Genomic DNA, 144,179 nt, shown 5'->3' on the forward strand with positions numbered 1-144,179 from the left:
CACGTGTCATCAGAGAGGACTTAGACAGAAAAGAACAACCTTAACTTCAGAAGCTCATAAGTACTGAAAGGATTAAGATTTTTTAATAGAAGTAATTTACAAATCTGTTTAACTTTCTGGAGCCAGTTGATATATAAAAAGTTTTTTTTTCCTGGATAACCCCTTTAAGATTTAGGAGACCAATTCAACACCTTGAACTCTTTTCCGAGGTGATTTTATTATTTTTTTTTTTTTACAGTTTTTGCAGGTATAGGTAGGTGGAGTGTGTCAAAATATAACAGGAGCCACCAACTCTTTATGCCAGCTTGCTTTCATACCATCTAGGGCATTTAGCTGCCACTTACCTTGAAAGTAAGCACTGTACACACTTGGACGTAAACATGATTCAGTTCAGATGCTCAAATGCCCGTATTAATTGCTTTTAGTGATGGACAGGGAAAGCTATGAAGTCCCATACACTACAAGCTGTGATGCATTATATATTCTGGCACTTGCCATAGTCATAATTGCCTTTGTGATACATTAACTTCTGTGGAATAGGACCAGACAGGCTAGATTTCACTCCCCATATGGATCAGTGGGCCTTAGGTACGCACAATCCTTTTGCCTGTTTATTGGTAGTCTTTTCTTGAACCACTTTTGGTATGTGATAATTATTGCACACCAGGACAAGGTTGTTTAGCCATCTCACTTTGTCTCTCGTTATTGTCGCTCAGATCCTCATGCTTTTTACTAATATCCACCCTTGACGATGCAATTTACATGAGAAAAGTAACTATTTATATCACCCTATCACTGTAATGTAATGGCTAGTATCTGTGTCTGGACCTAAAACCAGTATCCTAGATGTATGATGCAAATGTGTGAATCAAATCTAAGATTGCACTAACATTAAGAAAAATTGCTGTAAACTATCTCTGTTTCATTACTTATATCTACAAACGTCTTTACTCATGCAATATAGCACATCAAACTTAACACATCATTTAAAATCACAGTATACCCATTTTGCCAAGCTTTTAGATCACAGGATTATAATTTGTTTACAAATAAGTAGCTTTTTTTTTACAATATACAATATAACATTTTTTACACTATACAAACGCCCCTTCCTAATATTTTTGTGCTAATAAGAATTGAGGGAAAAGGTTACATTGGAGTCAAATTCATGATTTTTATACACTACATTCAAACTTTACGAAGTGTTTTTATTACATAAGATTTTTACAAACATCAATGATTACATGATTATTATGCAAAAATCATACAAAGGAAAAAACACTTTAGAACTTGAACTCTGATATGCCCGCATCAAAGTTTCTAAAAAAAAATAAAAAATTACACACATGCAAACAAAAAAAAAAAATGTAAACAACAAAATACAACCAAAAAACCAATATATATGGCCAGGTATACACACTGCAGAATTACACACACTGCTAGCTTACATTTTTTATGTAAGCTAGCTTTTCTGCTGCCTATTATGACATCTTACATGGCGTCCATCCTTTTAATTCCAGGGATCTAAAACATTCACACACAAGCCAATGTGTGCTTACTTTGTGCTGTGGCATGCCAATGTTAAATTAACCCCTTAAGGACTCAGTGTTTTTCAGTTTTTGCATTTTCGTTTTTTCCTCCTTACCTTTTAAATATCATAACCCTTTCAATTTTCCACCTAAAAATCCATATTATGGTTTATTTTTTGCGCCACCAATTCTACTTTGCAGTGACATTAGTCATTTTACCCAAAAATCCACGGCAAAATGGAAAAAAATAAATTGTGCGACAAAATTGAAGGAAAACAAAACAAAACAATTTTATAACTTATGGGGGCTTCCGTTTCTACGCAGTACATTTTTCGGTAAAAAAATGACACCTTATCTTTATTCTGTAGGTCCATACAATTAAATTGATACCCTACTTACATACGTTTGATTTTGTCGTACTTCTGGAAAAAAAACTTAACTACATGCAGGAAAATGTATACGTTTAAAAATGTCCTCTTCTGATCCCTATAACTTTTTTTTATTTATTTTTGCACGTATGGGGCGGTTTGAAGGCTCATTTTTTGCGCCATGATCTGAAGTTTTACCAGTAATATTTTTGTTTTGATCAGACTTTTTGATCACTCTGTAATAATTTTTTATGGTATAAAAAGTGACCAAAAATATGCTATTATGGACAAAAATATGCTATTATGGATTTTTTTACGTGTACGCCATTGACCGTGCAGTTTAATTAACAATATACTTTTATAATTTGGACATTTACGCACGTGGCGATACCACATATGTTTATTTTTACACAGTTTTTTTTTTTTTTTTAATGGGAAAAGGGGGGGGGTGATTCAAACTTTTATTAGGGAAGGGGTTAAATCACATTTATTAACACTTTTTTTTGCAGTGTTATAGCTTCCATAGGGGGATATAACACTGCACACACTGATCTTTTACACTGATCACTGGCAAGCAGGCGCTTGACTGTTCCTGTCTGGATCTCAGGCATGGAGCAGTCATTCACCGATCGGACACCGAGGAGGCAGGTAGGGATCCTCCCGGTGTCCTGTAAGCTGTTCGGGACGCCGCAATTTCATTGCGGCGGTCCCGAACAGCCCGACTGAGCTGCCGGGGCACTTTCAGTTTCACTTCAGACGCGGCGGTCAACTTTGATCGCCTCGTCTGAAGGGTTAATACAGGGCATCACTGCGGGTCCCGGCCGTTGATGGCCGCCTGGAACGACCCGATATGACGCGGGGTGACCCCGGGCGCAGGACGTAAATATACCATGTTGAGAAGGTTTTGTAAAAAAGGTAATACATTTTCCAACGTATGGGAAGTATGAACAATTCTGTATATAAAACAAAACACACAAAAATGTTGAAATGAAACTACAATATACGTTATAAACCCAATACATTTTATCTATTGTTTTATAAAATAGAAATACATAGTTTATTGGTATGAAGCAATAACTGGCCAAGGTAAGCAGCCTTCTGTTGTACAGACACTGAGGCTTGGTATTTCTCACTATCTGCTACTGGCCCTTACTTAGAGGGATGGGGGGGGGGGGGGGGGGGGGGGGATGAGGGAAGGAAAGAAAAAAAAAAAACACAAAGCTGGGTATGCAAACTACCAACTACATACCAGTTGTGCAAGGTGTTGGTCCTTCACTCCGGTATGCTTGCACTTGTCAGCAAAAGACTATCACTGTACAGTCAGTTGTTTGCATACCTGGTGCCAAAAAGTCCAGGAAGGCTTACACCCCTTATTACAAGAGGAGGATATTATGGCTGCTCTTTCACAGTGCAATTTTGAAACTAAAACCAGGTAAGGATCATGATTAATTAAGATAGTATAATAAAGAACAGATGCTACTTCTTTATCTAATTCTTTATGATCCACATCTAGTTTTGGCTTCAAAATTGCACTGTGTAAGAGCACCCTCACACAATGCAATGCCGCATGAAAAATGTATGCAGTCTTTAGTTACCCAGTGTAGCCAACGTCTGATTCAATACATGGTACAGTTATAAAAAAAAAAAACACAATTCACCGGAAACTTAAAACCAGGAGGGACTTACAATTCAATCCTGGTAAGTGAATTAAAAAAGAAAAAAAAATCCTAAAAGGAGTATAAGACACAGCATATGTGCTTTATATTATCTAAATCATTGTGATCCACACCTGGTTTTGGCTTCAAGTGAGCATCAAAAAATCTGAATATAAACTGTGTAAGAGCACCCTGTAAGAGTACTTACAACAGTCTATAAAGTGTTGTTCCTTGGAGTATTAGGAAGTCACAATTGCAATGCAGCATTTCTGCTGCAGAGTTCACTATTGCTTGAGAATTATCGATGTAGTACTGGTAGTGCTATAAAAGGCATTTCATATTACAGTCCAGAAATGTCATCAATGAACAAATACATTCTTACAATTTTGGGTCAGCCCCATTTAAAAAAAAATTTGCAGACAATATAAATTTGTCTCCAAGCAGAGGAGCCACGACATAAAAATATTACTAGTATTGAGTAATGTCCAACGTGGACTACTTCTATAAATATGCAGTGATCTGTGGTTTTCTAAATGGACAACTACTTGATTCTACCAATTCTTCAGTTCAGTTTATGTACAAAAAATATGTGCATTAACAAGAAAAAGCTACACCAAAGTCAGCCAAGTCTTAAGATTTTTTTTTTATTATACAATGATTTTAAATTTTTATACAACAAGAATAAGAATACTTAAATTACAAAACATGTCTTGTAACTGCTGAAAAATACTTGCGCTATTTGCTGCAAAATCCAAACTCAAGGAGCCAATGCACTCCAGCAATGAAAAAAGTTAGGCAAAACAGACGTATACTGAAGTGTCAAACGCTGTTATAAGGACACAAAAATTACTGTGCAGTCCACAAGCCTGTTATGAGGGGATAAAGCCTGTAGCTCCATAGGTTTACATTGATTCCTGACAAATGAAGGGGTACACAGTGGTGCAGCTATATGGTATCCACTTGAGAAGTTTATAGGTCACTGTTGCAGTCACGGCACAAAATGTCCTCATTATCTGGAATAAATCCTTTCCCTACCAGGGAGCATGAGCATCGGGAGCAGTTGAAGCAGTTGTGATGCCAGTGTTTGTCTTCAAAGGAGACATACTTACCGCCACCAAAACCTAAAACAGAATAAAAAAAATAGTTATAAAAAGACAGAGAGTGATCTTCCACAATGTCACAGCTTTTTCATCTTTCTGAATGCACTATTCTCAGGATAATCATGCAATAGATAACATTATTTAACTATAATGTAAGGTGGCCATACCAGTTCAGTAGCTGTTGGATGAATGCTCATGCCACTTGACCCCACATGTGTGGCAGCAACTTATTCCCCTCTTCCCACTAAACACACATCCGCTGGAAGCTTATCCCCAGAGGGTGCAAAGTAACTGGCTCTCCTCCAGTAGACGATGTAAAAAGAGTCAAAGGAGGACAAAGTCAGGAGGTCCCTATACACGTAGGATAGTTGGTGGGTCCTGCCAAAAACAGCAGGTTCATCTAACCTTTCCCTAAAGTGTATGGGAGCCTTTACTTAAAGGGGTACTCCGCCCCAGGACATCTTATCCTATCTTATCCTATATTTCCTATCCAAAGGATGGAGGATAAGATGTCTGATCGCAGTCGCTCATCTCTGATGTCTGAACTGTGGTCGCTCATCACCCCCCTCCCATAGACATGAATGGAGCGATGTCACGACCACGGCTGCCCAAACCCAGCATTCTGAACAAAGATGTATAGAAATTGCTGTCGTTTTGGCCGCTGTGATTCTTTGGAGAGAGGATAAGATTTCTAAGTGTGGAGTACCTCTTTAAGTAGGGGGTACCTGACGAAGGAAATAGTCCACATTTATAAAAGGGAATCTGTTGGCAGATTGAGCTATCAAAACTGTTGACATCCCGTTAACGTCATAGTGGAGGGGAGTGAAATGATGCCTCCAGTACTGAGAAAAAAGTTGTTTTGTGCAACGTTTATCTCAGTCATGCAGCGTACCTAAGGTTTCATTCCACTTTTCTCCACCAAGAGTTTATGCGGCTGCTAGCAGTTTTAGTAGCTCCAAACTGCTGACTGATTACCTTTAAGAATTTCGCACCAGTATTTGGTGTAAACTGTGCCACAAATTACCCAAAAATGTATTTTCACCTCATATAGTTTGCATTGTCCTTGACTATGGCTTACTCATAAACGTATCTATTATAAAATACCTGTGATAGGTTTAGTACATCCAAAGCATTTTTTGGCATATAAATTTCCAAAACACTTGATACAGTAAGGCTTCTCATCCTGCGAGGTAAACTGCTGACCAGCCAACTGGGTCTTACACCCAGTACAGACAAAACATTCCTTGTGCCATGGCTCATCCCGGTAGGTTATGCCTCCTTTAGTCAGTGACTGCAAAGTAAATGACTAGGTTATTGATTAGAAACAATTGACACAGCAATGTAGCCAGCATCATTTTGATCCCTGGTGCATTAAGATTTTGTACGCACTCCAGAAGTGGAAGTAAAATGATCCTAAAATGTTGCACAAACCAAATGTTAACATTATCTCTCAATTACAGTAACCAAGGGTGCCATAATAAACAGAAGAAGAAGAGAGCAACAGAAAATAAGGAGAAACAAAAAAAGCCAGAGAAAGGGAGAGCAAGAGACCCAGACATTCAATGAGTGCTTACACATAGAACTTCAAATATGGCAGATAAGGGGCAACTGAGGGGAGACCATTGCTACCGTGATCAAGCAGAATAACATATGGAATAACACAATATAATATAAATTCAAAATTAACTTCTAAGGCTTTGTATGACAATCATAATCATCTCTGGTGCATTAGGATATCCCAACACAACACATTTCTGTGTTGGGTTAACGCATTTAACCATGGCTATATCTGTATTACTATGAGGCACAAAATCAATTCAGATAACCCTAACAGAATATTCAGAACAAGATTAGTACTGGTGTATAAGACTTGTATGCTTGTGTTAACTTCTCTTACCTTTTTGCAATGTGTACAGCGAGGTGCAAACTTGCTCTCATAACATGGGATGCAATAATGGTCCTGCTTATCAGGAATAAATGAGCGAGAGCCAATGGGCTGTTTACAATTATTGCATATGAAACAATGCTCATGCCAGGTCTGTCCATTGTATTCCAATTTGCGTGATCCTACAGAATAAAGCATGAAAAAGATCACACATGTCCATACATATAATGCATCAAACAATAAAAAAAGTCTGCACTTAAAGTTATCAGTTGAAAGATAACTTAAGAAAATATGATCAAAATTACTTGTATAGTAAATTTTAAACAGACATACATTAATAGCATAGGGACAGGAATTTTAAAAGGAAACCGCTCTTAAATTCTTCAGCTCAGCCTTTATTTCTATTTCTTTGCTCTTCTGTAAACTCAAGTCATGGGAGTATAATTATTTGTTTTCTAGGAAAAAGTCCACATGGGCTTAAAGTATTTAAATATTTATATCTTGAAGAAGCCTTTAATCCTATTACTGCTGTCCCAAGAAGACTTCAGCTAAGAACCAAAGGCACAAACTAAGCTGTTCTGTATTTAATCCCAAAGAACGTAGCAGATAAAAAATAAATTAAAAAAAGCCCACTTGAATAAAAATATAGAGATCACAACCTAATAAACTAATAAAGTATCAACACAAACTAACACAAACTTATCCTCAAAATAAGTTATTTAATCCATTAAATTTGGTGGGATAAATCTGATTGTACACTTTTGGATGGCTGCCTGTGTGTGGGGTGGGGGTTACAGGCAGGTGGCTAGTAGACAAACTTAAAAAGAGTACCTGTCATTTGTAAAAAAAATTTTTTACATCCCCTCTTTATAACCACCCCCTCCTTCCTCCTGCCTTAATTATTACAATTCTTGCAATTTTTAAACCTTCTTTTGGCATGTTTCTACTGCTCGCTGTCAGTGAGCGCTGCGTTCTGGAGGGGGCATTCCCTGACAGGCACAACGGCATTCGAAGCCCAGCCCGGAAGGACTCCCCCCCCCCCCCCCCCCCCCTCTCTTTTCTATGCTGAGCTCACACTCAGGCGTGCAGCATAGAAGAGAAAACCAACTGCAACAAGTTGCTTCTCCCCTCCTCTCTGCATGTGTAACACAGAGAGGAGGGAGATTAGAGGGAAACAGTCATGCTGTTGTGCATATTGCTTGCTCCTGCCTGCTTGAATGACAGGGCAGAGAGCGAGTGCTGTGCTGAGCTCATTTCCGCCCACATTTTCTTGATTTAGGTCCTGCAGTGGCCGGGAGACAGGATCTAAAAGGGTGACCCCTGGTGGCTGCAATTTTAGGTCAGTTAAAACTATATAAAAGGGTTAATTATTTTTCAATAAAATACATTACAAATTTTTATTTTTCCATAGGACGAGATCTATAACATATAAAAAAAAAAATATTTGCAAATGACAGTGCCCATTTAAAAATAAAAGCTTACATTTGCACTAATCCTTCAAACTTTTCAGGATACATAGTTGTCTGTGTACATAGCCTTGTTTCTGACAATTATATTGATGTGGCATTTTTCACCAGTTTTTTGCTCTGTTTAGGGACCATCCAGCTACAGAATGCCCCCAGGACACCAAAGGAACTCATCTACATGTGACTACTTTTAGCTATATCTCAGCAACAATGCCAAGTACAGAGACACTGAAAACACCCATGTGATCTGTGCCCCCTGCATAAACCTCCAGTTCCAGCAGGCCAGTGCAGGTGATGCTGCTGTCAGTTTTCCTTTATTTAAATGTAATTTTTTTTTTATAATACTAGAATTTCTTTTGATTTTGGCAGCATGTACTCAAGTCACTAATAAATATATTAAAATGGAAAGAAGTTCCACATCATAACAGAATATCCTGACACATTGTCAAACACTTGCCGACGATTTGGCTCAGACACAATTAATGTAATACATGCCAAGTTTTTCTCAACATTGATTTATTTCCTTTTCTTGTGAAGTTTGCCTGAGCTCTTTTGTGGATTGCGATTAACTTAGATGCCAAATAGTACATCAGACCTTTCATAAAAAGAAATGCTAATCGATGTAGTAAATGACTATAGACTGGAAAAGAAAACCAGCCTTCTCTACATGCAATAGGCACTCTAGTCTATTTAAAGGAACACTTGGCAAAACTTATGGACAATGTTAAGTCTAAAGTAGGATCTGAGGGGACATGTACATGTCAAAAAGTTTGAAAAACCACCAGTGTCAAGGAAGATCACTTTGTTAAATACCCATTACGTTATTTAGTCCATTTAAAAACAGCCAACACCACACTAACCTTTACAAGTGACTACGTTTGGTGCATTTCTGAACATACACTATTATTTTGCAGGACTCACAGGCAAGGCCTCATGTACTTTGGAGTCCTGCTAAATAACTGTGTAAATTCTCAAATAGACCACAGTCACTACCATAGTCACTAGTAGACCTTTTTAGACATTGGATGTAATGTATACATAAAGGTCTGGTTAGAACCCCTCCTTTAACCCATTGATGTCACGAAAAGTCTTGTGATAAAAAGGCACAAAAAAAACAACATACTGACGGAAAAAATCTGCTGTTCCACCTTCTAGTTAAAAAAAAAAAAAAAAAAAAAAAAGGAGAACTTAAAGTGTAAATACTACATTATATGTTTCCCAAAATGTTATAGTCAAAAACTAGAACCTTACCCTTTAAAAATGTTTCTGCTCTCAGAATATGGCAACATAAAGTTTTATTCCATAAAACATTTATAAATGTGCAAATGCCACTTTTTTGTATGTGTACCCACCCTTAAAATACAGATATTTACACCATTTGAAAAACAAAACAAAAAAAAACAAACAATCTTTCGGAATGTAGCAGTGAAAAAACAAACAAACAAAGAGTCCCCCTCCAATTGTTAGTTATAACTGGGAGAAGCGTGTGGCAGTGCCCTTCACTCTCCACTGCAGTGCGCAGCCTGACTGATTACAGGGGACAGGCTCCATTATAGTGTCTGTAGCCTGTCTCCTACATTGAGTGAAGAGACAGGCAGCATACTTCACCTATTTCTAATGATTGGAGGGAACCTCAGTACTAGGATCCCGACCAATGCTAAATATACTGTAATATATTATATATTATATATATCTCAACATAACTAACATAATTAGGATAACTATATTTGTCATTAGTGCAGGTTTACTTGACAAATCTATTTGCAGACTTATTTTTCGGTCTTTTATTGCATAGTGAAAGAACATGCATCTCAATCCTGAGTACCTGGCATGACTGTCTTTTCACAGCTGACACACTTGGAGGAGAACTCATTGCAGTAACAGTCATTACACAGTAGTTCTTCGTCTTGGCACGTGAAGGGTTCATCAGCCAGAGATCGTTCACATCGGAAGCACCGGAAACAGTTCTCATGGTAATGACGATCTTCGTAATAGAGCTCCTATAGTCCATAGATACAAAGCGATTATAAGGCTACGTGTCCATATGTGAAAGGTAAAGACACACACACACACAAAACACTTGTCTCCTCTATAAATGTATCCAAGGTTTAACATTGTGAAATATTTGAAAAAGTCACAAAACATCAGTTACCTCTAGGTTTTTTCTTAGGGAGGGAACAGGATAGAAGATATTCCATTATAATAAAATTTTTATCCTAAATCACTACTTGCATGTAGCAAGAACTGGAAGCTGGATTTTGACTGAATCTATTTTGATTATTTACACAATCCTATTTTTGCTACTGTAAGCCTTATGATAATCGCTAGATGGAAATTACTTTTAGACCACTGGTTTCTAAACTTGACTAAATATGACCATCATGACAGTTTTTTTCTCTTATACATATACATTATACTGTACATAGATCCTAGCTAGGACTAGCAGTGAAAACTGGTCTCCACAAATATACTATGAAACCATTAAAGATAGCATGTTATACATTTTTTCAACAAGGTTGACATACCCTTGAATCGTGGCCAATAAGCTCTTTACATTCATCACATGTGTTGGCAAACAGGCTGTCGTAGCATGGTATACAGTAAGGACCTTCTTCCATTTGGATATACTTCCTTCCATACAAAGACTCCTTACAGCTATCACAGTCAAATGGTTCACTCATTTTTGTAGTGGTTCTGGGGGAAAAATAAACATGGTTAAAATCAGCACAGTTTACTTTTGTACTAAATTTTTCATAAAATATATGAACTACACTTTAAAAGGGAATGTCCATGGTCAAGTTGGCAGTTCCTGCTGAGATTTGTCTCAGAAGCATAAAGTAGTGGAGTGGGGGACCAGGTGATGTCAGATTGGGAGCTAGGGTATGAGAGTATGGCTTTTTTTTATTTTTACCACCCCAGCCATATATTAAAAATTTAATGTCCCCAGACATACTCACGCAATAGTAGCACTTTTATTTGGAGGTATAAATTACCTTAGTATATTGTAAAGCACAAGTCTGCCTTTTTTTTTCTGCCTAAAATTAAATAGGTCACATTTACTTACACTATATGATAAAAAGTAAGAGTTCAAGTGTTTTAGCCACATTGCAAACAGGACCATAAAATAATTCTCACAGCCATTAACTCTCTATAGATAAGGCTGGGTTAGGCGGATGCCCGGAAAATACTACCTACCTGAATGATTAGTGCTTACTAACCAGTGACACTAACCTCAATAAACTCCCTATGGATGAACTGAAACTTCTCAGCCATCAACATCATTGCCCGAACTACAAATTCTGACAGGCACATTCAAAAATCTTGTGGAAAACATGAATGAAAGGATTTAGGCCATTGCAGTCACTTCAGTGGACCCAGCTTCATACTAAAGCCTGTGGTTTTGATATGGAGTGCCTAACCAGCTCAAATGGGTGTGATGGACAAGTGTCAATCGTTTGGCTATATAATGTAATTTAGAGGGAAACAAAATTACACACAGGTAAAAGCAGGATATGCACATTTAGAGATCCTCTCTACCATTAAAGGGGTATTCCAAAAGAAATCATAGGCCGCAGGGGTTCCCCTTTGGATGTGTCTGGCCCCTCCAGTATCCTCTCTTCTCCCTGCTTCAAAGACTAGCGCTCTGTGCAGGACCAAAAAAAAAAAACGAAAACTTTTTTTATTTCTTTATAATTGGCAACTTTTGAGTTTCACAATACCAAACATGTGAAAAAATAGACAAAAAAAATCTTAAAGGAGGTGCGTTTGGAGAAGTGAAACAAAGAAAGTAAGCATTTAAAAAAGACTTGCCTAATGGTCTAGAAAGACACATTGGTTACTTCAACTGAATAGATAATATAGAAACGAGACTACAAAATACAAGTAGTCTTTAAGGGTATGGTAACATGTACTTAATATGCTATGGATCTCACACTGTAGATTTTTGCTATTTGTTTAAATCAATTAAATCTGCAGGATCAAATCCGCAATGTGAAATTTGCAGCGTGAGATCCAAACCAGATTAAGTATGTGTGAATTTACACTAAATATAAGGGACAAGTAGCCTTACTTAAAACTTTTAAAAAAAAGACTCACCTCCCTAAACTGAAGTAATCGTAAATAGCTTAAAAAGACGTGATTCCAAAGCTGCAATTTTTATTTCTACCCATTTGCAAATGTAGGAGTCTAAGTTGTCCTCTCCATGTTATCACTGACCTTCGTAGTCCTCCTTATGCCTCAGCATGCTCTGTCTTATAGCAGGGGAATGCAAGTGAGCAGAATGATACAAGTTAAAGATTTGGAATCAGTGTATTTAAGCCTGTTTACTAATATTTGAATAAAGGATATTTTGTATTATGCAAACAACATTAGAATGAGATAAAACTGCAGATTAGTTTTCTTCTTTCTGGAAGAAATCTCTTACATGAGTTAACCAGTTTCGTCCAAAATGAAGTAACCCATCTATAGACAGCTTTTAGTACAGAGCAGAGTACTGGTTGGCTGGAGAGAAGAAACAGAGTCAGTTTTGGAAGGCGCTTAGATAAGACACATTATAAGAAGTGATGTAGCAATTTTATAATAAATGGTTTCCCGTATGAGCAGTCTATTCATAGCACTAAAATAACCTTTGTTCTGCTAACAAGTCTTGGCCCTTGTGGTGCACTGATTCACTGGCACCTTATCAGTGTAGGTTATTTACACAAAAGGCTAGGAAAGCAGTCCATAAAAATATATTTGTCATACACAACAGAATCTTATCTTTTTCCAGGAGCAAAACTGAAAACCAAACATACCTCATCCCTTTCCCTTTTCAGTCAACAAAATAAAAACACTCCCTGCACCAAAGGAGTTTATATGGTAAAAGTCAATGTGGGTCTTTAGCTTGTCTAAATGCAAATGTACAAAGTGGGAGTTTATTAAGAATGGAATTACACACACTGATCATTATAAACGCCTTCTATCCTTAGATTTAGCAGATTTATTAACAGGCCCAAACTGCTCATATAAGTGAGTTAACTTGCTAAGGTACAATTTCCTTATAAGGTAACCAGCAACTAGTTTCATGCTATCCAAACAGCATGAAACACTGACAGGCTCCCTGTGTACAGTGGTGTGGGAATCATCCAGTTTTAGAGCCGATTGGAACAGGGGTCCCCCACCAGCCCTGAATGATAGATATCTTCATATATTTAATCAGAAACGACACAAGACAGACGGGAACTCTTAAATCAGGTACCCATTCCCACCCAGCTTTATAAATATGCTTACTCCGAATTGCTGGTTTTAGAGCTTTCAACAAAGTAATTTTTGTTTCACATACTCCAAGACCCAACCACCTAGATAACGTCACCAACAGTGGAGAACTCTGTAAATGTAGGAATCCTAGCATGCAAAAATAAACCTGGAAGATTGATCATGACTGTATTACCCTTCTGAACTAAGGTGAAAATATCCAACACCCAATCTGCTGGAACAGGCTCAATCATAGCTTCTAGTGCACTCTGCTAACTGTTGTAAGTTAAATATTTTACACTTGCTTGAAGTTGTTTACTGTTTAATAAGAACAGGGAAAAAAATTTAAAACAATGGCTTGTGTACAGCAAAATATGGCATGTGTGACCCTATCCTTAAAGGGGTATTTATAGAATTATCAAAAAGGTCAATTTTTGTGTCCTAGCACCAAAGGCTGTACTGTGGGCTGCGGATCTCCATGGACATGCCTGCGGCACGGGTGTTGAGCCCACTACAGTGACTGCTCGTTCTATTTAATATGTTTGAGCACTTTATCATATATTGTATTAGGTTTCTCCTATACACTTTAAAATATGTTATGTTATTTTATCTCTGTTATACCATTAAGAGCAGAGGAGCGGTGTAAGCCATGTGACCCTGCCTGCCCAATGAGAACCCCTAAATTGTCAGGTATATAGTGTAGTGGGGGAGGAGTTGCCCCAGTGGAGTCTAAGACCAGTCTAGCCCTACTGTTAATGCTGAGCACAAGTGTGGCAAAGGAGTGAAGTTGTGTGGAGAAACTCTAAGGGAAGTCAAGAACAATTCTCATCTCAAGTCTTATCCAGCCATTCTACAAGTGATCCCCCATACAGTGGAAAGTCACGCCCTGGCAGAGAAAGTAACAGGACCTTGTCAAGAACCCTAGCCGGCCTGGAAAATCTTTAGTCTCATATGAAGTCAGTATTAATCAATTGGGTGAAAAGTAACAAGTCCCAGCAAGGCAACAGGGCTCCTAAAGGGTTACACTGCATCCTCTTCACTCTGCTCTATACTGTCTGCGTTTAATAACATCTGCACCCTGCTCAGTAAAAGGCAGTTATCCGAAACCCGAAGTCTGTGTATTTCTTTACTTCCCGTTTCTGGCCCAGGAGAAGCTGTCTCCAACCTAGGAACGTGTAAAGGCTAACGGTGCCCTGGCGTCACAAAGTGATCAGGTATTCCTTGCACCCCTGTCACCACACAACTGGTGTTAAAAAGTTATACAGATTTGTAAATTATCTTTACCACCCGTGTATGTGCCACCTCCCCCCTCCGCCCATTATGTGTATATACCATATGGACAAGGGTTATCTTTAAGCAAAAACCCATTTAAGCCTTCAGAAGGCAAAATTGTGCTTTATATAAGAGGTAAAATTAGGAAGATACACGTGAGATTGGGTATGCATACCTCACTACAGGTGATTTCATGAGAGGCCTAGAGTGACAAATTCATCCCCTGCTTTCATCAAATGGTAAAAAGACAAACATTATGTCACCAGGCTACAATTAAAATCAGCGTTCGGATTCCTGGCAGGTAAAAACAGCTCATGTAATGGGACATTCAGTGTGTAACTTCTCAGAAAGAGTTACAAAAATACAAAGCTCTTTCTCCAGAAGCAAGCAATGAGGTCATACACCCAACATGATCAGTCAGGTCCTTTAATGTGCTAGCAGACGCTTATTTTCTCATCTTCAGTTATCAGTATGATTCCAATGTTTCTTAAATGTAAATTGTAGTAGCTAAACAAAAAGAACTAAAAAGAACTAAAAAAAGAACTTTCAAAATAAATGAACATAGCAAATATATTACAATGAATGAATGCAAGTCTACTTCTCAGAAAACTAACACACACCAACAGAATTTTGTTTAAACACTATAAAATAAGTTACAATAATTCACACAAGCACAACCAACATCCACCCTCTGACTACAAAAAATGGGAAAAAGTCCTCTATTTTAAAGGGGTTATCCACCATAAGGTGTATTTAGTCTGTACCTGGCAGACAGTAATGGACATGCTTAGGAAGGATCTGCGCTGGTCTTGGGGCTAAATGGCTATGCTGTGAGATTACCATAACACTGTGGCTAGCTTTTTGTGAACTTTTATTTCCTGTTTTCAGTTTTCTTGTTCACCTACAAATCCCATGATTCCATTTTCCTCCTTCCCACACATCAGCCACCCCACCCATTGAAACATAAATGAGCTGCAGACCTGTGGTTTTCAATCAGGGTGCCTCCAGCTGTTGCATTACTTGCAGATTGCTCTCTCCACCCATTGAAGCAGACAGGCTCCCTGTCATCAGCTGACTAGTGAGTCAGATCTCGACCGCATTGCAAGCTGGGAAAAATCTGAGACAGCAGTCATTTTGTATGCTGTTAAATCTAAATATTGGGGTGAAAATCACATAAGAATTGTGAGAAAACCGTCACACACAGGTAAAGACACTATATTATGAACTACACTAACTGTACAGCCCCTGTAGCATAGTCAAATAAAAAAAAATCCTGGAATACCCCTTTAATAGACAGCGGGGATCCAGGGGCAAGGATAAAAGTCAACCAGCCACTCATAAACCAAGTAAGTTGATGGTCCAGAAAAGCCATATGGACCTTTAAAGAAGGACAGAAGGTTATTTGTCAAGTGATCAAATGTGCAAATACTTGGCATAACTGCATGGAGTTAGAATGCTTATAGGCAGTGTTTAGCTCTGTTGTATCATGATTGCATTCCATATAGTTTTTCTTTGCTTCTGCTGGATAGAATACAGTGTAAGGACTCTTTAACCCCTTGGGGACCAAGGGTTTTTCCCATTTTTGCACTTTCGTTTTTTCCTCCTCACCTTTTCAATTTTGCACCTAAAAATCCATATGATGGCTTTTTTTTTTACACCACCAATTTTACTTTGTAATGACATCAGTAATTTTACCCAAAAATCTACAGCAAAACGAAAAAAAAAAAAATAAATAATCATTGTGCGACAAAATTGAAGAAAAAACTGCATTTTGTAACTTTTGGGGGCTTCCGTTTCTACATAGTACAATTTTTGGTAAAAATGACACCTTATGTTTATCCTGTAGGTCCATATGTTCAAAATGATACCCTACTTATATAGGTTTGATTTTGTTGTACTTCTGGAAAAAATCATAACTACATGCAGGAAAATTAAAATGTTTAAAATTGCCCTTTTCTGACCCCTATAACTTTAATTTTTCGGTGTATGGGGCGGTATGAGTGCTCCTTTTTTACGCAGTGATCTGAAGTTTTTCGAGGTACCATTTTTGTATTGAGCGGACTTTTTGATCGCTTTTAATTCATTTTTTCATTATATAAAAAGTGAGCAAAAATACACTATTGACCGTGCGGTTTAATTAGAGATATATTTTAATAATTCTGACATTTGCGCACGCGGCGATACCACATGTTTATTTTAATTTTTATTTACACTTTTTTTAATGGGAAAAGGGGGGTGATTCAAACTTTTATTAGGGAAGGGGTTAAACGATCTTTATAAAAAGAATGTTCACACTTTTTTTGTAGTGTTATAGCTCCCATAGGGGGCTATGACACTACACACACTGATCCTTTACACTGATCACTGCAAAGCTATAGCTTTGCATTGATCAGTGTTATTGGCGCTTGACTGCTCCTGCCTGGATCTCGGGCATGGAGCAGTCATTTGGCAATCGGATGCGCAAGAGGCAGGTAAGGCACCCTCCTGCTGCGTCCTAGCTGATAAGGACTTTGCAATTTCATTGCGATGATCCCGATCAGCCCAACTGAGCTGCTGGGAGCATTTTAGTTTTGCTTTAGCCGCAGCGATCAGCTTTGAACGCCGCGGCTAAAGGGTTAATAGCGCGCGGCACCACGATCAGTGCCATGCGCTATTAGCCACGGGTCCCGGCCGGGCCCGACCCGCTATGAGGAGTTATAGAATGGGAGGGGGATAAGGGCATACAGGTACGCCCTTGGCCCCCAAGAGGTTAAAGGGGTGCTCTGGTACCCCCCCCCCCCCCCTTTTTTTTTTTTTTTTTTTTTTTTTTTTTTTTTTTTTATAAACTGGTGCCAGAAAGTTAAACAGATTTGTAAATTACTTCTATTAAAAAAATCTTAATCCTTCCACTACTTATTAGCTGCTGAATACTACATAGGAAATTATTTTCTTTTTGGAGCACAGAGCTCTCTGCTGACATCACGAGCACAGTGCTCTCTGCTGACTTCTCTGTCCATTTTAAGAACTGACCAGAATAGGAGAAAATCCCCATAGCAAACTTATGCTGCTATGAACAGAGAGCACTATGGGGATTTTCTCCTATTCTGGACAGTTCTTAAAATGGACAGAGAAGTCAGCAGAGAGCACTGTGCTCGTGATGTCAGCAGAGAGCTCTGTGCTCCAAAAAGAAAATTATTTCCTCTGTAGTATTCAGCAGCTAATAAGTACTGAAATGATTACGATTTTTTAATAGAAGTAATTTACAAATCTGTTTAACTTTCTGGCACCAGTTGATTTAAAAAAAAAATGTTGCTGACAACAGTAAAATATTAGTGGCAGAATTTCATAACTGTCTGCTGCCGTATTCCTGCCATACCCAGTTCATTTTAAATAAGCCAAAGTCAGCTAGTGACTCTAGTCAGGTTATTTTCTGGCTGTATCCAGCTCTTGTCCTGGACTGAAAACTGTGGTCTGCTGCAGTTTTCAGTCCTGGTGAAAACATTAGTCAACTGGAGTCACTGGCTGACTCCGTTTTACTCCTTATAATGAATGGGGAATTTCAGCAGGCGGTTTTGAAATTCTCCTGCTGGATCGGACTGCATAGATCATGGCAGATCCCTGCAACTATTCTGTTCATCTGAAATAGTTTAGTCATCTGAAGTTGTTTATAAATATGTTAGCAGTGCAAAAATATAATAGTATAGACGTGATAAACCTACTAGCCACCAGAATCTGATGCACTATATATACACTTTTATATCATGTTTTTTTATTGGTTTATTTCTACCTTTTTACCCATATCGGGCATCCCACAGGGAATAGTTTTCTTGGTCGCCCCCTTGGGACAGATGCTATACAGTGGAAACTATAGTTCAGTTTGCATATATGCTTGTTATTGGTCATTTTTCTAGCGCTACAGCTGGAGGATGAATGAAGTGAAAAAGTGCAGCAATCCACATGCCTTTTGACAAGAACTGTGCAACAGTGGGTCTTAATGTTTGAGTGGAATATGTGAGTAAAGTAAAATGGCTTGCAATAAATAGACTGCACATGAGATTTACTAAAACTCAAGTTGGTAATGGTTATAAATGAGTTATGCCTTTTGTAGAGGTTAACTACAAACTGGATTGCATTGAAGTCCATAGTTCTATTACCAATACAGGTTACCTTATAGGTATCCATGAAACACGTATTAAGCACCTTAGAGGCTATAATGTAAATATCAATATGAGTGATATAGAAAACAGGTGCACGCAAAACTTGATATGGAACATGTGTATATTATGAAGACATATTACGTACTAGTTCACAAGAGATGGCTCTTTCCAGCACTGAAACATTGGCAATAACTTATGTGGAAAAGCTAATATGAAGTATAGAGCAGTGGGGGGAGGGGACAAATTAAAATCTATTCATAAGACTACATGCACCTGAATGCAGAAAGAACCACAGCTTATGAGGTTTTAAAATTGAAAAAAGCTGCAACCAATTGTGGATATCCCACAGGATCCATGAATCTTCCTGCACCATTGAAAACCATTCTGGTTTATTGCCAATAATATCTTTTTCCTGGAGCCTCTTGTTGCTGCTAGCTGTAAAGGCAGATGGTGTCCGGCAATGACATAATCGCTACAAACTGTGGACAGCACTACAAGAACATGGTGGTATATAAGTAACAAATACGGTACTTTTTTCCAGGGCTGCTGGACAAACCTTTACTATTTATTTACATATACCGTACGATATGTGCATGGTACAGAGGCAGATACAAGTCCCAAGTGTTTTAGCTGATGTGGCATACGCGAGTTTTTATCCATACCGATTTGTAATTCCACTTTTAAAATATTTTGTAATTCTGCCTAGATTTCTCATGATTCCTCTGGCTTTGCAGCGAGAAGGCATGGAGTCTCATCCCTGGATTTCTTTAATAAAACTAACCTTAATACCTGGCTAGACTTCAGAAGCCAGCAGCCTAAACTGCTGAGACTCATAAATTGGTTGGTGTCCGTTCACATTACATACAGTTTTATTCCAACTTTTTTTGAGAAACACTGTCATGAGGAGAAAGAGATTTGACCTATAATCACAAATTAGGTGTTTTATGAAGAACTGAATCTTTCAGGCTGTGTTCATGTGTTGAATTTAACTGCATTTTTCATACATTTTTACCATGTTTTTGCTGCAATTTCTAAAATCATGAAGACTACAGTTTTACTGTAATGTATAAAATTTGGGTAAACACACAGCAAAAATGCAACTTGTGAACACAGCCTCAGGGGAGGGGTATCACTACTATACAGACCCCTCCCAGCATACAGATGAAGCTGGGAGGGGTCTGACAGGTAATTATGTAATTCTGTTGTTCACAGAAGGTCAGCTGACCCAGAACAGACCACTTCCTGAGACACAAAGGCATGACATTTTCTGGTGATCTGAATGCTGGCCACATGACCCAGGACAGTAATGAAACGCATGGATGCCGCTGTGCTGTATTAAAACAGGTGACACAGTCGAAATAGTAATGTGAGTGTGCATTATATGGGCAAAAAAGTGCTTCTTCTGGAGTGCTTTTGGCTCCGATTTGCCAATATAACTTTTGATTCCATAGGAGTGCAATGGCTTGTTTTTTCGAGCAACTAGATAAAACAAGGGTGTACATACCAAAGAGGCAACACATGTGGCCTTTAAAAAAAGAGGTGGTTTAATTATGATTGACCCTATGCCCTTAAAAGGGATTTGCCCACAAATACAGGTTATTCCAGAAGTCAGTCTCCAGAACAGGGAACAAAGTCTCCCCTGTGAACCGAGCAGCAGTCACCTTTGTGCACCAATCCATTCATTCTTTATGGGAGAAACAGAAGATAGCCAAATGCTATAATTGTCCGTTCAAATAGAGAACTATTGGAGTGGCGATGCTCATGCGCGCCGACATCACCATTCTCAAAAGAGGCTTGGTTTCTTGTTCTCAGAGAAGACTATTTTCACCATTCTAGAGATCATAGGGGATAACTTGTATTTGTGGACAAGTTCCTTTAAAGAGGTTATCCAGGATTAGAAAAATAGAACAGATTTCTTCAAAAACAGCACCACATCTTGCCAAGTTGTAATACCACATACAACATCAGGACAAGTGTAATGTGGTTTTGGAAGAAATTAGCTCTGTTTTAGATTAACTGCTATATGGCTAGGATCTATGGAGAATTCCGCTGTCCCGAGAAAATACATTCTTAGCATTCAAAGGGTGGGAAATTAGCCCAAGAAGGGCTTAACTGAAAGTGGCCCAACACACAAGTATCGACTAACCATCTAATGTGTATGGTGACCTCCTCACTAACCTGATGGCAGAAATCTGCAGAGAAAAGGATCAGGTGTACTGGATGGATGAACTGTGATGCTTTTGTGCATTGGGAGGTTAGCCACTTCTAGGAGGAGTTTAGTAGCAGAGTATATGGACCAGGGGCCTTTTTCTGCTGGCAATCTTTTAGGTTTTCCCTCCTCTACTCAGAACAGTCTGAAATGGCAAAACCCAGCATCATAAAGGGAGGCCTGGTTAGACCTTTGCTCTGCCACACCTTCTTCATGTCAAGCCTATTATATGATATTGAATTAACCTAAAAGCTCAAATAAACACAGTCAATATAAATTATTTTTCAGGTTGACCAATGGTTAATAATTAGATATAATTTTTTTTTGAAAGTTATGCCAAAACTTTAGAGAATTTACAGTATCTGAGGAAATTGTGAAATTACTTTGTCCATCTATAGATCTAGTAAAAAGAAACTATTAGTCAGCTTTCTGTACAGTAACGTGTGAGGCATGCAGGACTTTCCAATCTCTCCTAAGGATATGTATGAGTGACTGGTGCCTATTGACACAGAGGTATGGGTAGGACAATCTGTCTGCTTACGGAAGCAAAAAGATAATGGGGAACCACCCTGTCTGCATCAAGTCCCTAAAATCATTAGAACATCTGAAACTGGCCAGAAGGCAAAAGAACAGACATCTATCAGACTGCACTGGTAGAGAAACCCTATGTGAATAAGTCTCTGTTGTAACTGTGTTAAGTCTTATCTCTGTTTCAGTTGATGACCTGTCCAGCTTTGACAGAGACCAAGAGTGTGTCTAGTAGCACAGATGTATCCATATCAACCAATGACAAATACTAACTAAACAGCTTACATGAAAAATTTAGAGATCCTGCAGGTGTACAACAGTATATAAAAAATAAAAGCATGCCATGACACATCATTGAGAATTGTAAAAAAGCATACTTACCATTAGTTGCAATTGTTGGTCACTGTCCTGCAAGTGAGATCTTGTAAGGGGTATGGTTTATGTAGTAGTCTTAAAAAAGGGGAACTTACTCTATCCAAATGTCATATGAGAGAATAAATGCCTGGAGCGGTTGGTGGTCTTCTCCTAATAATATATACTTCTAAGATCCACTGGGTGGTAAATAGTTATTTTGAGCTTGTGGGGCACAAAGTCATCTGAAAATCCAGTTTGTAAACTGCGGCAGATTTACACAGATTAACACCTGCCGCAGAATACAGTAGCAGGCAAGTGGGTGAGACTTTACACCTCTCATTGACACGTGGTGGTAGTTTTATACATGGAAACGAATGTGTGGTGGGAATTTTTACATCCACAGCATGTCACTTCTGTTGTGGAAAGAGCATGGATACGTTAGCAATTCTTCCTATTAAATTTGAGGGAGATGGGGAAAAAAAATCTACAATTACTGTAATGATAGGGATTCTGCATCATATTACCTGAGGATTTGCAGCAAGAAGTGCAACAGCAGATTCCAAAACCAGAGATATTTTTATTCTGAAGGAAAAGCCACACTGAAACCTACCAGATTTGTCTTGCACGTTTCCCTGCAGAGTGTTTGTGGGTTTATTGTGGACATTAGTGAGAACAAGAAAGAACTAGAATAAAAATTTGCCAGACTAGAAGTCTACTGAAACCATTCCTCATGAGCAGTCATGTTTAATGATGTGCATACAGAGCGAGGCGTGCCAAAAACATATGGGATGTAAAACTAACTTCCCCTCTCTGGCATGAAGTCACTGCAAGAAAAAATTCTATAAATTTGGCAGAAAACAGGAAAGAGCTTCTAAATTGAGGGGTTGCATGCAAACTCTGGATGAATCAGTTGTCAGCATTATTTATGGCAGGTGGGACAAACTCTCCATCCCCATTTGGAAATACCACACTGACAACACAACGATGTGGATGGAAGTGGTCAGAAAAGAGACGTGTGGCAATACACTTCTACCAGCTACAAACAACTGTCTGAGATCATATAGATTAAACTTATATCCAGGGAAAAATAAGTCTACAGGGTCCTAGTTTATGATAGACAACAGCAATTTAAAACAGTACTTAGAATGGTAAATCACTAGACAGTATAATCTTAAATGGGCACTATCAGATTCATAAACTTTTTATATGTTGTACATCTTGGCAAAACATTAAAAACTGTTCTAATATTCTTCATAAGAAAAAAATCATTTTTATAGAAATCATGGCTTTGTCCAAGCTGAATCACAGGCATGGACAAAGTCCAGTAAGTGAGGGTGGGCTAGCACTTCTCTGTGCTCTCTCCTGTCTGATAGGACAGGAGAGAGCACAAAGGAGTGCTATCAGACAGGAGAGAGCACAAAGGAGTGCTATCAGACAGGAGAGAGCACAGAGGAGTGCTATCAGACAGGAGAGAGCACAGAGGAGTGCTATCAGACAGGAGAAAGCACAGAGGAGTGCTATCAGACAGGAGAAAGCACAGAGGAGTGCTATCAGACAGGAGAAAGCACAGAGGAGTGCTATCAGACAGGAGAAAGCACAGAGGAGTGCTATTAGACAGGAGAAAGCACAGAGGAGTGCTATCAGACAATAGAGCCCAGAGGAGTCCTATCAGGCAGGAGAGAGCCCAGAGGAGTGCTATCAGGCAGGAGAAAGCACAGAGGAGTGCTAGCCCACCTTCATTTACTGGACTTTGTCCATGCCTGTGCTTCAGTATGGGCAAATCCATAATTTTATAAGTCATGATTTCTATAAATATAAAATATATTTTTTTTTATGAAGTATATTAGAAAGGTTAAAGTTATGCCAAAATGTACAACATATCAACAATTTTTGTATCTGACAGTGCCCAGTTAAGGTTGGCATACACCTTCAACAGCTGTAGGCTGAACACCTGAACTTTTGGATCCTTCTCGGATATTGGAGGTGGGTAGAGAAACTGGGCCAGCCAAAGTTGCCATGTTCAGCTGACTTTTTACTAATGTGTATGGGCATCATCAGAAAGCAGTCAGCTGAGCATTTGCTTGGCCAATAGCTATTCATCTAGGCCCCTCCTCCCAATACATGTGCACACTCTGCTCAGTCAAGTGTGCATGTGTTCTGAATAGGGAGAGGAATAATTTATTGCCAGAAACCTTGGACGTGCTTATGTCTCCTGTGAGAACAAAGGATATGGCATGTTGAAATCCAACATACCGAATACTTTTTTCCACTAACATCTGCCATTAGGAAAGAGAAGGGACACACCCATACACTGATCCACTTCTGAGGTAGTCGGAGGGCTTACCTCTCCACGGCAGCTGCTGGGCTGTGAATGATAAAGCTTGGTAGGACCAGGCTTTATCAATCAAGCACAGAGCACACAGATCAATGTGGTTCTATGGAACCATATTGATCTGTTTGAGGTATCAAATTATTCCTCCTAAAAGTCCTCTAAGGGGACTAAAAGTGTAAAAAAAAAAAAAAATTAAGTTTACAAAAACACACATTAACCCCTTCATTATTAAATGACCCCCATTTCCCAAATTCCATATAAAAATATATAAACATAATAAAAACAAACATATGTGGTATTGCCGCATCCGCAAAATGTCCAAACTATAAAAATATAAGGCTAATGAAACCGCACGGTCATTGGCATACAAAAAAATACCAAAGTCCAAAATTGCATATTTTTGGTCACTTTCTATACCCTAAATTTTTTTTTATAAAAAACGATCAAAAAAGGTCCCATCAAAAATGGTACCGAGGAAAACTTCAGATCATGGCGCAAAAAATTAGCCCTCACACATTCCCATAAATGGTAAAATTAAAAAGTTATAGAGGTCAGAATAGGACATTTTTTACCTACTAATTTTCGTGCATAAAGTTATAATTTTTTAACAGAAGTAAAACAAAATCAAACCTATATAAAGTTGGGTATCATTTTCATCGTATGGACCTACAGAATAAAGATAAGGTGTCATTTTTGTCAAAAAGTCCACTGCGTAGAAACGAAAGCCCCTAAAATTTACAAAAAGCTGTTTTTTCCCCCCTCATTTTAGGCCTACAAATATTTTTTTTCTGGTTTCGCCGTACATTTTGTGGTGAAATGATTGATGTCATTACAAAGTAAAATTGGTGGCGCAAAAAACAAGCCCTCATATGGGTGGTCCTTAAGGGGTTAAACCAACAAACTACTCCTTAGGCTAGGTTCAGACTACGGAATTTCCGACAGAAATTCTGCTTGCTAAAAAGTACATGTGAGTCAATGGGATTACCGTGCACCTGTTCATACTTCGGATTTTTTGACTCGGAATTTGCGTGTCTAATTTCCGCTAGAAAATTTTCGCATGAAGAAAGGAGGTGCTCTTTCTTCAGACGGATTTTCGCAGCAGAATCCCATTAACTTCAATGGGACTCTCATTTCCATGGGATTTTTGTTCAAACGCGGAATGTAGGCAGATTGAAAGCGGATTACATGCGGAAAATCCATACGGATTTGAGTCAGAAATTTAAATATGATCAGCCCACTGGTTCTTGGACTAGCCCACATTGAAAAAAATTGACTGACCTGGTTTGGGTCATGTGATCACATGGTCCAAAAAGGGGCTGAACTTGGCTCTTAGCACTCCCACTGTTTTCTGCTTGTAATTGAAGCGGAAATTTAAGGCGGATTTGGTGGCGACATTTCCGTGCGAAATAGCGGCGGATTACTTACAGAAATGACAAAATTACGCATGAAACTGAAAAAACGCCTTTGGTCGCGGAAAATTTTGCAGGCAGACAGTCGGAAATTCCGTAGTCTGAACCTAGCCTTAATGCTGATCTTCATGGTTCATGTAGTCTCTGATCAGTGGTTAGGAGAGTGAGTCACTACGACACATCAACACTAGGGACCCAGTACTTCAAGTTGATGTGCTGGACATTGAAAACCATGACGCATGTGCCTGATAAAACCCTAGTGTTAGCTGGATTGTAAACTCACTCTGCCAAGCTAACAATAGCAGATTCCAGGAAAAATTCTGCATTTTTATAGGCAAGAAAAAAAAATCCTTTGTGCTGTGGAAATGATAGACTGAGACTTCTATTACCTCCTGCCTCATAAACTAAAAGTATTTTCTGGCAGGCTGTTAAATCTTTCAGCTGCAGTTTGGGTTCCAACTGTTCTAAACTGCTAAACTGGGCTTATCAGACACTACACCGAGAACACAAGCGATACTATGTACCCAGAATGACCGGAAGGGAAGTAATCTCCAAATCCGTAGTGAGAACCTTGTAGGAAAATGTCTTTACTGATAAACTTCTTTACCAGGCACAAATGAGTTAATATAAATTCTTGAGAAAGCAAATTATATAGGCTTGGTTGCTGTTCCAGCTGTGTCAGGATGAACCAGATGACATCATTGACCACAAGATGAAGCTAGACTAAATACCTACTTCTCAACGCTACCCTTTTTAGGTTTCACAAGCCTAGCATCAGCAAAAGCCCAGACACCCTCTCTGAGATGAGAGAGGCACCTACTGTAATTACAGACTCCCCCACCTCTCACCCAACACAAGGAAAGGAAAAACAAACTGTTTCATTAGCTAAATGCCAGTCTTAAAAGGCATGGTGGAAGCCAAGACGACTCTAAACATTATTATTTGTTCCCTACAGGCAGCTTACATGAATCATGGTGCCAATACTGAGAACCATGCTGCTGGTTCAGTACTACAGTTACAAGAATCCTTGTCTAGTCCTTATCATAGGACAGTGATTAAAAGCAACATGTGGCTACCCTTTAACCCCTTAAGGACCAAGCACGTATGAGTACGTCCCTGCGCCCTGGGTCTTAAGGACCAGGCATGTACTCATACGTCCGTGGGAATTTCGCATCCTGCCGCGCACAGGGCAGGTTGCGAAACCGGACGCCTGCTGAAATCGTTCAGCAGGCGTCCCAGGCAAATGCCGAGGGGGGTCCCGGGACCCCCACATGTCGTGATCGCCGCAGATCGTCCGCAAAATCGCGCGGGCGATCTGCGGCGATTCCGGTCATTCAGGTCAGTGGTGACCCGATGACCCGGAACTAGATGGTGATCGGCGGTGTACGATACACCGCCAATCACCTGCCGTTGCTGGGGAGAGGTGACAATACTATCACCTCCCCAGCAACGCTGCTATTGGCTGGCGATAGTCCAGCCAATAGCAGTGCGGCAGAGGAGGGGTTAACTGTCCCTTCCCGCTGCTGCACCCGCTCTGTGTTCAGTCAACGTTTGCAGCAGTGAGGAGAAGACCATGGATCCCCCCCAGGAGCCTTAGAATAGGGACAGCGGATTGCAGGGACAGGTAGGGGTTAATAAAGTTCAAAGTAAAAAAAAAAAGTCCCCCCCCGACCCCCTAATGGGTCCCCAAGGGTCCTATTAGGGTCTGACCCCGGGTCCTATTAGGGGTTCAGGGAGCTGCGTGCGCCACCCTTTTTATTTTTTTATTTTTTTTTGTCTGCAGCTTTTTTTTTTTTTTTTTACCCATTACTGTTATACACTTTTTACACCAAGCACCACACAGTACATACTTCCCCGGCACCCCCGCACACACCCCCTCCCCCCGCCACTACCCCCCGCCACTGTAGAAAAAAGGTGATGGCCCGCCGGGCATTTTCGGTAGCGGAGGCTTACGCTTTTTTAGCCTCCGACTCCGAATCTGCCAGTGAGGACGAGTAAGATCCTACATTTTTGTGTTCTTCCTCGTCCTCCTCATCATCTAATAGTGATGATGAGTCCCCAGTACGGCGGCGGAGACGCCGCCAGGCGAGGCCACGCACCCCCCATGAGAGTGACCCAGTGGCCGACACTAGTACGAGTGGCAATGCCGCTCGTAATAGGAGTCGGGCTCCCCAGACAAGTGCACCGGAGCCCCCTTCCCTGTCTGGAGCCCCCCAGAGGGTTATCAGCCATGGATTCCTGAGTTTTTTGGCGACTCAGGAATCCAGATTGACATGGCTTGCTTCACTGATCTGGACATTTTAAAGTTTTTTTTCAGTGACAGCCTGGTCAATCACATGGTGGAGCAAACGAACTTGTACGCCCAGCAGTTCATTGCCCACCACCCCGATTCGCTTTTGGCCAGGCCCAATGAATGGCGCGCCATTGATGCAGCGGAAATGAGGACATTTTGGGGCCTCACGCTGCATATGGGCCTGGACAAAAAACCAAGTGCTCGTTATTACTGGAGCGGGGACGTCCTCTATCAGACCCCGCTTTACAGTATGGCGATGACACGGAGGCGGTTCGAGGCCATTCGGAAATGCCTGCATTATGCAGATAATGCGGCATGTCCGCCCCGAGGTGATCCTCTCAGGGACCTCTCGGTAGATGAGTCTCTCATCAGTTTTAAGGGGAGACTCATCTTCCGCCAGTATATTCCCTCGAAGCGGGCGCGGTATGGCGTGAAGCTCTATAAACTTTGTGAGAGTACCTCCGGGTACACTTACAAGTTTATAGTGTATGAGGGACGAGATTCCCGTATTGAACCCCCAGAATGTCCCCCCACTCTGGGTGTTAGCGGGAAACTCGTTTGGGACCTTGTGCACCCATTTCTGGATAAGGGTTTCCACGTACACGTGGATAACTTTTATACCAGCATCCCTCTGTTCAAATCCCTTTCCGCCAGATCCACGTCCGCTTGTGGGACCGTGCGGAAGAACCAGAGAGGCCTCCCTCTAAATTTGGTCCAGACGCCTATCCCCAAGGGTGAGTTCCGTGCCCTGACCCAGGATAACCTGTTGTTAGTGAAGTATAAGAGGGATGTCCTTATGCTGACCACTATTCATGGGAACGGCAGCACCCCTGTCCCTGTGTGAGGTACCGTGGGACCGGTCCTCAAGCCCGATTGTATTCTGGACTACAATCGGTATATGGGGGGAGTTGATCTCTCAGATCAAGTCCTTAAGCCATATAATGCCATGCGGACTTGGTACAGGTTGCCATGTACAACGCTTTTGTACTATCCCAGTAAGCTGGCAACACAGGGACATTCCTCCAGTACCAAGAAGAAGTCCTAAGGTTCCTGATCTTTGGCGAACGGGAAAGTGCAGGCCTGACTTCCCAAGGGTCTTGAGTTATAGGCACCAGGATCGTCCCAGGCCAACACTTTCTAGGTGTGATCCCCCACAGTGGAAAGAAGGGACGAACCAAGAAAAGATGCAGAGTGTGTAGCAGGAGGGGGATACGGAAGGACACCACGTATCAGTGCGATACTTGCCCAGATAATCCGGGCCTCTGCATAGGCTGCTTCAAGGAGTATCACACTTCCATGGAGCCCTAAATTTTCCCTTTTCAGTTTAATTTTCCATAATTTGACCAATGTACCAAGTCCAGAGTACATTCCAAATTGTTAACCTAAATTGCCCCCAAAAAAACAGAAAAAAATAAAAAACCTGATAAGACCTCTGGGGGTGTTTTTTCAAAAATGGGTCATAGGTCACCGAGTCACTATCATCGGGGACTTTTTTATGTTGCCTCAAATGCGCAGCGCTCTCTCTCCACCTGAGCGGGGTGCGCATTTGAGGCAACAGGTTAAGGACGGCCACACACATCACATTCCCAGGATGATTCAGAGCATAGGGTTTGGGGCAAGCATATTATTTTTAGTTTTGGCTATGCTCTGGGTCATCATTCTTGGGAATATATCCTTTTTTATTATAATTTATAATTTTCAGGCCCACTGTACCCCATATTACGGGCCTCTGTACCCCACCTGTATACCCCAGTTACAGCCCGTTGTCCCCCATAGTGTTCCCCTATTTTAGGGCTCAGTGCTCCCCCCATTAACTCTCCTTGAGGGGGGGGGGGGTGTCCCACATCCTCTGCTATGAAAAGCTCAAGGCCCCTGACTGACCTCATGCCTATACTAAGACCTGGTGTGCACCAGCGGAGCCAAGATCATCCAAAAATCAGGTATGCCCTTACTCCAAAGAAATGTATTTACAAATTGTGGGGTGTCTTTTCTGCTATTAACCCTTGTAAAAATGTAAAATTTTGGGGAAAACCCACATTTTTGTGTAAAAAAATATATATATTTTTACATATGCAAAAGTTGTGAAACCCCTGTGGGGTATTAAGGCTTACTTTATCCCTTGTTACGTTCCTCAAGGGGTCTAGTTTCCAATATGGTATGCCATGTGTTTTTTTTTTTTTTTTGCTGTCCTGGCACCATAGGGGCTTCCTAAATGCGAAATGCCCCCCCCCCATTTCAGCAAAATTTGCAAATGTGACTCCTACTCTTCTGAGCATTGTAGCGCTCCCGTAGTGCATTTGACGTCCACTTATGGGGTACTTCCATACTCAGAAGAGATGGCGTTACAAATTGTGGGATGTCTTTTCTGCTATTAACCCTTGCAAAAATGTGAAATTGGGGGGGGGGGAAGACACGTTTTAGTGAAAATTTTTTTTTTTTTTTTTTACATATGCAAAAAGTTGTGAAACCCCTGTGGGGTATTAAGGCTCCCTTTATTCCTTGTTACGTTCCTCAAGGGGTCTAGTTTCCAAAATGGTATGCCATGTGTTTTTTTTTTGATGTTCTGGCACCATAGGGGGTTCCTAAATGAGACATGCCCCCCGACCAAAATTTGCTCTCAAAAAGCCAAATATGACTCCTCCTCTTCTGAGCATTGTAGTTTCCCCGTAGTGCACTTCAGGTCAACTTATGGGGTACCTCCATATTCAGAAGAGATGGGGTTACAAATTTTGGGGGGTATTTTCTAGAGATCGACCGATTATCGGTATGGCCGATATTATCGGCCGATAATCACGATTTTGGGCATTATCGGTTGCGCAATTACCTTGCCGATAAGCCGATAATGCCCCACCCCCCGCACCGCCCCCACCACACCGCGTCGCACCCCCTACCGTAGTGCTGGGCGGTATACCGGTATGGATTTTTGCCCATACCGCTATACCGGTCGGGCCCCTCCCCCACCCTCCGAGTCAATAAAAAAAAATTTAACTTACCCGTAATGGGGGTTGTCCGGGCCATCCATCGTTCCTGTAGTGTCCGGGGGCATTCCGGGTGAAGAGTGAACGGGTCTGGGCTGTCCTTCTCCCACGGTCGTCTTCTCCACTCCGGGCAGGCTCCGGCCTAGTATGCTGTATAGACGCCGCTACGCCGTGACGTCAGGTGCGTCACTGCGCACGGACGTCACTGCGCAGCGGCGTCTATGCAGCGTACTAGGCCGGAGCCCGCCCGGAGTGGAGAAGATGACCGCCGGAGAAGAAGGACAGCCCGAACCGGTTCACCCTCCACCCGGAATGCCCCCAGACACTACAGGAACGATGGATGGCCCAGACCACCCTGACAGGTAGGGGGAGAGACGCGGGTGGTGGTGGCGGTGACGGCCTATGGCCCCGCAAAAGCCACTGCAGTGCATTGATTTAAAGCGCCCGCTTTAAATCAATGCTCTGCAGCGGTGTCGAGGGGGGATAAATAGCCGATAACTTATACCGGAATATCGGTATAAGTTATCGGCTATCGGCCCTAACGTCCACCGATTATCGGTATCGGCCCTAAAAAAACGATATCGGTCGATCCCTAGTATTTTCTGCTATTAACCCTTGCAAAAATGTGAAATTTGAGGGGGAAACACACATTTTAGTGAAATGCAACATGCCCCCAAAAACCATTTCAGAAAAAAGTACTCTCCAAAATCCCCTTGTCGCTCCTTCGCTTCTGAACCCTCTACTGCGCCCGCTGAACAATTTTCATAGACATATGAGGTATGTGCTTACTCGAGAGAAATTGGGCTACAAATATAAGTATAAATTTTCTCCTTTTACCCCTTGTAAAAATTAAAAAATTGGGTCTACAAGAACATGAGTGTAAAAAATTAAGATTGTGAATTTTCTCCTTCACTTTGCTGCTATTCCTGTGAAACACCTAAAGGGTTAAACCGCTGACTGAATGTCATTTTGAATACTTTGGGGGGTGCAGTTTTTATAATGGGGTCATTTGTGTGGTATTTCTAAGATGAAGACCCTTCAAATCCACTTCAAACCTGAACTGGTCCCTGAAAAATTGTGAGTATGTGAATCAAAAAAAAAAAAATCATTTGGAATATCCATTTTCCTTACAGGCAGAGAGCTTCAAAGTTAGAAAAATGTAAAATTTTCTATTTTTTCATCAAATTTTGGAATTTTTCACTAAGAAACGATCAATCAATCACTAAGTATCGACAAAATTTTACCAATAACAAAGTAGAATATGTCACGAAAAAACAAACAAACAATCTCGGAATCAGAATGATAGGTAAAAGCATCCCAGAGTTATTAAAGTTTAAAGTGACAGTGGTCAGATGTTCAAAAAACGCTCTGGTCCTAAGGTGTAAAATGGCCTGGTCCTTAAGGGGTTAAGGTTGCGTTCACACGTGCGGATTTTTGTTGCAGATTTTGCTGCCCATTGACTTTAATGGGTAGATAAATCTGCTGCAGCAGATCTGCAGCAGAAAATATGCACGTGTGAACGCACCCTAAAGCAGTGGTTACTCCTCATGATCTTGTAATGTGGAGTGATCTGTACACTTTCTATACATTGTGTAGTTATTTACACCACTTAAGCTACTGTAAATCTGTTCTGGTAAATAGATGACCAGGCACAGAAAAAAAACAAAAAAATAAACAAAACAAAAGGCGTAACTACAGCTGCATTTTTAGAGGCACTTAGTTCTAAAATCATATACGACGTATGGCTATATATATAACGTTGTTACCAAGGCCCAGTCCCGACGATGCTCATACACCAGGAGCTCTAGTCAAACCACAAACCTCAGACAGTTTCCACTTTAAGAACAAAGCATACTTGCAGTGTGAGGCAATGTATCTCCATAGCATGCCTCTAACCTAGTCCAAAAAACTATAAGGCAGTGATGCTGGTGGAGATTCTGCTATAAAACCGGTATTGTAAGAACAAAAAGAAGGTAGGGAATAAAATACAGATGTGCTGTGTTTTATTACCCAAACGTTAAACATATTATAGACATGTGTGAAATATATTATGGACGTGTGATTGTACATAAAAATGCACACTTTTTTTTTATACTATAGAAGCCGCGTCTGTACACTGGGAGAAATTTATCAAAACCTGTCCAGAGGAAAAATTGCTGAGTTGCCCATAGCAACCAGATTGCTTTCATTTTTCAGAGGCCTTTTCAAAAATGAAAGCAGTAATCTGATTGGTTGCTATGGGCAACTGGTCAACTTTTCCTCTGGACAGGTTTTGATATACCGTAACTCCCTCATCATTAATATGCATAAGCGATTCATGGTTTATAGGTTGTATGGCTAAAGCAGAACAAATTCAGCCTGTGATGTGGTTAAATAGCTGCAATGCACACACTGTACAATTCTATAGGGGGCATATAGACTGGAAATCTGTGGCAATAAATGCAGTTAAGCTAAGTAACAGACCACATGCAATAAAATGCATAAAGAATGCATACTTTTGAATCCACTTTTTACATGTAACTCAACTGACTGCAACAGAACAATCTTTTATTTCAACAAAAGTTTTAACAAATGCATGCATGTATTAAAAATCTCATGAAACCGCAATTTGAAAAAAAAAATGATATATACAATATACACACACACACACACACAAAACCATTGCATTTTTTGTTATTTCTCCAGTGAAGCCAATGTAAAAAACCATCACATTAATGCTAGGATATGTTGTCATGTCAGTGTGTCCATTTTAGGTTGTGAAATGATCCTTTGTTTTTTTTTTTTTAACCCCTTTCCGCTATAGGATGTATACATACGTCCCAGCACCCGACATATTGGCACGCTGGGACGTATGCATATGTCCTGACGATCTCCTGCTCTGCGGTCCCTCCGCAGCTGCCGGATCCACGATCGCGCTGTCCCCGGCAGCATTAACCCCATAGAGGCTGTGATCAATACTGATTACAGCATCTATGGTGTTGCCAGGGGGAGGAAGCTCCCCCTGTTCACCAATGGCGTCACCGCAATACGATCACAGGTCGCCGTTGGTTGCTATGGCAGCAGGAGGCCAGATCATGGCCTCCTGTCTGCCTGCTATGGAAAATAAAGGTGTAGAAAATTACTAGAGTGTCACTTCCAACCAAAGAATATTAGGATTCAAGGAGTACCGTATATAAGTTTCAATAGATCCTTTATTGAAAACTTGATAAAAACAATAACAAAAATAATAAAAGTACATTACGACAGGTCAGACAAGACGTGTTTCGGGAGGATAATCTCCCTTTATCAATTGCAAGGTGAATATACGACCCATTCACCTTGCAATTGACAAGGGGCATTACCCTCCCGAAACGCGTCTTACCAGGCCTGTGGTGATGTACTTTTATTATTTTGTTTTATTGTTTTTAATCAAGTTTTCAATAAAGGAGCTATTGAAACTTATATACTCCTTGCACCCAAAAATTATTTGGTTGGAAGCGCCCCTCCAGCTATGGAAACCTGTGAGACCGCACAGGCTGTAGGTGTGCAGCTCATCAGGTCATACTGTGCTGCAGTAAAAAAATAAAAAAAAATGTATATAATAAAAATAAAGGTTCTTCACTAAAAGTACCATATAAAGTGTAAAAAAAAAAAACAACAATAAATGCCCCTTTTCCAATAAAAGTCCTGTATTATCATAATAACAAAAAAAAAAACTAAAAGCCAAAATCATTTACATACAAGGTATTGACATATCCTTATTGACGTGTACTATAAAGCTATAAATGTAAAATTACCCGCCACGGCGAATGTCGTAAATAAAATAAAAAAACACACAAGGTTTTCACAAAAAAAATGCTGCATTAGTCAACAACAATGCACCAAAAAAAAATAAAAAAATCTCAATCGCTCCACTCAGAAAAAAACGTTCAAAATGTATTACTATTTAAAGAGCCACATCAATTTTTCTTTTTTTTTTTTTCTTTAAAGAGCCTGGTCATTAAGGTAAAAAAATGGGTCCATCCTTAAGAGGTTAAATGTCCCCCAAGACAAACCACATAAACATTTTCTTTTTGTATACAAAGAACAAAATGATTGGTTTCTTCAATGCAACCCAAGAAAAATATCAATAGGCCAACCCAGCTAAACATGTGGTTTTAGTTTCCCCTTCCATAGAAGAATACTCTTTCATATAGAGAAGGAAGGGGAGATGTTGAAGGAAGCAGGAATCCTATGGAGGGAGACATATGCAAGGGAATGTTCTCTTTATGTCACAAAGGATGAAAGACAAACATTACAGTTACCATTGTTTCTCAATGAAAAGGGAGCATTCTATTAATAACAATTGTCTTTAGCAAAACTGCACTTATGTTAGAAAATATGGATAAGATGGAAGACGTATTGTGGCCTCCAATAAAATGCGCAGATGCAAAACAGAGAATAAAGCTATGTTTTATGTATGTGGATGGGAAGACAATGCAGTGCAATGACACTCACATTTTTGTGAACAAAGATCATATGCAAATATGACCTGTGTTCGGATCATCGAGACTAGAGAGTATTCTTCCTTCTGGAGGAGCGCTACTTTGCATGCTATTTCCTCTAAGGGTATGTTCACACTGCAGAATCTCCGTCCGGAGATATTTCGGGTCAGACATTCCATTGGAGTGGTTAACGCCAAAATTCTTCAATGCTAGGATTGAGTGGACCCGCGCCATCACCATTAACAGCAATAGAATAAAACATGTCCATACTTTCAGTGGGCAAATTTCCGCGGCTGAGTTTTACGCCACTGAAATTCCGAAATGTGAAAGGATCAATAGATGACCCCTTCACACAAATGCTAGCTTTGTGCAATGGAATTTCCAAGTGGTATTCCTTGAAAACATTCTGTAGTGTAAACATACCCTAAAGGGTGTCTTCACAAAGGATGAGGAAGTTCTAAGAAAACAAAATAAACAGCTCCACATGACTTGGGCAGATTTTCTACTGTGCATTTACATGCAGGTAGATCTTCAGCAGTCCTGACTCCCTACTGGCTGGATCTCCAACAACAATACCCTTTGTGAGGCTGTAAAAATAGTAAACAATGACATGTTAAACCCTGGCCCATATATTACATATTTACTAGATATGTTATAAGCCATAGCAACCTTAGGGTTTGTCTACATTGCTGAATTTCTTTGCTAAATTTCCACTTCTCCATGCAAAAATCATGGCACACAAGTAATTTCCATGTGGAAATTCTGCCTGGAATCAAAACTCCATTGACGACAATGGAATTCCCTGATAAGGATTATTTTCTGCTCCAATGGCCAATGTCAATTCTTGAATCAGAAAATAATCCAGGTCAGGACTTTTCATTGTCATCAATGGGGGCTTTAATTCCACAAGGATTCTAGGCAGAATTTCCACATGGAATCTCTGCTTAAAAGGGGTACTCCGGTGGAAAACTATTTTTTTAAATCAACTGGTGCCAGAAAGTTAAACAGATTTGTAAATTACTTCTATTAAAAAATCTTAATTCTTCCAGTACTTATTAGCAGCTGAATACTACAGAGGAAATTATTTTCTTTTTGGAACACAGAACTCTCTGCTGACATCTCTGTCCATTTTAGGGACTGTCCAGAGCAGCATATATTTGCTATGGGGATCTTCTCCTACTCTAAACAGTTCTTAAAATGGACAGAGATGTCAGCAGAGAGCACTGTGCTCGTGATTCAGCAGAGAGCTATGTGTTCCAAAGAGAAAATAATTTCCTCTGTAGTATTCAGCAGCTAATAAGTACTGGAGGGATAAAGATTTTAATAGAAGTAATTTACAAATCTGTTTAACTTTCTGGCACCAGTTGATTAAAAAAAAAAAAAAGTTTTCCACCTTTAAATCTGCTTCAAATTGCTTGTGTGCCATGGTTTTTACATGAAGAAAAGGAAGAAATTTAGTTAGGGCATTAACCTGTTAAGGACGGCGGGCATATCCATACGCCCCTGTTTTAAAGTCCTTAAGGACTGAGGGCGTATGGATAGTAAGCAATATTTACTGCTGCCCTTCCTAGTGGTTGCCAAACTTCAACTCCCAGCATGCCCAGACAGCCAAAGGCATGCTGCGAGTTGTAGTTTTTGCAACATCTGGAGGGTCACAGTTTGGAGACCACTATTACAGTAGTGCCCAAATGGTGGTCCTCCAGATGTTGCCAAACTACAACTCTCAGCATGCCTAGACAGCCCAGGCATGCTGGGAATTGTAGTTCTGTAACATCTGTCCCTTCAGATTTTGCAATTTCCATGAAAATTTTGAAAATTGCTGCTCTACTTTGAAGCCCTCTAATTTTTTCCAAAAGTAAAAATATGTCCATTTTATGATGCCAACATAAAAGTAGACATATTGTATTTGTGAATAAACATAAAATTTATTTGGAATATTAATTTTCATTACAAGCAGAGAGCTTCAAAGTTAGAAAAATGCAACATTTTCAAAATTTTCATGAAATTTGGGGATTTTCCACCAAGAAATTATGCAAGTAAGGCAAAAAATTTACCACTAAAATAAAGTAGAATATGTCACGAAAAAACTCTCAGAATCAGAATAATCGGTAAAAGAATCTTAAAGTTATTAATGCTAAAAGTGACAGTGATCAGAATTGCGAAAAAGGGCTCAGTCGTTAAAGGGGTACTCCGGTGAAAAACTTTTTTTGTAAATTACTTCTATTAACCACTTAAGGACCTAGGGCGTATGGATACGCCTTGACGTCCTGGTACTTAAGGACCCAGGGCGTATCCATACGCCCGTGGGAATTTCGGTCCCCGCCGCGCGCCGGGCGGGGACCGGGCCGGGGTGACTGCTGATATCTATCAGCAGGCACCCCGTGCAAATGCCCAGGGGGGTCATCAGACCCCCCCACGTCGGCGATCGGCGCAAATCGCAAGTGAATTCACACTTGCGATTTGCGCCGATTCCGGGTCATACGGGTCTATTGTGACCCGGTGACCCGGAATAGAAGGGGGATCGCGGTTGTCCAAGACACCCACGATCCCCCTGTAGGCATAGGAGTGAGGTGGCAGGGTTGCCACCCCTCCTATCCCTGCTATTGGTCTGCTATTGATCGTCAGAGGCGACGACCAATAGCAGACCGGGGGCGGGGGGGGTTAACTTTCGTTTTCCCCGTCCTGCCCTCCCACAATAGGCGGGGCAGAACGGGGAACCGAAGGGGACCGGGCGCCGACGTCCACTTACCCGTCCGGAGGCTGCGGCGACGTTGATCGGCGGGCGGCGTCACGTGCTTCTGAAGAGGACGGCTGCCGGGATCCTACGGAAGCCGGTAAGTAGATCTGGAGGGCTACAGTCTGAGACCGTGGTCTCTAACTGTAGCCCTCCAGATGTTGCAAAACTACAACTCCCAGCATGCCCAGACAGCTGTTTGGGCATGCTGGAATATGTAGTTTTGCAACAGCTGGAGGGCTGCAGTTTGAGACCACTATACAGTGGTCTCAAACTATATCCCTCCAGATGTTGCAAAACTACAACTCCTAGCATACCCACATAGCTGTTTGTTGTCTGGACATGCTGGGAGTTGTAGTTTTGCAACATCTGGAGGTCCACAGTTTGGAGATCACTGTGCAGTGGTCTAAAAACTGTAGCTCTCCAGATGTTGCAAAACTGCAATTCCCAGCATGCCCAGAAAGCAAACAGCTGTCTCGGCATGCTGGGAGTTGTAGTTGGGTACCTCCAGCTATTGCATAACTACATCTCCCAGCATGCCCTTCGGTGATTAGTACATGCTGGGAGTTGTAGTTTTGCAACAGCTGGAGGCACACTGGTTGGAAAATATTGAGTTAGGTAACAGAACCTAACTGAAGATTTTCCAACCAGTGTGCCTCCAGCTGTTGCAAAACTACAACTCCCAGCATGCACGGTCTGTCAGTACATGCTGGGAGTTGTAGTTTTGAAACAGCTGGAGGTTTGCCCCCCCCCCCATGTGAACGTACAGGGTACATTCACATAGGCGGGTTTACAGTAAATTTCCTGCTTCAAGTTTGGGCTGCGTCAAATTTTTTGCCGCAGTGCAAACTCCTAGCGGGAAATTCACCGTAACCCGCCAGTGTGAATGTACCCTAAAAACACTACACTACACTACACTACCACCTAATAAAGAGTAAAACACTACATATACACCCCCTTACACTGTCCCCCCCCCCCCCAATAAACAATTTAAAACGTCTTGTACGGCAGGGTTTCCAAAACGGAGCCTCCAGCTGTTGCAAAACAACAACTCCCAGCATTTCTGGACAGCCACTGACTGTCCAGGCATGCTGGGAGTTTAGCAACAGCTGGAGGCACCCTGTTTGGAAATCACTGGCGTAGAATACCCCTATGCAATCCCTAATTTAGTCCTCAAATGCGCATGGTGCTCTCTTACTTCGGAGCCCTGTCGTATTTCAAGGAAACAGTTTAGGGCCACATATGGGGTATCTCCGTACTCGGGAGAAATTACACTACAAATTTTGGGGGGCTTTTTTTCCTTTTACCGCTTGTGAAAAGGAAAAGTTGGGGGCTACACCAGCCTGTTAGTGTAAATTTTTTTTATTTTTTTACACTAACATGCTGGTGTTGCCCCATACTTTTTATTTCCACAAGTGGTAAAAGGAAAAAAAGACCCCCAAAATTTGTAACGCAATTTCTCCTGAGTACAGAAATACCCCAGATGTGGGCGTAAAATGCTCTGCGGGCACACAACAAGGCTCAGGAGTGAGAGTGCACCATGTACATTTGAGGCCTAAATTGGTGATTTGCACAGGGGTGGCTGATTTTACAGCGGTTCTGACAAACGCAAAAAAAAATAATACCCACATGTGACCCCATTTTGGAAACTACACCCCTCACCGAACGTGACAAGGGGTATAGTGAGCCTGAACACCCCACAGGTGTTTGACGAATTTTCATTAAAGTTGGATGGGAAAATGAAAAAAATTATATTTTTTCACCAAAATGCTGGTGTTACCCTAAATTTTTCATTTTCACATCGGGAAATAGGAAAAAAGCCCCCCCAAATTTGTAAACCCATCTCTTCTGAGTAAGAACATACCCCATATGTGAATTTAAAGTGCTCTGCGGGCGAACTACAATGCTCAGAAGAGAAGGAGCGCCATTGGGATTTTGTAGAGAAAATTTGTCCGGCATTGAAGGCCACATGTGTTTACAAAGCCCCCATAGTGCCAGAACAATGGACCCCCGACACATGTGACCCCATTTTGGAAACTACACCCCTCACGTAATGTAATAAGGGGTACATTGAGAATTTACGCCCCACAGATGTCTGACAGATTTTTGGAACAGTGGTCCGTAAAAATGAAAAATAAACTTTTTCATTTGCACAGCCCACTGTTCCAAAGTCCTGTGGGGTGTAAATACTCACTGCACCCCTTATTAAATTCTGTGAGGGGTGTAGTTTCCAAAATAGGGTCACATGTGGGGGGTTCCACTGTTCTGGCACCACGGGGGGCTTTGTAAACGCACATGGCCCCTGACTACCATTCCAAACTAATTCTCTTTCCAAACGCTCCTCCTCTTCTGAGCATTGTAGTTCGCCAGCAGAGCATTTTACGTCCTAACATGGGGTATTTCCATACTCAGAAGAAATGGGGTTACACATTTTGGGGGTCATTTTCTCCTATTACCCCTTGTAAAAATGTAAAATTTTGGGAAAAAACTGCATTTTAGTAAAAAAAAAAAAAATTTTTCATTTACACATCCAAATTTAACGAAAAGTCGTCAAACACCTGTGGGGTGTTAAGGCTCAGCGGACCCCTTGTTACGTTCCTTGAGGGGTGTAGTTTCCAAAATAGTATGCCATGTGGGTATTTTTTGCTGTTCTGGCACCACAGGGGCTTCCTAAATGCGACATGCCCCCAAAAAACCATTTCAGCAAAAGTTGCTTTCAAAAAGCCAAATGTGACTCCTTCTCTTCTGAGCATTGTAGTTTGCCCGCAAAGCATTTTACATCCTAACATGGGGTATTTCCATACTCAGAAGAGATAGGGTTACAAATTTGGGGGGGCATTTTCTCCCATTACCCTTTGTAAAAATGGTAAATTTGGGGGAAAAACTGCACTTTAGTGAAAAAATTTTTTTTTTCATTTACACATCCGACTTTAACGAAAAGTCGTCAAACACCTGTGGGGTGTTAAGGCTCACTGGACCCCTTGATACGTGCCTTGAGGGGTCTAGTTTCCAAAATGGTATGCCATGTTGGGGTTTTCTGCTGTTCTGGCACCATAGGGGCTTCCTAAATGTGACATGCCCCCCAAAAACCATTTCAGCAAAATTCCCTCTCCAAAATCCTATTGTCGCTCCTTCCCTTCTGAGCCCTCTAGTGCACCCGCCGAACACTTGACATACACATATGAGGTATTTCCTTACTCGAGAGAAATTGGGTTACAAATTTTGGGGGGATTTTTCATCTATTACCCCTTGTAAAAATTCAAAAACTGGGTCTACAAGAACATGCGAGTGTAAAAAATGAAGATTTTGAATTTTCTCCTTCACTTTGCTGCTATTCCTGTGAAACACCTAAAGGGTTAACACACTTACTGAATGTCATTTTGAATACTTTGAGGGGTGCAGTTTTTATAATGGGGTCATTTGTGGGGTATTTATAATATGAAGGACCTTCAAATCCACTTCAAAACTGAACTGGTCCCTGAAAAATTCTGATTTTGAAAATTTTGTGAAAAATTGGAAAATTGCTGCTGAACTTTGAAGCCCTCTGATGTCTTCCAAAAGTAAAAACATGTCAATTTTATGATGCAAACATAAAGTAGACATATTGTATATGTGAATCAATGTATAATTTATTTGGAATATCCATTTTCCTTACAAGCAGTGAGCTTCAAAGTAAAAAAAATGTAAAATTTTCAATTTTTTCATCAAATTTTGGAATTTTTCACCAAGAAATGATGCAAGTATCGACAAAACTTTATCACTAACATAAAGTAGAATATGTCACGAAAAAACAATCTCGGAATCAGAATGAAAGGTAAAAGCATTCCAGAGTTATTAATGCTTAAAGTGACAGTGGTCAGATGTTCAAAAAATGGCCGGGTCCTTAAGGTATATTTGGGCTGGGTCCTTAAGGGGTTAAAAAATCTTAATCCTTCCTGTACTTATTAGCTGCTGAATACTACAGCAGAAATTCTTTTCTTTTTGAAACACAGAGCTCTCTGCTGACATCACGAGCACAGTGCTCTCTGCTGACATCTCTGTCCATTTTATGAACTGTCCAGAACAGCATATGTTTTCTATGGGGATTTCCTTTTACCCTGGACAGTTCCTAAAATGGACAGAGAGGTCAGCAGAGAGCTCTGTGTTTCAAACGGAAAATTATTTCCTCTGTAGTATTCAGAAGCTAATAAGTACAGGAAGGATTAAGATTTTTTTTTTATAGAAGTAATTAACAAATCTGTAACTTTCTGGCACCAATTGATTTAAAAAAAAAAAAACGTTTTTCACCGAAGTACCCCTTTAAACTGGTTAAGCAGCGTGAAGGAGCCCTTAGATTCCAAGCTGTATAATACAAGGAGCATTTTCCTTATAACAAATATAAATCTTATTTAGCCAACTGTAAAGGAAAATACTTCTATTAAAAGTAATCATTGTCATTATTTGGAGGGATTAACACATGAATTTGGTGTTCCTCAGATTTATGAGACTTTCTCATAGTATAAATAAGGTATAGAATTAACTGGTCTTTATCTGTCAGCTAGGAAAGATTTACTATGTTATTAAAGACACTTCATATATCTCTGTAATTCTGCCTGTTTCATGGGTGGAAGCTATCATAAAATGCAATTACTTAAATGGACACTGTCAGAATCAAAAACTCTTTATATGTTGTACATCCTGGCAAAATGTTAACCTAATATACTACATATCAATTTTTATAGAAATCACGGCTTCTAAACCCCCACTAGGGGTCTCATACAATCCAAAATATAATCCTGCTGCATCATCTTTGCCCCTGCTGAAGCACATGCTGGGACAAAGACCAGGAAGTGAGGATGAGACTAGCACTCCTCTGTGCTCACTCCTTTCTGAAAACAGAGAGGAGGGGATTACAGAGCAGCTTTCAGAAATTGGATGAAAAAGACCCAGCACAGCACAGCAGACTCAGGGAGAAGGTGAATGAATGGTGAGTGAGGGCAGGCTAAGTGCTTGCCTTGGACATGCCCCTTCCTCAGAGGATGTCAGGATGAGTGAGCAGCAGGACTGAGGGATTTATGAGCCAAATTCAGAAGTTAGACGCATAAAAAAAGAAATGTAAAGCATCTGCATAACCTAGTAACATATGTAAGCATTCTTTTTTTTTCTGTGATATGACAGGTATGCTATAACCTGCGCACGCGCACACACACACACACACACACACCGGTAATTTATTTTTTCTTAAAGTGTACCTGTCGCTTTTAAAAACTTCACATGGCCTAGAGAAATGTTAAAAGTTTTGATTGGTCAGGGTCTGCGTATTTAGACCTTGACCAGTTAGGACAAACGGGGAGAAAAGTGTAACTCTTACATTGTAGGTTTGTCTTGCTTAGTGCGCATTTCTCCCAGCTAGCCTAGACCTTGACTGATCGACATGTCAAACGTTTTTATATTTTTTTATTTTAAAGTGACAGTGCCCATTTAAAGCAATTTATGTAAACCCTCCTAGTAGCCTTGTCATGAATAATATGTTCTCCCCGTCAGCAAACCCTCTAGATTTCTTTATCGGTTCCAAAATTAGATTCTAAGCACTACATGAATGGTATTGAAACAATTGCTGCCTAGTACAGTTCCATATATAATATTAATATGATGCAGACACAAGGAATGGGAGGCAGGGATTTCCTGAGGTCATTGTGCTTGCAGCGATAATAGCCACTTCCACCTGCTGTCTCATGTTATTTTAGGAAGCCCTTGTCTACAAGCATACTGGTATTATTTCTCTGGCCACTACAAACAGGATACACCGGTATACTTCACTCAAATGTTGTATGTCTGCATGGGACTCAGATGTATAGTATCTTGTATACAATATTGCCAATAATTATGAAAAATAGAAACACACAGCTAAACTGCATAATAAACACAATATTAAGGTGTGTGAAAGTGTACATGAGGCTTAAGGTAAGGGTTCAATCAGTCCAGGGTCAAGCATTTCTCCCATTAAAAGATTCTGTTCCCCAGAGATAGCCTTAGTGACCTGCATCAAAACTGTATATGGTGTAAACAGAAACCCATACTGCACATCCACCAATTGTTTATAGAATCAGACAATGACATGATTTCTCTGATCCCCATATATCTTCTAACAATCAGAGTTGCATGTATTCAGTGGTATTCTAAAGTAGTTTTTTGTAGACAGGTTTTCCTGCAGCAGCCGAGTCAGAAGCAGCATGTAGAATAACTATAGCATGATAAACAGAGAAACCAGTGTAAGACGTTTCTATACTGGAAGCCATCCATAAAACTCTGTTATTGCATATTACGTGACAAAGAATGTCATTGTCTTGATTTACAAACCCTAAGCCTGGGCACATTAAAACATAACTTACGTGACGAAACAATGTAATGCAAATATTACTGTAACATACTCCCATGCCTATAGCTAAGAACTTCTGATCCAGCGATTTCAGTAGTCTATGACTCTGTAATGGAAAGTGGTTATTTACTGTTACTGTAAGCTTCCTAGGCTTATCATCTTAAAAGGAGTTGAAAAGTGACAACTGCTTTTCTGAGCTCGAAATATGCTGAGTAGTTGACATTTCCTTTTGTCTAGGGACTAGAAAATCAGCCCTGGTGACCATGCCTATATGCATTACAGCAGATTGCAGGAGAAAGTTAAAGGGTACTCCTGCGAAAAACATCTTATCCCTATCGCAGAGGAGGGACCCGCGATCTCAGGCGCGGCACCCCGGTCATCTGTGTACGGAGCGAACTCTGCTCCGTGCCGGATGACTGGCGACTACAGCCACCACGCCCACTCCATTTATGTCTATGGGAGGAGGCGTGGCGGTTACGTACTAGCCTTCATGCCCCCTCCAATAGACATGAATGGAGGGGGCAAGGCATTACGTCCCGAACACAGAAGCTTTCATGTTCCGAGTGCCGCAGCTGCCAAGCCGGAGATTGCAGGGGTCCCAAGCGCCAAGATACACGTGATCACACATCTTATCCCCTTTACTTTGGATAGGGGATAAGATGTTTTTTGTCGGAGTACCCCTTTAAAGGTGACTATAAGGCTATGTACGCAGTTTTTGAGGCTAACAAAATGTTAGTTTTACAGGTAAAACGTCTGGAACTTTCCAATAGTTTTTCTACCATTTAAACATTTTTTTTGCCTCCAGTCACTACTAAACTATATATAGAGTCAAAATCAATAGATCTGACACAAGTACCTCACAGTATACATCACTATTCCGTTCCTCTGGTTTGTTGGTGTACACCAAACATAGGCTATTTTATTTTAGATGTGGGCAAAACACAATTGGGAAGATTTATCAAACCTGTGCAGAGGAAAACATTACCAGTTATCCACAGCAACAAAAGATTGCTCCTTTTACTTTTCAGAGGCCCTTTTTTTTTTTTTTTTTTTTTTTTTTTTTAAAGAAAGAAGCAATCTGATTTGCTGCTATGGGCAACTGGTCAACTTTTCCTCTCCACAGGTTTTGATAAATCTCCCCCAATAAATCAGAGTGTGTAGTACTGTGACTGGCGTTAAAAGGGTACTCCGCTGTAAACATCTTATCCCCAATCCAAAAGGATAGGGTATAAGAATCTTGATCGCGGGGGTCCCGCCGCTGGGGACCCCTGCGATCTCCGTTGCGGCACCCGTCATTTGGTGAACAGAGCGAACTCTGCTTCATGCCCGATGACTGGTGATGTCGGCCTCCACATCCCCTCCATTCACGTCTATGGGAGGAGGCGTGACGGCTATGCACTAGCCATCACACCCCCTTCCACAGACATAGATGGAGGAGGCGGGGCATCACGAAGCGGAAGCTGCTGGCCTGGAGAACGCGGGGGTCCCCGGCGGCGGGATCCTTGCAAACAAACATCTTATCCCTTATTCTTTGGAAAGGGGATAAGAGGTTTACAGCGGAGTACCCCTTTAAGAGGAGCAGCCTGTAACTACAGGGGTAGGTACAAAGTAGTAACAGTGATCTTTGCTGGTAGCCTTTTTTTTTTTTTTTTTACCCACACTGGATTAGGGTGGGTATACATTGTGTTTTTGTTTCTGTTTTACTGTTAATTTTGCTATATCCAAAAATAATTGTTTATAATAATTTAAAGGGGTACTCCGGTGGATTTATTTATTTATTTATTTAAGTCAACTGGTGCCAGAAAGTTAAACAGATTTGTAAATTACGAATATGAAAAAAAGAGAACAGTAGCCAGCAACTCACCATCCAGGGGTCTTTTATTGCTCGATGCGGTGCATAATCAGACAGACAGCGGGCAGGGTGCAGCGGGTAGGGGTGTCAGGACAGTGCTGTCCCGACACCCCTACCCTCTGCACCCTGCCCGCTGTCTGTCTGATTATGCACCACATCGAGCAATAAAAGACCCCTGGATGGCGAGTTGCTGGCTACTGTTCGCTTTTTTTTCATATTCATTGCATATACACTGCATAGCATCGTGCACAACCGCAACCAGGGGAGGTGCGAGAAGTCTTCTGGCTATTTGTCCAGGGAAGAGTGGGAAGATTACTAGTGGTGGAGTTGCCGATGTGCATCTATCTCATCTGGACTCGAGATTTGTAAATTGCTTCTATTAAAAAATCTTAATCCTTCCAGTACTTATTAGCTGCTAAATACTACAGAGGAAATTATTTTCTTTTTGGAACACAGAGCTCTCTGCTGAATCATGCGCACAGTGCTCTCTGCTGACATCTCTAAACAGTTCTTAAAATGGACGGAGTAGGAGAAAATCCCCATAGCAAATATATGCTGCTCTGGACAGTCCCTAAAATTGACAGAGATGTCAGCAGAGAGCACTGTGGTCGTGATTCAGCACCGTGTTCCAAGAAGAAAAGAATTTCCTCTGTAGTCTTCAACAGCTAATAAGTGGTGGAAGGATTAAGATTTTTTAATAGAAGTAATTTACAAATCTGTTTAACTTTCTGGCACCAGTTCATTAAAAAAAAAAAAAAAACAAACAAACACCACCGTTTTCCACCGGAGTAGTCCTTTAAGTATATGAGAAATGGATTCTGCTGTATGCATCCAGCAGCATCAGTTGTTAACATCCATAAATTAATACTTTTTTCCTTTTAAAGTATATAGATTAAATACAAACAAATATGCAGTGTGAACCCACCCTTAGATGGGTTGGAGAGGTAATGGATTTCTGGCTAATAACTTTTAATGCATTCCATCCTGAGATCTTCATGTGAAAACAAATTATCTTAATTTAATAATCTTATATTTGAGCATTATATATCTGAGAAATCATGCTGACAATTGTTCAGGAGGGAAAAAAAAGCAAAATAAAAATAAAAAATACATTGCAGCTTCAACAAACTCTGCAATGACTATATTTCATAAGACATATTCACTATTAAACAATAGGTAATGTACAGTCTTATTCAAACATTTTAAATGAAACAAGCCTTTGTTGTAGGTAAATAGAATAAATTTAATCTTGCATGTCTGTACCGAACAGCACTCCAAACGTTTTACAGCCTTAACTAAAAAAGATCCATATACAAGATGAATTTGTTACAAATCCCACCATAACACAATACAGATACTTAAAACGTGCTTAAAAAAAATAAATAAAATAAAATAAAAAAAAGGCCAGCTAGTGAGGCTGTATGGCAGAGCTGGCAAACAAAAGTTGCACAGTTTTAACTGAGCCATTGTGCCCCACCTTTGATACTTGTCACCAGAAACTGGCTTCAAAATATGCCAGAAATCTATTCCTGCTCATGTCTGGTGCATGGAAGTGAGAGACATACAGTGGGGGGAAAGTATTTAGTCAGCCACCAATTGTGCAAGTTATCCCAGTTAAAAAAAAATGAGATATGCCTGTAATTTTCATCACAGGTATACCTCAGTAATGAGAGATATAATGAGAAAAAAATCCATAAAATCACATTGTCTGATTTTTTAAGAATTTGCAGATTATGGTGGAAAATAAGTATTTGGTCATCTACAAACAAGCAAGATTTCTTGTTAAAGTGTAACTGTTCGTTTCATTTCACTGTGCCCTTACTGTTAGTGTCTGTCTGCACCTCTGGTGTGTTAGACTCTGGTCTTACACAATGTGGGGAAGTTATTGAATCTAGTTTATGGATCCCTTTTACATTTTCAGAAGTCTATCAACATCAAAGAATACATATCTTGTATCTGGACTACAGTCATTTGAACTATGCTATTACTATTTCATTGGCTGTAAACCAAGGACTACTAAGGACCCACTCACAACACAAAATGTCTGGGTGGAGATTCTGTCTGCAGGGGGGTGGGGGAATTTCTCTGCTTGCAAATCCCGTAGTGTGAATGGGCCCTTATGGTACGTTCACACTACGATTTTCCACAAGAAAATTAAGCGTGGATTCCGGTGGCAGCAACAACTCATATCTTTCAATGGGAATTTGCTGCTCAGTTCACATAGTTGAATTTCCATTAAAGGGGTACTCAGATATGAGACATCTGTAGATAGGGGATAAGTGTCTGATCATGGAGAGTCCCAGCGGCCAGACCTCCTGCCCGGCACCCTGGTAATCCGCATGCACGGAGTGATCTCCGCTCTGTTCAGGATTACTGTCGACTAGGGATCGACCGATATAGTTTTTTTAGGGCCGATACCGATAATCGGTGCAGGTTAGGGCCGATAGCCGATAACTTATACCGATATTCTGGTATAAGTTATCGGCTATTTAACCCCCTGCGACACCGCTGCAGATCATTGATTTAAAGCGGGCGCTTTAAATCAATGATCTGCTGTGGCTTTTGCGAGGCCATAGGCCGCCGCCGCCATTCGCTACTCTCCCCCTACCTGTCCGGGTGGTCCGGGCCATCCATCCATCGTTCCTGTAGTGTCCGTGGGCGTTCCGGGTGGAGGGTGAACCGGTCCGGGCTGTCGTCCTTCTCCGGCGGTCATCTTCTCCACTCCGGGCAGGCTCCGGCCTAGTACACTGCATAGACACCGCTGCGCAGTGACGCCCGTGCGCAGCGACGCACCTGACGTCACGGCGTAGCAACGTCTATGCAGTGTACTAGGCCGGAGCCTGCCCGGAGTGGAGAAGATGACCGCCGGAGAAGAAGGACAGCCCGGACCGGTTCACCCTCCACCCGGAACGCCCCCGGACACTACAGGAAGGAAGGAAGGATGGATGGCCCGGACCACCCCCATTACGGGTAAGTTTAATTTTTTTTATTGACTCGGAGGGTGGGGGAGGGGCCCGACCGGTATAGCGGTATGGGCAAAAATCCATACCGGTATACCGCCTAGCATCACGGTGGGGGGTGTGACGCGGTGCGGTGGGTCGGGGGTGCGGTGTGGCGGTCGCGGTGCGGGGCATTATCGGCTTATCGGCAAGATAATTGCCAATACCGATAATGCCCAAAATCGTGATTATCGGCCGATAATATCGGCCATACCGATAATTGGTCGATCCCTACTGTCGACCACAGCCTGAAGCTGTGTCCAACATGCCCCTCCATATCTCTCTATGGGAGAGTCAGAGATACATGAACATTGAATCTTTGTCTCTCCCATAGACATGAATGGAGGGGACGTGCCAACAACCGTCACTCTGAAGCCTAGCACAGCTAGTGTTAAAATGTCCAGAACACTGAGGGGCAGCAAAAAAGCCATTTCTTTCCAACAGGACAGTCTCCAAAAGCATTCACCTTTTTGTCTGCAGACGCACCAACACCTGCCTATTGCCATTCCTGAGGAAGTTCTGCAGTCTGCCAGAACCATCATTATAAAAGCACTGAAGCAGCAAAACTTTGTAAAAAATAAATAAAAAATAACTAATGTGTCCCTGTGAAAACTTTTGCTCACATCTGTACATAAATGAAATGAATCATTTGCATAAAAATCATTTTTAAATCAGCAGACCTGAAAAGGCACGGCAATAAGAAATACAACATTCCAACAATAGCTAAAGATCCTTTGCCATATTAAGACAAGATGCAGTTACACAGCTCTTTATTTACACAGTCCACAAACAAAGAACATCTGCCCTTGTGTAACCTTTCATGGGACTCATGACTCATTTATGACTTCTATTTTTCTGTAGACTACACTGGAGACCACCATCTGTTTAAAGCCATCAGATATCCCTAGCTTGTAAGCGCTGTGTTTTTGCCAGGAAGTTAAACATGTAGTGTATAGCTCAAACTAGGGATTTCATTGTACAATGGTTTTCCAAGAAATATTTCACATACAAATAGATATGAATGAAGATGACGTGGCAGCACACCACCAGGCTTTATCCCTTAGAGGTGCTGTCTTATCAGAGACATCCCTTTTTAGAATACTTACCTCAGTGCTGACCCTGCACTGCCAACAAATAGTTGATTTTGCCAGGGGAAGGCATGGCCAGCCATGCAGTCATTTACCTGACACAGTAGCTGCAGTGAATAGAGGCTGGCACTCATCAGAACATAGAATTCAAATTACTTTATAAATAAGCCCATACAAGCATGGTAGTTACAGCTGAATTACAACATGGCGCCAGAGAACTGGCCCGTTTTGAGCTGATCTAGCTCCTAACCATAGCTGCACATTTTGATACTTCTCAGAATAAATATGTAGAAGTAGGAGGATGGTGTACATCATTTTAATCACAAACAGTCACGTGATCTCATATGAAGGAGATCAGTAATGCAGAAGATCAGTCCTAAAATTTTAACTTGTGTGGTCTATAGTTTTAAAAGAAACATCCATTAAAGGGGTACTCTGGTGGAAAAAAATTTTTTTTTTTTAAATGAACTGGTGCCAGAAAGTTAAACAGATTTGTACATTATTTCTATTAAAAAATCTTAATCCTTTTAGTACTTTTTAGCAGCTGTATGCTACAGAGGAAATTCTTTCTTTTTGAATTTCTTTTTTGTGTTGTCCACAGTGCTCTCTGCTGACACCTCTGTCCGTGTCAGGAACTGTCCAGAGCAGCATAGGTTTGCTATGGGGATTTTCTCCTGCTCTGAACAGTTCCTGATGTTCCTGGACATCAGGTGTCAGCAGAGAGCACTGTGGACAACACAAAAAATAAAGATTTTCCTCTGTAGCAAACAGCTGCTAAAAAGTACTGAAAGGATTAAGATGTTTTAATAGAAGTAATTTACAAATCTGTTTAACTTTCTGGCACCAGTTCATTTGAAAAAAAAAAAAAAAAAAAAAAAAAAAAATGTTTTCCACCACAGTACCCCTTTAAGCTTTATTTAGAAGTACACATTGCCAGTCTCGATTCAGTTTTGTTTGGCAGCAGTTCCACCAGTTTTTGTTCCATTGCCTATTGAATTAAAATGAAGAGAGGGCACAGTACGGGTAAAGACAACTGTGGGGACATACTATGTCTAGGAAGATTGGCATTACAGCATAATTTGGTGGCTCACATGACAAAAAGGGAATCCCACCCTTTGTCTGTATTGTGATTGGCAGATATTAGGGCATAAATATAAGTGATAATGCAGGAAGGGGGTTAAACTGCCTCTTTGGTCAATTAATAAAGTTTACACTAGTGTTGGTTCACTTAGACATATGAGTTACATACTGGCCATACCGTGCAATTTCAACTGTTTTTAAAGAATGCAAGCATTGGAATAATGTACACTGCTCAAAAAACAAAAAGGGAACACTTAAACACCACAATGTAACTCCAAGTCAATCACACTTCTGTGAAATCACACTGTCCACTCAGGAAGCAACACTGATTGACAATCAATTTCACATGCTGTTGTGCAAATGGAACAGACAACAGGTGGAAATTATAGGCAATTAGCAAAACACCCCCAAAAAAGGAGGGGTTCTGCAGGTGGTGACCACAGACCACTTCTCAGTTCTTATGCTTCCTGGCTGATGTTTTGGTCACTTTGAATGCTGGCAGTGCTTTCACTCTAGGGGGTCGCATGAGACTGAGTCTACAACCCACACAAGTGGCTCTGGTAGTGCAGCTCATCCAGGATGGCACATCAATACGAGCTGCGGCAAGAAGGTTTGCGGTGACTGTCAGCATAGTGTCCAGAGCATCGAGGCGCTACCAGGAGACAGGCCAGTACGTCAGGAGATGTGAAGGAGGCGGTAGGAGGGCAACAACTCAGCAGCAGGGCCGCTACCTCCGCCTTTGTGCAAGGAGGACCACTGCCAGAGCCCTGCAAAATGATCTCCGGCAGGCCTCAAATGTGCATGTGTCCATTTAAATGGTCAGAAACAGACTCCATGAGGGTGGTATAAGGACCAGACATCCAGAGGTAGGGGTTTTGCTTATAGCCCAACACCTTGCAGGACTTTTGGCATTTGCCAGAGAACACCAAGATTGGCAAATTTGCCACTGGCGCCCTGTGCTCTTCACAGTTGAAAGCAGGTTCACACTGAGCACATGTTAGTCTGGAGACCCAATGCAGAACATTTTGCTGCCTGCAACATCCTCCAGCATGACTGGTTTGGCGGTAGCATTTCTTTAGGGGGCCACACAGCCCTCCATGTGCTTGCCAGAGGTAGCCTGACTACCATTAGGTACCAAGATGAGATCCTCAGACCCCTTGTAAGACCATATGCTGGTGCAGTTGGCCCAGGGTTCCTCCTAATGCAAGACAATGCTAGACCTCATGTGGCTGGAGTGTGTCAGCAGTTTGTGCAAGAGGAAGGCATTGATGCTATGGACTGGCCCGCCCCTTCCCCAGACCTGAATCCGATTGAACACATCTGGGACATCATGTCTCGCTCCATCCACCAACACCACGTTGCACCACAGACTGTCCAGGAGTTGGCGGATGCTTTAGTCCAGGTCTGGGAGGGCATCCCTCAGGAAACCATCCGCCACCTCATCAGGAGCAGGTCCAGGCATTGTAGGGAGGTCATACGAGCACGTGGAGGTCACACACTACTGAGCCTCATTTTGACTTGTTTTAAAAGGTCAGTACATCAAAGTTGGATCACCCTGTGATGAGGTTTCCCACTTTGATTTTGAGTGTGATCCATATCCAGACCTCCATGGGTTGATACATTTGACTTCCATTGATAATTTTTGTGTGATTTTGTTGTCAGCACATTCAATTATGTAAAGACGAAAGTATTTTATACGATTAGTCCATTCATTCAGATTTAGGATGTGTTCTCTTATTGTTCCCTTTATTTTTTGAGCAGTTTATATTAATCCAGACAACAAACAGTCCCACATAATGTCATCTGTGCGCTTACAGTTTGCAGACCAATGTCACTACTGCTCTCACTTCCCTAATAGGAAATTTAGTAAAAATACAAAAAGAGAAAAGAAAAAACAGGTTGTCTAAACCTACTTGGCCAATATTTGAACCATCTGCTCAGGTTTCCAGTAGTGAGGACTCTGTGCAGATGCAAGGATTATGATCAGCGGTACGTACGAGGAAAAATGGCAACATGATTTGTATAACGTAGACATCGATTTTGGAACATAACAAGATAAAGGAAGCAGTACTCGTTACTTCCGTTTTTAAAATAATGTATTTCTAGAGTTGACAGGAATGTGCCCCCTGACAGTACTGCTTAAAAATAGTTTTTGGTTTGGGAGACCATGCACTGGATTTGGCTCTGCAGGGAACCACAATGCTCTCTGCCAAATCAGCTGTTTAGGGAAATTAACTTGGAGGGCTGGAGTGAATTCAGGGACCAAAGTGAATACTTAAATGGACTGTAAAATATCTCTTATTCAAAAAAAAGTCGCTTAACTGGACATAAACGAACACAATGTACTGAGAGATTACTGGACACCCTATATCTATGATAAAAAAAAAAAAAATAAAAATTGTATTATGACAATATAAAAAATATGTCCAAAGTTAGTCCATGATGCACTGGATGCAAACAGAATGCACCACCAACCAGAATGTTGTGTACAAGGGCTTCTAAATTAGCAACAGGCATTAAACTTTCATGACCTTGAGCCCTATAACCGAACACTGGTATACTAAAGGGCTTTAGAATTTTAATTCACCATTAGCTGTGTTTTTTATAGCAGCTTTGCTCATCCTAAAAAGCTTTTTGCAGCCAAAACAGTCGCCAACAGTTGGATAGGCGTGGCCAGGGGTTCGCAATGCCCTGGGGCCGCCACACCTATCTCCTCTAAGTAAGCGCTGTACAGGTCTTTAACTCATGCGGCAGTGCCCACGGCAAGTTCACTGAGAAAGCGCTCTCTCCCACTGCCTCCCTACTCAGAGTGCTTGTGCAATTGCTTAGAGGCTGCCCCGGAGCATTGCCATACCCTGGCCATGCCTATCTGACTGTTGGTGACTGCAGAAACGTTTTTTTAGGATGAGCAAAGCTGCTATAAAAGAAACACAGGTAATGGTGAATTACAATTCTAAATCCCTTTAGCACACTGGTGTTAGGTGAAGCAATACTCCAGGCAGAAAATGAGTGAGCACATGTAATAAAGCAGTTCTTCTAGAAGTATAAACCTAAGAATAAGGCACATGATGGAAAAAAAAAAAAAAACACTGTAAAACTGCAGTCCATGGGGACCTTATTACAGGATCAACTTCTGCTTGCCCAAGAGCCTTGTGAGAAAATATAAGGAAACCAAACATCTATATTGGCCCTGATTTACTTAGAGTGTAGTTTTCTTTGAGGGTTTTAATTCCATACAATTTTTTTCCACAGTATTTTTTCCACAGTATTTACTAAGGTTTCCCTACATGTTGGGTTTTTGTGAAAATGTCGGGGACACACCCCTTTTCGTCAGTCACTCCCATTTTTGGGTTCTCTCAGTAAAATGGAGTTAGTCGGGTTCTTTCAATTCTGGCACCGACATAACATATCAGGTTTACAATAGTAAATCAGGGCCATTGGGTTGTACAGTGATCCTCCGACCTACGATGGCCCGACATACAATAATTTCAGCATACGATGGCCTCTCAGAGGCCATCGCATGTTGAAGGCAGCATCAACATACAATGCTTTTGTATGTCGGGGCCATTGAATAAATGGCTATCCGGCAGCGCTGACTGCTTCAGCTGCATTTAATGTGCCCTGTGTGCTCTGGTGAATTTCACTCACCTGTCCCCTTCAGGCTCCGCTACATAGCCATCGCTCTCCATCGTCATAACGTTGCCACACACGCCATCCCGTTATCCAATAGGAGTGGTGTGCACAGCGATCACAGCGATGGGGAGCGACGATCAAGGGCAGCGGTGACGGTCCGGAGCGGCAGGGACACCCCGGGGATATGATCACTGCAATGGGGAGCGACGATCCAGGGCAGCGGTGACGGTCCGGTGCAACGGGGACACGTGAGTATAACATTCTATATTACTATTGCACGGATCCCTCAACACACGATAGATTCAAGTAACGATGGTTCATTTGGAACGAATTACTATTGTATGTTGAGGGATCATTGTATTTACACATTAAAAGAAGTACCCGGACACTCCTTTTAGCCCACAACTTTGTCCTTCTAGTAACAGATTATTTTGGTTTCTGAGGGTCAGTTGTTCAATTTTCCTGCACCTGGGTCTGTATCTTTAACTCGCTATACAGAACCTGAGTACCAAGTTCTGAACTTGCATCTTCATATGGAACCCTTAATCATAGCAAGTACCCCGAGTCTAGGCCAGGGCCCGTACCATGACCCCTCAATATTGTATGAATCCTGACTGTGGAGTTGGGCCTGTATCCTAAACCTTGAATGCTGTTTCCTGAACCCTGGTACCAGGTTCTGGTGAGCTTGGCTCAGCTGTTGCTCCTGTGATCTTGGCTCTGTTGTTCCTGTATTGCAAGTAAACTCTGCATTATATGAGTAAATCTGATAACTATTGTTTGATCTATTATTGGACTACACAACACAGTAAGGCTTAATGACAAATGCCTAGGCCTGAACAAAGTCAATCTTATTTATGTCTTTATTGCTTAAAAATCAAAACATGAAGGTGAGCAGAACATTTTTTCATGGTATAACAGTAGGATTAGTGCTCTGTATAGATATAGATAGATGAATCTTTAAAAAAAGGAGGTCTAACAGTCAAACAGTACTGTGTATTTACACAGTTGAGGTACATATGTCATAACCTATATCCTTAAGAGTCTTGTTAAGCTACCTCTTGACACTTAGTACACATTATGGCACTACAACAAAATACTCTTAAGTAGTCAGACAACCCTGTAAATGTCATCTGCTTTCTCAACACTTCTGGGAATTCTTATCAAAGTCTGACCCTCTGCAGGAGTTAATCCTCTTCTTGCCTCCCAGGTATGAAACAACCTTCAGGCTTTCTCAATGGCCCTTTATTATGTCATTCAGACAAGATGATTACCAAGCCAATGTCACATTCTAATTTGTCACCTATTGTATACAATGACAGGCAACATGATCGCTACAGTGTGCAAATAATTCATAAAGGAAAATAATTTTTATTGACACCAAGTTGTCTTTATGTAAGACAAGGTAAGTAATAGAGCTTTTGTTTACAATTTATTTTCATATTTTCTTAATACACTGCAGTCCTCCACACTATGACCATTTTGGGGTCAGTAATACATTACATGATGAATACAGACTACCATGCATTACATCACAATATTTACTAAAATGAATCTTAGTCTCTCATCACAGACTATGCATAGAAATACTCAAAAAGCTAGACATAAAACATGCTCAAAAAGGCTTCTGGAAATAGATTTCAGTGCTTTTTTCTCTAGGTTTCACTTACTAATTCTAGCTGTCAATGCTGTTAGTTCTGATGCTCTAAAAGACTGTTAATTGGATGGTCACCACCGCTCAGCTCACACCATACAGAGAGCAGTGGCCACCTTGGAAGTCTATGAACATCAATGCAGTCTATGAATTGTAAAGGTCTGGTCACAACATGGTTAATCATGGCAGCTGTTTCTAGAAGAAGCCACAGAAAAAAAGTGTAATATTTCTATGAGTTATGCAGTATACTGGATTTTCACGAACTGTTCACGCCCCCTGGTAAAAGTTAGCACACTACTATTTTACTCAGGGACAAGTTAATCCTGTACAAGTAACAGTACACCACTGACGCTGTACAAGTTATTTTACAGATCTGTTGTATAGTGAGTTATAACACTTCTGATGTAAGCTGCAGATTCTTGGGGATGTGAAAAGATTCTCAACTCACTGCAACATGGGTTCAGCAAAGTACATACAAAGGAATCTACATCATGCGTGGTCATGTTCTGTATCACACTGGAACGTAAAATATAGTGTGTATGTCAGGAACAGGACAAGTCCGCACTAAAGAAATCGAGCACAATGGCATTACCAAACTTATTCACAAAGTGCTCCAAAAATAGCACTTACAGAATGCTACGATTAATACAGACTGAAGCAGAAATAAGAGAAAAACAACGTAGTCCACATAGAATTAAAGAAGAGTTTAGCGTCACTGATGTTCTTCATGCCACCTCTATAAGCCACTTCCTGTCATACATATAGTGTGTAAAATCATACAAGATTTCAAACAAGTTGTGCTACCCCAAAATGTTACTTCACATGTCCCCTCCATGTATCTCTATGGGGAAGCCGGAGATACAGCACTCGTCTACCTTCAGCTTTCCCATAGAGATAAATGGAGTGGGAGTGTCAGGCACTGCTTTCTGCTGTAATCGACAATAATCCGTGCACAAAGCAGAGGTTGCGTCGTTTATGAGGGTGCTGGGCAGGAGATTGTAGGGGTCCCAGCAGTCAGACCTCCCTGCCATCCAACACTTATCCCCCATCATGTGAATAGGGGATAAGAACTAATGTACCCAAGTTCCCCTTTAAAAGCAATATCGCCCATTTGAAAGTTCCACTTGGTACAACTGAACCAGCCTTAGGATACATGCACACAGGCAGGTTAACAGCGAGTTTTTCTCTGCAAGTTTGAGCCGTGGTGGAAAATCCTCAGAAATCAATATGGATAGGGGATAAATATGTAAGTACCAGAGTTCTCCTTTGACTGTCTTAGAGCTGGATGCTAAGAGAATCACAACAGCATAGATTCAGCAGAGAGTTCTCATTAACTGCAAGTAATAGAAAGTGAAGTTAAGGAAAATTGTTTAGACGCATGTAAGATGCATCTTCTTCAAGGCTTGCACATACAGATCCTACAGTAGATCCACTTTTCAGGGTGAATAAACTTACACTCACATGTACTGTGGTTACAATGTGTTTTTGCACAACATTTATTAAATGGTTCAGGGCATATGATTAAAAAATATATATATTTTAAGACTTTTTAACCCATAAACTGTGCAGTGTTCTAAAATGCTGTCCACAGCCAGTTTTATAAGGGTGCATGCACACCATATTTTTGCTATACAGTTCCCATATCCAATTTCAAGTTAAAAACCATACGGAACCGTATAGCAAACTGTATGCATTGACTTAACATTGTAAACCGTATGTCAAATGCATCATCCGGTTTAGTCCGTTTTGCGTCTTACACGGTATTGTCCGTTTTTTTTTTTTTAACCCGTACCCAAAACCGTATTCTTGGAGGTAGGGCAGCTTCACTCCTAGCCCTCTGATACACCTGTGTCTCGGACCCGCCGGCACTGCCACGGCTTCAAGGCAATTAGAACACAGAAAAACGAATGTCCAGCACTGTGTGCAGATTAATTTCTTTGGCTCTTTATTTAGGATCAACAGGATACAAGCGACACGGTACAAACTGATCCGTTTCACGCAGTAATGCGCTTAGTCATAGAATAGTCTACTATGTTTTTTGGTCCGGGTGAAAACATTTTTTTTTTTCAACATGGGAGTCAATGGGAACTGTACAGAACCATATGTGCGTACAGTTCTATCTGGTTTTCACCATATGGTTTTTGACTTTGCACAGTTTTTTTTTCTTGGAATTTCAATCAAACAAGTGATACTTTATTCAAAATGGAATGAAGGAGTTAAAAATGTTTTTTTTCTTAAAAAACGGATGCAACCAGACATAATTTTTCAAACCGTATACGTTTTTCATCAAAAACCTGATACGGGAACTGTATTGCAATAACGTGGTATGCATGCACCCTAAGGCAGGTTTGGTGTAGGTTTGTGGTGTACTTGATGGCTTTGCAACAAACTTGCGACTTCTTTAGAAATGTCACACTTCATAAATCAGTTACCACTGCAAAGTGAAAATCCAAGTGGGTACCAAAGTCATTTTAGTCAAAATCACCTTAGCAAAAAGGTGCACAAATTTTGTTTAAAGGACATCTGCAGTGTTACAAACACTTATCCCTATCCTCAAGGGGGATAAGTGTTTGATCGTGGGGGGTCCGATCGCTGGGGACCCCGGTGATCTCCTGTACGGGGCCACGGCTGTCCCGTGCAGGGGGCACGCCAGCTGCAGCATGACGTTGTGGCCGGCACGCCTCCTCCATACATCTCTATGGGAGAGGCGGGGAGGCAGCATTCGTGCTTCCCCCATAGAACTGTATGGGGACGGGGCGTCACAGTCGACCTCTAGGTCGACGCTACGCGCCTTAGCGCTCACCATGAGCGCTCATGGCGGGCTTCTGACATGTCTGTTTTAGTAAATACTTGCATTCCTAATCTTGCATTCCTAATAAAAAAAAGTTGTTTTGTAACTTTTTAGAGATTTGCATTGTGTTGTCCATACACACTATGCTCAGCTGATCCACAAACTGTTGAGTTTGGTCATCATTTACCTTATGTGTATAGGAAACTTGAAAATGTTAAGGAGACACCATATATGTTTAAAACAGACAATTAAGACATAAAATGCTTCTGTCTATACTATAGAGGTCATGCCTGGTGTGGTGTTGACCTTGCTATAACATAACTGGGTGGGCTAGCTACTCACACAAACCATGTATGGAACTGCTGAGAAAAGCACAGGACATCACTGCAAAAACATTAGTCCTGATTTACAAGGAAATGGGACAATGCAAATAATGAATGTCATGAGGTTTCCTTCATGCAATTCTCTAGTCAGCTATAATCCACTTCCTTGCTTTCTTATTATCTTTCCCATATCATGAACAACAAGAGAACATGGCTGTTATATTAGCTATAGTTAGCTATAGCTATTAGCTAGAAACAATAAATGCAAATTTACTAAGAAATGGTGAAGTTTTACAAAGAGAAATACAGAATTGACAGTCTTTGACCTGTAATTCCTCATTCATCCAAATTATAATGCTCTACCCATGTCTGCTATAACAGATTGTAAATAGTAATACAAAATAAGCGCTGGCAATGTGGTTATAAAAAGAAGTTTAAAAGGCCAAACACTGCAAGAAAAAATACAAAAAACAAAAACTATATACGGTAGAATATCTGCTGTAGGTTCAAGAGGACAGTGCAGATCTTCTATCTTTAGTGTTCCTTGAATGTAAAGCATGTATCAAACAGCCAAATCTCAATCTTCCAAGCATGCATGTGCTCACAATAGAGGAGGGAGGGGGCCAAAAAGTCTTTGCCAAAAACCACTAGTGGACACTAATCTTCTTCCAGCTGAAATTCAACTTTCTGATCCTCTCTTCTCTCCACCAACATATGGAAACCTTCATAAACCAGCATGGGGAGCTGCTTTTTTAAAAAGGGTTGTCCAGGCATTCTCCCCTGCTAATTCTGACATTACCGATGCAACTACAAGCTAGGCAGTACAGTTCCTGAGGCAACTGTCCGAAGCGTACAATAGAGAGCATCATGGATATGTCCTATTTTAATGAATGGGACCTGATAAAGATGGGCGTATGATCGTTTCCTTGGCAACTTTCCTGCCTCCTGTGCAACTGCATCTCTCCATACCTGTGACACAGTATGCCTAGACATCCCCTTTAAGAGCAGTTTCCACTCTGCTGGACCAAACTTGTTCATGCATTCTATAGTCTGACAGTCACTAAAGACTTTATTTGCATGTTTATTTTTTTTTTTTTCCCCCCCAGGGTAGTATTAAACTCTTATGTTCTGTAGTGCATTAATTCCTACACTAAGCAAAATCTACAAAAACCATACAGATGTAAAGCATGCACACATGGCTTGGATTATAAATTCTGTCTAGGCAGCACTCCCGGAGGAATGAGCATTCACAACCCCTGTACTGGTGCTCTGGAGATAAACATTACAGACAGTGCCACATACACTTCCTGCAACAGCTCATTTCCTGCCCATAGTAGACCTGCAAACTCCAGGTTATGTGCGAAGGGGAAATGGTCTGTTAACACATGTAGACATAAGAAAAAAATATCAATCTAAATGACCTAAACAATAAATCATTTACTGTTTACTACTAGACACTGATCAGCTGTCACATTAAAAGGGGAATTCCAGCCCCTAATAATGAATCCCAAATTCCCAGGACAGGGGTTAAATGTCTAATCAAAGGGGATCTGACCTCTGAGACTTCCTGCTATCTCAGGAATGGGCCCCAAATCTTCCCACTCCAGGGAGCGATGGGTTAGCAGGTGTGCCATGCATTGTCAACAGGAGCACCAGAGAATTTTTTTTTGTACCTCTAGCGCTACTAGACAACGCTAGAAGTGCGTACAGACCCACCACTCCATGCAGCAAGGAAACTCAGAGTCCCCTTCTGGAGATTAAGGGGGTCCCATAGGTCAGACCCCCTGCAATCAGACACTTATCCAGTATCATGTGAATAGGAAATATGTTTTTAAGAACTGGATTACCCTCTTAAAGGGGTACTCCGGCCCTAGACATCTTATCCCCTATCCAAAGGATAGGAAATAAAATGTCTGACCACGGGGTCCCGCCACTGGGGACCCCTGCAATCTCCCTGCTGCACCCACTTGTCATCAGCCTCACGTAGCGAAGATCGCAGACTTGCATCGAGGGGGCAGGGCGTGACATCACAAGGGGGAGGAGCCATGACCTCATGATACTCCCGCCCCTGTATCGCGAGTCATCAGACATGGCGTTATCTTCGCTCCGTGAGGCTGATGACACGGGGTACAGCAGGGAAATCGCGGGGGTCCCCAGCGGCGGGACCCCCATGATCAGACATCTTCTATGGATAGGGGATAAGGTGTCTAGGGCCGGAGTACCCCTTTAAAACCACCTGCCAAATATGGTAAAGTTTCCCTCTCACTGCAAAACAGCTGTTATCTCTTAAGATTCGACTCAAGACCTCAAGGTGCCCTGGGCTCCATGGAGCAGGCCACTATTGTACAATTTTTTTAGTGTGGCAAGACATATTATCCTTTTGAATAAAACCACTGCCTTTAGGAAATATTGTTACCATAAAGGAGTTTAATTGGTATGCAACAAAGTTTATGTATGCTCTACATGTTAAAGTAACATACATGCCAAGACCTAAGGTATTGCAGAAGAACATTGCCCAGGGCATCATGCTGCCTCCACCAGCTTGCTTTCTTCCCATATTGTATCCTCATGCCATCTACTTCCCAGGTAAAATAAAAAACAATGTTCCCTGCTGTCCACATGATGTGACTAGGCCACCTTCCTTCATTGCTCCATGGTGTTTCTATGATATTTCTGTGCAGGTTTCAGGCACTTTCAGCAGTGTATAAGGCTAGGTTCACACTGTGGAATTTCTGGGTAGAATTTCTGCCGGAGATCGAGCTGACGGCAGTAGGACCAAGCAGACTACATTTCCGTCTCCATAGATGGCAATGCATTTCTGAGCAGATCTCCCAAAAGATCCACCCAGAAATGCATTGCAGTCTATGGGGGCAGCAATGCAGTCTGCTCGGTCCTAGCACCGCCAGCTTGATCTCCGGCAGAAATTCTGCCCAGAAATTCTGTAGTGTGAACCTAGCCTAAGGATCAGTCTGGGCACTGTGACTAGACTGCAGCTACACAGCCCCATACAAAGTAAGCTGCAATACACTGTGTGCTCTGACACCTTTATCATGCAAATCTATTCAAGACCTACAGTGAAGTGTCAATAAGAAGGCTTGTGACATGGGACACACTTCACTGTCTTGTTTTATCCAAAGCTTTGTTCTCGGGAATATTGGTACAGTATCTGTGGGATCGGACCAGACAGGCAAGTCTTCACTCCCCATGTGTATCAAGGAGCCTGGGGTGCCCATTGAACTATTTTACCAGTTATCTTTCCGGTACATCTCAAGTGGAATTGGAAAAACTGGTTCAGTGATTGTCCTTCCTTGGACCTAAACTACCACAAAATGGGAATATCCAATAACAGCTGCTGTTTTGGAAAAGCTCTGACAAAATCTTCAACCCCTTAAAATTTGGCCTAAGTCTCTTTTTACTGCTTCCAATTTATCTACTTCAAGAACTGATAGTTCAATCAGTAAAAAATATATTTCACCTCCTATATCTGCTGTTTTCACCACATAATGCATGTTATTTACTTAACCTGTCAGTGATTTTAATATTATTGCTGATGGGCGGATATACATGTACAGTACTTCCAAATTGCTTCACACATACACATTATATATATATATATATATATATATATATATATATATATATATATATATATATATATATATATATATATATATATATACAGCTTCAGAAGCTCTACAAAAGCTGTTACATTCTAGCAGCTGATAAAACGCTGTACAAGAAATAACCTCTACAAAGAAAAAAGGGTTTACAATTTATATCAATATTTACACAAGTTTAGAAAATATTTACATTAATTAAAAAAATTTAAATAAATCACAGCGTTGCTTGATAGAACCCCAGAGAGCAGAACACGTGCAGATGGTTATTGTGTGCTTACGATGATCATTTCGTAAAAGCATCTTACTTATCCTCAGCAGATCTGTTTGTACCTGTCAGTAGCAACAGTGTAGCTAAAGAAATAAAGCATTAGTAAACATCTTGGCAGCGTGCAAGGTGTATTTAGGTCTCATTCTATTAGGAAGTTGTCAAGAGCTCCCCCTGTGGGCCTCACACATGTATAACATTATTCAGAGCTAACCCCAGGCATCTCAAGGCAGAGTCTACACCAGTCATCTACAACCTGCGGACCTCCAGATGTTGCAAAACTACAACACCCAGCATGCCCGGACAGCCAACAGCTGTCCGGGCATGCTGGGTGTTGTAGTTTTGCAACATCTGGAGGTCCGCAGGTTGAAGACCACTGGTCTACACCCTCTGACTCCACAGTTATTGAGCATTACATTATGTGACGGAACTAAAACTGTCCAAAAAGATTTGTAGGAGCAAGGAGGTCCTCATGCAGAGCCCCTAGAAACTGGTTTGGTGAACACACACATGAATGATCAGTTAGTTAAAGTGGAACTCAGGTGGAAACAAGTAGATAACAACCTGTCCAGATTAGGATCATATCCTCATAGAAAACCTCTCCTGCTCTGGACAGTTCCTGACACAGACAGAGGTGTCAGTAGAGAGCACTTGTGGTCAGACTGGAAAGAACTTCACACATTTCTCTGTAGTATATCTGTAGTATGCAGCAGCTGATAAGTACTGGAAGGGTTAAGATTTCAAAATAGAAGTGATTGACAAATCTGTTTAACTTTCTTGCAACAGTTGATTTGAAATTTTTATTTTATTTTATTTTTTTACACCTGAGTTCCCCTTTAAATGTCCAAGTGTGATGTCAATAGCAATCTAAAGGGAGAGGTGGGGGCATAGGCAGGACTGCAGAAATGACCAGGTAAGCGTAAAAGGGTATTCCGGCTTTATACATCTTATCCCCTATCCAAAGGATAAGATGTATGATCACAGGGGTCCCAACGTCATGCCCCCTCCCACAGATATGAATGGAGGGGGCGTGGCATCACTAGGGGGCGTAACCGTGACATCACGTCCCTGTCTCCGAGGCAGCCCCTGGCACAGAATGCCGGGGGCAGCACCGAGATCGCAGGGGTCCCCATCGATCATACATCTTATCTCCTATCCAAAGGATAAGGGTAAGATGTATAAAGCCGGAATACCCCTTTAACTTGCCTTCTAAAGCTCACAGATCAGGACTCAGATTCTCCACACAGCAGAGGCCTAGAGGTTGGACCCCCATAAATGACACATTAAAGGCAGAGGTCGAATCCTTGATAAGGGTACATACACACTAACCAAAATGTGCTTTTCGATGCAGACACGCCCTGATTTCCAGATAACCCTGCTCCTATTCACTTCAATGGGAACAGGGGAAATGCTCAATATAGAAGTAACATGACACTTCTTTTCAACGTGGTTCAGTGCTGAAGTTCCTATTTCACGCAAATGCGTTTTGTGCTCATCCCAAGGGTTGATGTGTTGCGAGCAAAATCTGCAGCATTGACTTCAATGGGGTCTGCTGCAGATTTTTTCCTTCGGCTCAAACTCGCAGCGGAGAACACCCCAAGGATGCGTTCACACGGGCGGATTTATTTGCGGGTTTCCCGCTGCATATTTGAAAGGAGGAGGGCTCTTCTCGGCTGTCCGCAAAAGAATTTCCATGGCGGATAATCCGCCGCAGTCCTTACTGACTTCAATGGGGCTTGTGGTGGATTTTCCGTAGCGTAAATTCCGGCGCGGAAAACTCGCTGCAGACAGCCGAGAAGAGCCCGTCCCCTTTCAAATACGCAGTGGGAAACCGGCAAATAAATCCGCCCGTGTGAACGTACCCTAAGGCTAGTTTATACGTGCTAAGTGGAAGTTTTGAAACGGCAATATTGCTTTTAACATGTTGTTCCTGTGAAAATCACTGGCAATTTGTGGTCATGCTGCGGAGTACACCAGCGCTGCATATAAACCAGTCTTACAATTAAAGTGCCCCTACTCTGCTGCCCAATATTCTAATTTATAGGACTCACAGAACTTTTGGGTGTTATATGGTTGCCTCAGCGAACCTCCATCAATACTGAATGAAGAAACAGGCATGCCTGACTGCCACTCTATCCATTCTCACTGGGGCTTCCATACATGGCCCAGCGCTCCATTCTGCATGTTCACAAGTATCCTAGAACAGTGTTTTCCAAACAGGGTATCTCCAGCTGTTGCAAAACTACCACTCCCAGAATGCCCGGACAGCCAAAGGCTGTCCGGGCATACTGGGAGTTGTAGTTTTGAAACAGCTGGAGACACCCTGTTTGGAAAACACTTCTCTAAAGAAGGAATGAAGCTCTGGCTGAGCATGCACTTGCACTGATATTTGGCTGCCATTATGGTGATCCGTCGGGGTCCCAGCGGTCAGACCCCCTGAAGTAAACTAGTTATACCAAAAAAAAAATAGAATAGCTTTTATTCCTGGGATAACAGATTTTCATTAATACTATGCCCAACATACCACCAGCTGTTGCACAATTACAACTCCCAGCATGTCTGGGTAGCCCAAGGCTGTCCGGGCATGCTGGGAGTTGTAGTTTTACAACAGCTGGAGGCACACTGGTGGAGAAACACTGTCACAGGGGTTAAAGTATAAATTCAGCTCTGCTCCATCACAGACTTGTAAAGTGTCTAGTGAAGGACATGTAAAGCCACAGGTGAAGAGCCTCTGTATAAAGCATAAGCCTGGCTTCTCCTGTCACAGAATAGAATGCGGTGATATAGGCAGACCATGGAGCCATACAGTTCAATAGCTTAGAATCCTCGAAAAAGTTAGAAATGCCTCCCTTCCCAGCCCTGGTTAGTCACTACACCTTGTCCATTCATAAACAGCAGGCAGGTTGGAGCAGCGGAGTGGGCACCGGGCAGGCAGGGGCACTCACCTGTAATCCTGAGAGGAGGATAAGCCGCAGAGAAGCCACTCCGAGAGCCGTGCGTGTAACTGCTGAGAGGAAATGACTAAGAGCCCGGGACTGGCCTCATTCCTGAGGAACGGTGTGAGGTGCAGAGTTGTGTCCTAAGCAGCTCTGCCTCCGCCCCTCCCCTCAGCTCTCCGAACATTACTAATGATACAGCGAGGGGAAGGCACAACCGGGCAGGACGCTCCACACACTGTCATTGGCTGAGAGGACGTTCACACTGCCCCGACCGACTTCAGTGTGCAGCATCTGTCAGGGGGGACATATATATTTATATACACACAGTAGTCTTCATGTCAGGGGGGTGTATATATGCACAGTAGTGTTCATGTCAGGGGGTGTATATATGCACAGTAGTGTTCGTGTCAGGGGGTGTATATATGCACAGTAGTGTTCATGTCAGGGGGATGTATATATGCACAGTAGTGTTCATGTCAGGGGGGTGTATATATGCACAGTAGTGTTCATGTCAGGGGGTGTATATATGCACAGTAGTGTTCATGTCAGGGGGGTGTATATATGCACAGTAGGGTTCATGTCAGAGGGGTGTATATACACACAGTAGTGTTCATGTCAGGGGGGTGTATATATGCAAAGTAGTGTTCATGTCAGGGGGGTGTATATACACACAGTAGTGTTCATGTCAGGGGGTGTATATATGCACAGTAGGGTTCATGTCAGAGGGGTGTATATACACACAGTAGTGTTCATGTCAGGGGGGTGTATATATGCACAGTAGTGTTCATGTCAGGGGGAATGTATATATGCACAGTAGTGTTCATGTCAGAGGGGTGTATATATGCACAGTAGTGTTCATGTCAGAGGGGTGTATATACACACAGTAGTGTTCATGTCAGGGGGTGTATATATGCACCGTAGTGTTCATGTCAGGGGGGTGTATATACGCACAGTAGTGTTCATGTCAGGGGGGTGTATATATGCAAAGTAGTGTTCATGTCAGGGGGGGGTGTATATATGCACAGTAGTGTTCATGTCAGGGGGGTGTATATATGCAAAGTAGTGTTCATGTCAGGGGGGGGTCTATATATGCACAGTAGTGTTCATGTCAGGGGGAATGTATATATGCACAGTAGTGTTCATGTCAGGGGGGTGTATATATGCACAGTAGTGTTCATGTCAGGGGGGGTGTATATATGCACAGTAGTGTTCATGTCAGGGGGGGTGTATATATGCACAGTAGTGTTCATGTCAGGGGGGATGTATATATGCACAGTAGTGTTCATGTTAGGGGGGACGTATATATGCACAGTAGTGTTCATGTTAGGGGGGTATATATATGCACAGTAGTGTTTATGTCAGGGGGGTGTATATATGCACAGTAGTATTCATGTCAGGGGGGGTGTATATATGCACAGTAGGGTTCATGTCAGGGGGTTGTATATATGCACAGTAGGGTTCATGTCAGGGGGGTGTTAAATGTTTTAAGATAATTATTAAATATTATTGGAGGTAATGGACCACCGATAGATCAATAACTATTATGCAATTTGCAAAAAAATGAATCAGTATTGATTATCGTTAATGATATTCATATAAATGGTGAGAACGTGATTTACCCCTGTCCCCCAGGATAGACAGACAGGAGAAATATCACAGTCATATTCTTGTACTTATCACCAAGCACTGGCGTGTATTGTAGCACAACGCCCTAATATATAGATAACACTATCTAGGGTCATCAGATTATGCTCACCATTAAACAGAAACACAGTCCAAATCACCTCATGTATAGAGATAGTATTAACAGAATCTACTTTACAGTTTATGATCCATAAGTTCCGTTCCGATGCGTTTCCCCACTAGATGACGGGGTTTATCAAGGAACATGCACAGAAGATATCCCATCAATATTGACTAGTGTCAGGAGTTATAGATGGCCCATAATAATCACTGATCTACTATACTCCTATAGTTATCTGAGAGACAGTTGCGCCCAATCAGCGCCCCGGTCGGCTGTAAGTCCAAGCAGCTGATAGGGGGATGTGTATATGCACAGTAGTATTCATATCAGGGGGGATGTATATATGCACAGTAGTGTTCATGCCAGGGGGGATGTATAGATGCACAGTAGTGTTTATGTCGGGGGGGGGGGGGGGGTTGTATATGTGGGAAGCCTATTAAGGCTGAATTTGTGCTAAGGGGCGTGAATTCCAACACCCCCCGCACCTCTAGGCGGAGCCATGACGGAGGCACGACTATAAAACGCCCTTCCACCATGCAGGCGGGGCGTACGAGTCATTTCGGAGGGAGTGTGTGCAGGGGGTGGAGTGGTTCCAGTACGGTAAGCCCGGGTCTCCGGCCTCTAATTCATTCTCACAGCACCCCAGCCTTTCCTCCCTTTCGGCACTGCACTGGCTCGCAGGGGTCACGGCTGGTTGACCGGAGCTTCCCCGCCCCAGGTTTCCAACGCTCCGGGTGCCTCCAAGCTTGTCTGGACAGCTCACTGGTGCCCCATCCCGCACCCCTTCCCCCCAGCCGCAGTATCACTACCGGGATGAGTGGGGGCAGAGGGGGTTGGAGCCTCAGTAGTTCCGGCCTCCGTTAGATCAGACCGATCCCCTACCTGGTACTTTGCGGGGATCTCCTTCTCCCGCTCCCCGTGTCTGGGCTGCGTGCCTGGTGTCCCTCCCGGTTGCCGGGGGGACGCTGCCGGGCCACATGGTTTGCGGAGGGCGGAGTTTCCTTGTGAACAGGGCGGGCAAACACTGTTTACTATTGTCTATGCCAGAGTTTCGTTACCGATGTGCGGCAATCTGGCAGCACTTACTAGTACTTTGCACTATCTGCGGTTCTGCTCTGTAAAACTGTAGCTCTTTCTGCTCTGCAATTCTCTTGTGTGAATAAAACAGCAATAGCAGCGGGGCTGTAGGCCCTGCTGCAGCCTTGGGATCCCCCGGCTCCTGCAGCCGCCGGGCCGCGTGGTGCAGGGGGGCGGGGCCTACCCCGTCAGGTGTCCCGGTCAGCCGGAGCTACCGCCGATGCCGGCTACACGGGCTGGCCGTGGTGGTTCCGGCTGACACCCCTCTGCTCGCCTCCCATGGGGCACGAGGGGGCGGAGCCCCTGGGGACCCGGCCTCGGGTTGATTCTGGTCAATCCCTGACCCGGTATGTTGTGGGGTTCTCACGGGTACGTCACGTGGCTCTGGGCCTGCGTGCTCGGTGTCACCATACAGGTGAAGCTCACTTTGGTTGTCTTATTGCAGAATATTATCACATGTGCATGCACTTCGGTTCCACGGTCCGAGTCACATGACGCACCGCACTTCCGGTTTCCCAACCGACGGCGGCTCCAGAACCCCAGGCACAACAGGTAACCCAACTATACCATCTCTCATCCCCTTCCCACATAGACCATCCACATATACTCCTACATGCATGTTTAACTCAGCATCCTTCTATGTTCGACCGATTCATGCCTGTATAAACCGGAAGTGACATCACTTCCTTACCACATTTAAACATCTCCCCTTCCACCTCAGTTTCCTGATGCCTCCAGCGACCATAGGTCGCACTTCAGACTACCTCCACACACGGCTATACACCGGCTCTTTACTCTGACCTCCACAGCAATCCGGGTAAGTCTCCATAAGAACCCTGAGGTTATATCCGCTCTACATGACATATTTTATACATTGTTATACCCGTATATATATGATAACAGATCTTGCAGGCTGTATACTTATGTCATAACCCGGTTACGGTATTTCACCCACATGCTTTGTACATTGTTATACCCGTTTGTATATATTATATCAGATCTTGCAGATTTTATACCTATGATATACCTTGTTTATGGTATTTCATTCACCTTTAATACGCACACTTGATCCTATCCACGGCTGTGTCATGTCCTAATTTGCATTTTAGATCATATGAGACTTACCACTGTATGATTAGGTACCAGTTCTTTGTAAATTAATGATCCCAGTAGTTACTACAGAGATTGATTGGATTCTAGTCGGCCATCACTTGGATATTACTGTACAATTATGTTTCTTTTTTCCTTAACCATTATGTTACTAGACATTTTGTTTACTTCTTTTCCCCTTTTTTGATATCTTTTGTTTGTATTACTTATAGATATGATGAAGGTCCAGGTAGGACCGAAACGTCATACTGTTTAACTATTGGATTGCTAATAAAATCTAAATCTACTTTACCGTGAGAAGTGGTGTGCAAAGTTTTATCTTTTATATACACGTAAGGATTGGGATTCCTAACTCCAGCACCCACGACATTTTTGAGAGTGACGTATTTCTGCATAAAGTCATTTGCAGCATTCATACCGTGCGGTTATTTATAGCATACCGTGCAGTCGCTTATTGCATTCAGACTGTGCAGTCAATTTCATGCCGTGCAGTCACTCATAGCGTTCATGCCGTGCAGTCACTCATAGCGCTCATGCCGTGCAGTCACTCATAGCGCTCATGTCGTGCAGTCACTCATAGCGTTCATGCCGTGCAGTCACTCATAGCGTTCATGCCATGCAGTCACTCATAGCGTTCATGCCGTGCAGTCACTCATAGCGTTCATGCCGTGCAGTCACTCATAGCGTTCATGCCGTGCAGTCACTCATAGCGTCCATGCCGTGCAGTCACTCATAGCGTCCATGCCGTGCAGTCACTCATAGCGTCCATGCCGTGCAGTCACTCATAGCGTCCATGCTGTGCAGTCACTCATAGCGTCCATGCCGTGCAGTCACTCATAGCGTCCATGCCGTGCAGTCACTCATAGCGTCCATGCCGTGCAGTCACTCATAGCGTTCATGCCGTGCAGTCACTCATAGCGTTCATGCCGTGCAGTCACTCATAGCGCTCATGCCGTGCAGTCACTCATAGCGCTCATGCCGTGCAGTCACTCATAGCGCTCATGCCGTGCAGTCACTCATAGCGTTCATGCCGTGCAGTCACTCATAGCATCTATGCCGTGTAATCAATCATAAGCATTCACACCGTACAGTTTCTCATGGCTTCATACCGCGCAGTCACTCATAGCTTTCATACCGTGCAGTCACTCATAGCATTCATACGGTGCAGTTACACAGCGTCCATACAGTGCAGTTACTCATAAGCATTCATGCCGTGCAGCCACTCGTAGCTTTCATAACGTACAGTCACCCAGAGCCGTGAATCCGTGCAGTCACTCATAGCTGTCATACCGGGCAGTCATTTAAAGCACCCATACCGTACAGTCAATTTCAGCATTCATGCCGCATACTGCGTAGTCGCTTCCTACGCTCATGTCTGTAACATGAGTACGGCACTCACACTCATAGCGTTACTGCTCTTTCGACAAAGCAGTTCCATACCGCACGTAGGTTACAACGCATATACGATCACGGCATTTCACACCGCATGGGGGTGTTCGCGGCGTTGCTCTGCGCGCGCGTGCTTCATGCGCTCTTAGGCATGCGGCACGTGCGGTCGGTGTGAGCGCGGTGTGTGCTTCCATGGTGTCATATACAGAGGGTAGTGGCATGCTGTTGGTAACAGTCAGTGTTGTACACAGTATGTACGTTCTTACTGTTATGTAGTGGGTACAATAACAGTGTTGTTAGTTATAGTGTTGTGTACAGTATATACGCTCATAGCATTATATGCAGTGGGTACAGTCAGTGTCGTATATAGTACATACGCTCGTAGTGTTACATACAGTAGGTGAGTTACAGCATGGCATACAGTACATATGCTTATAGTGTTCATGCAAGGGGTACAGTTCAGTGCTGCGTACAGCACATACGCTCGTGGTGTTATGTGCAGTGGGTACAGTTACAGCACAGTGTGCAGCACATATGCTCACAGTGGCATATGCAGTAGGTACAGTTACAGTATAGTATGCAACACATACGCTCATAGTATCATACGCAGTAGATACAGTTATTGTTATGCACAGTACGCACGTTGATAGTGTCTATGCAGCAGTTATGACCAGTGTTGGTTACAGTACATGCACTCTTGGGGTCATATGCAGTAGGTACAGTTACAACATGGCATGCAGTACACTCGCTCACAGTGCTATGTGCAGTGGGTACGGTCACATCACTGTATAACAGTACATACGCTCATAGTGTCACATACTGCAGGCACGGTCAGTATTGTATGGTACATATGCTCATTGCGTCACATACAGCAAGTACACTCACAGGTTGAACGCTCAAACCACTAGCACCGCTTATGGACTCGTCATTGTCATATTGCACTCACATGTGCCTTCCATTCCATACGCTAGTGTAGCTACATGGGACGTACGTTCATAGTTTGTTGATATGTTTAGCTTCATACTGTTGTCATACACATGCTCATAGCTCATACTGTTCATACACGCATAGCTTCACACGGAGTACACTAAATATAAGCTCACAGCTTCATACTGTTCAGATGTTCATTGCATGTGCGGTACAGTCACAAACAATTACTCTGCACATACGTATGGACCATTACGCTCACATAAGTTATGTTTTCACTAAACGTAAGCTTGTAGCATTCTACGGTACATACACTTGTAGTTTGCTTATTACGATGTGTTTCCCAGTACATTGCAGTTGCTGTATATTGTTTACACTAAACATACCTATAGAATATAAGCACAGTTTACAGCATTCTCCAGTCACACGGTGTATAGGCTCATAGCACGCATGTGTATCTTTACTTAATTAGTTGGTGTTATGCATGACCGTAGTGGTTATAACACTTGTCCTTAAGCACGGTATAAGTAGTGTCAATGGCATGGTGTTACATTCCATTACTCAGGTACACTGCCACGAGTCAGCATATACGAGACGGCTTCGTATCATCTTCATCCACATAGTATTGTCACAAGCTCTCACTACCATAGGTAACATACCATGCACACAGTTTAACTACGCTTATTTGCTGCGCTTCAGCTGAGGTACCGGCACCTGGTTCCCGTAGCTGACATGATTCACATACGCTACCATAGTAACTGCACATAGTCACAGTTGAAGCGTCCGTATCTCGTCATACACTCACTAGTTACCTCTCAAATTGTCCAAGGGCATGAACAAAGTCATTGGCACTGACATTTTTTTATGCTTAATGACATGTCTTCAAATAACAATGGCACGACTCATAGGTGGTTGTACCCGTCATACCTGTCACGTCTACAGGAGGAGGCACTGCTTAGTACTTGTTACTGACACGTCTTCAGTGCAACAACCTCACGATTCATAGGTGGTTTGTGTTTCAGTCATGCCTGCCACGCCCGCAGGGGGTGCTCTGCATAGTCGTTACTGACACATCTTCAGAGCAACTACATCATGACACATAGGTGGTTGTATACCCGTTATGCCTGCCACGTCCGCTGGGGGGTGCATTGCATTCTCGTCTTAAGAGCAACTACATCTTGATACGTCTTAAGAGCAACTACATCTTGACACATAGGTAGTTGTATACCTGTCATGCCTGCCACGCCTGCAGGGGGTGCACTGCATAGTTGTTACTGACACATCTTCAGAGCAACTACATCATGACACATAGGTAGTTGTATACCCGTCATGCCTGCCACGCCTGCAGGGGGATGCACTGCATAGTTGGTACTGACACGTCTTCAGAGCAACTACATCATTACACATAGGTAGTTGTAGACCCATCATGCCTGCCACGTCAGCATGGGGATGCACTACATAGTTGTGACTGACACGTCTTCAGAGCAACTACATCATGACACATAGGTAGTTGTAGACCCGTCATGCCTGCCACGTCTGCCGGGGGATGCACTACTTGGTCGTTGTTACTGACACGTCTTCAGAGCAATGACTCCGTGATACTTAGGGGTTCAACACCCTCTCCTGCCAAGTCTGCAGGGGATTTACATCATAGTCAATGTCACCCTTACACAAGTCATAGAAGTTTATAAATTTCATAACGCTCAAGTGGTCATTTTCTCGAATCAACCGGTCTCGTTCTCGCATGTCAGCGTCACGCAAACATCCGTCACATCCGCAGACACAAGGGTTACTCAAGACCTGTCACACCTACAGGTACGAGGTTCGAATTAGGTTTGTCTCGTCACAGGCAAAACGTTTATGCAAAGACCTGTCACATCTACAGGCACGAAGTTCGAATTAGGTTTGTCTCGTCACAGGCAAAACGTCTATGCAAAGACCTGTCACATCTACAGGCACGAGCGCGTTTTAATGTCTGTCTAAATCTACCGAGGGTCTGTCACATAGTTAGGCTGAGCGTCACTAACTAACAATGAAATTTTGCCACTTATTTAGCAGGGAGTGCAAGATGCGTCATGCCTGACAAGCTTTGTTGGTTTCCTCTTCTGCAATGGCACAGTAAGTATGTCAACATGCACGAGCCAGCTAGTACGTAGTCAGGTCCCGTTTCCAGTGTCGTACAGTTTGTAGTAGGCATGACTGCCTTGACTTTGCAGCATCAAGCACTGCCTCTTGTAGTTGCTAGCCTGCAGGCATAACACTCTTTGTTTCTCTATTTCAGTTAAGTACAGTTAAGGGAGTTAGATATGACTAGTGTGTGGCTTTGGTCATCATGGTTAGGAATAATGTTGTTAATTCTACTTCTTGATTTCTTTGCCCTCTATAGGCGTGCCCTCATACGCGGTTTTGGGCACAATTTCAACCGCTTCGTTAGTCTTTCTCATTTGTTAGAGGTGTACAGGTTTGTATGTAAGGTGCAGTCTCAAGTATGAAAGGACTTCGACCGCTTGGTAAGTCAATGTGTGGTCATGTATAATATGTATTTCAAATGTTGCAACAAGTACAAATGTAAGCCCTGAGCACAAGTGGGAAGCCTATTAAGGCTGAATTTGTGCTAAGGGGCGTGAATTCCAACGCCCCCGCACCTCTAGGAGGAGCCATGACGGAGGCACGACTATAAAACGCCCCTCCACCATGCAGGCGGGGCGTACGAGTCATTTCGGAACCCTCCCAACCCGCCCTTATTTTCATCATTTCACTATAGGGCATGCCCTCTATAGGCGTGCCCTCATACGCGGTTTTGGGCACAATTTCAACCGCTTCGTTAGTCTTTCTCATTTGTTATAGGTGTACAGGTTTGTATGTAAGGTGCAGTCTCAAGTACGAAAGGACTTCGACCACTTGGTAAGTCAATGTATGGTCATGTATAATATGTATTTCAAATGTTGCAACGAGTACGAATGTAAGCCCTGAGTACAAATGCACAGTAGTGTTCATGTCAGGGGGGATGTATAGATGCACAGTAGTGTTTATGTCAGGGGGGGGTGTATATATGCACAGTAGTGTTCATGTCAGGGGGGATGTATATATGCACAGTAGTGTTCATGTCAGGGGGGTGTATATATGCACAGTAGTGTTTATGTCAGGGGGGACATATATATGCACAGTAGTGTTCATGTCAGGAGGGACGTATATATGCACAGTAGTGTTCATGTCAGGGGGGACATATTTATGCACAGTAGTGTTCATGTCAGGGGGGAGGTGTACATATGCACAGTAGTGTTCATGTCAGGAGGGACGTATATATGCATAGTAGTGTTCATGTCAGGGGGGGATGTATATATGCACAGTAGTGTTCATGTCAGGGGGGACGTATATATGCACAGTAGTGTTCATGTATGGGGTGTGTATATATGCACAGTAGGGTTCATGTCAGGGGGGACGTATATATGCACAGTAGTGTTCATGTCAGGGGGGACATAACAAAACACAAAAAAATGGCTTCGGCAAAAATTTGGGCACCCTGCAGAATTTATAGCATGCACTGCCCCCTTTGCAAAGCTGAGACCTGCCAGTGTCATGTTCTCAATCATCATCTGGAAACACCAAGGGATGTCAATCTCAAAGGTTTTAAATGCCCAGACCTTGCCCCAACAATCAGCACCATGGGTTCTTCTAAGCAGTTGTCTAGAAATCTGAAACTGAAAATAGTTGATGCTTACAAAGCTGGAGAAGGCTAGAAGAAGATAGCAAAACGTTTTCAGATGTCAATATCCTCTGTTCGGAATGTAATTAAGAAATGGCAGCCGTCAGGAACAATGGAAGTTAAAGCATGATCTGGAAGACCAAGAAAAATATCAGACAGAACAGCTTGCAGGATTGTGAGAAAAACTATTCAAACCCCACGTTTGACTGCACAATCCCTCCAGAAAGATCTGGCAGACACTGGAGTTGAGGTACACTATTCCACTATAAAGAGATACTTGTGCAAACATGGTCTTCATGGAAGAGTCATCAGAAGAAAACCTCTTCTACGTCCTCACCACAAAAATCAGCGTTTGAACTTTGCAATTGAACATATAGACAAGCCTGATGCATTTTGGAAACAAGTTCTGTGGACCGATGAGGTTAAAATTGAACTTTTTGTCCGGAATGAGCAAAGGTACGTTTGGAGAAGAAGGGAACAGAATTTAATGAAAAGAACCTCTGTCCAACTGTTAAGCATGGGGGTGGATCAATCATGCTTTGGGGTTGTATTGCAGCCAGTGGCACAGAGAACATCTCACGAGTGGGAGGAAAAATGGATTCAATAAAATTTAAGCAAATTTTGGATGCTAACTTGATGCCATCTGTGAAAAAGCTGAAGTTAAAGAAAGAATGGCTTCTACAAATGGATAATGATCCTAAACACACCCTGAAATCCACTGGGGATTACATCAAGAGGCGTAAACTGAAGGTTTTGCCATGGCCTTCGCAATCTCCTGACCTCACCATAATTGAAAATCTATGGATAGACCTTAAAAGAGCAGTGTGTGACAAACAGCCCAGAAATCTCAAAGAACTGGAAGACTTTTGTAAGGATGAATGGGCAAAGATACCACAAACAAGAATTGAAAGACTCTTGACTGGCTACAAAAAGCATTTACAAGCTGTGATACTTGCCAAAGTGGGCAGTACAAGATATTAACTCTGCAAGGTGCCAAAACTTTTGCAGACACCATTTTTTGTTTTCTGTTATTTTGAAAGTGTAAATGATGGAAATAAAATCTAACTTATGTTGACATATTATAAGAATAATAATTTGATGTCTTTTGGAGATTTTCCCATCTTTCCTTGGCTTCTTTATGCACATCAATACAAATTTTTACCTGGGGTGCCCAAACTTTTGATCCCCACTGTATATCGCACAGAACCATTATCTATGCAAGTTGGAGTCTCTCATAGGGAGAACTTGTCTTTCTACGTTCTCCCAAATTGTACTTCTCTCTTGCTTGGCCTGCCATCATTGCAACTCCATACTCCGCAGCTTAATTTGAAAACTGGAGAAGTTCTTTGCTGGGGCCCGTACTGTAACAACCACTGTATACATGTGACAAAGTTGAAATCTTCGTCTAGTCCTCTCTCAGGTTTACCTTCGTTCCTCCAGGACCTTGTTGATGCCTCCAGTGAAAAGCAAGCTGAAGGCTTGCCTCCACATCGTCCTTACGATTGTCCCATTGATTTACTGCCTTGCACCACACCTCCTAGGCGCCGAATCTACCCCTTGTCAGTTCCTGAAACCCAGGCCATTTCAACTTACATCCAGGAGAATCTTCAGAAGGGATTCATCAGGAAATCCTCTTCTCCTGCTGGAGCTGCGTTCTTCTTCGTGGAAAAAAAAAAGATGGGTTGTTGCGTCCTTGCATCGACTACCGAGGACTGAATAAAATTGCAGTAAAGAATCGTTATCCCCTTCCTTTAATCTCTGAGTTGTTTGATCAGCTGCGTGGTGCCAGGATTTTCTCCAAACTGGATCTTCGTGGTGCCTATAATTTGATTCGTATAAGAGAAGGGGACGAGTAGAAAACTGCGTTTAATACTCGAGACAGACATTTTAAGTACCTTGTAATTCCATTCGGACTATGTAATGCTCCAGCAGTCTTCCAGGAGTTTGTCAATGACATTTTTCGGGAACTTCTATACTCCTGTGTCGTTGTCTATTTGGATGACATTCTCATCTATTCGCCCAATCTCCAGACTCATCGTCTCCATCTACGTCAAGTTTTACAGCGTCTCCGAGAAAACCAACTCTATGCAAAACTTGAAAAGTGTACTTTTGAAAAGACCAGTCTACCGTTTCTGGGGTATATTGTTACCAGTCAAGGACTTCAAATGGATCCTAACAAATTATCCGCTGTACTGGAGTTGCCTCAACCTCGTGGTCTGAAAGTGATTCAGCACTTCCTTGGCTTTGCCAATTATTACCGGCAATTTATTCCCCACTATTCCATCTTGGTTGCCCCCATCGTGTCTCTGACCAAGAAAACTGCCAATCCGAAGATCTGGACTCCAGAGGCCGAGGAAGCCTTCAAGCACTTAAAGTCTGCCTTCGCTTCTGCTCTGGTATAGTCAAGACTGGATCCGGACAAGCCGTTTACTTTGGAGGTGGATGCATCTTCAGTTGGTGCAGGAGCAGTCTTGACACAAGGCTCTTACAAGGGCAGGACTGTGACTTGCGGATTCTTCTCTAAGACTTTCTCTCCAGCGGAGAGAGAAATTATTCTATAGGAGATCATGAGCTTCTGGCTATTAAGTTGGCCTTGGAAGAATGGCAACATCTCTTAGAGTGCTCGGTTAATCCAATAACCATCTACACGGATCACAAGAATTTACTCTATCTTCAGTCTGCTCATCGTCTCAACCCGCGACAGGCTCGCTGGTCCCTATTCTTCTCCAGGTTTAACTTTTTTTTAAATTATTTTCCGCTTCAAAGTACCTTGTTACAAACTGGGTCCACGCTATTTGTGTCCTTACAAAGTCAAGAAACGCGTAAATCCAGTAGTTTATTCCCATCATTTCCCTTCCTCCCCTCGATTTCCAAATTCTTTTCACGTCTCCCTCTTGAAACCCGTCATCTGTAACCGCTTCTCTAAAAAGGATGTTTTTCCTACTCCCATCTTGGGTACCTCGGATGTATATACGGTCTTGGGAACCATAGGATAACATCCTAGATCAGATCTTCTCAAAAGGTTCTTGAGCTGTAAAAAGAGGGGGAGACCAAGGGGGGGGGGAAGTGTTACACACTGCGCTCCAGCCGCAAGCACCGGCCATGAGCGCAGTGTCCCCGACCGCTGGCGGGGCCAGGATTCGCATCGCGGTACGCACCCGCATGCAAATCCGGCCCATCACTCACCTCGTCCCGCTCCTGCAGCGCTCTCACTCTCTCAGCTCCGGCACGCGCGTCCCGGTTCCTTAGGGCACGCGCGCGCCGGAGCTTTGAAATTTAAAGGGCCAGTATGCCCATAATTAGTAAAAGCACCTGACAGCACATTATAAGTTGTTCCACCTCCCACACCCCCCTGCCGGATCTTCAGCGCCTATTGCCTGAGAGAAAGCATTCCCTATTGCCTGTTTTACCATACCTGTATATCCTGACCTTCCGGCTATGTTTTTTGACTATGAACCTTTGCCGCCTGCCTTGACCTTCTGCTATGTTGACTACGCTACAGCCTCCTCCTTTGGTACCTTGCCTTGCCCAGTTACCTGTGTGGTCGAGCCGTGTCAGGGGTAGCGACCTGGGTGTCGCACACCGCAGCAAGCCCATCCTGCCTTGTGGCGGGCTCTGGTGAAGACCAGCGGCACCTTAGACTCTGCTCCCTGATACGGTCCAAGTCATCAGCCACACAGGTAGAGGATCCACATTCAGATCTGTTACAACTCCCAGGATGCACAGACAGCCAAAGGGCATGCTTGCTATGCTTGCTACATGCCCTTGCAAGCATGCTTGCATGCTTTCAAGGGCATGTAGTTATGTGTCTCCAGCTGTTGCTCCAGCTGTTGTCAGGGCATGCTGGGAGTTGTAATCAAACAACAGCTTGAGCACATGGGTGGGTTTACAGTAAATTTCCTGCTCCGAGTTGTGGAAAATCTGCGTTGCTCAAACTGCTTGTAAACATGTGGCTCAAACTGCTTGAAAAAACCTGCCCGTGTACGTACTTCAAAAGCATGAAACACAGCACTACACCAACACAAAATAAAGAGTAAAATACTACATATACACACACCCTTACACAGTCCCCCCCCCCCCCTCATAAAAATTTTAGGAGAAATGGGGCAGAAATCTTTTAAGTTCCCCCGTGCCTGGGCTGCAAAAACTTAAAAAACAAACTTTAACTCACCTTCCTACGTTCCCCTGATGCTCCGGTATCGGCATCCAGTTCCTCTGGCACTGCTCCGCTCGTGCTTCCTAGGCTCAGAACGTCACATTGCAGTTAGCGTATCGCTGGCCGCAGTGATATCCAGCCTCGGCTGGTGATAGACTGAGTGCACTGTCATGTAAGGAACCGGCCTGAGCTTCTTACTTGACAGTGCGCCTATCCTAGCCCGAGCTCCTTACATGACAATGCGCCTATCACTGGCCGAGGCGTGACATCGCTGCGGCCGGCGATATGCTGACCGCAGTGTGAAATTCCAAGCCTAAGAAGCATGGAGCCGAGCAGTGACGGAGCAATGGGACGCTGTTACCGGAGCAATGGGTGAACGTAGGAAGGTGAATTTGTTAAGGTTGGTTGCTGGTTAGGTCTTAAAATGTGCGTGACTGCCTCTGTATACTGCTGAGTGTCGACACAAGAAATAAACACCAGACAAAAAGTTGGTATGAAACTCCTTCTCAGCAGGAAACCAAGGAGCTGTCCCAAAGAGTTCTGTTTATTATACGGAATTACATTGTTTTTACATTTGAAAAAAAGGGGAGGTTAATTATAACGTCAAAATCATCATGTTATATTTTGATTGGTTATTTGAGTATTGTGTCTGTATATATTAGCATTTTAAGCATTCATTTCTTTCTTGGCCATAGTTCACTTATGTTGCCTTTTCCCTATTCTACCAGAAAATGATGGATTTATCTGTCCTTCTGCACAGTCTATATTTCATCAAATGTTTTTGTCTCTTGCTTCCAAACTCTTCCTTATCTTGCTTCTTTCGGCCTCGTCCCAAGGTCTTCATCTTACTTACCAGCAAATAGCAAGCTGATATGTTTCATAAGGAAAATAATGTTTTTCTGCAGCATATTAGCATATTTATCTATTTTTAATATATACAGTGGGGATCAAAAGTTTGGGCACCCCAGGTAAAAATTTGTATTAATGTGCATAAAGAAGCCAACGAAAGATGGAAAAATCTCCAAAAGACATCAAATTACAGATTAGACATTCGTATAATATGTCAACAAAAGTTAGATTTTATTTCCATCATTTACATTTTCAAAATAACATAAAACAAAAAAATGGCGCCTGCAAAAGTTTGGGCACCCTGCAGAGTTAATATCTTGTACTGCCCCCTTTGGCAAGTATCACAGCTTGTAAACGCTTTTTGTAATCAGCCAAGAGTCTTTCAATTGTTGTTTGAGGTTCTTCCTTACAAAAGTCTGCCAGTTCTATGAGATTTCTGGGCTGTCTGTCACGCACTGCTCTTTTAAGGTCTATCCATAGGTTTTCAATTATGTTGAGGTCAGGAGATTGTGGAGGCCATGGCAAAACCTTAAGTTTACGCGTATTGATGTAATCCCCCATGGACTTCGAGGTATGTTTAGGATCATTATCCATTTGTAGAAGCCATCTTCTCTTTAACTTCAGCTTTTTCACAGATGGCATCAAGTTAGCATCCAAAATTTGCTTAAATTTTAATGAATACATTTTTCCTTCTACTCGAGAGATGTTCCCTGGGCTACCGGCTTCAGTACAACCCCAAAGCATGATTGATCTACCCCCATGCTTAACCCCTTAAGGACTGAGGGTTTTTCGGTTTTTGCACTTTCATTTTTTTCCTCCTCACCTTTTAAAAATCATAACCCTTTCAATTTTGCACCTAAAAATCCATATGATGGCTTATTTTTTTTGCGCCACCAATTCTACTTTGCAGTGACATCAGTCATTTTACCAAAAAATCTACAGCGAAATGGAAAAAAAATTATTGTGCAACGAAATTGAAGAAAAAACACCATTTTGTAACTATTGGGTGCTTCCGTTTCTATGCAGTAATTTTTTCAGTAAAAATGACACCTGATCTTTATTCTGTAGGTCTTAACATGATACCCTACTTATATCGGTTTGATTTTGCCATACTTCTGGAAAAAATCATAACGACATGCACGGAAATTTATATGTTTAATATTGTCATCTTCTGACCCCTATAAATTTTTTATTTTTCTGCGTATGGGGCGGTATGAGGCGGTATTTTTTGCGACGTGATCTGACATTTTTAGCGGTACCATTTTTGTATTGATCGGACTTTTTGATCGATTTTTATTCATTTTTTCATGATATAAAAAGCGACCAAAAATACGTTATTTTGGACTTTTGAATTTTTTTGTGTGTACGCCATTGACTGTGCAGTTTAATTAATTATATATTTTTATAGTTCGGACATTTACGCACGCGGCAATACCACATATGTTTATATTTATTTTTATTTACATGGTGGTTTTTTTTATAGGAAAAGGGGGGTGATTTGAATTTTTATTAAGGAAAGGGTTAAATCACATTTGTTAACTTTTTTTTACACTTTTTTTTTTTTTGCAGTGTTATAGCTCCCATAGGGACCTATAACACTGCACACACTGATTGACAGCACTGTTCACTGCAAAGCCATAGCTTTGCAATGATCAGCATTATCGGCGGTCGATTGCTCAAGCCTGCATCTCAGGCTTGGAGCAATCAATCGCCAAAGGGACACGCCGGAGGCAGGTAAGAGGACCTCCGCTCGTGTCCCAGCTGATCGGGATACCGCATTTTCACTGTGGTGGTCCCGATCAGCCCCACTGAGCAGCGGGGCAGCTTTCACTTTCGTTTTAGATGCGGCGTTCAACTTTGAACGCCACGTCTAAAGGGTTAATAGCGCGCGGCACTGCGATCGCTGCTGCACGCTATTAGCCCCGGGTCTCAGCTTCAGATACATGCCGTGACCGACCCCATATGAGGCTGGGTCACCGCGTGAACCCGCGTTATATCGCGGAAGCCGGCCAAGGACGTATATATACGTCCTTGGTCGTTAAGGGGTTATCCAGGAAAAAACTTTTTTTTATATATATCAACTGGATAAAGAAAGTTAAACAGATTTGTAAATTACTTCTATTAAAAAATCTTAATCCTTTCAGTACTTATGAGCTTCTGAAGTTAAAGTTGTTTTTTTCTGTCTAAGTGCTCTCTGATGACACGTGTCTCGGGAACCGCCCAGTTTAGAAGAGGTTTGCTATGCTCCTAAACTGGGCAGTTCCCTGCTTAGAAGAACCCATGGTGCTGATTGTTGGGGCAAGGTCAGATGAGTCTGGGCATTTAAAACCTTTGAGATTGAAATCACCTGGTCTTCCTGATGATTGAGAACAATCCATGACACTGACAGGTCTCAGCTTTGCAAAGGGGGCAGTGCATGCTATAAATTCTGCAGACGCTATTTTTTTGTTTTCTGTTATTTTGAAAGTGTAAATGATGGAAATAAAATCTAACTATTGTTGACATATTATAAGAATGTCTAATCTGTAATTTGATGCCTTTTGGAGATTTTTCCATCTTTCCTTAGCTTCTTTATCAATCAAAATTAAAAGGGTCATCCATATCAAATACATTTTTTTTTTTTTTTTTTAGCCCCGGCCACTGTCATCAGCCACAAAGCAAACAAAGCTCCATGCTGCTGATATAAGGGGCTGCTGCAGGAGAGATCGTGGGGGTCCCCAGTGGCGGGACCCCCGCGATCAGACATGTTATCCCCTATCGTTTTCATTTTCACTCTGTACACTATACAGTAAAAATGACATGTTTTCTTTATTTTGTTGGTCAATACCATTTAACCCCTTTGGGACAGAGCCCATTATGACCCTAAGGACGGGAGCATTTTTTTCAAATCTGACCTCTATCACTTTATGCATTAATAACTCTGGGATGCTTTTACTTATAAATTTGATTGTTTTTTCGTTACATATTCTACTTTATGTAAGTGGTAAATTTTCGACGATACTTACATAATTTCTTGGTGAAAAATTCCAAAATTTCATGAAAAAATAGAAAATTTTACATTTTTTTTTTTTATCTTTGAAGTACTCTGCTTGTAAGGAAAAGGTATAGCAGCAATTTTCCAATTTTTCACATGAATTTCAAAATCAGAATTTTTCTGGGACCAGTTAAGTTTAGAAGTAAATTTGATGGTCTTTTTGTTGGAAATCCCCAATGATGGACCCCATTATGAAAACTGCACCCCTCAAAGTATTCAAAATGACATTAAAATAGTTTGTTAACCCTTTAGGTGTTTCACAGGAATAGCAGCAAAATGGAGGAGAAAAATCAAAATCTCAATTTTTTTACACTAACATGTTATTGTAGCCCCATTGTTTTCATTTTTACAAAGGTTAAAAGGTAAAAGGGACCCCCAAAACATGTAATTTATTTTCTCTTGAGTAAGGAAATACCTCATATGTGGATGTAAAGTGCTCTGTGGGTGCACTAGAGGGCTCAGAAGGGAAGGAGCGACAATGGGATTTTGGAGAGGGAATTTTGCTGAAATGGCTTTTGGGGGGCATGTCTCATTTAGGAAGCCCCCATGATGTCAGAACAGTAAAAAAAAAAAAAAAAAAACACATGGCATACTATTTTGGAAACTACACCCCTCAAGGAAAATAGCAAGGGGTAAATTGAGTGGTTATACCCCACAGGTGATTGACAAACATTCGTTAAAGTGGGACGTGAAAATGAAAAACTAGATTTTTAACACTAAAATGCTGTTCTTACCCCAAATTTTTCATTTTCACAAGGAGTAATAGGAGAAAATGCCCCCATAATTTGTAACCCCATTTCTTTCGAGTAAGGAAATTCTTCATATGTGGATGTAAAGTGCTCTGTGGGTGCACTAGGGGGCTCAGAAGGGAAGGTGCAACATTTGGCTTTTGGAGAGCGAATTTTGGGGGCATGTCGCATTTAGGAAGCACCCATGATGCCAGAACAGTAAAGAAAAAATCCACATGACATACCATTTTGGAAACTACACCCCTCAAGGAATGTAACAAAGGATAACGTGAGCCTTAACACCCCACAGGTGATTGACAAACTTTCGTTAAAATGGGACGTAAAAATTAAAAAAAGCAAAAATTTCACAAGGGGTAATAGGAGAAAAAGCCTCCAAACATTTGTAACCCATTTCTTCTGAGTATGGAAATACCTAATATGTGAATATAAAGTGCTCTGCAGGTGAACTACAATGCTCAGAAGAGAAGGAGCACCACTGAGCTTTTGCAGAGAGAATTTGGTTGGAATGGAAGTCGGGGGCCATGTCCATTTACAAAGCCCCCATGGTGCCAGAACAGTGAACCCCCCCCCCCCCCCCCCATGTTTCCCCATTGCTGGTATAGCCCCTAACTTTTCTTTTCATAAGGGGTAAAAGCTGAAAAATCCCCCCCAAATTTGTATCGCAATTTCTCCTGAGTACCAAAATACCCCATATGTGGCCCTAAACTGTTGCCTTGAAATACAACAGGGCTCTGAAGTGAGAGAGCACCATGCGCATTTGAGGCCTAAATGAGGAATTTGCAATAGGGGCGGGACCCGGATACAAGGATGGGACTTGTCTCCACCAAAACCTTACGGCAGTGTTTCCCAAACAGGGTGCCTCCTGCTGTTGCAAAACTCCCAGCCTCCCAGGACAGTCAATGGCTGTCTGGCAATACTGGGATTTGTTGTTTTGCAACAGCTGGATGCTCCGTTTAAGAAACAGTACCGTATGATGAGACATTTTTCATTTTTATTTGGGGGGATTAACTGTGTAGTGTATATAGTGTTTTACTTTTTATTTTGTGTTAGTGTAGTGTAGTGTTTTAGGGTACATTCACACGGGCGGGGGTTCACAGTGAGTTTTCCGCTGGGAGTTTGAGCTGCGGCGGAAAATTTGCCGCAGCTCAAACTTGTAGAAGGAACCCCATTGTAAACCTGCCCATGTGAATGTACCCTGTGCATTCACATGGGAGGGAGGGCGCCCCAATGCACTGACAGAATGCACTGAGAGATTGTACATGCTGGGAGTTGTAGTTTTGTAACAGCTGTAGGCACACTGTTGGGGAACCACTGAGTTAGGAAACAGACTCTAGCTCAGTGATTCCAACCCGTGTGCCTCCAGCTGTTGCAAAACTACAACTCCCAGCATGTACGGACTGTCAGTGCATTCTCGGAATTGTTGTTTTGCAACAGCTGGAGGCACACCGGTTGGAATCACTGAGTTAGGAAACAGACTCTAGCTCAGTGTTTCCCAACCAGTGTGCTTACAGCTGTTGCAAAACTACAATTCCCAGCATGCCCAGACAGTCAGGGATGCTGGGCGTGTAGTTCTGCAATATCTGGCCCTTCAGATGTTGCAGAACTACAACTCCCAGCATTCCTGGACAGTCTGGGCATGCTAGGAGTTGTAGTTATGCAACAACTGGGGAAGAACAGTTTGAAGACCGCTAAGTAGTGGTCTCCAAACTTTAGCCCTCCAGGTGTTGCAAAACTAGAACTCCAAGCATGCCCAGACTGTCCTGGCATGCTGGGAGTTCTAGTTCTGCAACATATGAAGGGCCAGATATTGCAGAACTACACGCCCAGCATCCCTGACTGTCTGGGCATGCTGGGAATTGTAGTTTTGCAACATCTGGGGGGCTACAGTTTGGAGACCACAGTATAGTGGTCTCCAAACTGTGCCACTTCAGATGTGGAAAAACTACAACTCCCAGCATGCCCAGACCATCAGTGCATGTTGAAAGTTGTAGTTTTGCAACATCTAGAGGACCACAGTTTAGTGACCACTACACACCGAACTTCGATCGGTGGGCAGAGCGGGGGAAATAAACAGTGACCCGATTGGCCCAGAATCCGACCATCGATTTGAAGCAATCGCTGATATGGGGGGGTCTCAGGACCCCCCTAGGCATTGCCACGGGATGCCTGCTGATAGATATCAGCAGTCATCCCGGTCCAGTCCCCGCTCGGCACACGGCAGGGACCGAAATTCTCACGGGCATACAGGTAAGCCCTCTGTCCTTAAGTACCAGGACGCGTACCTGTACGCCTTCCGTCTCCAACAGGTTAAATAATACCCATAGTTACATACTTTTCCACTATTGTACTGCTTTTAAAAAATCTCAAACTTTTTTTTCACAAGAATAGTATGTAAAATTGCCCTGTTTTGACCATCTTTAACTAAATTTTTTTAATACTACTTTATGTGACTTTTTGATCCCTTTTTATAATTTTTTTTTGCAATGTGATGTGACCAAAAGGCAATAATTTAAGACTTTTTTTTTTTTTTTTTTTTTGTTACATTTAGGCCGTTCACCATACAGGATCAATAACATTATATTTTTATATTTCAGACATATTTATCATTTTTACGCTTTTTTTATTACAATTTTGTAAAAAAATTACACTTTCATTTTTTTTTTACATTTATTTTACACTTTTTTAGCCCCCATAGAGAATTATTTATAGCAATCATCAGATTGCTAATAATGTTCAGTGCTATGCATAGGCATAGCACTGATCAGTATTATCGGCAATCTTTTGCTCTGGTCTGCTGGAAGGAAGATCAGAGCAGAAGACCCCGGGAGAGCGGCGGAGGCAGGTGAGGGGACCTCCTTCCACCATCTTGGCTGAACTGATCCCTGTGGCGGTGTTGTGGGCAATCAGATCAGCCATTTCAAGAGCCAGACTGCCACAGATTTTGTTGTGGTAGGGGTGTGTGAGATGCAGGGCAGATGGAATTACCCTAGGGGAAGATGGCATTAACCCCTTGTTTTCGTGACGCCAGGGTGTGGTTTATCCTCAATTCCACCCAAAGGTGTATTGCTGGATCCTGGGCTAGGTTCGAGGACAATAATTACTCCAAGTTACCGACAACGGTAGCTTTACTGAGTGACAGATGGTACAGTCTATACAGTGTAGCTGGGCCCACGGAGGTGACCAGTGACTTCAGAGACCTTAAGGGCTTGCTGGGACTTGTAGTAGATGTGAACAATTTAGTGCAGGCCACTTTGACTAGACAGATGACTGTGACTTGACTGACTTGTGACTGGCAAGACTGTGGCTTATTTGCAGGTTGGTAGCTTGTGGCTGCAGACTTGACCTGAGGCCCTTCTATGACTCTGGACACACACTTAGGCTCAACTTGACTGAACCTCAGCAGGGAGCAAGAGAGAGAGAGAGAGAGAGAGAGAGAGAGCAGAGGCACCACCGAAGGCTTTTAGGCGGGAGGCTCTGGGGGGGTCCCATTGGTCACTCTTAAGTCACCCGGTTACTGATACCTCCTGGGTAACAATCACATGACAACTAACATGTTAAACAGTTGACAAGTGACAATGCTTTCATTACACATTACATAGTATAATACATGGTAAACATATGTACATGGGGTGACAAGTGCAAGGGGGGCCCAGGGGACACTGAAGGGAGGCTACCTGACAGGGCAGCAAGGGTACGGGGTAACAACTCCTGTACTGGGCTACCACACTGTGATCTGTATCAATCACTGCATCTGAGGGGTTAATGGCGGACATCAGCGCGATCGCTGATGTAAGCAATTACCAGCGGGTCCATGGCTGCTGACAGCCGCTGGGACCTGCCGTGCGTGAAGTGAGCGTAACTCCTGCGCTTGCTTTATAGCTGTTCCGTAAATGTAAGGCGCTGTGTGCGAAGTTACTGACTGCAGCACCGTACATTTACGGCGCATGTCCTTAAGGAGTTAATCGTAGGCAATAAAAGCTAAGTTTTCATATGCTATTCCTCATATTGATGTATATGATCGGCTATCCACTGATCTAGCCTGGCTAAGCCCAGGCTATGTCAGTGAATTGGCGGACGGAGGCAGGTAAGGGGATCCTCCTCCGCCATGTTAGCTCACAAAACCATGTGATCACGTCGCAGGGGTTCTGTGAACTTCACTGAGCTACCGGCAAGTTTCTTTTTCACTTTAGACGCCATGATCAGCATTGATCACGGCGTCTAAAAGGTTAAAGGGGTATTCCAGGCCAAAACTTTTTTTTATATATCAATTGGCTCCGGAAAGTTAAACAGATTTGTAAATGACTTCTATTAAAAAATCTTAATCCTTCCAATAGTTATTAGCTTCTGAAGTTGAGTTGTTGTTTTCTGTCTAACTGCTCTCTGATGACTCACGTCCCGGGAGCTGTGCAGTTCCTATGGGGATATTCTCCCATCATGCACAGCTCCCGGGACGTGACATCATCATTGAGCAGTTATACAGAAAACTTCAGAAGCTAATAACTATTGGAAGGATTGAGATTTTTTTAATAGAAGTAATTTACAAATCCGTTTAACTTTCCGGAGCCAGTTGATATATATAAAAAATGTTTTGGCCTGGAATACCCCTTTAAATGTAACAGGTTGACCAAGGGCAACCAGGAAGAAAAAAATGGCACCAGAAGACTCGAGTGGCAATACCGGGGCACTGAGGGAGAGGCGGATGGAGAGTCGGCATCAGTTTGTTGTTTTAGATGCTGGCAACTTGGGCATAATGGTACAATAAACTTCTTTAACCCCTTGGGGACCGAGCCCATTCTGACATTAAAGGGGTACTCTGCCCCTAGACATCTTATCCCCTATCCAAAGGATAGGGGATAAGATGTCAGATCGCTGCGGTGCCGCTGCTGGGGAGCCCCGGGATAACCGCTGCGGCACCCCTCTATCATTACAGCACAGAGCGATAATGACGCGCAATACAGGGGTCGGAGCATCGTTACGTCACGGCTCCGCCCCATCGTGACGTCACGGCCCGCCTTTTTCAATACAAGTCTATGGGAGGGGGCGCGGCAGCAATTTTCCAAATTTTCAAGTAAATTTCTAAATCTGAATTTTTCATGGACCAGTTCAGTTTTGAAGGGAACTTGAGGGTCTTTTTTTTAGAAATACCCCATAGTGGACCACATTATGAAAACTGAACCCCTCAATGTATTCAAAATGACATTCAGAAAGTTTGTTAACCCTTTAGGTGTTTCACAGGAATAGCAGCAAAGTGGAGCCGAAAATTCAAATTCTTCATTTTTCACACTAACATGTTCTTGTAGACCCATATTTTTTTTAAAAAGGGGTAAAAGGAGAAAAGCCCCCCAAATATATAACCCAATTTCTCTTGAGTAAGGAAATACCTCATATGTGGATGTAAAGTGCTTTGCGGGCGCACTAGAGGGCTCAGAAGAGAAGGAGCGACAATGGGATTTTGGAGAGCGAATTTAGCTGAAATGGTTTTGGGGGGGCATGTCGCATTTAGGAATGCCCCTATGGTTCCAGAACAGGGAAAAACACCCTACATGGTATACTATTTGGGAAACTGCACCCCTTAATGAACATAACAGGTAGTACAGTGAGCCTTAACACCCCACAGGTGTTTGACGAATTTTCAATGAAGATGGACGTGAAAATGAAAAAAATAAAATTTCCACTAAAATGCTGATGTTACCCAAAATGTTTCATTTTCACAAGGGGTAATAGGTGAATTGTCCCCCAAAATTTTAAACCTAATTTCTCTTGAGTAAGGAAATATACGTATGTAAAGTGATATACGCGTGCACTAGAGGGCTCAGAAGGGAAGGAGCGACATTGTACTTTTGGAAAGCGAATTTTGCTGAAATGGTTTTTGCGGGGCATGTCTCATTTAGGAAGCCCCCATGGTGCCAGAACAGCGAAAAACACCCCACATGGTAAACTATTTGGGATACTGCACCCCTCAGGGAACATAACAAGGGGTACAGTGAGCCTTAACACCCCACAGGTGTTTGACGACTTTGCGTTGAAGTTGGACGGGAAAATGATTTTTTTTTTTCATTTTCACGGACCACTGTTTCAAAAATCTGTCAGTCACCTGTGGGGTGTAAATGCTCACTGTACCCCTAATTACACTCTGTGAGGGATGTAGTTTCCAAAATGGGGTCACATGTGGGCATTTATTTTTTGTGTTTATGTCAGAACCGCTATATCCAGCCGCCACCCCTGTGCAAATCACCAGTTTAGGCCTTAAATGTACATGGTGCACTCTCACTCCTGAGCCTTGTTGTGCGCCCGCAGAACATTTTATGTCCACATATGGGGTATTTCCGTACTTGGGAGAAATTGTGTTACAAATTTTGGGGGTCTTTATTATCTTTTACCTCTTATGAAATGAAAAGTATTGGGCAACACCAGCAAAAATAAAAAAAATTTTACACTAACATGTTGGTGTATACCCCAACTTTACCTTTTCATAAGGAGTAAAAGGAGAAAAAGCCCCCCAAAATTTGTAGTGCAATTTCTCCAGAGTACAGAGATACCCCATGTGTGGCCCCAAGCCTTGAAATACGACAGGGCTCTGAAGTGAGAGAATGCCAGGCACATTTGAGGCCTAAATTAGGGGTTTTCATAGGGGTGTACCCGGATGCAAGCGTTACCCTTGCCTCCTCCACCAAAAATACTGTTCGTCAGTTTTCCCCAAACTGGCTGCCTCCAGCTGTTGCAAAACTCCCAACATGCCTGGACAGTCAATGGCTGTCCGGCAATACTGGAAGTTGTTATTTTGTTTTAAATTTTTATTGTGTAAAGGTGTGTGTATATGTAGTGTTTTACTCTTTATCTTAGGTTAGTGTAGTGTAGTGTTTTTAGGGTACACACGGGCGGGAGTTTACAGTGAGCAGTGAGTTTCCTGCTGTAGCACGGAAAATTTTCCGCATCTCAAACTTGAAGCGGAAAAATTGCTGTAAACCCCCGCCCATGTGAATGTACCCTGTACATTCACATGGGGGGGGGGGGGGGGGGGGCGCAAAACTACAATTCTCAGCATGCACTGACAGACTGTGCATGCTGGGGGTTGTAGTTATGCAACAGCTAGAGGCACACTGATTGGGATTGGGAAACACTAAGTTGGGTAACAGACTATTGCAGTGTTTCCACACCACTGTCTGTTTCCTAACTCAGTGTTTCCCAACCCATGTGCCTCCAGCTGTTGCAAAACTACAACTCTCAGCATGTGAAAACACATAGGACGACATTTATCATTGTCTTTAGACTGTTTTTTGTGTCTACAAAAGGCACAAAAAGGAGCAAGCAGGGTTTATTTGTGCTTTTTTGCAACTTTTTGTTTACACATTTCTGCTGATTTTGAGTTGCAATCCACTGATTTTGGTAATACACATGATATAGAAGGGATTTAAAAAAGGCGCAAAAAAGGTGCAAAGCCACTGAAAAGTCTCTAAAACTACACCATCCCAGACCTGGCGTAGCTTTTTAGTGTATGTGAAGAGAGAAATTTGAGAAAATGTGACCTGCACAAAATTTATCAAATGCTCTGTGAACATTTAATAAATTTGGTGATCCTACACATTACCAGCACACAAAAAGGTGTAAAAAAAATGCTTCACTTTCACCTACAATGATAAATGTGGGCCATAAAGTCAAGTAGAAAAGCCAAATACAGCATGCGGTATGTTGTCTTGTTTCTGCGCTAGTTTTATAAGTAATGCTAAATTGAATGGAATAAGTGTTCTTTTTATTACATCTACAGATACCATTAAGTGTTATTTATAAACATCACTTGAAACATGGTTGCTGCAGGCAGCAACAACACATAAGGCCTATTATATTCAATCCCTCTAAGATTACCTAAACATGTGTTTTATATTATATAACAGATTTTTAAATAGTGTGGGGTCTGAGTTTTTCATGTTGTTTTGTTTCCCACTGTATAAAACCTTTCACATTAATTAATATGTCTCTCATTAGCCAGAATTTGGACATATCTCTAATTGTGGCGCATTGCACCCAAATCTCTCACATACATCACATGGAATTTTTTATCTCACAGCTTATACTCTGGGATTGAGGAAAGATGGTGGCTCGTGTCCCTCGGTATGGAGACTCCAGGAAGGCCCTATTAACACTTTTTTAACAAAAAAATCCTAGAGACACATTTTCCGAGACCAGACGAAGCACATCCTTGTGCGAAATACTGGTATTGTCTCTGAGCGCTTCCTGTGACAAGCTGCGCCTGTGATCCCGGACTCCCGGACGCTACTAGTGTTGCTCGCGAATATTCGCAATTCGAATATTATTCGCGAATATCGCATATTCGCGAATTCGCGAATTTCGCGAATTCGCGAATTTCGCGAATATAGCGCTATATATTCGTAATTACGAATATTCATTTTTTTTTTTTTTTTTTTTTCTTCACAGTACACATCACAGTGATCACCCCTCTCTGCTTCCAGCTTGTGTGGTGTAAAGAAGGCTGTAATACTACAGTGTGAGACTGGCGCGCGAAAATTCGCATATGCGAAAATTAGCAGATGCTAATTTTCGCATATGCGAATTTCCACATATTCGAATTTTCGCATGCGCGTATTTTCGCATACGCGAAAATAAAACGAGAATATAACGAATATGCGAATATTCGCGAATATATGACGAATATTCGTCCATATATTCGCGAATATTCGCGAATTCGAATATGGCCTATGCCGCTCAACACTAGACGCTACTACCGATACTTAGCGGTGAGTGCAGTTGTTCTTTTTCTTTTACGTCTGTTAAGTATTCAGTGACAGGTGGCTAAAAAGCAAGTAACCAGCTCCAGAAATACAAGTCTGTTGAGGGATAAACCCTCTATTTGGAGGTTACATGGGTCTGCAGTCACCCTACTAAGGGTGCTTTCACATTATGTTTGTAGTGTACGGTTGCTGGATCCGGCCCCAACCCCATTCATGTCAATGAGCCGACCGGAGTCAAACGCTGACTCCGGTTGTCTCATTTTTCCCCAAATACGGTTTTCTGACAGGACCTAGAACCGTGGTATACTAGTTAGAGGGCGGCAACATTCTGTTTGAAGGGGGTTATTATCAAAGGGATCTTGTGCCCTGGGCTTAGGCCCTGGGTTTTGGTAAACTGATTGAATTGTGGTTCCTGACCCACCCAGGGGATTAATTGTGCTTGTGACTTTAGTAAATGACACTTGACTATCTTGACTAGAATTCTTCCCTGAATGTGTGCTTACCGCCAGGTTTTGACTTTCACCTACAGGGGTTGACTTGCAGTAGTTGCGGGGCTGCGTGACTAGGCCTTGGGCCTCCCTCAGCAACACCAAGCAAACTTCTTAGGTCCTCACACAAGCTGTACCTCAGCTACAACTGAACTAGGCTAGCTCCTACCAGCTAGGTCTGGTAGCAATTTAGAGATCCCATTGGCCAGATAAGTCAACTGGTTCACCTTGCATACCTCCCCTTGGTAACATAGCTCTTAGCAACAAATATATAAAGGCACAATAACATATTGATACATTATATAACATTACATTAACTCATACACAACTTAAGATGGTAGTGTGACTTCTGAGGAGTGCGGGGCCAGGGGACATTGACTAAGTCTGCCCGATAGGACTGGCAGGGGTACAGAAGGGCACCTTCAGTACTGGGCTACCACGAAGACTTTAAACATTTAGTACACAATAAAGTTTAACATACACATTCCATGCTATATGCCTCAGCTTGTAACTCCACATTTCCCTATCACGTAAGGGATTCCACATTATATCAGCCTTGAAAAACATACTCCATCATTTTCTGAAAGCCATGACTAATGGGGCAAAGAGTATGAAGCCACAAGCCAATATTTTATTTCTCTTGGACCTTTACTACATTTCCAGTAAGTGAGTCACACAAACAGATTTCCTCTTTTATTTAACTCTTTCACCATGAAAGCTAATTTTTTCTCTTTCCTACGTTCTGTTCTCTTTACCATTTGCTGTACTTTTTATCAGGTCAGCCTGTTGTGGTTATTCTCTAAACAAAAAAGTATACAGTACAAGAATATATTCTACTTGTGAGAATATATAGCTTGTTATGATCAATGCATAAGTGAGAAAAATATACACTTCACAAAATACAGTAGAAACAGACCTTTATTATGTAGGATTTTATAGTATTTTAAGACAATGTCAAGTTAAGCCTTTTTGATATGATACATTATTTGACAATATCAGGTCATTTCAGATAACATGAGACACTTATACTATTTTGACTACTTAAAATAGTTAAATAAGCTGCTTTTTCTTTTCTGCTCAACACAGGTGCAATCTATTGACTACTATAGATCTAATTCCTAAGGCTATGTTCAGACAGTGGCATTCTACCAACAACAGAGCGCCGGCAGAACATGCCGATGCTAGGACCATTTGAAAATGCGCCATCTTAAAGGAGGCAATGCGTTTCCATACAGACTCCGCAGAATTGTGGGTGTAAAATGGTGCTGGAATGGTGAGGGTAAAATGAAAATAAGAAGCATGAGCATCATATATAAAAAAAAAAATAACTTGAAAATGTTCTGCTCCCTAAGCCCAGCCGTGGCAAATTGTATCCCCGTGTTCCCAGTGAACCCAGGGACTTGAAGTACATGGTCCTCAGGGTTTGCCTATAGGGGGTCAGAAAGGTCAGACAACTCAGGGACAACTACAATGACTGATCTGCAATTTCTTCTTGGAGGACATAGAGGATGACAAGGTGGAAATGGGACATATTTTATCAAATGAGGTGCTTTAACCTGTATATACTTTCTATACAGAGCAGTGGACCATGGTGATCACAGGCTGGATAATTTAACATGGACTATCGCTGAGCTACAGTAAAAACTGACGATAAACACACCCTCTCCAACTGTCTGAGGTAGACATGACGTAATTAGCATTTTTGACTGGCAGCAGAGGTTGGGACAGACTGGAAAATAGCTTTTTTTTTCTCCGCACACTTCTGATTGGCTGATCTATAGTTAAAACTGCTGAGCAACAAGCAGCAACTGGCTCTGTCTTCTGCAGCATCCCGCTATTTGCCCTTCAGAGAGTCCTAGAAAGCGAGATGCTACTAAAAGCGAAACTGAGCAATGTTACAAATGCTGCAATTGATCACTCAGCAATGATTGGCCCATCAAAGCAACCTCCCCCCCTCCCCCCCAGTGTGTTACTGTGATCAGCTGCTACAGATAGCAGAGATCACAAAAATGTCACTTTCAGATACCACGCAGTGCATTACCTAAATATAGGGAGGGAAGAGGATAATTTTCTTTTGCTGTGTGATGCCATAACTGCCTGGGCTCCAGGGCCAGTGCAAGGATCTTTGTCTACGTAGGCATAGGTGCATTTTGCTGCCCTCCGCCCCTCCTACCTCTTGGCCAGGTGTCTCAGCATTGCCTAAGTTGGCAGCACCCAGGACAAGGTAAAGTATTGTATGCCTATAAGCTCATGGCCCATGAATGTAAAGGCACATTGACATCTGCGTTCAATTTCCAATCCCCCTGTAGGTAAGCAATCCCTCACTTAGATAGGTAAGGAAATCCTCTTACACCCTCTACAGTATATGGTAGATGATGTCATCACATGCAGCGTGAATGCTGCACTGAGGATACCCGTTCCCTGCTCTTGTACAGCACTGTACTTTGTACGCTTTGCCACTCATTTTACTTTTCTAGGTGGCAATGTCCACCATACAAGGTACTATGATGGGGTGGCGAAGTATAATAGTTGCCCTCCTGTACCCTTTTCCGTCCTGTGTGGCGGACTCTATGTCAGTGCCCCCTGGGTCCACCTCCATTCTACAGACCATAAATGGTCAACAGTGCCTTATGTTATTTATTAATTTATCTTTCTGATGTTAATGTTTCTTTAAATGTGGTTACTAAGCCTTATGTAACCAGGGAAGGTGTCATTGACCAGGTGACTTGTGGGTGACCTATGGGAGTGCTCCATATTGCTCCCTTATATAGCAGGGAGGAGCTAGCTAGTTCAGTTCTATGCATGCAGAGGTACAGTCAAGACCTGAGAGTGTCTGGAGTCCTGAGGGAGACCAAAGCCTAGTCACGCTTCCATGCTTCCACCAACCCCTTCAGGTGAAAGTCAAAACCTGGTAAGCAACCACAGGGGAGTCAGTCATAGTTAAGTCTAAAGTCAGCATGGGATTGCACTATTCAGTCCAAGTCCACTACAAGTCCCAGCAAGCCCTCAAGACTCCTAAAGTCACTGGTCATCTCCTTGGGCCTAAATGAGCTGTAAAGACTAACACCTGTCTGCCTCAGTTAATCTGCTGTTGTTCCGTAACCTTGCATCAGTGTGATTATTTGCCTCGCGCCTGGCCCAAGAACCAGCGGCCATACCTCGGGGGGTGTAGAGGATAACTATGCCCTGGCATCATGAACACAAGTGGTTAATGTCATTTGCCCCTAGGGTAATAACATCTGCCCTTCACCAACACCCTCACCATAATGATAAGGTGTCTTCCTGGTGTCATCGGGTATATTTGTGATCCCTAGAGGCTATTGGGTGGGTTGTTACAGGGTGATGGGCACAGCAGGACGTGTATGGTATGAGCTCACTTCATGGAGCAAGTCAGCTTTGCCGGGATCCGACAGAGCACTGGGACTCAGAGCCCTCAGCAGCACGGGACAGCCAAGAGGGTGCTAGGACTTGGATTTTCAGCCCCCCTTAGGCAGTTGCGTGATAGTAGCATGGCCCTGAGTGTTTCCCAACCAGTGTGCTTCCAACAGTTGAAAAACTACAACTCCCAGCATGCCAGGACAGCAGGCACATGGGTTGGGAAATACTGCCTTAACATGTAGCTTTCCAGCTGTTTCATGTATTATCAAGCAGTGACCTAGAAGGCAAGAGCAACATGGAAGATGTATGAAGAAAAGGTCATTGCAATCCTTCATCCCCCAGAGACTACAGAACAAACAGCAGCAAATGTAAAAAGTACCCCAGGGGAAGGGGAAATAAACAACCTGCCCCACCTGATCCCCCAAAATACCACCATGTAACTGCAACACAGTTTACCACAGTGTTTCCCATCCAGAGAGCCTCCAGCTGTTGCAAAACTACAACTCCCAGCATGCCCAGATAGCAGACACACTGGTTGAGAAACACTGCCCTAACATATAGCTTTCCAGCTGTTGCTAAAGTACAATTCTCATCATGCCTGGTCAGCCAAAGACTGCCAGGGCATAAAGTTAGTTGTAGTTTTGCAACAGCTGGAGAGCCACACTTTGGGGAACAATGACATATTGCAAAGGCTAACTTGCAGCCCTATACAGACAGCACATATTACAATAAACAGTGCCAATACATGTTCAACTCTGCTACATCTGTGAGTGACATTGCTGAGTAAATAAATGATAGTTGACTATTTTATGCCTGGTACTTGCTGCACAATTTATAAAGTGCAGGACACTGACACGTGCACTTTACACAGTGCACCAGTATGGAGTTACACTGCACTGCCCATGCTGGACTATCCCCCCCATAGCACCCACTCACCATGCTGCAGGTGATCCCTCACAGTCTGCAGCTGCCTCTAGTGTTTGGGAGGATCCCGCCTGTCAGCAGCAGCAGCATGGTTGGTGAAGCGGTTGTATGTAGTGCTGAGGGCCTTTGCAGAGCCTGATTGGGCTGCCTCTGCTTCCTTCCCTGCCTCTGCGCTGCACATAGTTCAATCAATAGTCACTGCTCTTAAAGTGGCAGAGGACGCTTACAAGTGCACAAGCACAATCAGGCACACTATGCCACTCCAGGAGCAGTGGCCTCTGATAGCAGATGAGCTGTATAAGAGAAACTAAACCCGGAAGAGGGAGCAGGTGCTTATTGCTCAGGAACTCATGATAGGCACAGCAGGGTTATCTGACCGGTACCTCGGGGAGAGGAGTCTGCAGCGCAGGACAGCCAAGATATTGCTGTGACTCTGCCAAAGCTGCAGGGTAGCTCGGCAAGCTCGTGTGACATTACACTTGTGGTGGCGGGGTGTGTGGTGCAGGGCAGATGGTGTTACCATAGGGGAAGATGGTATTAACCCATTGTAATCGTGACACCAGGGCGTGGTTTAGCCTATAACCACCCAAAGGTATACAGCTGGATCCTGGGCTAGGCACTAGTGTTGGGCGTGAATATTTGCATTTTGAATTTTTATTGCGAATATCACAAATTTGCAAATTCGTGAATATTGTGAATATATTCGCTATATATTCAAAATTACAAATATTCACTTTTTTCTGCATATGCGCATATTCACATATGCGCATATTCGCATATTTGAATATTCGCATATTCCTTCTTTTCACTTGTGGGCCAATTAGAATGATGCAAATACACTTGTCAGAGGTTATCAACAACAGCCCTAGCAACCAAATACACTGTTTTCTTCCTCAAATACGTGATTATGCGAATATTCGCATATGCGAATATTCACATATGCGAATATAACGAATACGCGAAATTTGCTAATATAAGACGAATATTCATCTATATATTCGCAAAATATCACAAATTCAAATATGGGCAATGCCGCTCATCACTACTAGGCATGGGGGCAATAAAGACTCCGACGCCAAGTCACCGACAACGTCAGCTTTACTGTGGGTAGACAGTTGGTAAAGTCTATACAGTGCAGCTAGAGCCCAAGGAGGTGACCACTGACTCAGAGACCTCGCTGGGACTTGTAGTAGGACTGGGTATTTTAGTGCAGGCCACGTTGATTAGACAGACGACTTGACTGGTGACTGACAATTATTGCAGGTTTAGCTTACTTGCACTTGACTGTGGCTGCAGACTGGGCTTGAGGCCTCCAATGCTCTGGACACACACTGAGACAACTTGACTGCACTGGACCTCAGCAATAGTGTTGAGCAGCATCGAATTCGCGAATATATGGACGAATATTCGTCATATATTCGCTAAATTCGCATATTCGTAATATTCTCGTTTTATTTTCGCATATTTGAAAATTCGCGTATGCGAAAATGAACATATGCGAAAATTAGCATATACAAAAATTTGCAGGCCAGTCTCACACAGTAGTATTAGAGCCTTCTTTACACCACACAAGCTGGAAGCAGAGAGGGGTGATCACTGTGATGTGTACTGTGAAAAAAAAAATATAAATAAATAAAACGAATATTCGTAATTACGAATATATAGTGCTATATTCGCGAATATTCGCGAATTCGCCAATATGCGATATTCGCGAATAAAATTTGCATTGCGAATATTCGCGAGCAACACTACTCAGCAACAAGAGAGAGAAGCTAGCTCCACCCAGAGCTTATATGGGGGAGACTAGCAGGGGGCCCATAGGTCACCCTTGTGGTCAACTGGTCACTGATACCTCATGGGTAACAATCACATGGTACATTTTATTAAAGGTATAAGACATCTTATAATACAAAACATATGTAAAAATGGGGAAACCACTACAGGGGGCCCTGGGGACACTGCTGGACAGGGCAGGAAAGGTATGGGGCAACACCATCCCATACTGGGCCACCGCAAACTCCCCCTCTTAAGTACAGTGGCCCTTGATGCCCAGTCCTGGAGGGCGGAGGACCAAAGTGACTACTGGGGCTAATGACCGTTAGCTTGACATTTTTACCTCTGTCCCTGTACATGTTCTGTTTAGATCAGGAATACCTTCTGGCCAGTAAAATATCCTGGACACGTGGACAAGAGAGAGAACATTTAGACACCTTTATAAACACATTTAGAGCTAGTGGACTGGGACTTCAAATAAGGCTACATTCCTAACTTATATATTTACATGCATAATCTATTTTGCCATATATGAATGGAGTATATGTGGTAGGTAACTTTACTTTATTAGCTAATCTTTGTACCTCGCAGGGAGTTGTAATTGGGTTGACTGTTGGGACCTATGCAACACCACTTCTGGAGAGTCTGGAACCCTGGTGTCTTCTGGAGCTCTTGGTACAGCTGTAACTGTAACTCGGTCTTCCTCAGCAAATTCGAGAGTTGGTACAGGGTCAGGACTGGCAGGACTCAGAGTCGCTGACTGTGGTGCTGGAGAGACTGGTGACAGAGTTGGCTCTCTGAAAACTGGTGTATAAACTGGAGCCAACAGTGAAAGGACTGGAGCTGGAGTAGACTGCAGGCTAACTGGGAGAAAACATAGGGAAGTCCATAGATGGGTGGATACCCTCACCTGGAATGTACTCTCTTGCAGGTCTGTCAGCTGGAGGAGGTGGTGCTGGGAGTACAGGTAGGTCTTCTTTCAAACGCAACTTGATCCGGTTGCGGTGAACAACTTGTGGCTCATACCCCAGCTTTTGTACTTCTTACACGTCAGTATCTGGATAGGGTATGGCTGTCACCAAGTATGGTTCAGTTTCTCAGATGGAATGCAATTTATGGGTTCTCGGAAACTTTTGAAGCCACATTTTGTCGCCTAATTGAAGCGGTTTGCCAGAGGCATAATGGTTGTAGTCCTGTTGCTGTCTTTGTTGAGCCTCGCCCATCTCTTTGCTGACTATTTCTTTTGCTTCGTGCATTCTTCTCTGGTGATCCGAGACCGATCCCAGGGAAGCTTGCGTAGAATTGTTGAATGAAGCTTGAAGCCCAAATGTTTGGTCTTTTGGCAGCTGCCCATGTCGCCCTATCATCAGTTAGAAAGGGGTGTATCCCATAGAACTATGGACTGTGTTATTGTAAATTTCCAAATCTCGGGGCCACTCTGGAGACAGAGGCTGCTCGCAACATGTGGATAAAGACTTGATTGACGCGTTCACAGAGCCCATTCCCCTGGGGGTGGTAAGCAGTAGTCCAAAGTTTCTTACAGGCATGGAATTGACACAGCTCTTGGAAGAGTTGGGCCTCGAAGGCCATTCCATAGTCCGTTAGGACAGACTCCGGACACCCAAGGGTTTGCACCCAATTGGAGTAGAACATCTGGGCCGCTGTCTTGGCTGTGAGAGCTGTCTTGGGGACAACGACAACCCATTTAGAGTAGTGATCCACCATAGGTGTACCTGGACTGAGTAGGAGACAACTTGACATGGTCTAGCACGACCAACTGGTTAGGTCTGCTCTTGCGTCCTTGCGCACATTCTTAGTGACGTTACAGACAGCACATACATTGCACCATTTCTTAATGTAGCTCCACATTCCGATCCAATAGAATCTTCACCTGACAGTAGCTTTGGTCTTGTGGACTCCAAAGTGTCCCGACTGACCAGGTTATGCATTGAGGACCATCGCCGCATATCTTCTGGGAACTAGAATCTGATGAAGTCAATCACCAGAGACAGGATCCAAAGAATTTTGGTACAAAAGTCCTTTGTGCACAAACAGTCGGTTCCTCTGTCGCCACAGACGTTTCAGCTCGTAGTCACACTGGGCCCGACATAGATGGGTTGGTACCTTTTTGCCAGAAGGTAGTCCAACAGATCTCCCATGACTCAACTTTTGTCCTGAAGAGTTTTCCATGTATATACGTCTTCTTCAACCTTTTCGGACCTGGGTTCACCGACCTGATTACTTAGGGCCGGTCCGCAACCTCAGGGGAAATCCGTTTAAATCCCAAACACTGCGTTTTCCAGTGTCCTGGTTTATTACAATGGGTACAAAAGGGTCTTTGCATCCTGGAGGGTCTACTAGCCAGAGGGTTGAGGGGGTAGAAATTGTGGGGAGCAGGAGCAGGGGTAAGTTTTCTAGGTAGGAGTGGTTCACGGACCTGGTGAAAGCTCCTTCACAGCCTTAGTCAGTTGGAGAGGCACTGTCGCCCAGTTGATCTGGAAAGCTGGATTCCGACATCTGGTTGTATTTTGAGTGCGCTGTCGCTTTAAGAAGAATGAGGTGCTTTCCCCTTTACGATAATTGCTGAAGTGCTGCAGTGGACTTGACTTGGCTAGTGGGGGTACTATAATGGATGCTCCCCCTCTATTTTGCAGGCACCCGGTAGCAATTTGTCTTGCAACCAGACTTGCGGACACTAGTGGGTTAATGCTAAAAGCTATTGGCACCAGATACTTGATACTGATAATCGTTGGTGTTTGCAGAGTCTGCGCTGCAGTGGGAGCTTAATAGAAGACGCCAGAATCTCCGATATGGCTGAGCCCAGGGAACTTCCTGTTTTGGTCCAGTCGGCAAAGTCTTCCCCTGTGCAACCCAGGGCGGCTCTTTGGTTCCTCCTCGCTGTGCTGAAGAGGCATCACAGCTGGGGAATGACGGGTTGGAGCTGCTGGATCCTGGGCTAGGCATGGGGGCAATAAAGTCTGCGACGCCAAGTTAAGGACAACGGTAGCTTTACCGAGGGTAGACAGTTGGTAAAGTCTATACAGTTCAGCAATGGTCCAAGGAGGTGACCACTGACTCAGAGACCTTGCAGGCTCGCTGGGCCTTGTAGTAGGACTGGGTATTTTTGTGCAGGCCACATTGACTAGACAGAAAACTAGACTGGTGACTGACAATTATTGCAGGTTTTAGCTTACTTGCACTTGACTGTGGCTGCAGACTGGGCTTGAGGCCTCCAGTGCTCTGGACACACACACTGAGACAGCTTTACTGCACTGGACCTAAGCAACATGAGAGTGAAGCAATATATATGTTATGGGGAGACTAGCAGGGGGCCCATAGGTCACCCTTGTGGTCAGCTAGTCACTGATACCTCCTGGGTAACAATCACATGGTACATTTTATTAACCCCTTAACGACTAAGGACGTATATTTACGTCCTCCGCCGGCTCCCGCGAGGTCACGCGGTGTCCCCACGGCATATTGGGTCAGTCCCGGCAGCTATCAACGGCCGGGACCTGCGGCTAATACAGGACATCACCGATCGCGGTGATGCCCTGTATTAACCCTTCAGATGCGGCGATCAAAGCTGACCGCCGCGTCTGAAGTGAAAGTGACCCGGCTGCTCAGTCGGGCTGTTCGGGACCGCCGCGGTGAAATCGCGGCACCCCGAACGGCTTACAGGACACCGGGAGGGCCCTTACCTGCCTCCTCGGTGTCCGATCAACGAATGACTGCTCCGTGCCTGAGATCCAGGCAGGAGCAGTCAAGTGCCGATAACACTGATCACAGGCGTGTTAATACACGACAGTGATCAGCATGAGAGATCAGTGTGTGCAGTGTTATAGGTCCCTATGGGACCTATAACACTGCAAAAAAAAAGTTGAAAAAAAGTGTTAATAAAGGTCATTTAACCCCTTCCCTAATAAAAGTTTGGATCACCCTCCTTTTCCCATAAAAAAAAATAAAACAGTGTAAATAAAAATAAACATATGTGGTATTGCCACGTGCGTAAAGGTCCGAACTATAAAAATATATCGTTAATTAAACCGCACGGTCAATGTCGTACACGTAAAAAAATTCCAAACTCCAAAAAAGCGTATTTTTGGTCACTTTTTATACCATTAAAAAATGAATAAAAAGTGATCAAAAAGTCCGATCAAAACAAAAATGGTACCGATAAAAACTTCAGATCACGGCACAAAAATGAGTCCTCATACCTGTACGTGGAAAAATAGCAAAGTTATAGGGGTCAGAAGAGGACATTTTTAAACGTATAAATTTTCCTGCATGTAGTTATGATTTTTTCCAGAAGTACGACAAAATGAAACCTATATATGTAGAGTATCATTTTAATCATATGGACCTACAGAATAAAGATAAGGTGTAATTTTTACCGAAATATGCACTGCGTAGAAACGGAAGCCCCCAAAAGTTACAAAATGGCGTTTTTTCTTCGATTTTGTCGCACAATTATTATTTTTTCCGTTTTGCCGTGAATTTTTGGGAAAATGACTAATGTCCCTGCAAAGTAGAATTGGTGGCGCAAACAATAAGCCATAATATGGATTTTTAGGTGGAAAATTGAAAGGGATATGATTTTTAAAAGGTAAGTGTTACGCCGAGCGCTCCGGGTCCCTGCTCCTCCCCAGAGCGCTCGCGGAGTCTCTCTCTCTGCAGTGCCCCGGTCAGACCCGCTGACCGGGAGCGCTGCACTGACATTGTCGGCGGGGATGCGATTCGCATAGCGGGACGCGCCCGCTCGCGAATCGCATCCCAAGTCACTTACCCGACCCGGTCCCCGGCTGTCACGTCCTGGCGCGCGCGGCTCCGCTCCTTAGGGCGCGCGCGCGCCAGCTCTCTAACATTTAAAGGGCCAGTGCACCAGTGATTGGTGCCTGGCCCAATCAGCCTAATTAGCTTCCACCTGCTCCCTGGCTATATTACCTCACTCCCCCTGCACTCCCTTGCCAGATCTTGTTGCCTTGTGCCAGTGAAAGCGTTTAGTGTTGTCCAAAGCCTGTGTTCCAGATCTTCTGCTATCCACATTGACTACGAACCTTGCCGCCTGCCCCGACCTTCTGCTACGTCTGACCTTGCCTCTGCCTAGTCCTTCTGTCCCACGCCTTCTCTGCAGTCAGCGAGGTTGAGCCGTTGCCGGTGGATACGACCTGGTTGCTACCGCCGCAGCAAGACCATCCCGCTTTGCGGCGGGCTCTGGTGAATACCAGTAGCATCTTAGAACCGGTCCACCGACACGGTCCACGCCAATCCCTCGCTGACACAGAGGATCCACATCCAGCCAGCTGAATCGTGACAGTAAGAAAAAACGAAAGTGCAAAAACTGAAAAACCCTGCGTCCTTAAGGGGTTAAAGTTATAACACATCTTATAATACAAAACATATGTACTAATGGGGAAACAACTACAGGGGCCCTGGGGACATGGAGGGACACTGCCGGACAGGGCAGGAAAGGCACGGGGCAACACCATCCCGTACTGGGCCACCACACACTGTCTTCCCGCCTCCATTGTGCACAGGAGCACAATAGCAATAGAGAATTAAACAGAAATAACTCTGCAACTACTTCACAAACTAAAAAACGCAGGGCGTAGGGGTATGCCCCCGTTACTGAGTCCTTAAAGACTCAGGGCGTACCTGTATGCCCTGATCCCGCTAACATGGTTCAAACCATTCTCACAAGTGGAGAACAGGTTAAACACTGTAGGTCTCGGTTGCTACGGGCAGCCAGGACCCATGACTAATGCCAGGTACCGTCGATCTGGTCGATGCCCTGCATAACATTTTTAAACACCCCGATCAAAGTTGATTGCTGTGTCTAAATTGAAGGTAAAACTATCTTGGCAGCTCAGCTGAGCTGATCGGGACTATCATGACAGAATCACGATGTCCCAATCAGCTTACTGGACGACGGGAGGGTCCTCACCTGTCTCCTCGTCGTCTGACCGACAAACTACTGCTCCATGCCTGCACAACAGGCTGGAGCAGTAGAACGTCGATAACACTGATCAATGCTATGCTATTGAACAGTGTACGTAATCAAAAGATTGCATGGTATAGCCTCCTAAGAGGGCTAAAAAAAAGTAAAAAGTGGTAAAAAAATAAGATAATAAATGTGAATAAGCCCCACCTAATAAGTTTAAATTACCCCCCTTTTTCTATTTTATAAATAATGTAATAAAAAAAATCATATGTGGTACCGCTGTGTGCGTAAATGTCAGAACTATTAAAATATAAGGTTAGCTAAACCGCACAGTCGATGGCGTACACATAAAAATATACTAAAGTCCAAAATTGTGAATTTTTGGTCACTTCATGGACCATAAAAATATTAACAAAAAGCGATCAAAAAGCCCCATCAAAACAACAATGGTACCGATAAAAACTACAGACCACGGCGCAAAAAATAAGCCTCATATAGCCCCATACGTGGAAAAATAAAAAAGTTATAGGGGTCCGAAGATGAAAATTTTAAACATACTTTAGGTGCATGTAGTTATAATGTTTTTAAAGTAGTATAATAAATAAAACCTACATAAATTGGGTATCACTGTAACCGTATGGACCTACAGAATAAAGATAAGGTTTCATTTTTACTGAAAAGTGCACTGTGTAGAAACAGAAGCTCTAAAAATTAGCAAAATGGCAAATTTTTTTTTCATTTCACACCACAAATAATTATTTTTTTGTTTTGCCGCAGATTATGTTATAAAATAAGTAATGACATTACAAAGTAGAATTGGTGACGCAAAAAAAAAAAGCCCTTATTTGGGTTGTAGATGCAAAATTTAACACGTAAGATGAAGAGGAAAAATGAAAGTGCAAAAACAAAGATTGTTTTGAGTCCTTAAGGGGTTAAAGGGGTACTCTGGTGGAAAACTTTTTTTTTAAAATCAACTGGTGCCAGAAAGTTAAACAGATTTGTAAATTACTTCTTTTAAAAAAATCTTAATCCTTCCAGTACTTATTAGCTGCTGAATGTTACAAAGGAATTTCTTTTCTTTTTGGAACACAGAGATCTCTGAATCACGAGCACAGTGCTCTCTGCTGACATCTCTGTCCACTTCTCTGTAGGAGAAAATCCCCATAGCAAACATATGCTGCTCTAGACAGTTCCTAAAATGGATAGAGATGTCAGCAGAGAGCACTGTGTTCCAAAAAGAAAATAATTATCTCAGTAGTATTCAGCAGCTAATAAGTAGTGGAAGGCTTAAGATTTTTTAATAGAAGTAATTTACAAATCTGTTTAACTTTCTTGTACCAGTTGATTAAAAAAAAAAAAAAAAAAAAAAAAAAAAGGTTTCCACCGGAGTACCCCTTTAAAGGATTCATTAGGAAAACTCAAAATATAATAGGCTGGAGGAGAGCACAGATGTGGTCATTGGGAAGGTTTATTTAATGTTACTTCCAGGAGGTATTATGCTGAACTTTAAGATGTTTTTAAATTGGAAAGTGTATTACATTTCTGTACAGACCAAATGTATTTTAACAGTTTGCCAAGTCAAACATTGCAAAGTGTATAATAATAATACAGTATTTAGATTTTGACAATGTCAGTGTGAACAAAAACAAATCCATGTCAATGGAAAAATAAAGTGACTAAGCAAAACAATTATACATTAATATAGCAGTGTAATTGTAGTGACCACTAAAATAAAGTTAAAATGGCATTTATACCATATTATCAGGACAAAAACATCATAACATTTCTGCCTTTTTTTTTTTATATCTAAAGCCGAGGAACGTGCTCTCGATTCACCCAAAGGGCAAGAAAAAGTGCAAACGTGTTACACTAAAAAAACGTGCACAAAGGATGCGGTCTATTGCAAGCCCTTCTCCGATAGGAGAGAGGCCCCCCAACAAACCTTACCCTTCGCCTCCGGACCAAAAGGTACCTGCGAGGTTCCAGGTTCGATGTCCCTTTTCGCCGAAGCTACTAGGGGACCACAAATGCTCCCGGCATCCCCCTTGCCTAGTCCTACCGATAACGGTAGGTACCCTGCCAAAGCAGGAGTACCCGGGGTGTTTGCAGGGAGGTGCGGAACCTAATGGCCACACACACCTCCCCTAGACCGCCAGGAGGGACACCCAGAAGGGCTACCGCATCCTGAGAAATCCTGTGAACACACAACACGCAAAAAGTGACACAGTGAGACAAAAAGAAATAAATAAGTGAATGTGTGCAGATATACTGCCCGGACATCCGGCCGGATCTATAAAAATTTCTCTGATCCTAGCCAGAAGGCCGGGAATCAAGAGGTGAGTGCCACAAGGTGAAGAGATTATGGTGCCCGTGCTTCAACTCAGTGAGCCAATACTCCCAGTGAGTTTCCGCACCTCGGGGTCACCACTCCCCGAGGCACAAAAGTACCTCGGCTCTAGACCCTCTCAGCCTCATGGCGAGACCCGGAGGGAACAGGTCACATCGGGGCAGCCGTCAAGCTGATTCCTCAGAACCAGCCCCGGAAAGCCCTGGTACACCTGCATCCTCCATGCAGCACCCATCCCCACCAGCCCCATACCGGCGTCACAGTACACCGGCATGAAAAACTGATAAGAACAGATACTACACTTGATCTTAGCCAAAAGGCCGAGAAGCGATAACATTTCTGCCTTTCACTCAGAAAAGTAAGTTTATTAATTATTGATATACAGTGTGGCAAAAAAAGTATTTAGTCAGCCACCAATTGTGCAAGTTCTCCCACTTAAAAAGATGAGAGGCCTGTAATTTTCATCATAGGTATACCTCAACTATGAGAGACATAATGAGAAAAAAAAATCCATAAAATCACATTGTCTGATTTTTAAAGAATTTATTTGCAAATTATTGTGGAAAATAAGTATTTGGTCACCTACAAACAAGCAAGATTTCTCGCTTTCACAGACCTGTAACTTCTTCTTTAAGTGTCTCCTCTGTCCTCCACTTGTCATCTGTATTAATGACACCTGTTTGAACTTGTTATCAGTATAAAAGACACCTGTCCACAACCTCAAACAGTCACACGCCAAACTCCACTATGTCCAAGACCAAAGAACTGTCAAAGGACACCAGAAACAACATTGTAGACCTGCACCAGGCTGGGGAATCAGCATTAGGAAAGCAGCTTGGTGTGAAGAAATCGACTGTGGGAGCAATCATTAGAAAATGGAAGACATACAAGACCACTGACAATCTCCCTCAATCTGGGGCTCCACACAAGATCTCACCCCATGTGCCAAAATGATCACAAGAACAGGGAGCAAAAATCAGAGAACCACACAGGAGGACCTAGTGAATGACCTGCAGAGAGCTGGGACCAAAGTAAAAAAGGCTACCATCAGTAACACACTATGCCGCCAGGGACTCAAATCATGCAGTGTCAGACGTGTCTTCCTGCTTAAGCCAGTACATGTCTGGGCCAGTCTGAAGTTTGCTAGAGAGCATTTGAATGATCCAGAAGAGGATTGGGAGAATGTCTTATGGTCAGATGAAACCTAAGTAAAACTTTTTGGTAAAAACTCAACTCGTCGTGTTTGCAGGAGAAAGAATGTTGTATCCAAAGCATGGGGGTGGAAACATCATGCTTTGGGGCTGTTTTTCTGCTAAAGGACCAGGACGGCTGATCTGTGTAAAGGAAAGAATGAATGGGGCCATGTTTCATGAGATTTTGAGTGAAAACCTCCTTCCATCAGCAAGGGCATTGAAGATGAAACATGGCTGGGTCTTTCAGCATGACAATGATCCCAAACACACCGCACAGTCAACGAAAGAGTGGCTTTGTAAGAAGCATTTCAAGGTCCTGGAGTGGCCTAGCCAGTCTCCAGATCTCAACCCCATAGAAAACCTTTGGAGGGAGTTGAAAGTCTGTGTTGCCCAGTGACAGCCCAAAAACATTACTGCTCTAGAGGAGATCTGCATGGAGGAATGGGCCAAAATACCAGCAACAGTGTGTGAAAACCTTGTGAAGACTTACAGAAAACGTGTGACCTCTGTCATTGCCAACAAAGGGTATATAACAAAGTATTGAGAGGAACATTTGTTATTGACTAAATACTTATTTTCAAAAATTAGACAATGTGATTTTATGGATTTTTTTCTCTTTATGTCTCATAGTTGAGGTATACCTATGGATAAAATTACAGGTCTCTCATCTTTTTAAGTGGGAGAACTTTGGTGGCTGACGAAATACTTTTTGCCCCACTGTATACCTCAAAACTTTACTTTTCTAAATATATCTCAAGCTCTCATACATCAACAGAAATATAAAAAGGTGGAAAAACTAGAAAGTCGCTATATCCTGAAGGCCTAAAAGGCAACATTTTTATAAATTTGTGGTTCTTGTAATTTTAAGACAATTAGCATTCTTCCTCTTCATGTTAGAAGTTGTAGAACACCACATTACATGGATAATGAAAATTCAATAAAATGTTCTTCATTTAGATGGGACTTATGATGCTTTTTGATTGCCTCAAACCGTCAAGTGCAAAAGAATGTAGACCAACCTGATCTATGCCCACTAGGTCTTACTAGCCTACTATGGTATAGTTTAATATATCTTTGCATTGTACAATTTGTAAAATATAATTTCATGTTACACATCAAATAATAATTTACTTTTATGACATGTCATAGACATACGATCGGTGGGGGTCTGACGCTTGATTAAAACGTGTGAAAATCTTTCTCTCAATGATATGACTCAGCTCCTGCTTATGCTCCATTACACCTACAAACATCTCTGAACTGGTCTTGTCACCAGCCTTTGTGAGAGGAGGTACAGTTTGTGTAATCCAGTCAGAACCGATTAAGCTGAAACCCTTTACTGCTGGAACATCCATAACTGATTCACAACCTATCATGGCAGCAATACCATTCAGCAGTTTAAACCGTGGATTATTTCTTAGGGTTATGCCATCAGTTATGGTTTGTGTATCCAAATCAACCTTAGGCTAACTCCGCTCTGTAACACATTGCAGGATCAAACTAAATAGTGCTTATTTGTACTCTAAATAGTGGAACAGAGGACTGCACTGGTGTTGTAGAATAAAATTTGTTAGATAATTTTGCTAAAGACAATTTTTTTTGTTTTGTACATGTCCTTTAACTTGTTTTGTAATTTTTCCCTTTAAGTGTTAAAATACATATGGTTTCTCTGATGTCATATATTTTTACACTTTTTGACTTCTACACAATGTTTTATTTATTATTCTGGACTGAGAAAATGTTCTATAACTACATGTTCAACTTGTTCACTTTATTAAACATTATTCCTGAGAACTAAAAGGTTAAGTAAGAGTGTATTACGTACTACGATTTCCCACAAACTGGGATTACTGCCTATAAACAAGTTTGTTTCCCACTGTAGAGCCCTGGGGAGTGTGTTGTAACTCTGTAGACATGGGACCTGCTTGTTTTATGATGAATTTAGTTTGTTGTAACGTCATCTGCATGCCTCCTAATCTAATCTATCACAATTATCATCTCCACAAACCAATATAAGCAAGGATAAGTTCTCATCTTGTTTCTTGCTTCACATCGATATATGACAACCTGTTTAAAAGGAATGCAACATATAGCCAAATGTTTTGCCAGCAGGCCCATTGGGGGATATTTATGAATGTTGGTGTAAGATAGTAAAGATTTTACCAAAGTTTGCTTGGTGTATTTTTTATGCAGCTGCTCAAAATTTACCAAAAAGGTGCACGGGAGTTGATAAATTTAGCACAATTTTAGAAACCAGTGAATTGCAGAGCTAGGTTTAGACTTTATGCTCTGACATCTAAAACATTTGTATGTATCCTATTAGGTGGTGTAGGTTTGCACACAAAAAAATGTACACCTTGCATAAAAGTTGTGCGAAAAAAACATTTTTTACACACATAATAACGTTATGCCCACTGCATAAAGTGCTCCACCGTGCCCCAAACAATACACTGGTTTTAAGAAGACTCTATCTGTTGTATCGCGTAATGAAAGTCAAATGGTGACAAGATGTTTTTTTCCATTAAGAGCCAAAGGTATATTATGCCATGGCAGCAGTTAAAGGGGTACTCCGCCCCTGGCATCTTATCCCCTTTCCAAAGGATAGGGGATAAGATGTTAGATCGCCGCGGTCCCGCTGCTGGGGACCCCGGGGATTGCTGCTGCGGCACCCCGCCATCATTACTGCGCAGAGCGAGTTCGCTCTGTGCGTAATGACGGGCGATACAGGGGCCGGAGCAGCGTGACGTCATGGCTCCGCCCCTCATGACATCACGGCCCGTCCCCTTAATGCAAGTCTATGGCAGGGGGCGCGATGACCGTCACGCCCCCTCCCATAGACTTGTATTGACGGGGGCGGGCCGTGACGTCACGAGGGGCGGAGCCGTGACGTAACGATGCTCCGGCCCCTGTATTGCCCATCATTACGTGCAGAGCGATCTCGCTCTGCGCAGTAATGATAGCGGGGTGCTGCAGCAGCGATCCCCGGGGTCCCCAGCAGCGGGACCCCGGCGATCTGACATCTTATCCCCTATCCTTTGGATAGGGGATAAGATGTCTAGGGGCGGAGTACCCCTTTATAAGATAAACCCTAACTTACCTCTTGGTGCTCCCCTGTTGCTGCTGGTATCGCTGTACTGACCTCTGACATTATGACACATTTTATACTCATGTCTAATGCTTTGTGTGATACGTTTCCGTGGAGCAGACTGCTATCGTAAAAAGAAGGTGCTAGTACTACAATAATGCCTCACTGTTCCCTATTCTCATTGTGCCAGTATGTTGCAGTAATGCCTCCTCTTTCCCCCATGCTGTCACAATGCCCGGCCGTGCCCCATGCTGTAATTATTCCTCATGCTGTAATAATACCCACTGTGCCCCACCCTGTAATAATGTTCCCATTGTGCACAGTGAGGCATGTAACTGTATTTGGGCAGAATGTGAGCAGTGGTGTAACCACAGGGGTAACAAAGCTTGCATTTATGACCAGGCTCCGGAGCAGCAACTAAAGAAACATACTGGAGCAAAAATCACATAAGAATTGTGAGAAAACAGTCACACACAGGTACAGACACTATATTATGAACTACAGTAACTTTACAGCCCCTTTAGCATAGTGTGTGTGTGTGTGGGGGGGAAGTCCTTCCTTTCTCCACCAATTTCTACCCCCATGCTTATAAACCACATATTATGAACCATAACTAGTGTAAGCCATAACATTTTCTGGGCATGTGCAAAAGTTGCAACACTTTTTGTTGTCTATAAGCTAAAGTTTAAAAATTATGGGCACTTTACAGAAACATGGCTAGCCTATTCTAAGTAATGGCCAGTTTGTCTATTTAAGAGAATATTGCATTAAGTGTCACATTGACTGTTTGCCACAGTTATTTGGTGCATTTGTGCAGCAGGTAAGATCATTTGCACATTTGTTTATTCCCCCACAGGCGGTTTGTTGTAGTGCGACAGCTACAGTCCATAAGAATCCATCACTTTGAATGAAAGTTCATTGCAATTTTTTAATTTTTTATTTTAGAGAGATGTGTTGGTTCCATCTAGTGGACAAGTGTGGAATATTCCTGGGTGAAACTTCAAAGAAGCGTCTGGGACCTAGCAAACAATAAATAAATTAAAAATTAAAAAAACGCCATAGGTCTGTTCCTTTTTTCCCCAGATGCTAATCTCTTCAGCTGGAGACAAGTCATAAGAAAAAAGTAAGTTCACTCTTTTTGACTTCTTTGGTTTTATGCATCAGGACATAATAACAAATAAATAAATCTGGTCCCAAAATATCATAAAATTAGGTTAATACAACCTTACAACAACACACACAACAGATCTCATTCTAGACAGCCATGTCAGTATTTATTCAACAAAAATGAGGCAACATGGAAAAGCCATGTGTGATAAACTAAGTACATCCCATTAAAGGGGTACTCCGCCCCTGGCATCTTATTCCCTATCCAAAGGATAGGGGATAAGATGTTAGATCGCCGCGGTCCCGCTGCTGGGGACCCCCGGGATCGCCGCTGCGGCACCCCGCTATCATTACTGCACAGAGCGAGTTTGCTCTGTGCGTAATGACGGGCGATACAGGGGCCGGAGCAGCGTGACGTTGGGCCGGAGCAGCGTGACATTATGGCTCCGCCCCTCATGACATCACAGCCCGTCCCCTTAATGCAAGTCCCATAGACTTGTATTGACGGGGGCGGGCAGTGACGTCACGAGGGGCGGAGCCGTGACGTAACGATGCTCCGGCCCCTGTATTGCCCGTCATTACGTGCCCGTCAAATGGTGACAAGATGGTTTTTTCCATTAAGAGCCAAAGGTATATTATGCCATGGCAGCAGTTAAAGGGGTACTCCGCCCCTGGCATCTTATCCCCTTTCCAAAGGATAGGGGATAAGATGTTAGATCGCCGCAGTCCCGCTGCTGGGGACCCCGGGGATCGCTGCTGCGGCACCCCGCCATCATTACTGCGCAGAGCGAGTTCGCTCTGTGCGTAATGACGGGCGATACAGGGGCCGGAGCAGCGTGACGTCATGGCTCCGCCCCTCATGACATCACGTCCCGTCCCCTTAATGCAAATCTATGGCAGGGGGCGCGACGACCGTCACGCCCCCTCCCATAGACTTGTATTGACGGGGGCGGGCCGTGACGTCACGAGGGGCGGAGCCGTGAGGTAACGATGCTCCGGCCCCTGTATTGCCCGTCATTACGTGCAGAGCGATCTCGCTCTGTGCAGTAATGATAGCGGGGTGCTGCAGCGGCGATCCCGGGGGTCCCCAGCAGCGGGACCCCGGCGATCTGACATCTTATCCCCTATCCTTTGTATACGGGATAAGATGTCTAGGGGTGGAGTACCCCTTTAATAAATAGCTTGTAAATCCACCTTTAGCTACAATAGACTTAAGTAAGGCTATGTTTACACATCAGAATTTCCATGCAAAATTCTTCTTGGAATCCTGTTGAACTGAACAGGATTCTGCTGCTCTGTGCACACCACAGAATTTCCGTGCCAGATGTTTCCGACATGGAAATTCCGTGTCCGCAGAAATAATGAACATAAATGCATAGCCATCTATAAGACTGCGTATTCCTGTGCGGTCCTAGTGCCAACATATTGTGCAGGCGCCGTAGTCTGAGGAATGTCTGAACGAAGATTTTCTGTGTGGATATTCCATGGTGTGAATATAGCCTCAAGGTTTTTTGTATGACTTTTTAGTCTCCCATATCATTCTGAAGAAATTTTGGCCCACTCTTTTTTATAATGTTACTTTACTTACCTGATCTTGTAAGCAAGTGTTTCAAACCTTTTTTGGCTCAGGGCACCCCTCTGGAAAATAATTTTTTTGAAGCACCCCAGCCAAATAATTTTTGCCAAATTTTTGAAAGACAAAAAAATAGCTACAAATAAGCAACGCATAATACACAATAGTGCTGCTTTTCTTTTCTATATGACCTGGGCTATCATGACGGTTTCTTCTGCAACTCTTCACTGCATAACCTGCAACACAAACATATTAGACTGCACTTTTCCTCACCTATAGGATCCCAAACAGTAATAATTCAGCTTTTTAGCATCACGCACAATAAAGTGGGTAGGTAAGTGGGTTGGTGGGGATGGGTAAGTCAGGTGGGGAGGAGTAGCTTGCCCACTGTATGTAGGACTCCCCTGTAGGTAGCTTTGCCCCAGTAAGTAGGTAGCTTGGCCCTTGTAGGTAGGACCCCCCCGTAAGTAGCTTTCCCTCTGTAAGTAGGATCCTCCTGTAGGTAGGTAGTTAGATCCCGGTCTGCCCCCTTTACAGGTGTAGAGGAGTACAGGGCTAACAGGGGGGGAAGGGTGTTGAGGGGTGTACATGGTTAAAAAAAAGAAAGTTGCAACAGCACTCTAGGTAAAAAAATGGAGGCTCTAAGCACACTTTTTGATCAAAATGTGTCCCCCCACTGGAGGTGGTTTAGTCAATGGCTGATCCAACATGTCACACAGTCAGAGGCTATATGCACAGCAGAGGTGAGTTATCATGTTAGGGTCCCATCCGATATGAGGCCACCTCCGCGTGGTGGATGGGGGGACACATTTTGATCAAAAAGTTTGCTGAGAGCCTCCATTTGTTGACCTTGAGTGCTGTTGCAACTTTCTTTTTTGTGCATATTGTATTTGCCACAGCAGCAGGCACCTGTGTATTAGGTTTTTGTGCTGGCTATTTTTCCTTTTGTTTTTAAGGTGTACATGGTTGACAGGGGTGTAGTGGAGTGACAGAAGGGTTTGTACAGGGAAGACAAATGGGTTACAGAGCGGGAGATATACAGGGGTTCCAGAGGGGTGCAGAGGGGTTGCAGTGGGGCCTACAGGGGTGACAGAGTGGTGTAGTGGGGTGTACATGGGTGATAGAGGGGCATAGAGGGGTGTACATGGGTGATAGAGGGGTGTAAAGGGATGACAGAGAGGTGTACAGGGGTGACAGGGGAATGTGCATGGGTGACAGAGGGATGTACAGGGTGACAGAGGGGTGTATATGGGTGACAAAGGGGTGTAGAAGGGTGTATTGAAGGGACATGCGTGTAGAAGGGTGACAGAGGTGTGTAGAGAGTTGTATACGGGTGACAGAGGGTTGTACAAGGGTGACAAAGGGTTATACATGGGTAGGGGTGGGGCATACATGGGGACAGAGGTGGTTTACAGGGATGGCAGGGCTGTAGAGAAGTACGGGGGGGAGGATTTGTTGGGTGGCGTGCGGAGCATGGGTCACATCCATATAGATGTAGAGGGAGCAGTGCCTCAAGCTGATCAGGATGCTATGGTTCCGGATCTGGCAGCTCCACACCTGCTCATTTTCATCATCTTCATACTGGGAAGGATCCGGAGGCCATAGCTGCCTTACACCACCCAGAGGAGGATACCCAGAGAAAGGAGCATCCCCATCGCGAAGCATGCACACCGTGGTCTACACTTGTCGCAGATTTGTCGTACTTGCACAAAAAGTATGTATGACTTGGGTACACACTTCTGCTTTTTCACTTGCAGTGGTAAGAAATTTATGAAGTGTGACTTTTCTCATAAAGTCACATATTTGTCGCATAGCCCTTAATTACACCACAAAAATACATCAGCCCAGACCTGGCTTACAAAACTGGTGGTAGACAGCATTTTCGAAGAGTTGTACGAATGGAAAAAATGTCCCAGAGAAGTCTCACATAATGAATCATACCAAGTTTTGTTCTGAAGTGATTTTTTTTTTTTAAATGTGTACTAGCCCCATACGTATCACATGCCCTGCATCATTTAATAAATTTGGTGTATGTACACTCCAACTACATCATCAAAACCTGTGTATAATATCAGTGCACCAACACTGACTTTATTGAATGTCCCCCTATGATTTTTCAACAGTTACAGTATGTAGGATTAACCCTTCCCTTCTGTGTCTCCAAGAAAACACACCCGACACACCATACCCAATAAATGGCAGTACTTGGAGTAGTTGATGACAAAGCATAATATGGCAACAGGTGTGGACCCATTGTGCAGTGAAGTAGAGTACAAGTCTAGGGTTTAAATGGGCACTGTCAGATCCGAAAACTTTTTATATGTTGTTACTGATGAAAATTAAACACCTTTCGTAACATGGTTGAAAAATGTTTTAAGATGTAATAAAGAAAAGAGCTCCTGAAAATCTCACCACTAGGGGGTCCCCATACCTACTGGGACACTAACCAGACCTGCCGCAGCATCAGACTTGTACATGAGTCATGGACAAGAGATGACTCACAGACAAGGCTGCATGAGCAGACCACCTCCTACCACCACAAGGGAGGGACGCGCCCCTTCTTCTGAGAGGATTTCTAACACTGTGAGCTAATGAAAAGAAGTTTGTTTATAATAAATATAGGTAATAGAGGTGGTTAGTATTAGGTACTGAGTAAGATATTATTTTCATTATTTTTTTATTTTTTTTGTGGGATCTGACGGGTACACTTTAACCTTTTATCTAATTCTAGAATGTGGAAGCCGGAGGGTACCAGGTTGCAATAAAAGAGTGGTCCTAGTGTGGTTAGCAACTTGCCCAGGGAGCAGGAGACACCTGTGTGTCAGAAAAAAGGGCCAGGAAAAGACAGTTTAACCCCTTAAGGACGCAGGACGTAAATGTACGTCCTGGTGCGGTGGTACTTAACGCACCAGGACGTACATTTACGTCCTAAGCATAACCGCGGGCATCGGAGCGATGCCCGTGTCATGCGCGGCTGATCCCGGCTGCTGATCGCAGCCAGGGACCCGCCGGCAATGGCCGACGCCCGCGATCTCGCGGGCGTCCGCCATTAACCCCTCAGGTGCCGGGATCAATACAGATCCCGGCATCTGCGGCAGTGCGCGATTTGAATGAATGATCGGATCGCCCGCAGCGCTGCTGCGGGGATCCGATCATTCATAACGCCGCACAGAGGTCCCCTCTCCTTCCTCCGTGCGGCTCCCGGCGTCTCCTGCTCTGGTCTGTGATCGAGCAGACCAGAGCAGAAGATGACAGAAAACACTGATCTGTTCTATGTCCTATACATAGAACAGATCAGTATTAGCAATCATGGTATTGCTATGAATAGTCCCCTATGGGGACTATTCAAGTGTAAAAAAAAATGTAAAAAAATGTAAAAGTAAAAGTAAAAAAAAAGTGAAAAATCCCCTCCCCCAATAAAAAAGTAAAACGTCCGTTTTTCCTATTTTACCCCCAAAAAGCGTAATTTTTTTTAATAGACATATTTGGTATCGCCGCGTGCGTAAATGTCCAAACTATTAAAATAAAATGTTAATGATCCCGTACGGTTAACGGCGTGAACGAAAAAAAAATAAAAGTCAAAAATTGATTCTTTTTTAATACATTTTATTAAAAAAAAAATTATAAAAAATGTATTAAAAGTTTTTTATATGCAAATGTGGTATCAAAAAAAAGTACAGATCATGGCGCAAAAAATGAGCCCCCATACCGCCGCTTATACGGAAAAATAAAAAAGTTATAGGTCATCAAAATAAAGGGATTATAAACGTACTAATTTGGTTAAAAAGTTTGTGATTTTTTTTAAGTGCAACAATAATATAAAAGTATGTAATAATGGGTATCATTTTAATCATATTGACCCTCAGAATAAAGAACACATGTCATTTTTACCATAAATTTTACAGCGTGAAAACGAAACCTTCCAAAATTAGCAAAATTGCGTTTTTCGTTTTAATTTCCCCACAAAAATAGTGTTTTTTGGTTGCGCCATACATTTTATGATATACTGAGTTATGTCATTACAAAGGACAACTGGTCGCGCAAAAAACAAGCCCTCATACTAGTTTGTGGATGAAAATATAAAAGAGTTATGATTTTTAGAAGGCGAGGAGGAAAAAATGAAAACGTAAAAATTAAATTGTCTGAGTCCTTAAGGCCAAAATGGGCTGAGTCCTTAAGGGGTTAAAGGGGTACTCTGGTGGAAAAAAAAATTCTTTCTTTTTTAATGAACTGGTGCCAGAAAGTTAAAAAGATTTGTAAAATACTTCTATCAAAAAATCTCAATAATTTTAGTACTTTTTAGTGGCTGTATGCTGCTGAGGAAATTCTTTACTTTTTGAATTTCTTTTTTGTGTTGTCCACAGTGCTCTCTGCTGACACCTCTGTCCGTATCAGGAACTGTCCAGAGTAGCATAGGTTGACTATGGGGATTTTCTCCTGCTCTGGACAGTTCCTGATAAAGGCATCTGATGTCAGAAGAGAGCACTGTGGACAACACAAAAAAATTAATTAAAAAAATTAAGATTTTCCTCTGTAGCAAACATCTGCTAAAAAGTACTGAAAGGATTAAGATTTTTTAAAAGAAGTAATTTACAAATCTGTTTAACTTTCTGACACCAGACATGGTTAAAAAAAAGTTTTCCACCGGAGTACCCCTTTAACCTCTTCAGGACGCAGGGCGTATGGATACGCCCTGCATTCCGAGTCCTTAAGGATGCAGGGCGTATCCATACGCCCGTGGGAATTCCGGTCCCCACCGCTAGCCGGTTTGGGACAGGAGCCGGATGCCTGCTGAAATCGTTCAGCAGGCATCCCAGCATATCGCCCAGGGGGTCATTATGCCCCCCCATGTCGGCGATGGCCGCAGATCGCTGGACAATTCAGTCCAGCGATCTGCGGCAATTCCGCGTCAATCGGGTCTCCAGTGACCCGGTGACCCGGAATTACTGGCTGATCGGGGCCGTCTCTGACAGCCTCCTGCTGTTGCTTAGCAACAGCTCCCAGCATGCAAAAAGGGCATGCTGGGAGCTGTAGTTATGCAACAGCAGGAGGCAGACCACCACAACTCCCAGCATTCCCTTATGGGCATGCTGAGACTTATAGTTTTGCAACAGCTGGAGGCACATTTTTTCTATGGAAAAGCGTACCTTCAGCTGTTGTATAACTACAACTCCCAGCTTGCACAAACAGCTAAAGTGTATGCTTGGAGTTGTAGTGGTGCATCTGCTGGTTGCATAACTACAACTCCCAGCATGCCCATTGGCTGTCGGTAACTGCTGAGAGTTGTAGTTTTGCAACAGCTGAAGGCACACTGGTTGTGAAACTCAGAGTTTTTTTTTACTTAACTCAGTGTTTCACGACCGGTGTGCCTCCAGCTGTTGCAAACTACAACTCCCAGCATGCACCGTATATGCTGGGAGTTGTAGTTTTGCCACAGCTGGAGGCACACTGGTTGTGAAACACTGAGTAAGGTCACAAACTCAGTGATACATAACCAGTGTGCCTACAGCTGTTGCAAAACTAAAACTCTCAGCATGTACAGCCTGTCAGCGCATGCTGGGAGTTGTAGTTTTGCAACAGCTGGATGTCCCCCCCCCCCCCCCCCCAAAGTGAATGTACAGGGTACACTCACATGGGCGGAGGTTTACAGTAAGTATCCGGCTGCAAGTTTGAGCTACGGCAAATTTTCTGCCGCAGCTCAAACTGCCAGCGAGAAACTACTGTGAACCCCCGCCCGTGTGACTGTACCCTAAAACACTACACTACACTAACACAAAATAAAATAAAATAAAAAGTAAAAAACACTACATATACACATACCCCTACACAGCCCCCCTCCCCAATAAAAATGAAAAACGTCTGGTACGCCATTGTTTCCAAAACGGAGCCTCCAGCTGTTGCAAAACAACTACTCCCAGTATTGCCGGACAGCGGTTGACTGTCCAAGCATGCTGGGAGTTTTACAACAGCTGGAGGCACCCTGTTTGGGAATCACTGGCGTAGAATACCTCTATGTCCAACCCTATGCAATCCCTAATTTAGGCCTCAAATGGGCATGGCGCTCTCACTTTGGAGCCCTGTCGTATTTCAAGGTTTAGGTCACATATGGGGTATCGCCGTACTCTGGAGAAATTGTGTTACCAATTTTGGGGGGTATTTTCTGCTTTTACCCTTTTTAAAAATTTTACATTTTAGGAAAACAAGCATTTTAGGTAAAAAAAATTTTTTTTTTTTTACATATGCAAAAGTCGTGAAACACCTGTAGGGTATTAAGGTTCACTTAACCCCTTGTTACGTTCACCGAGGGGTCTAGTTTCCAAAATGGTATGCCATGTGTTTTTTGTTTGCTGTCCTGGCACCATAGGGGCTTCCTAAATGCGACATGCCCCCCGAGCAAAATTTGGTCTCAAAATGCCAAATATGACTCCTTCTCTTCTGAGCATTGTAGTTCGCCCGTAGTGCACTTCAGGCCAACTTATGGGGTACCGCCATACTCAGAATAGATGGGGTTACAAATTTTTTGGGGGAATTTCCGCTTTTAACCCTTGCAAAAATGTGAAATTTGGGGGGAAACAAATTTTTGTGACATTTTTTAATTAATTTTTTTTTACGTATGCAAAAGTCGTGAAACACCTGTGGGGTATTAAGGCTCACTTTATTCCTTGTTACGTTCCTCAAGGGGTCTAGTTTCCAAAATGGTATGCCATGTGTTTTTTTTTTTTTTGCTGTTCTGGCACCATGGGGGCTTTCTAAATGCAACATGCCCCCCAAAAACCATTTCAGAAAAACGTACTCTCCAAAATCTCCTTGTCGCTCCTTCGCTTCTGAGCCCTCAACTGCGCCCGCCGAACACTTTACATAGACATATGAGGTATGTCCTTACTCAAGAGAAATTGGGCTACAAATATAAGTACATATCTTTTCCTTTTACCCCTTGTAAAAATTAAAAAATTGGGTCTACAAGAACATGCGAGTGTAAAAAATTAAGATTGTGAATTTTCTCCTTCACTTTGCTGCTATTCCTGTGAAACACCTAAAGGGTTAAAATGCTGAATGTCATTTTGAATACTTTGGGGGGTGTAGTTTTTATAATGGGGTAATTTGTGGGGTATTTCTAATATGAAGACCCTTCAAATCCACTTCAAACCTGAACTGGTCCCTGAAAAACAGTGAGTTTCAAAATTTTGTGAAAAATTGGAAAATTGCTGCTGAACTTTGAAGCCTTCTGGTGTCTTCCAAAAGTAAAAACACATCAATTTTATGATGCAAACATAAAGTAGACATATTGAAAATGTGATAAAAATTTTTTTTTTTTTTTGGAATATCCATTTTCCTTACAAGCAGAGAGCTTCAAAGTTAGAAAAATTCAAAATGTTAACATTTTTCATCAAATTTTGGGATTTTTCACCAAGAAAGGATGCAAGTTACCACAAAATTTTACCACTATGTTAAAGTAGAATATGTGACGAAAAAACAATCTCAGAATCAGAATGATAACTAAAAGTATTCCAGAGTTATTAATGTTTAAAGTGACAGTGGTCAGAATTGCAAAAAACGTCCAAGTCCTTAAGGTGAAAAAGGGCTAAGTCCTTAAGGGGTTAAGGTCTATGTATGAATGGTAATGTCACAGGTACAAAAGAGACAGCAGAGCTGATATGGAGAGATCTGTACTCTATGGCTAATTAGCGTATTTATCGGGGTATAACACACATTTTTAGGCTAAAATTTTTAGTCTAAAGTCTATCTGCGTGTTATACGCCGATAAACCGCTGCAGTTCAATGATTTAAAGTGGGCGCTTTAAATCAATGAACTGCAGTGGCTTTTGCAGGTCCGGAGACCTGCCGTCACTGCCCGATTCTCTGCCCCTGCCTGTCCTGGGGTCCAGAGACTGCCGGCCCCCCTGCCCCATTGCCTCCCCCATCCCCGGTTTTTCTGACCCCACAGAAGCCCCCAGGAAAGGCAGGGGGAGAGAGGCCGTCGCTGCCCGCTTCTCTCCCCCTGCCTTTGCTGTGGTCTAGAGCCCTGCTGCCGCTGCTTCTCTCCCCCTGGCTATCGGCGCCGCTGCGCCTTATCACCCCCTGAAGACGTCACTCGTCATTGCGCCTCGCAGCGCATAGCAACGACGTAGGGGACACCACACCGGAGCCAGAAGCAGCGCGGACCCAACTCCGCAACAGGTAATTATAAAACCGGGGATGGGGGAGGCAATGGGGCAGCGGCGCTGATAGCCAGGGGGAGAGAAGGGACAGCGGCGCCGATAGCCAGGGGGAGAGAAGGGGCAGCGGCTTTTCCCCCCCAAATATCCTTTTTAAAATGCGTGTTATAGGTCGGTGCGTGGTATACCCCGATAAATACGGTATATATTATATATTAGTATGTTGCTTTATTATAGTTTTTTAACACCATACACAGGTTGTTCGCTGAACAACCTCTTTTAAGAGATGGGAGTTATGAGATGGGAGAGATGAGAGCATATGTAACATTATCTTAATGTGAACAGAGAGAAGCGGCAAAGATATGCCACGCTATGTACATTTGATTTGGGCAGTGAATCAGAATAACTTGCAATTTTATCACTAGAAAAAAAGTTTTGCTATTTAATAAATTGTATATGCTTCTCAATTCTGATGTTCTTCTTTGTGATGTTTAATAGCCATGCTTTAAAAATCTGTCTGATAATGAATGTGCTGTAATACACTATCTGCACACTAGATGGCAGCAGAGTAATGAATATATTTTCGACTTATGCAAAACATTATCCTTTCACTTTCTTAGACTACGTCATTATGGCGGAGATTTATCAAAGCTTGTGCAGGGGAACAGTAAAGTTGTTGCCCATAGCAATCTGGTTTGTTCTTAAATTTTTTAAAAGGCCTCTGAAAAATCAAAGCAGGAATCTGGTTGCTATGGGCAAATGCTCAACTGTTCATCTGCCCAAGCTGTGATAAATCTCCCCTATGTGTGTATGCGTTGTTCCTACAGCATTTTTGGACAGCATTACATTATATGCAATTTGCACCACATTATTTCCAAATTTAGACTGTGAACTGTAGTGTGTAGCCAAGCCCATCCTCACATCTGTGTCTGGTTTATTACATGCTATACATTTAAACTTAGATATTAATACATTGTACAAAGACTAGATCCCCAATAAATAAATTATACTGGAATCAATATCAGAAAATGATGTACGGTATCAGCTAAGAGAAGCGAAGGTAGAGGTATTTATAATAGGAATATATCTCTATAATAACAGTATTTTTGTCATTCTTACCTAAGTCTAGACTATAGACAGCTACAATATATTTTTAAAATTATAACAATAGAAAAAAATCTGCAGCACTACTCAGCTCAGTCCGTTTAGTGGTGCCAGCGCTCCAACCTGATCAGGGTTCCTCGTAATATAGAAAAGTCAACAAGCGCAGCACTCAAATTAGCCTGGCTTGAAAATGGCTCCATAGGGGCAGAAACGTTGCTGTATTGAGACATGAACAAATAAATGCACTTTATTTAATTTGAGTGCTGCGCTTGTTGGATTTTCTAAAATTATAACATATTTTTTAAATAGCACTCAAATATATAAAAGAAAAAAAACAAAAAACACAAAAGCAATCAACCTACCAGCAAAACAATTTACAAACTTCCAAAAGCGGTTGTCCTATGGTTACAACTTATCTATCACTTATTCACATGACAAACCTGGATCCACACACAAACTTGCAGGACCGCCATCAGGTGTACCTGGCCTTGGGTGTACCCCCCTTGCAGCAGCCGCAGAACAGAATAGACAGGGCACTGGAGTATGAGATGGGGGGGGGGGCGCCACTGCCAGCACCATTTTCCTTTTTTTCCAGTTTTTTTTAAATGATCATTCAGCCTGCTGGTCCTTTAAAGCCAGTGCAGGGGCTGCAGCCGTGCTTACCCTCGGGGAGAGAGCAGAGAGACACACTCCTCCGCACCCCATACTCATTTTCATGCAGCCCTATTAGTGGAGCAGGCAGATGCTTTTTTTCCTGCTCCACCGCAGATTCAGATTCCGGTGCTGTGAATATGAAGCCTTCCCCTGCTCACTGCTGGTGCCACCCATAAGAGTAAGTTACTTTCTGGGGAATAAGGGGGGGGGGGAGTGAAGGGGGCATGTATAGTTTGGGGGTCAGTGGGAGATAAAAGGGCACTATCTCAGTGTTTCCCAACCAGGGTGCCCCCAGCTCTTGCAAAGCTACAACTTCCAGCATGCCTTTAGCTGTGTGGGCATGCTGGGAGTTGTAGTATTGCAACAGCTGGAAGCACCCTGGTGGGAAAACACTCATCTATCTATTTAATATCTATCTAAAACCAAAGGGTAGGCAGCCCAACCCATGTGTGAAGGCCAGCAGGGTGCAAATCGAAAAACACAGTCCCAGTCGCAGACTGTGTACACAGATTCCAAGCAAGGCAAAAATCCAGAAGCACACCTGAGGTCATTTGATGAAACACAGCAGTGTTTTGACCCATGTTTACAAACACAACGTTTCGACGGTATCACTTCGTCTTTATCAAGCTTGATAAAGACGGTGTGATACCGTCAAAACGTAGTGTTTGTGAACATGGGTCAATAAAGCACTGCTGTGTTTCACCGAATGACCTCAGGTGTGCTTCTGGATTTTTGCCTTGATTGGTATCTATCTATCTAGTAATAAAATTGAGAAATTCAGACCTCAGTTAGTATTTTGTGCTAGTGTGTGTGTGGGGAAAAAAATGAGATGGGAAATGTTGCTGGTATCTAAATATATTGGGCTTTATTCAAATACATTGCCAATATAGTAGGTAATAAAATCCAGTCTCTGAGCAAGGCCTTTTCTACTGAGAGAATTATATATATATATATATATATATATATATATATATATATATATATATATATATATATATGTATATGTTAAAAGCAATATAGCATGATGCAACCTAAAACATGGTTTTAAAATGATGGTACCAGTCTTTGACAAGGAAAAAGTTAGAAACACTTGTAAAATGATGTATAATAAGAATAGAGTAAAAAATAGTAGCAGCGCTGTAAATACAATTGTGGTTTGTAGCAGTTTAATGCGTAAGGAATGAATATGATGAAATATAGCGTTGTGCAGATTGGCAGGGGTGCTGGTGCTCACAGGGCAACCGGCCTGGTAGAAATACCTGCAGTCTTCTTCTGTGTTTTTTCCGTCTTTGTTGTGGCTATCCTGGCACGTAGGTCTGTAGTGGTATGTGGCTCGGAGCTGCATCTGGCCCTGGATGGATGAGTTGACAGCAGCGGGGATGTGGGATCGCGGGAGCGAAGATATGCAGATCACTCGCTGCGGTCGGTTCCTCGTGCTGTGGCAGTTACCCAGTGAATGGTGGTCTGCTGAGCAGGGGACTCCAGCGCTTGAGAATGGAGACTCAATCCTTTTGGAAACGGCAAAGTGGGTTGCTGGGTGATAACTAATAGCCAGACGCGTTTCGGGGAGAACCCCCTTTTTCAATGACATTTCCACTTTTGCCATTTTCCAAACAGGACGCCACCACTGAAATGTAGCGCCAAGACCCGACGTGTTATACAGGAACTTCCAGGTGAAAGGGTAATGACGCCTCAACGTATCCTAGGCACCTCATTCACTCTTCATCTGCGCTACTCAGCGCATGCTCAGTATACTGAGCGTCCTTAGCAACAGATCCATAGACATGAAAACTTGCCGGTATCTTCAAGCAAGGGGAAAATTTGCATACAGTGGACTAATATCAGCATATACAAGCAAAATAAGAAAGATAGATACACAATCACTGTAGATCTGATCTGTAGAATGTAAGGGGAATGTTTAACTCCACCACAGAATTGTAACACACATTTTCATCAGGGAAAAGACACAGCAATCCTTCTCTGTATCTGGGTCATTAGGGGCCAGTCAGGTTATGTTGATACTCCGATGTGGGTGTGTTACATGTATGTGGGTGCATTTCGACACTTCTTTCTCATTTCTTTTATAGAGGACAAGATGACTATGGTGACAGTTCGTACAGTCCTGTGTGGAGGAGCCTCGAGCCAAATGTCGGGAGGGTCTATATTCTGGATCTCAATCTGACTTGCCCCCACATCTCAGCATTATACAAGTTGAACTGCCTGTACCAGCAGCGCAAAGCGGTGACAGACTCCATAATGCCGCAGACAGACAATTCTTGGAGCCTGTGTGACTTTCAGCTGAGGCAGTTCACAGTAATAATTGAGGAAGGAAGGATGGAAAAGGGTTCACATCTGGCTGACGGCGGTATGGATGTTCTCCTTAAGGAGGAGTTGGATGAGAAGGATGAGAAGGAGGGACCTGAGGAGGATGTTTTGGAGATTAAATCTTTTCAAGGGACAGGGGATGAGAAACCTACAGAAGGGGGTGATGATGATAACAAAGAGGAACATGATGAACAACCTTGGCAGTATGGGACTAAGACGGAACAAGCTGGCGAGGATACCCAGTTGTATGCTTTCTTGCTTGTGCAGTGATAGACTATTGCTCACATAAAGAAAAGAGATGAGTGTTTGATAGGCAAACTCTTAGATCTTTGATATAAAGCCATAATGGCGGATTTTTTTTCAGGAGGCTAAATTGGATTTTTATAGGAAAAAGCTACGCAGCCAGCTTGCCATGGTATTCAAGCACCAAACATCTGTCGGACAGGGGTCCACACTTCGCTGCCCGATGAGTCAACATTCCACTCCCTCAGCTAGCACTACCCCTGCAAAAGGCAGCAGCAGAGGCAGTGGCATCTGCACGTTGGAGTACTCCATGACTAATTATTTACATCCGATAATTCACTTTGACATGAATAGTCACCAAAGGGAATTTCATCACCACCTGAACAACCAGGTTGATGCATTCCTTAGCTGTGCCCTTTAACTGACAGATGCTATGAGCCAAGACCACATGAATTTCTGGCTAACCAGATAAGATTATTGACCAGTTTACCATGGTTGTTCTGTCTTGTCCACCCTCCAGTGTAGCGTGAGAGATTATCCAGTTCACCACTGCCTGCTGTCCGCTGGCTACTACAAGTTCCACCAGTCCACCACTACCTGCTGTCCTGTCTGTTGGCTACTAGAACTACAGCCTACAGCCAGTCCACCATGACCTATTGTCCGCTTACTACAAGTACCATTAACTACCATCACCATTGCTGCTGCTACTACCAGCCAGGCCTACACATACACAACTGATGATTACCAAAAAAGGGATAATTTTTTTTACTTTTTACACAAAAGCACTTCTTTACAATTTTTGACAGCAATCCTGTCGCAACTCCCAAAAAGGGATAGTATTTGGAACACTTGGAAAAAGCCATTGCTTCTTCTGATACCTTCGTGTGCATTTTAAGGCCATGTTCACACAACTGAAATTCCTTTGCAGCTGTTTTTGATGGGATACTGCTGCACCATGCACACACATGGAAAAGGATTTGCTGTTTATGGACGTGCAAATTTAAGAGAGGACATTTCATACATTTTTCATGATGTGAACATAGCCTAAGGCTAAATGTCCACTTGTTTTTTGTCTTGCATTCTTTTGTGTGAAAAAACGCCAGCAGAAACGCCAGAAAAAAAGCCATTGTTTTTGCCTTTGTGTGAAAATTGCATTTTTTGCCCCTTTGGCTTTTTTTTTTTTAAAGAATTTTGTTGGGTGCCAAAAAAAAATAAAAAAAAATAAAAAAAGGATGCAGTAGAGATGGAAAAATTTGTATTTAACAAAAATAGTATTTTTTAGAACAAAATTTTTATCAATTCTTAAACAGGGACCAATTTATGTTAGTGGGCAGGGACTTAAAAATGGAGCCGACAATATAGAAAATTTATAAAAGGGCAATTTAATTGTAAACATAATATATTTTTTATAATTAATTTTGGGAAACTTTTTATTAGTAATGTATTTTAATTGTGTTCAATAAAGTGTGCGTTTTTTCCTTTTTTTTAAAAACTTTTTTCTTTTTATTGTTTTACATTTTTTGCGATCTTTATTGTTTAAAATTTTTTGCAGGTACTGAAAAAATGCCAGAAGGATAAAAAAAAAACGCCAAACTGAAAAACGCCAAGTGGAAAAGGAATTTAGAGTTTTCATATTGACGCAGCTGACATCTGGCCACAGCGTCTTTTCATTGAAAAAATGAGATGCGGCAGATTTGGCTTTTTTGATGGCGTTTTTACAAAAAAAAAGAAAAACAAACACCTTTATTTTAGTGGTAAAACGCATAAAAATTCGTGTAGTGCAGTGTTTTTAAACAAGCTGTTAGTTACCCATCGAACATACCCATTGGAGTTATAGAATTTGTAAGAAACTATACCAACTATTACAGGAAGAACCTTGTTACCACATCCATTACTCATTTACAATGAAGATTCCATGACCATGAGACAACCATAATTAACATCCAGTGCTCAATGACCTTATAAACACCAGCTGTCGATTTAGTTTCTTCAGTAACACCTGTGTACATGTTTTAACCCCTTAAGGACCAGGCCATTTTACACCTCAGGACCAGAGTGTTTTTTGCACATCTGACCACTGTCACTTTAAACATTAATAACTCTGGAATGCTTTTAGTTATCATTCTGATTCCGAGATTTTTTTTTCGTGACATATTCTACTTTAACATAGCGGTAAAATTTTATGGTAACTTGCATCCTTTCTTGGTGAAAAATCCCAAAATCTGATGAAAAATTTGAAAAATTTGCATTTTTCTAACTTTGAAGCTCTCTGCTTGTAAGGAAAATGGATATTCCAAAAAAAAAAAATTTTGATTCACATATATAATATGTCTACTTTATGTTTGCATCATAAAATTGACGAGTTTTTACTTTTGGAAGACACCAGAGGGCTTCAAAGTTCAGCAGCAATTTTCCAATTTTTCACAAAATTTTCAAACTCAGATTTTTCAGGGACCAGTTCAGGTTTCAAGTGGATTTGAAGGGTCTTCATATTAGAAATACCCCACAAATGACCCCATTATAAAAACTGCACCCCCCCAAAGTATTCAAAATGACATTCAGTCAGCGTTTTAACCCTTTAGGTGTTTCACAGGAATAGCAGCAAAGTGAAGGAGAAAATTCACAATCTTCATTTTTTACACTCGCATGTTCTTGTAGACCCAATTTTTGCATTTTTACAAGGGTAAAAGGAGAAAATGTATACTTGTATTTGTAGCCCAATTTCTCTCGAGTAAGCACATACCTCATATGTCTATGTAAAGTGTTCGGCGGGCGCAGTAGAGGGCTCAGAAGCGAAGGAGCGACAAGGGGATTTTGAGAGTACGTTTTTCTGAAATGGTTTCTGGGGGGCATGTTGCATTTAGGAAGCCCCTATGGTGCCAGAACAGCAAAAAAAAAACACATGCCATACCATTTTGGAAACTAGACCCCTTGAGGAACGTAACAAGGAATTAAGTGAGCCTTAATACCCCACATGTGCTTCACGACTTTTGCATATGTAAAAAAAAAAAAATAATTTTTCACTAAAATGTGTGTTTCCCCCAAATTTCACATTTTTGCAAGGGTTAATAGCAGAAAAGACCCCCCAAAATTTGTAACCCCATCTCTTCTGAGTATGGAGGTACCCCATAAGTTGACCTGAAGTGCACTACGGGTGAACTACAATGCTCAGAAGAGAAGGAGTCATATTTGGCTTTTTGAGAGCAAATTTTGCTCGGGGGCATGTCGCATTTAGGAAGCCCCTATGGTGCCAGAACAGCAAAAAAAAAAAAACACATGGCATACCATTTTGGAAACTATACCCCTTGAGGAACGTAACAAGGAATAAAGCGAGCCTTAATACCCCACAGGGGTTTCACGACTTTTGCATATGTACAAAAAAAAAAAATTTCACTAAAATGTGTGTTTCCCCCCAAATTTCACATTTTTGCAAGGGTTAATAGCAGAAAAGACCCCCCAAAATTTGTAACCCCATCTCTTCTGAGTATGGAAATACCCCATGTGTGGACGTCAAGTGCTCTGCTGGCGCACTACAATGCTCAGAAGAGAAGGAGCGCCATTGAGCTTTTGGGAAAAAAATAGTTTGGAATGGAAGTCGGGGGCCATGTGCGTTTACAAAGCCCCCCGTGGTGCCAGAACAGTGGAACCCCCCACATGTGACCCTATTTTGGAAACTACACCCCTCACAGAATTTAATAAGGGGTGCAGTGAGTATTTACACCCCACTGGCGTTTGACAGATCTTTGGAACAGTGGGCTGTGCAAATGAAAAATTTAATTTTTCATTTTCACGGACCACTGTTCCAAAAATCTGTCAGACACTTGTGGGGTGTAAATGCTCACTGTACCCCTTATTACATTCCGTGAGGGGTGTAGTTTCCAAAATGGGGTCACATGTGGGTATTTTTTTGGGGGGGTTTATGTCAGAACCGCTGTAAAATCAGCCACCCCTGTGCAAATCACCAATTTAGACCTCAAATGTACATGGTGCACTCTCACTCCTTTGCCTTGTTGTGCGCTCACAGAGCATTTTACGCCTACATATGGGGTATTTCCGTACTCAGGAGAAATTGCGTTACAAATTTTGGGGGTCTTTTTTTCCTTTTAATGCTTGTGAAAATAAAAAGTAAAGGGCAACACCGGCATGTTAGTATAATTTTTTTTATTTTTTTACACTAACAAGCTGGTGTAGCCCCAACTTTTCCTTTTCATAAGGGGTAAAAGGAGAAAAAGCCCCCCAAAATTTGTAGTGCAATTTCTCCCGAGTACGGAAATACCCCATATGTGGCACTAAACTGTTTCCTTGAAATACGACAGGGCTCCGAAGTGAGAGAGCGCCATGCGCATTTGAGGACTAAATTAGGGATTGCACAGGGGTGGACATAGGGGTATTCTATGCCAGTGATTCCCAAACAGGGTGCCTCCAGCTGTTGCTAAATTCCCAGCATGCCTGGACAGTCAGTGGCTGTCCGGAAATGCTGGGAGTTGTTGTTTTGCAACAGCTGGAGGCTCCGTTTTGGAAACACTGCCATACAATATGTTTTTCATTTTTATTGGGGGGACAGTGTAAGGGGGTGTATATGTAGTGTTTTACCCTTTATTATGTGTTAGTGTAGTGTAGTGTTTTTAGGGGACATTCGTACTGACGTGTTACGTTGAGTTTCTCGCTAGAAGTTTGAGCTGTGGCGAAAAATTTGCCGCAGCCCAAACTTGAAGCAGGAAACTTACTGTAAGCCTACCCGTGTGAATGTACCCTGTACGTTCACATGGGGGGGCAATCCCCCAGCTGTTTCAAAACTACAACTCCCAGCATGTACTGATCGCCGAAGGGCATGCTGGGAGATGTAGTTATGCAATAGCTGGAGGTACCCAACTACAACTCCCAGCATGCCGAGACAGCTGATTGCTGTTTGGGCATGCTGGGATTTGCTGTTTTGCATCTGGAGGGCTACAGTTTTAGAGAACACTGCAAAGTGATCTCCAAACTGTGGTCCTCCAGCTGTTGCAAAACTACAATTCCCAGCATGCCCTGACAGCAAACAGTTGTTTGAGCATGCTAGGAGTTGTAGTTTTGCAAGATCTGGAGGGCTACAGTTTAGGGACCACTATATAGTGGTCTCAAACTGTAGCCCTCCAGCTGTTGCAAAACTACATATTCCTGCATGCCCAAACAGCTGTCTGGGCATGCTGGGAGTTGTAGTTTTGCAACATCTGGAGGGCTACAGTTAGAGACCACTGTATAATGGTCTCAAACTGTACCCTCCAGATGTTGCTAGGCAACTCACCGGCTTCCGTCGGATCCAGCCGCACGTCATCGCCGCCCGCCGATCTCCGTCGCCTGCAGCCTCCGACGCCCGCCCGGATCGGTAAGTGGATCTTCGGCGCCGGTCCCCGTCGTTTCCCCGTCCTGCCCCGCCTATTGTGGGTGGGCAGGACGGGGAAAACAAAAGTAAACCCCCCCGCCCCCGATCTGCTATTGGTGGTCGCCTCTAGACCACCAATAGCAGGGATAGGAGGGGTGGCACCCATGCCACCTCACTCCTATCGCTTCAGGGGGATCGTGGGTGTCTTAGACACCAGTGATCCCCCTTACATTCCGGGTCACCGGGTCACTATAGGCCACTAATGACCCGGAATCGCGCAAATCGCAAGTGTGAATTCACTTGCGATTTGCCGCGATCGCCGACATGGGGGGGTCTGATGACCCCCCTGGGCATTTGCACGGGATGCCTGCTGAATGATTTCAGCAGGCATCCCGCTCCGATCCCCGCCCGGCGGGGACTAAAACTGCCCATGACGTAAATGTACGTTACGTCATGGGTCCTGTAGGGGTTAAATATAGATATGGTAACTTAAATGGGCACTGTCAGATCCAAAAACTTTTGATATGTTGTAAAGCATGCAAAACCAATAGTGATACTGAAAAAGTCAGTCAAACAACTGCCCCCCTTGCCTGCTTGGACACATACTAGTCCTGCTGTGTCCATGCATCATCACCTATGTCATGGACACACTTCCTTGATTGACAGCTGTGAGTGAAGGGCTCACAGCTGGAGGAAAAATCCTCTCACTGTCAGCTTGTGTCCCGCTAATGTCAGTAAGGACAAGCTGGTAGTTGTAGTTTTGTTAATGCTAGGGGAGATGTGAGCAGACAGCATACTGAGGGAGGGGGTGAAGACCTGCACAGTGGGGCCATGCCCCCTCCCTTTGAGAGGAATTCTGACTAGTGAGCTAAATGAAAAGCCTAATAAAAAAATAAATGTGCTAGACACATAAAAATTTGATGTTCATGATCAGGATTAGGTACTAAGTGATATATTAAAAAAAAAATGTTGTTGGATCTGACGGGTACGCTTTAAGGATATATATATACACTGAGTTCTTTGACATATATTTGACATATTCTGAGCATATTACTAGCTCATCAAAAACATAGAATAAAGTATATTTCCTGAAGGGAAAAATAAGCCATGTGATCATACCATAAGGGTATGTTCACACGTGCATATTTTGCTGCAGTGGATCTTTCTACCCATTGCAGTCATTGATAGCAAAATCAGCTTCAGAAAATTTGCTGCAAAATATGCACATCTGAACATACACTAAGGGTGCATTCTCACCTGGCATATACGCAGCGTATTTCACTCTGCGCAAAATTTGCAGCAGCAGCGGGAAATACGCTGCATATTCTTCGCTCACTATACACACAGGGATTTCCAGCGGCAGTCCTATGCGTGCAGTGAGTTTTGGAGGCGGAGACGTGCGTCACAGTCACACCGGCACATGGCCCCGCCTCCAAAACTCCCTACACACATACGACTGCTGCTGGAAAGCCTTGTGTGTATGGTGAGCGAGGAATACACAGCATGTTTCCTGCTGCTGTCACAAATTTTGTGCAGCGTGAAATACGCTGCATATACGCCAGGTGGGAACACACCCTTATGGTGTTGTTTTGGGACTACAATATTTGTGGCTAATTCTTAGCATAGGCCATCAATATCAAATCAGTGGGGGTCCAACCACTTGCACCCATGCCGTTCATTTGTTAAAGGTGCCTCATCCCATTCATTGTATATCAAAAATAGCTCTGTACTCTTGGTAGGCCCCTGTGCTTGGCATTACAGCTTTTTCTAATATCCACAAATGGAACTGAGCTGCTTTGAGATCTGGTAGCCAATTGGCATAGATGCGGAAAGTTGGACCCTCATTAATCTTATAAATTGACAGCATATCGTAAGAAGAAACCATCAATTTTGTAATCCCATTGAAGCACTTTAAGAGGTCTTTCGTCATGATAAATTCCCTTTAATAACTATTAATAATTACTTTACAAATTTTAAGTTTTCATGTTTTCTACTGAATGATCCACTAGATGGAAACATTTTTCTATGCTGATCTGTATAGGGCTGTAAATCATCACAGTATCTGACATCAGCGATAGTGGCTGTTGTTTTTCTTCTGCTACAATATGTTGACAAATTTCTTTGATGTAATCATCAACATGGTAAAGTATGAGCGATAATTATGGTGATCAGGGGAAGTTGCATGCTTTGTTACCGTATGCTAGAATTACCAAATTAGGGATATTTCTGGAAATAGTCATGTGGAAGATATTAAATCCTATTCCAGTAAATACTTACAAATTCAATTTTGTCAACTATATACTGTATATTATGCAGAGTTATTGAGTTCCAAGACTCAATTTTAAAGTCTCAATATAAGGTAGTTTTGGTAGTGAAAACTAAAAGAGATTTCAGTAGTTTTTCCTACTTGGCCAGTTCTTAAAGGGTAACTTTGGCCTCAGGTTAAAAATACAAAATGTTGCAGAAGCATATAGCAACGCTTACCTACCTGCCCTAGTTCTGAAACCACCAAAAATCCATTTGTTTTATGGGGTTTTGTACTGTACTTCCTAGTTGTCCTTCCAGGTTGAGCAGTTTGTCAGAGAGAAAGCAATACCCAGAATGCATTGCCTTCTCTCAGCAATTCATCACAATCTTCCCACCCTGCCTAAATCACTCCTACAGGACTCCTGCCAGTTCCCTGCCCAGAGCTGTTCCAGAACATTAAATTTTACAGTAGAATATTGCTGCTGCACTCATTCTCTGTCTGCTCCTCTGCCTATGGTATTGTTCATCACATGGTACCAAGCTGTATATACCGCTTATTCTTCCCTACATATGTCAATTAAGCTACATATGTATATGTGACAGGGAGATGGTGATACTGGAAGACTGGTCAGAGGTAGTGACATCACTCAGATTGGCCGTTACCTCAAAAGACAGTTATTTATCTTGGAGTGACAGTTTTTTTTTGAGGATTTAGAAAATTTTAATGTTTGCAGTTTTAATTGTCCCCCCTTGCATTGTGCTCTTTAGTTTTGTTGTTAGTCTTTAGTTTTGGTACCATTTTTGTTTTGATAGGGCTTTTTATCATTTTTTTTCCTGATATATGATGCAACCAAAAATCTGCAATTCTGGAGTTTGGTATATTTTTATGCTGATGCTGTTCATTAAGTTTTAACAGTTTGGACTATTTCCCACGTGGCAATACCAAATGTTTTTTTTTTCCTTTACCTTTTTTTATTTGTACAATGGGAAGAGGGTAGATTTGAACTTTTATTAGGGGAGGGTCTTTTTTATATTTTAAAAAGATTTTTTTATATTGTTTATTTTACACTTTTATAAGCAACTGTTAAATCCCTACAATGTTCAATCCCTACACTGTTCAATGCAATGCTATTGCATAGCATTGAACAGTAAAATCGGTGCTCTGTTAGTACAGTCTGCTTTTGGCAGACTGCATAAAGTAAACATCTATGGCAAGCTTTGAGGTACACATAAGGACTCTATCTGCCACCTTAACTCATCGGACCCCTGCAATTCCGCTGGGAAAGAGGGTGAGTGCGGTGATGACTAGTGATGGACAGCAGGGGCCATATTCGAATTTGTAATATTCCCCGAATATCTTGATGATTATTCGTCCTATGTTCACGAAATTCGCATATTCGCTATGTTCATTTGCTTTTTTTTAATGCGAAAATTTGCATACAAATTTGGATAAAAATTTGCATGTGAAAATAAACATGATAATGCGCATGCAAAAATTTGCATAAAAATTTGCATGTGAAAAAAAACGAAAAAATAATAATATTCGTCATTTCGAATATATAGCACTATATTCTAAATATTCGCAAAATTGCGAAGTGCCGATATTGGCGATAAAAATTCGCATTACGAATATTCGTGCTCAACACTAGTGATGACTGCCCCAAACATCTGACACCTGTCACTCTAGATCTTAGATGCCGTGATTGGCATTGATCACAACTTTTGAATGGTTAACCGTCAGACATCAGTGTGATTGCCTACAGTGTATAAAGCTTGATCAGGAGCTTTATAGTCAGGGAGCTACATAGGTAACAAGGTGGTCACATTTCAGTAGTAGATCGTATCAATAATATATACAACACATCTGTATTAACAGACAAGGGAGGCCAATTCTCTAGTGACAATGGGGAGATAATAAATTTGATATACGTGTAAAACTTAACCTTCCTTCCTGACAAAGGATGCTAGAGCTGACACTCATTATCACATGACATATACCACCCCTGTGGTTTAATATTATCGGGAAGGATCTCAGCCTAGTTTAAGAATAAGTAAATGCCTGACATCTCGATCATGGCCACCCACTCCAAGCGTTCTAACCCCTTAAGGAACGGGACATTTTTCATTTTTGCACTTCCATTTTTTCCTCCTCGCCTAAAAATCATAACACTTTAAATTTTCCACCTAAACACCCATATAAGGGCATTTTTTTGGGCCACCAATTTTACTTTGTAATGACTTCAATCATTTCACCACAAAATCTATGGCAAAACCAGAAAAAAATATTTGTGGCACAATTGAAAAAAACAAACACCATTTTGTAAGATTTGGGGGCTTCCAATTTTACGCAGTGCACGTTTCGGTAAAAATGACACTTTATCTTTATTCTGCAGGTCCATGTGGTTGCAAGGACACCTATTTTATATAGGTTTTATTTTATTTTACTACTTTAAAAAAATTATAACTACATGCACCATAATTAGTATGTTTAAAATTGTGACCCCTATAACTTTTTTTTTATTTTTCTGCATATGGGGATGTATGAGGGCTCATTTTTTGTGCGGTGATCTGAGGTTTTTATTGGTAACCTTTTTGTTTTGATGGGACTTTTTGATTGCTTTTTATGCATTTTTTTTAAGGTATACAAAATGACCAAAAATACACAATTTTTTTTTTACGTAAACGCCATTGACTGTACAGTTTATTTCCAATGATATTGTTATAGTTTGGACATTTATGCACATGTTGATATCACATATGTTTATTTATGTTTACATATTTATTTATCTTTTTAAATAGGAAAAGGGGGGTGATTCAAACTTTTATTAGTGAATGGGGTTAAATCACATTTATTAACTTTTTTTAAAACTATTTTTACACAATTTTTTTAGTCCCCATAGGGGACTATTACATGCAATCTGCTGATTGCATACACTGATCAATGCTATGCCATAGCATAGCATTGATCAGTGTTATTGGCGCTCTGCTGCTCCATCCTGGATCTCAGGAATGAAACAATAGAGCTATGATTGGACGCCAAGGAGGAAGGCAGGGGCCCTCCTCGCGTCCTCTCAGCTGATCAGGACACCTCGGTTTTACCGCAGTTGTCCCGATCACCTCTGCTGAGCTGCCGGGAAGCACGGTACACCCTTGGTCCTTAAGGTGTTAAGTATGCTAGAGGAACAGGCAAGAGAAGAATGTAGACTGTTCTGCAGAAACTCTAGGAAGGGAACTGTCAGGGTGGGAGGGCTGTGATGAACAGCTAAGAAGATGCAATGTATTATAGGAATTGTATTGATCTACTGCTTAATCAGGATGCGCTTCTGACATGGACAAGGGAGAGGACTACGGATGCACCCAAAAAATTATTTTTGGTGGTTTCAGAACAGACAGGTTAGAAATACTATACATTGCCGTAGCATTTGTATTTTTTGACCTGATGTCAGAATACCCCTTCAATAGATGGATTATATCTGTCATAGATCATGTACAAACAGAATTCATGATGTCAGTTGAAACAAAGTCTAAACCAGAATTGAGCATGCAGATATCTGACTTGATAGGGTATTCCGCGAAAAAAACTTTTTATTCCCTATCCAAAGGATAGGGGATAAGATGTCTGATTGCGGGGGGCCCGCTGCTGAATCTCCAGTTTTGGAAACCTCCGGGTTTCCGGGACTGGGGACGTGATGTCATTCATGTCTATGGGAGGGGGCGTGCTGGCAATTTTTTTTTAATTCATGGGCATCATTTTAATCATATTGACCCACAGAATAAAGAACACATGTGATTTTTACCGTAAATTTTACGGCGTGAAAATGAAACCTTCCAAAATTGGCAAAATTGCGGTTTTCTTTTTAATTTCCCCACACAAATAGTATATTTTTGGTTGCAACATACATTTTATGGTAACATTTGTGGTCATTACAAAGAACAACTGGTTGTGCAAAAAACAAGCCCTCATACTAGTCTGTGGATGAAAATATAAAAGAGTTACGATTTTTAGAAGGCGAGGAGGAAAAAACAAAAATGAAAAAATAAAATTGGCCTGGTCCTTAAAGGGGTACTCCACCCCTAGACATCTTATCCCCTATCCAAAGGATAGGGGATAAGATGTCTGATCGCGGGGGTCCCGCTGCTGGGGACCCCCGAAATATAGCATGCGGCACCCACCTGTTTCTTGTCCGGAAGCGCTGGAGGGTCTGGGTCGCGACCACAGGAACGGAAGTCCGTGACATCATGACTCTGCCCCCATGTGGCGTCACGCCCCCTTTTTAAAGCGGTACAATTATACAAAGGCATATAACATGGGTATCATTTTAATCTTATTGACCAACGGAATAAAGAAAACATGCCATTTTTACTGCAAAGTGTACAGCGTGAAAACAAAACCTTCCAAAATGTGCTAAATTTCGGTTTTCTTTTTTCACTTTTCCCACATAAATAATATATTTTTGGTTGTGTTGTACATTTTGTGGTAAAATAAGTGATGTCATTACAAAGTAAAACAATAGATAGAAGAAATGCTCACGACACTTGATGTGCTGGCATAAAAGGTGCTACTTTATTTCAAACCAAAGGATTCACAGACATCGGGATTGGAGACAAGAGGGACAGGTCAACGACCCTTTCACCGCTCCTGTGGCTTCTACTGGACCATACATCACATCCAGTTTTTCAAACTTAAGTATGCGATCCGCCTTCCCAATCTCACCTCACCTGTGAGTTAACTCTACAAGTACAAAAAGGCGAGGAGGACGCATACTGAAGCTAGTTACATCTCAAGTGAGTGTTCACACATATAAGTTAAAGGGGTATTCCAGGAAAAAACTTTTTTATATATGTCAACTGGCTCCAGAAAGTTAAGCAGATTTGTAAATTACTTCTATTAAAAAATCTTAATCCTTTCAGTACTTATAAGCTTCTGAAGTTAAGGTTGTTCTTTTCTGTCTAAATCCTCTCTGATGACACCTGTCTCGAGAAACGCCCAGTTTAGAAGAGGTTTGCTATGGGGATTTGCTTGTAAACTGGGCGTTTCCCGAGACAGGTATCATCAGAGAGAATTTAGACAGAAAAGAACAACCTTAACTTCAGAAGCTCATAAGTACTGAAAGGATTAAGATTTTTTAATATAAGTAATTTACAAATCTGCTTAACTTTCTGGAGCCAGTTGATATATTAAAAAAAAAAAAACTGTAGCCTGGAATACCCCTTTAACACATAGAATAAAAACGCAACATACAAAAATTGTTCTATATAAATACACAAGCTAAAATTGCAATAGCACAGTGATTAAAGAGCTACAGGTCAAGACTGAGGCTACCAATCGAAACTAATAGAAGACAAAATGTGTGTAAAATAACCCACATATTTGACTCTGACCCTAGCAAAACAGTGTACATAGCACAAAAAGAATCACTATCATAATATGATGCCCTGAAATAATTGCAACAAGGTAACAAACATACCCACAACTTAAATCTATTTATTCCAAATACTATCTTTACGCTCATTTAATCCCAGGTTGCCTAGAGCTTCTGTTTTAAGAATGATTGATGTTTCATGTTTTAATAAAATATCATTTTTATTACCACCCTCAACTAAGTTTTGTACACGGACCAATCCCATGAAGGACATAGATTTAATATCTCCTTCATTGCATTCCCGTATATGTTTTATCAGTCTGGGCGATCCTTTTCCAGTAGTTATTGAGCGTACGTGTTCAGAAAAACGAATATTCAAAGCTCTAATCATTTTGCCAATATAAAAATGGCCACATTGGCATTTAATGGCATACACTACAAATTTGGTACGGCAAGTGATATGTTGGTTAATTCTCCATTTAGTGCCTCCCAACTGAGCTTCCTGACCTGGTAACATGAATTTACACCAATGACATGAGCCATATCTGTAATTCCCTATGGGGGTCTGTTTGGATAACCAGTCATCCTGGGTGGTGTTCACACAGCCATTGATGAGTTTATCCCTCAAATTCGGGCTTCTGCGGAATGTGACCAAAGGTTTTTTTCTTTGCCCCATCCCGCAGAAGCTCGTCCTGAGCTAGAATGTGCCAGTTTTTGTAGATTGCCCTCCTCAGTGTAGTTTCCATGGGGCTAAATTAAAAAGAAAAAACAAAACGTTTATTGTGGCTTGAGCCTGTCTAATGTCGAGATTTTTTCTTCTTTAAAATTGCAGTGCGTTTTAGATTTCTTGCTTTTAGGTAGGCCTGTTGTAATAATGGTTCAGGATATTTTCTTTCCTGCAAACGCCCCAGTAATTCATTTGCCTGTCGATCAAAAGATGTAAGTGTATCATTAATTCTACATAGTCTCACCAGTTGACCATATGGGAGGGATTGTTTAACGCAGTCAGGGTGGTAACTTTCAAAGCTGATCAACTAATTTGTTGCGGTTTCTTTACGAAAACCTCTAGTAGATGACTGTCCTGATGATGTGTCTATACATAAATCAAGGAACGTAAGTGTCTTGTCCCCAAAGGCACTAGTGAAACTGATATTAAATGTATTCTGATTAAGATATAAAACAAACTCATTGAATTGAGCCTCCGAGCCATCCAATACTATTATGACGTCATCAATATAACAATAGTATAATTTTAAATTTTTTATGAAAGGGTTGTTCACTGTGTAAACCTTCTCTAATTCAAATTCGGCAAGATACAGATTAGCAAACGTCGGGGCGACGGGAGACCCCATCGCCACTCCCGACGTCTGCCTGTACCACTGCTGGCCGAAATGAAAAGCATTGCAGCTAAGCACTAATTTCAGTAGGTCACAGATTAACACAGCTAAATCGGTACCAATTCCTGATGTGTATGAAAGTCGTTTGTTGATAGCCTGTACACCCGCAACCTGTGGGATGCAGGTGTACAGACTGACCACTTCAATGCTCGCTAGATGATACGAGTCATCCCACATAAAATCTGAACGTATTCTGAGTATATCTCCTGAATCTTGGAGATAGGAGGGTACGCTGTCAAGAGGAGGACGGAGGAACCAGTCAAGGTATTTCAATATTGGTTCAGTCGCCGAGCCCCTTCCCCCCACAATCGGCCTCCCGGGGGGTGCTCAAGCGATTTGTGAATTTTAGGCAGCCAATACCAATAGGGTCGTTTTTGACACTCTACTAGTAATTTTTCAGCAAATTTGGCTGTCATGTGACCATCCTCCACTCCTCTCCTTAACAGCGACTGTACCCTACTTACATAATCTAGCGTGGGATCGGCTTTTAGAGGCTCATAAGTTGTCACATCATGCAGCTGTTTATGAGCAGCTGCTAAGTACATATCTCGGGGGATCAAAACAATGTTGCCCCCCTTGTCCGCTGGTTTTATTATAATATATTCCCAGGATTGTAGCCATTTCAGTGCTTCCAATTCACCAGGGGTTAGATTAGAAGGGGTAGTTGGATAGATCAGAGACTTCACATCCCTGTTAACAGATTCCAAAAAATTATCTAGTGTTGAACCAGCGGGCAAGGTGGGACAAAAACTCGAAGGTTTCCCACCACTGAAAAATTCTATATGTTCCTCCTCTTCCATGGGAATACCTGATAGATCGCAGAGTGTAGATAATATCACACGATCCTCCTCGGAGAACTGGGGCAGTTCCTAATAGGCAGTTCCCCCCTGGGCTTCCCCACCGACCCAGACCTATCCGCAGAAGATGCAAAGAATCTGTGTAAGTTAATCTTGCGAACTGCTTTATGTAAATCAATCTCGAAATTAACAGGGTTGAATTGACTGGCTAAGCAATAATTGAGACCCCTTTCTACCGCGTGAACACTGCCCAGGATGACTGGTTATCCAAACATAGAAGCCGTAGGAGCAGTGAAACGGTCGTTGACCTGTCCCTCTTGTCTTCACTCCCGATGTCTGTGAATCCTTTGGTTTGAAATAAAGTAGCACCTTTTATGCCAGCACATCGAGTGCCGTGAGCATTTCTTCTATCTATTGTTTGACACATGGATCTTTTGCTAAAGCCACTGACCACCGAAAGACTGGCTTCGGGATTGTGACAGCTCCAATAATCCGGCACCTCTACAGTTAGCAGGCAACAGATGGTGGACATTCATATAGCAGTGCCACCCCACATCTCTATTGTGTGTTTCATTACAAAGTAAAATTGGAGACGCAAAAAACAAGCACTCATATGTGTCTGTGGATGAAAATATAAAAGAGTTATGATTTTTAGAAGGCGAGGAGGAAAAAATGAAAAATAAAATTGGCCT

The 144,179-nt window shown here is 42.5% G+C and overlaps 1 protein-coding gene and 1 pseudogene across 1 annotated transcript; both read right to left on the reverse strand.

Annotated features, from left to right (window-relative positions):
• Positions 1 to 4,180: 4,180 nt before the first annotated feature.
• FHL3 (four and a half LIM domains 3) lies at positions 4,181 to 66,707 on the reverse strand. The gene is made up of 6 exons (XM_056557119.1): positions 66,549 to 66,707; positions 10,529 to 10,697; positions 9,829 to 10,003; positions 6,550 to 6,719; positions 5,757 to 5,943; positions 4,181 to 4,673 (listed from the first exon to the last, which is right to left on the reverse strand). Exons 2-6 carry the CDS (start codon positions 10,682 to 10,684, stop codon positions 4,522 to 4,524), a joined length of 840 nt encoding a protein of 279 aa, XP_056413094.1. The 5' UTR covers positions 10,685 to 10,697; positions 66,549 to 66,707; the 3' UTR covers positions 4,181 to 4,521.
• Positions 66,708 to 109,103: 42,396 nt separating this feature from the next.
• On the reverse strand, positions 109,104 to 109,213 carry LOC130359824 (U2 spliceosomal RNA; annotated as a pseudogene).
• Positions 109,214 to 144,179: the final 34,966 nt, after the last annotated feature.

The sequence above is a fragment of the Hyla sarda genome, chromosome 2 (genome assembly GCF_029499605.1).
Source record: "Hyla sarda isolate aHylSar1 chromosome 2, aHylSar1.hap1, whole genome shotgun sequence".
NCBI lineage: Eukaryota > Metazoa > Chordata > Amphibia > Anura > Hylidae > Hyla > Hyla sarda.

Bases quoted from the DNA above. Each gene is read 5' to 3' on its own strand.
- FHL3 (XM_056557119.1), bottom strand. From the start codon at position 10,684: ATGAGTGAACCATTTGACTGTGATAGCTGTAAGGAGTCTTTGTATGGA. The intron at 6,720-9,828 runs GTACTCAGGATT...TTTATTCTGTAG, and splicing joins TGAAAAGACAGTCATGCCAG to GATCACGCAAATTGGAATAC. The intron at 4,674-5,756 runs GTATTTTATAAT...ATTCTGTTTTAG, and splicing joins ATGTACTAAACCTATCACAG to GTTTTGGTGGCGGTAAGTAT.